Source organism: Anser anser (genome assembly GCF_964211835.1).
Source record: "Anser anser genome assembly, chromosome: 2".
In the NCBI taxonomy this organism is placed as follows: domain Eukaryota; kingdom Metazoa; phylum Chordata; class Aves; order Anseriformes; family Anatidae; genus Anser; species Anser anser.
In genome coordinates, this window is record NC_139721.1 from 126,165,315 (window position 1) to 126,309,493 (window position 144,179).

The window sequence follows — 144,179 nt, forward strand, 5'->3', positions numbered from 1 at the left end:
TGATATGAAAGTAAGAGATTTGGTTCAAAAATCAACCAACCAACCAACCAAAACCCACTGTCTCATGTATGATTGTGTCATGAGATTATAGTAACTGACATTAACTTGTCTAAATCAGCTTACCTCTTGTTAGCATTCATCCACATCACTTGCATGCGACTATACTACTCCAGGAGAGAGGTAAAAATGTGAACTAAAGGTTCTGCAGCATAGCTGTGGGCTCCTGCTGTCTTGCTAATCATACTTCACCAGAGTAGCATGTCTCTGGACCTCAGTCAAGAGGAACCCAGCAGAGCAAGTTGTTTTTGCTGTCAAATTGTTTTAAAATCAATTAATTAGCCAATGGACATTAATTTTCAAAACCAGGCTTCCACAGAAGTGATGGGTTGGCAAAACCTGTCTGAGCACTGTAAGAAGCTTGGTCAGGAAGCAGGTGTCTTTTTAAGCATTCAGGTGTGACTAAAGTCCCAAGAGGCTGATTTGCAGCCTCACTTTTTTGCTGCTATGCTGAGGAAGTCCTACCACAAGGATTTACTGCTAAGAATCTCATCTCCATGGTCTGTGCATGGCAACTAACATTAAGTGAATGGTAAGGAACATGGCTGATTTGCATTAAATGTCTTTGCAAAACAGTCTGTGCAATGGCCATGTCAGGAAATCAGGATGTGCTGGAAAGTTAAATTGTAATGACTTGTTCTTGGTGAATGGACTGCTTGTTATTGATTCCTGCCATCTAAAGAAGTCATGGAGTGAACAATGCTTATTGAACAGTTAGTATCATCTTCAGCTGAATCACTTCCAATATAATTCAGATGCTAGACCAAGCTGAAGCTTTTTCTCAGATTTTAGCAGTATTGCAATTCAACTATTTTTTTTTTCTGCAATGTTTTTCTTTAGAGTTAAAAATTTAAAGACAGATTAAAAGAGCAGTTTAAGCTCATCCTGTTCTTATGGTTAGGAAATATCTCTAGGTGTAACCACCAAGTTTCTTGTTTCAGCCTTTACAATCCAAATTAATACTGCAATAGGTTATGAAACACAAAACAGCTCTGTTCCAACAGCTGCCGAGCTCAAACTAATCCAGTGATTTACCAAGGTCTTTGTCTAACCTGTCTGGGTCTCTAGTGCAATCTATAAAGAGCAATGTGAAAGCTGCTTTGCTTGCAATACAGTTTGGCCTTTGTATGAATGAGGCTTCACCTGTAATATTTTGCAAAATCATGAAGACTTTCAGTAAATTACAGTTGTAGATGAGTGAAGAAGTTCTATTTGTTTTCCTTAGGATGGCTGTTTTGTTCCATAAAATTAAGAGAGGAACTCTGAATTTTGTTTTCTCACTTAAGTAGTATTTTGGGCAGGGAGCTTTTGGTGCTGTCTGCTGTAGACATTTTTCATGGACAAGAAAATCAGAATGGATCTTTCCTGCAAGAGATACTGGTTTCAGTCTCTGACAGTGGAAGAATTAACAAAATCTGGCACTTTCTTCTTCTGGCTTGGGTTTTAACTAATGAATCATTTAAACAGCACCAGCAAATATCTGACTCCAGCTCCTTGTTCAGGTTGTTGCTCTTCTTTCAGGTCCAAGTGGGTTGAGGCTGAATGGACCCTCCTGTGCTCAAAGACACTGAGCAACCTTCTTGCTCACCAGAATAGTTCTTTCAGATTTTCATTTCAGCAATAAGAAATGCCTTTTCCCCAGGACTCACACAATGGCCAGAAGTTATTCACAAAGCCACTTTAATACTATTTTCAGGCTGTTACCACCTTTCTTCCCATCCTCTCCAGCCTCAGACAATTTTCTTGGACCTTTGAATCAACACTCCTGTGTCTGTTTATCTTAAGTCACAGAAGCTGGTCTTTGCTCCAGCACTGCTGTTGCATATGTTATGGTCTCTTATAAATGCAATTAAAGCTTTGAATTGACTAGTTAGTGTGTGGGTGCAAATTTGTGATGTTGGTTAGCTGCTTTATTTTGCAGCGTTTTAGCTAAAAGAGCTGTACCTCACCACAGACCCTGTCTTCAAATGAATGGCAGGTCTTGTTTTATACCACCAGTTTTGTGCATGCATTGTGGAGCTACAACCATTTGTGGACTACCTTTTCCTGAATCCTGAGATGCAAAGGTGTTGGATCTTCTACAGGTATCCTATTGTTGTATTATATTGCTGAAATACTTATAAATGTATAAATGAACTTACGAAAAAATCCTTATTTCTTTTCTGCTGAAAAAGGTAATGCCAGAACACTTCAAGGAAGAGGTATTATCTATGCTTTATTGAAATAACATCTGAAGTCAAACTCCACAAAATTCATGGGTTTTTTCCTTTCATTTGCTAGCAGTCCTGGAGAGTCAGAAAGCCTGTCAGCTTTAGATGAAACTGTGCTTAGACTTTTTTTCTTTAGTTTGATAATGTCAAAATTATGGAGCTTATTTCACTGTACTATGTGATTATTGATTTGAAACGAACATGCATTTGAAAAATATTTTGGTGTTAGCTGGTCCACAGGGCTTTATCTGGGAGATTTTTTCTAACTAAATATTCCTCAATATTCTTCCCACAGTCTCAAGATCCTGAGCACAGGTTGGTGGAGCACTGCAGACACAGAACAAAAAGACTTCTGACCAGAATAGCTTGAAGCCTCTGTAGTCTTTGTTGTTTTTGTTGTTTAGTTGTTTGTTTATTTGTTTTTTCTTCTCCTATATTATTATTATTTTTTTAACCTTTCTCATTTTTCTGGGGGAAAGACTAATGACAGCAGTAACTAAAAATGTTTAGAAGTGCTGCTTTTAAAATTCAGAATTATCTTGTACTAACATGGAAGAACAGCTTTATATCTGTATCTGAGAGCTGAACAATCCCAGAGTGCCAGAGATTCAGGACATAAATGCAAACTCTTTAGTTTGGGCCTCTCTGAAGTTGTAAAGTACCGTTTTTGATCTTGCCTTTTAAAAATGTGTTTATGAAAGCTTTCTACTTCTCCTTCAGTTATGGCAGGAGGGCACGTTATCAGCTTCCTGCCATAAGTCATCAGAAACTCTTTTCTGCTGCATTGCTGTGAAAGTGAGAACTTAAAGAAGGGAAAGCAATTTGTTCTGCAGGAGATATTAGATAAAGGGTACCTAGAGGATTCTTCATACCATGTTAAGATGGGTATAAAATTGAGTGACATGATAGACCATTAAGCAAAGCAAAGTAAGCACAGCTGCCAATTCCTTTCCTGTCTCAGACCTGTGATACATTTTCCTACCTCGGATGATCAAGTGATGTTGTCTAAGGCAACAGCTCTGCTGGTTGGCTGAGCTGGCATGGGACCTCAGAAGGCAGCAGAGGTCTGCATTCAAAGAGGTTGAGCACTGCAAGATATCGAGAGGAAGTCTGAGGGAGCTGCACTTACTTACACCTTTTGAAAACACAATGCAGTGAAAACAACATTATAGACTCCTTGTTTGGGCCTCACTGGGGATCTGGAGACCCCTGTCACTGCCAATTTCTGAAACTGCAGGAACTAAAAATCAAAGCAAGAGATTAAATGAGACTGCAGCAATGTATGCCTAACGTATGCTCATATGGAAACAGCAGAATCATTAACTTTGCTGGTGCTTGAAATATTACTGCACACACTGCTAAGCAGTTCATTTTCAAAGGAATTCTTAGAAACATGAGACCTCTGCCTTGAAAACTTGCTCAAAATTTGGAAAATAAAATCATGAAAGTTACAATTTGTGTTAACCAAAGAGGTTTTCATTTTCATGCTCTCGTAACAAGTTAAAAACTGATTAAATTTTCCAAATTGTTACTAAATATCTGGTAAAAACACAGGATCCTATAAAATTGGATCAAGCAATGTGCCTTGTGCCAGAAGAAATAAGACAGTTAGTAAGTTAAATTGCTTTCCCTCTCCACCCCCCATTTCACAAGTTCTGTTTTATGGGAGAAGCACTTCTGTTCCCATTCAGGACCCTGGCTCAGGTGTGTGTTGCTGTATTTGTGCTCAGAGCTGGGCAATGTAAGGAGGACATCTGCAGTGGTCTGGAGATTGTGTCTGATGGAGAGGATAGGGAGATTTCAGCTGGATCCCAAAGGCTCACAATTCTACAACTCATACAACTTCAGCACTTCGCACTGGACCAGGTCTCCCAGAGACTGGTGCATGAAACAAAGTCTTTTTAGCACTTAAACTCATTCAGATGACGGTGGTGTGAATTTTCCCTTATTCTCTATCTCTTTATGGTCTGTCAAGGAAAGATCAAATCCTTTAAGTATGGGTGTTTAATGGTAATATTTTCTGGGGGAATAAGATACACGATGTTGGACTAGAATCATAGACTGGTTTGGCTTGGAAAAGACCCTTAAAGATCATCTGGTTCAACCCCACTGCCATGGGCAGGGACACCTCCCACCAGACCAGGTTGCCCAAGGCCCCATCCAGCCTGGCCTTGAACACTTCCAGGGATGGGGCATCCACAGCTTCTCTGGGCAACCTCACCACTCTCACCATGTAAGATTCTTCCTTATATCTGATCTCTGCCCATCAATTTATGCCTCATACTGACAGAATCACAAACCTGAATGCCCTGTGTCTGCCCACTGGCACCTTGTATAGATGAACAACTTAACCAGCCCTTACTGTCCATTGAAACCAGGGCTTTTCTCACCCAGCCGCTTCTTTTGTGGCACAAGGAAGTCTGAATCACGTCCATTAGCAGAATAAATCAGAAGATGTACTGAGGTGAACAATGGTGTTTACAAAGAAGTCCTTTGAATTGTAACTATATTGAATTTTCAGCGTATGAGTAAAAATAGATAATGCTTTGAAAACTTTATCAAAATAGTGGTGTGTTGGGTGTGGATTAACCAGAACTGACTTTCTCACAAGTGTTTCGAGCATACATTCTACTCCTTTTAAACACTTGTTTTAATTTCCTCTCTCTTTTGGGGAAGGAAATTAAGTTTTGTTGGTCCCCTCCAAGGAATAAATACAAAAAGTTATTCTGGTTTCCTTACATCAAGCAAGACCTGAAACAGCAATCCCTTCTCATTCCTCTTGGCCAAGGCAGAATTATCATGTGAGAGGCCGGCAGAGATAAACCCTACAGAACAAAGCAAACCACTCCCCAGCCTCTGTACGGCAGTTCTTTCACGGTTCACAACAGAAAGATGACATTTCAGAAGAAAAGCACTATACCTTAGACACTGGGTATCAAGGAAGCACACAAAATAGCTCGGAGTTAACATCTGTGTAGCAGAGGCCAGATAACAGCAGCAATCCCCCTGGAGAAGCTCTCTTGCACCTTGCATCCTTCCCCTCCCACCCACAAGGGCCTTGGTGGCTGCCTGTTGGCTTCAAATTGCTGCAGGTTGATTTAAGAGGTCCAGAATGATCCCAGATCAGTCTGTGTGCATACATCAAACTTAGATGACGTGTCTCTGAGGGATTTCTTTTTCTTTTTACTTCTGGAAAGTGTATGACAGTATGAACAAAAAGGTTATTACAACCTTAGATTCCTTTGTACTAATTTCCCATTGCTAATTATCTATTGTCAGTGATATTCTCTCCCCTGCAACTCATCTCACATACATCCTTTAGAAAGTTCTGTCTTCTGCTCCTTCTTTATCTGCCCTTTTGCTGGGAATTACCCCACCATATTGGCATCATGCCTTCTAGGTCTCATGTATCTTCTCTAAAAATTGACGGGTGATTGATCCTGTTTTTTAAAGAAAGAGTCATTTTAACTTTCTAAAGCAGGTTTTCATAGCACACTGTATCCTGTTACATTCTGCTGGTGTAGTGGGGTGATTCATTTAATGATGTGTGATTACAGATTTTCCCTCCTCTTGAGTACTGAAGTAGAATATTTCATCTCAGAAAACCAGTCTTTTCCAAATTGCTAGCAAAATAAATCCCTTATGAGAAACATATAAAGTGTGCAGTCTCCAAGGTTAGAAGGGAAAATAATGAAAAATAACCAGCTAGTGCAGTTTTATCACACTGTCCCCAAGGATCCTGACACACTGCACCAAGTTGGAGAACAGAGCCCAGCAAAGGCTGAATCTCAGGCCAGTAGTACAGAGCCTTGGAGGGCATTTAGCAGGGAGAAGTTGCCAAGATGAGAATCCCTCACCTTCTCCAAGGTGACTGACCCTGTGTTTGCTGCGCCATGACAGATTTGACTAATTTCGTAAGTTTGCTCATCTGTACGACTCACAATCAGAGGGAGGTGACAGGGGGTTTGACAGCAAGCTGTTATCTCCAGGGGAAGCTGCATGTCCTCAATGCAATGAAGCAGGCTCCTCCAAGCCTCACGTACCATGGGCACATCCAATTTTATCCCCCTATTTGGTGTTGCCCATCTCTGTGCTGCCTTGCTGTCAGCCTTCGTTCCTTCGTTATTCTGCACAATTAGGTCAGCGCAAAGGAATCTGGAGTTGCTTTGAGTTCTGGTTGTGCGTGTTGGAACAGGCAGGACTACATATCAGTAACTTCGTGAGACAAGATTAAATGGAAGCAGCTTTGTTTCTTAATAAAATCGGTATTTTGATACTACCTACAGCCCCCCCCCCCCCCGACTTTTTTTTTTTTTTTTTCTACAAGAATTTAGCTTTTCTAGCTAGCTTGGCCTGCAGGGGGCATCAAAAGAATTCAGTGGACGCTGAGCACAGTTTTGTGACTGTAACTCTGTCAATAGCGACCGTTAAAAGTATTTCACCCTTACATCAAAATGCAGAAGAATGAACTTTATTAGAAGAGAGGAATGAAAGTGACATTTCACTGCATCTTTTCTGATTCTTCCGGCTGCTTGATGAAGAAAAGGGATTTTGAGGCACACATATTCTCCAAAGTCTTGTTATCAGAAGAGAGTTAGAGAGAAGGCCATGGGAAAGGGAACTTCTAAATACTTCAGACACCACTGAAAATAAGATTTAGAAGGTTTTAAAGGTTTCTGGGAAATAAGGTAACCTGTTTCAGAAATTCCTATATTTTCTTTATATTGAAATATACTGCATTTAAGTATTAAAGAACATTATCTTGGTAAAACCGTATTTGAAGAGTCTGGTTGCAAAGATAAAGGAGAAAACAGCACTGTCAGTAGCACCCACATTTCTTTGCTGTATTATGAGAGCAAATACAGTGAATCTGACAAGGCACATTTGAACAAAATTCAGCCTATGCTCTCGTCTCTTTTCTTCAGTGTTATTATTGCCCCACACCTCCTATTACTTCTCACCTTGCTGTTTTATATTGGGATTTCCTGAGCTGGACTTTTTCTTCTGATTAAATAGTGACTCTGCATCCTAATGATCATAATGGATGGGATATTGATGCAAATCTTAAATATTCACAGTGCCTTTAAATAATTTCTCTGTACTTTTCTGCAGCCTTTTAAACTTTGCTAGATATGTGTTGGTTTTTTTTGTTTGTTTGTTTGTTTTCATACCTCTAACATAAATCACAATTATGTTTTGCCCTCAAATAGATGTCCCTGCAATCTGTTTCTGCCTGTTTTTCCGTGTGCTGCTTGCTTATTTGTTTGAAAAAGGTTGTGTTTCCTAGTACATAGTTTTCAGGAAAGGATGATGTTATGGATGAGTTACACACATCTAGAGCATACTGTCCCAGATATTTATAAACAATCTGTTTGTGACAAATGCAAACCTACTTATGGCATCCGGGATGAAAACTCACAATTCTGTTTAACTGTAGAAGCAATATAAAAGCTTCTTTTGTTTCTTTCTTAAACAGTTGCAGTCAGACAATGCGTCTGTTCCCCTCTGGGTCTGAAGTGGATTGGAAATGCCATCTTTATTTGTGCTGTTTATCGAACATGGCCCATTTGCTGCTAACAAGGATCTCAGCTGCAGCATTTTCTTTGCAATGAATTCTGTAATGCTTGTTTCTCTGTTACTTTCATACTTCGAAAACAAATGTTTTCACCAGCCTTCTCTCCTCTTTGTGTTTTCTTTGTTGTACATGTGTAATCTGTCATAATGTTTCATCTTCCTTGTTGATGTCTCTTGAAAATTAACATTTATCTTCTGATACAGCTGGCACTGGGTGTGTTTTGTAACATGTACCATTTTATGGGAGACTAAGCTATTAGAAATCCAGATATGCTATTTTGTCTGGTTTTACTTCTAGCAGAATAACAGATTAAGGCTTGTTCAGCCTCTTTTTGATTTTCTTGTCACGGTCAAACAAAACCGAAGAGGTGTCTTGAGCAAATGGGTGCTACTCTAAGTTGGAATTTCTGATGAAAATGCCCCAAAGAAGATTGAGGTGGGGTTTCACAGGCAACCTTGACATGAAAACTTTGTAATGTTTGAGTCCTTCACTTGACAATCACATTCTTTTAAAAGGTGTATATTTTTCCTCCTTGTGCTTGTGACATAGGTTCTTCTAACACTGCTTTCCAGGCCCAAGTCGGACCTTCTCCTCTATCTTTTCCCTCCCATCTCTTTCTATGCCAGTCCTGTCTCTGCCCTGACTTTTTATTTTCCTCCCCATTTTTCCAGCTGCCAACATAATTTCTCTCTCTCAGCCAATCCTTCCAGTCCTGTTGTCTGAAAATTGTCCCTTTTTTTTTCTAATATCAGCGTGCTCTGGGTTTCTCAGACTATCTCAGACACTTTGCTTTTGCCACCTCCACCTTCCCCTGCAGCACAGTTCCTTGTCCAATCTTTTCCTCTTTCCACTTGCTACCTTCTTCCCAAGCTCTCCCTCTTGCAATTTATTCTCTTGTTTTAGCATTCTCCATCCCAAGGCACTTCCATATCCTGTCTTTGTGGGTAAGAGGACCACTTCCACCACCTTCATCCCAAACACACCGTCTTCTCCCGTCCACCCCTTTTTCCTCATAGTCTTCATGTCCTCTGGCACACTGTAACTTACTAACCATCCTGCCAAAGTACTTGCTTCAAAGTCCAGAAACACAGGACGTGTTTAAAGGGAATATCCTCAGGATGCTTTGAGATGACTCTTGGAAATGATAACAAGTAAAGCTGAATTTTTTCTCCCCTAAATTGTCTTGGATCAGAACACTGGCATGGAAAATTTCAACTTAACATGAGTGAAATCGGGCAACTGGAAACAGGTCTTGCAATGGAAAGGGTCCAACACTTATAATACAGAACATACTGGGAAAATACAGTAGCTGCCATGTCTTTTGTGTACATTTTCCACAGCCATATTCATATTACAACATTGGTATTATAGCTATTTCTAACATGTGCCACTGAAATTGGTGGCACATGTAGGCGAATTTAGGGAAACATCTAGCTTTGTGGATGTCAGTAAACATCTACAATATTGTGTGTAATAATATTTTTATAGCAAACTTCATTTATTGAAAAAGAAACAGGGCTGACAAAAAGTCTGTTAGCAATGGATAAGCAAGTGGCCTTGTGTATCCGGGTTTTTCATACTTTCAAGGATAATCCTGCAAGTGCAAACACTGAATACATATTTCCTCCTTCATACCTGAGAGCAAATGGCCTGTGCTTGCCAACTACCTTTTAGCAACAGGCTCTTAAAACACAAAGAAACCATAGAAGACAGGGAGCTTTCTGAACCGTGTGCAATCACAGGGAAATGGCAGTTGCATTTGCCTTTGCATCTTTGAAAGTACACATCTATTTACAACCACCTAGCATTTTTTAATTTTTTTTGAGCACCTCTTTGGTAAATGAGTAACTTCACTTTAGCATACATGTCCTTCCTGACTAGAGAAAAAAAAATAATTTCCATCCTGTGCTATGCAAGCCTGCTCCTCTGGATGGCTCCCTTAGTTCCTGGAGTGTGGTGAGCACAGTGGCTGAGGGGCAGACAGAAACTCACAAGTGATGAATAATGGGAACTGAAAAGCTGTTTAGGTTATCCTTTCTGATTATTATTTTTTTTTTTTTAATGGCTGATAAAATGGAATATGGTGTCTGTTTTTCTTGGGCTTGTTTGGAATACCAAATGGGAAAGCATGTCTTGATTCCACAAAATCTAATGGCCCTAAGCATAACTTACTTATTTTAATTTCAAGAAAAAACATGCTGGGAAAGTAGGCAAAACCCCACAGGTACTTCCAGTGATGAAGAGCTAGGATTAACCTTCTCTTTTTCATGCATCCTAAATTTTTTTTTTTTTTTTAAGCTCTAGTTATAGTAATGCAACAGGATATATAATAACTGAATATGATGTAAGGAGGGTTTTATACAGGTAAATTCTGTTTCCTTGATAATACTATATTTCTTTTTTTGAGCACTTGCACTTTAGATTTCCAAAAGTTGGTACCATTAACATCTCCAGGGTAACTTCTAAAATCTTTTTAGTTCAACATACTTTTCTCGCTTGCACTTTAAAGAAATTTAAGTAAAAAGGAGCTATGAAGAAGTTACTGCTTTTAGTGATAATCATTGGTCTTCAGAAATCTTTCTGGGGCATCAAATTGACTGTAATACATGAAGAAAGGAAAATCAGAAACAGAAAACTTCAGGGAAAATTGGTGGTGGATAGTTAAACGATGATTCAAAATGATAAAAAAATCTCTTGGCTCATAATTCATACTTATAATTCCTGGTTCCCACAAACAAGAATTAAACCATGTTATCTCTAGCAAATATTATTTGAAACTTTTCATAAGATTTGTATGGTGTCTGTCTTTAGGCTCTTCTCCAATCATCTTGGTACAAATGATTCTTTTTTCCTTTAAAAAGCTTTTTCTCCAGTATCTTATCATCGCCCTTCATCTCTTTTTAAAATAAACATACGTATATGAAAAGCCCACCAGTGGACTTCAAGCCTGGATCTCTGCAGGCCTATTTGAATGGCTTTCAGAATAGGACAATGATTTAAAAAATGTTAATGATTTCTTCAAAACGGTCAGCAATTTTTATTATGTTATAGTTATATTATTAGTTATTTATATTATTAACTAGTAAGGTTTTTTAAGTTCCTAGTTGAGATAGATAGTCAGCTGGTGTTTTGAAGTTTTAATGGTGTTTTAAGGAACAAAATCTTCTGGTGGATGGATTGAATTTCCTGTATTAGACATACTTACTTTCCTCCAGATTGATTGTCTCCTTGTATCACTGAGCAGTCAGAAGTGATCATATGGGAGGCTGAACACCGAAGGAAACAGGTCAGAGGTGCTGGGCTGCATGGGGCCAGATGCTGGAGACACACCCCATCCATAGTTTCGGGTAGGTTGACACTATGGCTGTTTTCCTCCATTAGCAAATGTAGTTTTTGCTTAATTACTAGATGACTTGATCATAATGAGTCTTTGCTTGAGAGTCCCTGAAGATGCCTTTAGCTTTTAGTTTCCTCCATTGGATTTAGCTGCAGCTTCTGGCTGACCTTCTGTGTGGCCACTTGCTGAGGGCACGTGACTGCCCTCCTCTTGCATGACATATGAAGAGAAGCTAATTCAAAGCGTTCATTGTTTATGGCTGGTTTTTTAGTTCTTTTAGCTTCAGGGTTTTAGAGCTGGAGAACAGCTAATCAAAGGCTAGTGCAGAAAACTGATTTCAGCTGTCTCTTGATAGGTTTCACATTTTTCAGTCATCTTCCCCCCTCCCAATACAGTCCCCTTCCCTAAAACTGGGAGGAAAGCAAAGGCAAGTTTAAAATCTCCAGAAATGCATGTCTATCTACAGGAAATTAAGGGTAAGTGGGCCATTTTTACCTTTATGCCCTCCATTCTTTCACTTAAATAAGTGGTCTTTGCTGTTGCTGCTGATGGTTGACACCAGGCCTGACAAACTTCTCTCACTCATCGCCCTGGGTCTGGTCCCTCCAACCTTAAACATATTTGCTGCCTGCTTGTAACCATGGAGGTATATACAGCATTTCAGAGAGAAAATGGCCCCCCTTTTGGCCAGGGCTTCAGCCAAAGCCAGCTACACTTTCCTGCCTTTGTCTTTTCAAAAGGACAGCTCTGTTTCCTTCGACGATACTGTTTATAGCTTCACCAGATGAAAACTGTCATATCCCATTTCTACTGAGACTGAATGATATCTATTGGCTAGATGCAGGATCAAAAACAAACAAGCAAAAACAAAACAAAACAACAAAAAAAAAAAACCAGAACTTAGTTCAGCTTTAATGCTTGCATAGACACCATGCAAATTTCCTTCAAATGAGCCAGGAAATGCTAAATATCATCTCATTGCAAAAAAAAATTGCTCTCTCCAAAGGTCAATTTAGAAATGTTGTGACCTGTGATGTCCTTTACTATTGGCTGCATTTCCCAGAAAATATGTGAATTCTGGATGAGATAACTGCTCAGTCTGGAGTTATATATTCAACACCAAGTACAGAGAATACAACTGTGTGTCTTTTAAAGTGCCATAAACTTAGCAAAATGAGTTTTCTAATGGTAAGACTACCAATGCAAACAATCACATCCTGAAAAGGCTGTATAGAATCCTGCTGTGTATTTGAAGTAATCGTACTTTAAAATGTGTTGCTTGAATAGGGTGAACATTTCCTATATAAGCCTGATTTATATTTTTATTTATAGTCCAGTACACTTACCAGTTTTCCTAGCAATTTCCATGCTACCAGAAAAATGATTGCTATGTTAGTGGAGAAATGACTTTGGATAGTACTGCCCCCAGTCTCTGGAAACTATCTTACTTTATAATTACTTGGGAGCTTGAGAAATAAATCTTCATTGCCTTGCTTTCAGTGACAGAGACCAGCGAGCAGAATGATGAAAGGGAAGATTTAGGATCTTCCTATGGCAAAGTGGAGTAGGAAGAATTTTCTGGTGTAAACCCTGCACTCCTCCTCCTAGCTGAATAGGAAGCTTTTGAAATACAACATAATTTTCTGCATTGGAGCCTACTTCTTAAGGTTTCTATTGGCACATTTCAGTTTAGTTACCAGATTAGCAAAAGATCACCTGACAAAAAGAGGGGGGAGGGGGGATGTAAATTCTCTATATACCTCACAGGGAGAGTAGTCACATACATCTTTCTTATATACATTCTTTCCCAGTTCCTTCAGAAAATTACTTCAGAAAAACAGTCTCTCAGTGGATGCTACCATTACTGTTCAAGGGTATAAGATAAATTACTAACTAACTTTCCAAATCTTCTTATAGGTAAATTTCAGACAAAGCTTTTGCTTTACTGTTTTCTTACTCACTGGACTTATACTTGAAGGTCAGAGACCTGACTGGAATTTATTTATTTATTTATTTATTCTTTTTCATTTTATCACCTTCATAGGACTCACTATTACAATAATCCCATGAAACTGTCCCTGGAACTTTTACATTATCAGATTTTCAGCAGTTTCCCATTTGGATAGCACAGCTCCTACTGTTTAGATCAGGTTGGATCCTCAAACTTGGGTTTCTAAATTTACACTTCCAACCATATTTGGAAATTAGAAAAATTGCCCTGTCACCAAGCCCTGGAGTTCATCTGAAAGTTTGCTAGAGGTTGCTTACTTGCAAACTCTGAAAAGAATCTGAGACCTTTCTGAGACTTCAATTCTTTATTCGTGACTTTGGAATTAAGGAGAATCAAGAATCTGTCTCCATAGGATGCTGTGGCAGACTGCTATGTTCCTCTGAATTCAACTGTGCCTGTGAAGTTTTCTTAGTTTCATCTCTAAGTTGTGTACCAAAATTTCTTATAAGCAAAACATTTTGTTTGTACTATGGGATATCTTATCGGTATCTCTGATAAGAACAAATCAAAAAGGTGATTAGTTTTTCCAGGATGGTATTATATGAGCAAGCTGCTTTTCCAGAAGCACTTCTCCGTGGCAGTTTTGTATGGGTAAATAGGACAGTTAGACTCCTATGACTTTCCTTCAATTTACCTGTCTAGTACAGGCAAACATGAGATGCCTACTAAAAATATAACAAACAATCCAACACAGCTCTTCATGAAAGATACCTGTAATATATGTGGCTATTTATAGAGAAACATAGGTACTGAAAAACAATATACATTGGAGAAATTTAGTTCATAGAAGCCCTGATTTTAATTCTTATTTTAATTCTTGGTACCTGAGGAAACATCCACTTAAATTGAAGCATATAATACTTCAGTCTATCCCAAGGGTGTACATTAAAAATAATGATTAAAATTGCTTTGCTGACATGTTACTACGTATTCTCACTAAACATGTTGAAGTTGCATTCTACTTTACATCGATTTAATTACAGAAAGTAGGGCTATGACATTTCAATTAGATCTACATGAAAAAGAAGGCAAAGAAGAGAGAGTAACATGTATAAGAAACAACTGAATAAAAGATACTGGCAAATACTTTTCCTTGGTTAAGAAAAAAAAAAAAAAAGAAGTGATACAGAGACAAGACTAAATGTCCTGATGTCCCAAGTAAAACTACAGCTGGATGGATGAGCAGCTCTCTGCTTGCTTCTTCAAGACTGCACTGGATATTTACAGGGAATGCGATCCATACTCTGTGTGTCTGAGAGCATGTGCTCAGTCCTGCATGTTTTCCACTGAAAGGACAATGCTTTAAAATATATATATATATGAAGATAACAACAACAACAACAATAATAATAATAATAATGAAAGCTTTAGAAAATTCCATAGCAGAAAACACTATATTTCCCTGAATGAATTACAGTCACATCTTAAGTGCACATATAAGAGCACAGAAATATTGCTTCAGGTTCTTCATTTAAAGGACAGATATTTTTTTCAGGGCAATTCTAATTGAGTGTGTGGAGATGAGAAGAAAAAGTCAATGTTTTGTTTGGGATCTCTAGGTACTACTGTCAGACATTATCTCAAGATAATATGCAGGGGCCTGAGTTGTACTTTTTGCTTCTCCACACCACACTGTTATCTCTATAGTAACTTTTTTTTTTTTTTTTTTTTTGTGGGAACAAACCTGTTTGCATATGTAAAGATATTATAGCAAGCTGCACAAAACTCAGCCAGCAGCAATAACATAGCTCTGGGAAATGTTCATGAATTAACCAGCTGAGGGAGCACACGCCATCGGCTTTTCAGTAATGGCACAATGGATTTTAGGGTGCTTCAAGGAGAAATAGTATGGTAGTTAGAGTGCAACATCTGAAGGACTTTTTTCATGTGTAATAGTTTGGGTCAGAATTCTGTTTGACAGCATGGATTTTTAAAGGATAGAGCTGATCTGCTCCTTTTTTACCATTCTTTTCTATAATATGTATTTTTTTAGTTGAAATTCATTAACCATCTGCACTGTTAGATTTTAAGGGTCTAAGGTAAAACCCTGGACCACCTGAAGTTAATGGCCAAGTCCCATTTATGGGATTAGACCCAAGTCTTCATCTCTGCTCCAAATGAAGTGTTGTATCAACAAATGAGTACACGGACAGTTGTCCGTGTCAGACTCACAGCCTGCTCAGCCCACGGTCCTGCCTGTGGCAACAGAGCAACAGCACTACCTACCTGCAGAAGAAAACAACAGTGGGACAAGCTGTGTGGGCTCAGGGAACTCTTGAACTGATAGTATATTTTGGTGGTTTGGGAAAACAATTAAATGGTTAGGCTTGGTTCTTCTTTCTGCACAAACCAAGCCAGGTTTTGCTTTTCCCAAGTATTCTCTTCAGCTTTGCATGGCTGGGAGTCCAAGAGAGGACCATGCTATGCTGTACCTGGTGCAGTGCAAGTTCATGTGTACAAAAACACTTCAAACTCACTTTGCAGGTCATGGTTATGTAGATGGGTAATACTGAGAGAGGCAGCAGTAGTAACCGCTAACACGTAAAATCCTGGTTGAAGGATATTGTTTTCATTATAGTTGTGTTCTCCGCAGCTACTCCAAAGTGTTGTATTCGTTTGACTTCTTCATTAGGAAAGCTGCTGCTTTATTAGTAATGAACCACAGCAAAAACACACACACACACATGCAAACCCAACCACCTGACAAGGGCTGGTTTTGTTTAAAAATGATGTTACTGTTGGTTAGCCAGTGTATAAGGGCTCCTTTCAGTATGCTTTTCATTTCTGGAAAATAGGTCAGTCTGTTTTCACAGAAATTGGTTAATTCATACAGCACGGGCCAGGAAAGACATATAAACAAGCAATCCTTCTTTTTATAAAGAAGTGAAATGCAAACTTTGCTATTTGCAAAGAAGCTAGGAAATGCAGTCATTCTACTTATCCACCTCAGCTGATCATTTTACACCGACTTAGTATGAAACTGGTCTCATGTTTCCTGAAACAGAAACCTGGCCTCATTTTCCCATAAGCGCTGTCCACCTTCAGAGCAAATATGATGTCCTCAAATTTTTTGTTCATAGGAAATATTACAGGGTACCTGGATTTTTATGATATTGAACATATATGTCTTTCTTCAGATTTATGAGAGTAAATAAGAATTGGTTCACTGTTCTTTGCCTTTCCCTTAATAGAATCATGCTTGAACTTATTTTTTTGTTTGTGCTTCAGGAAATTTCTTCTCCCCTGCCTTGGGCAAAAGCAGAGGTATGGTAATGAAAATATGCACATAATACGAAAGGGGAAAATCTTTTTCCAAAAGGAAATGATAAGGAATGCTTTAAGGGTAGATTAATTCAATTTTAACTACTAGAACTTTATTCCACAGACTCTGTTTTTGAAAACTAAACCCCTTTGATAAGAAAAAATACTTTCTTTAGGTCTTGTATAATTAATCTGAGAAATCAGATATGTGGATTTTGAGGTGATGGTGGAATGTGAAGATTAAATTTTGAAATTTGACCAGCAGTGTTTGGAAGACAAAGAGAGGGCTGAACATCAGGGATGTCTGCAGCTGCCAGAACAAGTAGACTACTTTTCTGCCAGAATGAAACTCTTCACATTGCTTCCACTTTTCTAGCATTGAGAACGATGAAACAGTTTGAGATCAGATCTTTGTTTACAAGAAGTCAAAGAATTTTTTTTGCTGATGCTCTAATGATTCGTTAAACTTGATGATGGGATTAGCTTAACTTAGAGCCTGCATACTGACATGAGCAGAGATAGAAGCAAGGGAAGATAACAGTTATGTACAACAGACTTTTTGAAGTATTTCCCTTTTCACTCTTGACCAGAATTACTGCATTCCTGTTGGGTTCGGCTTGTGCAAGCTGCTTTACATTTGGCATTTGATTTCCTGAAGATGCTGTGGTGGAGAAACTAGATGAAATAGGAAATGTTATAACAGACAAGCAAGTCTCACTATTATTTAGGGGGTCATTGATTCTAACTATAATTGAACTCAACAGCAAAACTTTTCTATCAGAAAGCCCAAAGGCTAAATCAGGGGTAAAGAGTGGACCACCCCATTGTCTGTCTATGCAAGACTCTGAACTGAGATACGCAGAAGATTTACACAGTCTTTGCTGACAGAGCTCTGGTCCAAGGGCTCTGCTGACCCTTTGGCCTTGGCTCTGAAGCAAATGGAGGCAGTCAGTCTCTTAAATGACAGCAATGTAGGACACATATTGGAAGCTGACTGTCAATAGATTGGCCAGTCCAGTCTAGAAAGAGTTGCTGCCATAGTTATACTATGAACACACACCAGCACACATCAAAAATTTCTCCTGGGGTTCTGCCAATGTAAGGGTGCCAAAAGGACCAATCCAACCCAGTCCAGCCCTGCTCTATCTTTTCCTCCAGATCGTGTATCTTTCCTCTCTTGAGTGTCATGGCTGCATGAGTATTTACACACGGAGGGGTGAATATGGGAATGTGTACAGATATTTCCCAAGGAGATGGGTGGGACCCCTTGGTTGGGGTGGAGGAGGAGGTCACAGATGTAAGCCTCTTGGGGAACTGCAGCATACAATGTGTCACCCCCCTAATGACCTTCAGCACAACATCTGAGCTAGCCCAGAAGAATGCAAGGTCCCAAGTGAGGACCTCACTGGGCTAATGCATATCTGAGACCTGGTCCAATGCTGTGTAGGTAAGTTAGCACCTTCAGAGCTGGCTCAGGGATCTTTAACAAGGTAACAAATATTTATTACTAGAAGGTTTTTAGTCGTACACTGAGCCTTACCTAAAGAGAGGTAAGAATCTTACATCTCAAAGCTGTTTCTCCTCATCTTCTTAGTGCACAGAAGAGTCTTTTCTTTCACCCTTCCCTCTTTCTGGGGGCAGACTGGTGCTGCAGGGCAAGTTTTCTTCTGTGCCATTTCCCCAACCTGTCTTACTCTGTGCTCAAGCAGTTGCCAGAGCTGGCCCAAAGGAAGCAGTGGGAGGAGGAGAGCCAGGCCACTTTGCAAGCAGTTTGCATCCACAGGGGCTCAGCTGTATCATAAAACTACACCTTGGGCTCTCTGGGATGAATGAGGTGGTTCACTGGTCCTGGTGCTACTGTTCCAGGTGCTCTGCACCTGTTCTTCTGCTCAGACATTGGGCTTTTTCTTTGCAGTCATAAACAGTATAGACACTGTTTAAATAAACCTAATATTGTACGCAGTGAGCTGGGAGCTTGAAAACAACTGTGTGCCATGCCTCTGTATTCCTGGATAACGACATAAAATCATTCAGCAAAATATACTCTAAAGGATCAGATTTCTATGCGGTTGGATTGCTCAATTTCCAGTGTAAGTAATGAGGTTTTGTTATTCAGCCCCTCCAGATGATTCAACAGCTTTTGCCCACAGAATCTTGAATGCCTTTGGTTATGATATTCCTAATTTTTCCTCATTAGGAATTGATTATGTGAATGCTGCAAAGAAATGGAAAATGAAAAGACCAGAAATCTATAGTCATCATATGAAAGCTGAATTAAAATATATTGCTAGGCAGTCTAACAGAGAAATCTTTTTGCCCTAAGACACAACAGAGCACTGTAATGTTATATTAAATCTCATTGAATCAGTCATTCTAGTACTCCCTCCAGTCTTGGGATGGGAAATCTGTGTCAGCTCTTGGGTACTATATTCACACCTATAATCCTAGCATCAAGGTTATGAGCAACTTCAGAGCAGTTTCTTATCATGGTAGGTTTTGTGACCCTGTTGTGGCATGATCTTTACCTTTTCTTTGTTTCTTTATTCTCTTATTTGTAATTAAGTGGTCTCATTTGCCTGCTTTGATGGGGATTTTGCAAGCAGGATCGAAAGCAGACAAGCAGCTGGGGGTTGGGAAGGGGCCCTGTGGGGGTCAGAACTACCTGGCAGAGGAGTCCCTTGCAGTGCCACAGGGTCTGAGGGGAAGGAAGAGCAGTCTGCAGCATTTGCCATGGCCATAATTTCAAACAGAGTGCCTTCGGACTGCGTTTATACAATCCCATCTTTCATGAGATGTTTTAATTCCTTTGACTAAATGTCAGCGAGCCCTGAAGGTTTAACTTATCCTGTGGAAATCGGAAGAACTGAAGTCTAGAGAGCTGGTGCATACTCAACCACATGCTTTATAAGTTTCATATTCAAGAGTTGCAGCTCTGTTTTAAGGCACAGCTGGCCAGGGACTACAAGGAAATATTGCTCTTTCTGATGGTGCCATCTTGTAGCTGCCAAGAGGGTTATGGTATTGATATTTTCTAATCACAAATAAACTCCCAATAAGTTCTACCTTATTAATATTATCATTTGTATGTCAAAAGTGTTACTTTGCTTTTTGATAAATATTTTTACATCCCATGTATTTGTAAGTACTGTCTATTCTTTGTAGCTGGGCTACAACTTCTCGAGTAAGCAGATAATCAAAGAGTCATTTACATTGGAAAAGACCTCTAAGATCATCTAGTCCAACCTTTGAAATATTTTTAATAATATTTCTCTCATTAACATTTGCAAAAAAAAAAAAAAAACAACCAACAACAACCAGCTAAGACAAGCTCGCCCTGCAGCAGCCCATCCTCAGTGCCAGGACATCCAGTCCAGGAAAAGGAGATGTTGATATCATTCAGCTAGGAGATGAAGAAAACAGCCCAGCAAAATGGGAGTAGAGGCACCTACCAGCTCTTACGGTTGTACCTGGTTTGGGAGGGACCATTTGCATAAGGCACATATCTTCCTGATGGGGATGAATCCATGCAAATACTCCACTAGTGTAGTGTCCTCTTGTTTCAAAACCTGTAAAATCTCTTGGTTCAGTGAGGCATGGATTCACCTGACCTAAATTCTGTCTTAGTCCCAGTGCTGGCTGATTCCAATTACCTCAATGCCCTTAAAGGCTTAAAATGAGCCCATAAGGCCCCTCGTGCAGGTGTCCCCACTGTAAAGTAGGAAAAGCTGCATCTTTTATCTCATGAGGATGCTACAAAAACAGATTCATTAAACACAATTCAGAAACTGTAGGAACAAGTTCAGATAAAAACCTGTAAACGTATGTCCACATTTAGCCACTTGCTCTCCTCCAGTGATGAGATGTTTATATGTCAGAAGTTCCTCCTGTTTGGGGGCTAAATACAGACATAACTTTACGATAACAAGAGTTTGATGGTGGACATTCTCAAAGGCTGTTTTTTGGTGGTTTGTATCTTTATTTACAGGAAGCCAATTTCAAATTTTCTACATAAAGAATTTTACCTTTCCTGACATATCTTGCCTTTCTTTGCTTCAGACTAGCCTTTTTGAAAAGTCACCACATTGTCACTCAGAATATTACAGGGTTTGGATTGAATGTAGATCAGTAAATTTAAGGTCAATGAAAGCAAAGCAGTGTGGTAAAACTTACACAAATGCCTGTTCATGCAGGGCCTGCTTTTGTCCTCAATATGCCTAAAACAAAATGCTGTAATCTGCTTCTGTGCTCCATAATGGGATAATGTTTGGATCCAAACACATGAAAAATTTATCTCAAACTGGAACTTAAGATGCCTTAGGAACAAAAAAGACTGTGTTTATTCTCCAGCCCAACAAATTCTTTACCAAACCAGGGTGGACAAGAATCTAAATATCTAAATTCCTAAAAGAAAAGAATAGTATTTAATGGCATGACTAGAAAGACCGGGTTCTGCTGGGTTCTGAATGTCGTAGTGGGACTGAGATGTTGATGTTCCTTAACTTGTCACAACACACGTGAAAAATAAATGTTTTGAACAACAGAATGTCAAGTAGAAAGAAAACAAATGTTTGAAGGTGACTTGCATAACCTTACAATAACAAAATTATTGGACCACAAAGCTGATTTACACTAACTAGCTCTTCCATTAATCTTTGTCTCAGTAAAATGAAGTAATGTATGAACTCTTAAATGTAAGTAAGAATTTTGTGTCTCTGATTTAGTATATTTGAGAGATTCTTTCACATATTACATCGTTGTGAGTAATAAAAGCTATCACAGTACATTAGACAAGGGGTATTTGTTCAGGCCAGAAGTTCAGTGACTAAGAAGATATCATTAATTTATTTTTCTGAGCCTACTGGCTGCCATCTTAAGGGAACTGATTTGTGACAGAAATGTCATAGAGTCATACAAGATGTTGCAGACCAAAGCTAAACCTGACTCAGTGCTTTCTTCAATAACCTCAAGCTCTGGTGTTTAGAAATGAAAGGTGTGCTGTGGTACACAAAAGTGAAAAACTGAACAATTTTGTAAGAGATTTAATGTGTCTGATAAGACCTCCAATAAAACAGTGGGATAAATGGCACCTTCACTCACCTTAAATTTCAGGTAATCACAAGGACTAAATTTAAACAAGGTGAGAGACTTCACAGAAATACATGCCAGGCCATTTTATAAGACATGTTCAAACATAAGGATCATTTATCTTTTATAGTAGAACCTCAGGGCAAATGATAATTAGTATTTACTGGTTACTGTTAAAGAAAAGAGTGCATTACATTTACTTTGAATGATACAGTTTGTGATAATTAGCCAACATCCAAAGCAGTTGAACTTTTCTTATAGTATAATGCATGGATAACATAGTGGCTTATGAAATAAAAGTTGAAGTCCTATAAAGTAGTTGAAGGGGCTGCATTTTTGTTGTCTGTTTGCACTGTGCCTGGCAGAATGGGAGCTGTCTCATAATGCGTTTTTTTAACTGCCATGGTAACACAGGTAAGGATAGTCCACTTTCAGCCCTACAGGGATTTGTTATTTATATGCATGTATGATGTATGAACCTTCTCTCAGTGTCTTTTTAGGGCTGGAAAAAAAACAGGGATCCCTTCAAAAAACATTAGTTCTTTTGAGCTAAAATCCAGATTGAAAAGCTTCTATGAGAACACCTTGAACTGGGCAAAAGTATCACAGATATTTGAATGGAAGCTAAAATTTGTAATGAAGTCCTGAAAACCTTAATATTTCAAATTGGATTGTATGCCAAAACCAAACAGAATCTAGTGGTAAGTGGGAAAAAGATGAAAATGAAAACCCGTTATTCATGGAAGAGCAGAATATTTCTGTTCAGACTGAGTTTTCTGTGTGGTCAAGCACAGACTTCAGTCCCTGTAGCCAATGAAATACAAAATGAATATTTAACAAATATAAGTAAAAGCAAGTAGTTAAAAAAAAAAAAGTAAGAGATCCATTCTACACTGTACAAATGACTCTAAATTAGCTTGCACAGAGAACTGATAACTTTGAACTTGTCTTTATGTTAGAGCTATGTTATCATTTGGAAGTTGCTTAAATTAAAATTAAATTAAAATTCCTTTCAATACAATTCCTTTCAGGTGTGAAGGAGCACTTTGTATAATACTATGAAAGCATTCCCTTCTCTCACTGTGGGGTTGATATAAGAAATGTAAACAGTCATTTAATATTAATACTGGAATGAGATTCAAATTCAAACTTCATCAGAAAGTGACTGAAAACACATTTAAGCAGAAGACAATTTTGATTATAGCATTTGTATTTTAAACAGGGATATTTGTCTTGGCTTACAGTGATTGTTTCTCCAGATATTATCAGGTTTGCTATATAATAATGAAAACCATCTTCTTTCCCTCTCTAAGACTGTTGCAGAACATACTAACTTCTTTAATTTCTTTTATTGCCAAGCAAGCTCCAAGTATAACTCAAACAAATGCCACTCAGTGTACAAGCAAAAAACATACAGTTTAATGTAAATAAATGTCTTTTTCTTAAAGCAACATTGGGAAATATCTGAAATGCAGCTAGTGTAAATTTAGTTTATTCTTTCTTTCTACTCATGCATTTCACTATATGTTGATCCAAGTGTATGAGCAGCTCCGCTGATTTCAAAGAAACTACTCATACACTTAAAATTTGGCTTATGTGTTCATTTAGGTTAAAGCTTAGACTGTAAGACACTTTCAGTAAAGATATTTTGAAGATTTAATGACTTTCTTGATATCTCTTTAGTTCAAGCTCAATCATGTTTTATACAAGAGCTTTGTGTCTACCTGGAGAGGCATTCCTTTCCACATAGATCAGAGACAGAGCAACATAATTGCATGGTCTTGGGCTCACCTTTCCACCACCTCACTTTTTTGTCAAGGCACTTCCCCTTACAGTAGGGGTCATTTGAGGATTGCAGTAGACTTGCTAACAAATGTTGTGAACAAGCTTCAGTGATATGGGCAATTGGATGTTCTTGGTACCTGAAGTCCAATTGTTGATTTTCTTGAATTTCAGTGATGAAATTAGAAGCTGAAATGACATGTCCAATTACACTCCCTATTCCTTTTTTTACACCCGGTATGGAATTGGAAACTAAAGAAAGGGAAAACAAAATCTTAAATGAGTCTTAGTTATACATGCTGCTTCTGGGAAGAGATCAGATGTTTGGTATAACTTATAGAAGACTTACAACTGACTGTCTAAAGATAAAAAAGCAGCTCAAACTCTATGTTTTGCTACAAAGAGATATGTAAAAGACTAAACTTTAAATTTAAACCTCCTTCATCTCTTTTTTACAAACTACATTTTTGTGTCCCATCACAGTGTCCAGAAGCAAAACTGCAGATCTGACCTCATGAGCGTGGAGTTCAACTGACCACGAGTATGCTAAAATATTACCGGAAGTGGGTTTAATATAATCAGCTTCAATTCATTGCATGGCATGTATGAAACAAAATTAAGTACCTACTTTCTCACAGAGGGGGAAAGAAGAAGAATTGTGTATAACACCTTTGCTTCCCTCTGTTGTTTTGTCTTGGAAGAAAGTGGGATTGTGGCTGTGGTATCTGAAGCATGACTATTTTGAAAACAAAAAATGAAATAAAGCCTTTTTCCACCTTCTCTGCTGTTGGAAAATGCACCATCTTCTTGAACTTGGAAAGGTATTTGATGCCTTTTATTTCCTCAGTTCCAACACAAATGTGATGAAAAAAATGATTTAAGACTTTGAAGTGAAGAGAGATTTCAAAAATCATGAGAGGGTTTTTTTATTCATGTTGTGATTTTTGTAATATGCCACTGCATCTCTGCATGGTAATGTGGGAACTAGGTACAGACTGTGTTGTTTGGGGTACTTTTAATTCCATTTACAGCAACTTTCCCAGAAATTTTCCCTTACAACAGAGGCCTGAAGACTGTCATGATTTTGCACAATTTGCATTGCTCCCAGAACTGAATAAAACCACCCATGTGAGAAACTGCACTTTCTACAACTGGACTTGAGTTGCATAACTTTAACTGAAAATACAACGAAGACAATAAAGCCTTGTTAGCTGTATTAATGAATACAAGAGGTTTCAACCACCTAGTATTTAGTCTTGCTGCTGTGCAGAAATAAGCCTCCCTCTTGCTTCTGTGCTGCCTGCATCCCACCTCCTGCCCATCCACTCAGCAGTGATCCAGAGATTGCGGATTTCTACCAGAGATTACTGATGTATTGTGAGGAATGGATCAAAGGCAAGGTGTTGGTTTTGCTTGATCTGGTAATGTGCTCACTTCACAATCAGGAAATACAATGAACTACTTGGCAGCGTATTAATCCTCCTGGAAAATTCCCTTAAAGTAATCAGCCCTCCAGCTCAGGAGATGGAAGTTCCAGCTCTGAGGTTTTTTGGGTGAAATATCTGGAAAATGAGTTTATACTTGTTAGTAGGAAGAACTTGTTAGGGGGAAATAAAAAAAATCTTTACCCAACATCTGATTACTGAGCAGCCTCAGCTGTAGTCAGGCGACCACTAATGCACCTAAAAATACAGCTGGATTTATAATGCAGCTAGCTGCAGCTCACTGTGTGGGATATGTGAAGGAATGTCCTGTAATAACTGCTGTGATGGGTCCTGGGGCCCACTGCTCTTTTATCAGGGCATGAGCAGACACAGACAAACTCTATACCCAGTGCTTTTTCATTTGGTACTTGGAAATACATTGGAAAATGCTTACAATATTCTCTATAAGTGGTACTGTTGGCAACACCACTCTCCTTGCAAGTTGTGAGGTTTTTCTTTTGACAGTCTAATATAAATACAGTAGCTTTGGTTTGGGGTGAAAGCTTAAGCTCCCTTTAAATAAATAAATAAATAAATAAATAAGAAGCCACAGATATGTCCTTGGCACAGTGAAAAGAAAAGGTGCCAGGCCATTTGGGAGGGAAGCACTGCCACAGGGTGTGAAGGAGAGCTTCTCTAGCTCACCCCCCTGAGCCATCAATGCCAGCATGAAGCCTGTGGGGATCCCCTTCGCATGAAGGGGGCACCAACGCACAACCAGGCTGTGCTCTGGGGACACAGGACCGCATCCATACCCTCGGTTCAGGTGTCTGAGGGGTCAGAAAAGGCCCCTCATCATTAGTGAGGAGGACAAGACACACCCCAGAGGGTAGCTGGGGTCTAGGACAAATTTTTCCTGATGTACAGCTCGCCTGCTTTCACCCATGTTTATGCATCTGGGCCAGAGAGGTTATTCATCATCCTGAAAGGTCGGTACTGGCCATGTATGGTCGGTACTGGCCATGGGTCTTGTTTCTAAAAGTTGTAGAGTTACAACTGTATATAAAGACAGTTGTATTTTACATAAAAAGCAGGCTAAGCAGTCATTCCCCAAGACAAACTAGCTAACATGGCTTTAGAGGAGCTTTTGTTTCCCAAAGATCCTACTTCCACCGGCTGTTCCAGCAGGCCGTCTTGCTGCAAAACTATTACAGTTTGCCATTGGCAGTCTGGGTACCCCGAAGAGTTTCTGGCTTGCCTTAATTGAACAGAAGAAACTAATTTAAATTTTTAAAGATATAATTAGTTTGACTTCCTCTACCAGGAATTCTGTAATTGATACTATGAATAAATTATGGAATGCAATTGCGAAGGTTCTTAATTACAAAGCTTTTTAGCTGCACAGCGTCTGTGCTGTTGAGTGATGGATGTTTTGTCCTCCAAAGCAGAGCATGATCCTTGTCAGAGAACATATCTGCATGCCACAAGCTGGAAGTGAGGGACTGAACTGAGCACACAGATCCTGACTGAGCGCTTGCTGGGACAAGTATTACTCAGCTTATCTGTGTAGAATGCAAATACAAAGGGGAGCAACTGGTCCAGGCGAGTCCAAAAGCCAGAAGGGGTTTTAACTTAGTGATTGCAATTAGTTTAAGCCCTCTGCAATATGCTTTATTTTCCATGTGTCTGAATTAATTTTCAGCTTTTGTCATGCTTCCCAGCTGCAGTGTGAGTTTTTTTCCTCTCTGAACAAATTATTCACTAAGAAATAATTCAGCCACTTCTGTCCCCTTTTTCTCATTTATAAACCAAATTTTGCTTTCAAGCATTTCATTAAGCACAAATGACATAGCATACTTGCCCTGAACTTACAGAGAAAACTTCAGAATATGGTGGGATTTAATAGTTACTTGGGGTAAAAATTAAGTAAGAATTCTTTAATGAAATGTAATCTTTTTAAATAAAAACCTCTTTGATCTGAATAACAATATAGACCTTTAAACATCTCATTTAGTTAAAAATCAGTGAAATCTCATGCATTAGCTGCCTCCAGGGAATGTATAATAGCTGTGTTTTCCCATTTCTCACTGAGACGAAGCTACCTTTTCACAGACTTCACTTCCCATTCAGCAGACTTTATTTCTTAATCCCTTATAAAATTACCTCTTTATGTACTTCCTAGACTCAATAGCTACATCAACACTACTGAAATAAAGACGCCTGAGGCTATTTAATGTCCTTACGGCAAAGCATCCTGGCTCATCTTGTATCCGCATACCTCAGCTCCCTTCCTCCCCAAAACTGAGTGGCTGCCCCCAAACTGCCCTCCCAGGAAGGCAGCACCTCCTGCAGGGCCAGCCTCCTGCCAGGATGGAGGTGGGTGCAGGAAGGCTGGGCCAGTGCTGGAAAACATGCCCCAACTTCAGCTCATTTACTAATAATGGGGATGCAGCCACTGAGTGTGAAAAAAGGGGGGGAAGGATGGGAGGATAGAAGGACAGAAGGGAGGAAGAAAGGATGGAAGGAAAATATCTGTTTCCCAGACTCTCAGTGAATGTTGTAATTAATGTTAGTCACTCTTCTGAATGCCCTGGAGTTGGTGGTTTTGGCCCTTTCTACATAAGTTTTTGTTTTTTTACAAGTCAGAAATTTCCTAACAGTCTGCCTGCCCAAATGCACCACTGAGCTTCCTGCAGCTGCTGGTATTTGTTGGCTTCACCATTTCCAAGGCCTGTGAGCCACAGTGCTGGCCCTTCCCCCTACCTGGCCAGACACCGCAAGAAATCACTGTAGGTGTCGGGTACTCACTGATTCATGCTTCAAAGCACCAAAGAGCAGCCAGACCTAGAAAACCCATCCAAACAATGTACAGGAGCAACTGGTTTCTCATGGTACGTAACCACAAAATTTTTCTTTGACTTTTTTATTTAGGTTATATGTATATACACTTTTTTCATTGTAAAAATACAAGGAAGTTCTTTTATTAGAAACTAGCATTAAGCTGCAGGTGAGATTGTGTATAAACCAGTCATTAAACAACAAAAATGATACATTTCCATATAATTATCACAAGGATAAATATTACATCCTCAGGAAATCCAGACTAAGATTAAACTTCAAGGAAATCTGAACAGAAGTAGACAGTTGAACAACTTTTGCTTTGCCTTGGAGCGCTTGGGTGAAAAATGCCTTCAATGCTTTCGGTACACTAGTTGGGATTCAAACTCACTCTTGTCCTAATCACAGTAGAGCATACACTGCATGGCAGCAAAATCAAGTGGCATTAAAATGAAAGCTGAAAACAAGTTATTTTTGAATATTAGATGCAAGTGGTCTCAAGGGTGGAGCATTATCAATATATATAATTCCTTTACTGTGTAAGAAACAAGTAGCATTAGTGAACTAAGAAGTGTTGGGGACCTCTTTTTGAAATAAATTTTATTTTAGGAGGACTACTGGAATTACTGGGAAAAACTGGAGAGAAGAGAGGGAAGGTGATTGCTTCCAAATGGTAACTTACTCTTCATTGTGCACTACTCACACTGGGGATGGATATTTTCCATCAGTTTATCTATTTTGACAAATTACAGTTATATGTGAGGGAGCTGCTGCATTAGGAGGACTTTTGGCTGGAAAGTCTTACAAAACAGATGACCGAATCAGACTCAGTCCTCTGGAGAGATCAAAACCATGGTGAATTCCTTGCTGCTTCATCTTCTCAAATCACATTAGATTCCACTGTGTTTCAGGAGTTTTTAATTATTTCATATTATTTCACTAGTGATAAAGTGTGCAAAATATTATGAAAAAATTTGCAATACTTGAATATATATTTTTTTTTCCCCTTCAATTTTCTGGGCTATGCTTTGGAAGTTAGGTTGTATTTTGTCTGTTGCTTGGACATATGATTATATCAAGCTGCCTTTAAAGTAGAAAGAATTTGGTACCTTTCCCTCTTGCAGCTGTTTAAGAATTTCATTGCATTATTTACAGATTCGTTTCAAAATTTTTCAGAAGATGTTTTATACTTCCACTTTCAAGGAAATATTATGCTAACAGGTTTAGGCAGTGATTAAAATATGGCACATGAGCAAGCTGGCCATCTTTCAAGGCTGTCACACAACTTTAGCTCTACTGTTCATACTGAAATCAGAAAAAGACTTTGGGAATTAATTCTCATACGTTTCATCTTCTGGCATTAAATGTTTGGCTGCTGTTATTAACAAAAAAAGAAGGGGGGGGGGGTGAATGATGCACTGTATTCTTCAAACTCCTGTGACTGGCTGAGAAAGGTTTCATAACACAACATTAACATAGCAAACTGGTTATCCAGGCACCCACGATTATGCTGCACCACTGGTATATGAGCATGGTACAAAATGTATGTACCACGAGGAAGAAGTAATGATTTTGTCAGTGTGGACTGTGGGACTCTTCTGCTTATTTCATGAAGGCTTGTGGTATATCACTATTCACTCCTGTGCTACTTGGCAAGGGGTAGCTGTGCATGTTGCAGCAGTTATTTGGGAAAGGTTGGATGTAATCGTTACTGGCACTTTGTTCTGTGGTCTTTCTGTTCCAGATTGAGTTATTCAGCTGGGACATTAGAAGGTTGTTGAAAGCTTTTGTCATAGTTGGATGTTATCCACCCATCCCTGAAAGCTGTTGTGCAGAGTCTGGTAAGTGCACAAGTTAGTGGCCTGTAAAGATAAGGGAGGAAATAAAGAAAAACAAGGCCTATCAGCAGCCCATTAACTCTGATTTTTGTGGATATGCAGCTTCCCTATGAATATGTATTAGAAGCAGGAGATAGACATGCCAGGGTCAAAGGCAGTAGCAGTAACCTGATGTCTCAGAGCCTTGGATGCTTCCTTATCTCACTCTTCCCCTCCCTCAAAATACGGTACTGCTGAAAAGGGGTTTCGTCTTCACATCCTGCCCTTTCTCAAGCCTGTCCTTTCTCAAGAAAAAAAAATGGGTTGCCTTTTTCCCAAAGGCAGACAAATCATAGCTCTGCCTTTCCCCCAGCAATACTACCTGGACAGCATATCAATGTGCAGTGAGTTCCCCAAGTCTGCAACTAAATCCATGCCCTCCATGCCTGATCTTTGCCTTTGCCTTTTTCCAGAGACGTAGGTAGAGAGGGATGCTCTCAAGAATAAGCTTGGCAGAAGGGAGCTGTGTCCTGGAGCCCTGCCTGCAGCCCATCTTGTTGGTCTGACAAACCAGAAGTAAATAGATTTTAGGAGAATTCCCCAGCAAAGTACTTACAGCCTTGAAATGCTAAGATCAGCCTTACACATATTCCTCCTTGCCTAATTAATTAAATAATGGAGACTTCACTGTGGGGTGATCTTGAGGAGTTGCAGTATTGGCAATACTGCAAATGAAGCATTGGTAGTTCTTGTCCAGGCCTAGGCCTGCTTTTCAGCACAATAGCAATTTAGTAATTAATTCCAAAGGATGTTAACTGAGTTGTAATTGTATTTGACTCCTTTCACAGATAGATAAGGCCTAGATTCTCACACAGCATCATTACACATTAATCTTCTCATAGAAAAATCAGCTTAATGTGCTCCTGCTTCTTTGTCACATCAGCTGTGCCTTCTCCGCTGTGTAAACATTATTTGCCAGCCAGGCTGGGCACTGTATCAGGGAAGAGAATACGAAAAACAGCAAAGTAAAAATGTCTATTTTTTTAGTCAGCCCCAGGAAAAGAAAAAAGAAATCATTCTACGTGTCAAGCCACTGAGAAAGCAGAGTGGTGGGCAGCGGAGAAAGGCAAAGGTAACATGGCTGAGGGTTGCCATGTCACCACACATTTCACAGCCTCCAAATTTCCAAACTACATAACTGAACAACTATTATCTGCATGGAAATTTTGGTAAGTGTACCACCAGTATCACATTGCTAGTTTTACAGACCCACCATAACACACTGTTATATAAGAGCGGAGATAACAGATGCGGCATTTGGGGAATGACATGTTTAATCTGTTTTCTTCATCGCTTCCTCCCTTGCCACCCACTTTCAAAAGTTTTCGGTTTTTCAGTCCCAAGCAGTGCCATATACTGTGTGTGTATATATATATTATATATTACTATATATAAAAATCTATACTTTATATACATGTGTGTATATATATATATATGTATATATAATCTGTGTATATTTTCCATAAATGTGACCCATGCTGCTGGGCTTTCTGCCAGATCCAAAATGTCTGATGCCTCCATGACTTATGCAGAAATCCTGGACCATGGTGGAGCATGAGTGGGAGCCCACTTGCTCAGCCCAGCCTCTTGCTGCATGTATGAGCACACAGTGCTGGTAGTTAGCAAGGTCTTGGGTGCCTCCAAGGACATTTCTTGCAGAAGAATGGGATTTTTATCATCTTTATTAAATCAGATACTTAAATTCTTCCAAAATCTCAATATGGACAGAATCTAGGCATGTTGGATCTTTCCAGGGATAGAGCACAGGATGCCCTCTGAGTTAGCTGACAACAGATCAGGAGTAAAATTCAGGCTCTGCTCCACAGAGTGCTTATCTCAGCTACAACAAATGTGTGCTATGCACTAAGGGAGGCAAACTGGGAGTGGAGGAGAAAAAATTGAAAGTGGTCACACAGGTATGGCATGTGTTACAATTTATCTATCCTAGAAGGATTAAAATTCTATGTAAATTATTCCTATGTAAATTATTCCAACGAAGACTTCGTTGACTCTAAATAACTTTTTAAGCTGTAACATCCCCATGTTAAGACTAGCAGAGAGAGTCTGACTTGTCAAAAGTCATGGATAATCAGAAGCAATTAATAGTTTCAGATCATTTGATTCTCAGACCCATGCTTATCTAGCAGGCTTTCTCCTTGATGTTTGTGAAAGTTACAAATTGATTTTTTCTACTGTTGGTTTATACTTTCTTTCTGGGATTGCATTTCTGGTCCCCTTTTATGAGGTGTTTTATTATAGGCTTTCTTTGTGCATCCTCTCCATCACCCAAACTGTATTTGATGTGGCTGTGGATATTGGATGCCCTTGATATCCTATCTGACTGTGGCTACTTCAGACGATCCTCTTGTCATCAGACAAACTTTTCTATCCACATAAACTAGATCATAAGGAGCAGGAAAAAAAATGTTTAGACTAGAAAGGAAAATTATTCTTGCTCTGATCAGAGTGAGAAATTGCCCTGAAACTATAGGAATTTCCTGTTGCTAAAATATTGTGTAGGTCCTAAAAACTTTGCAGGCAGTAGTTTCTCCTCTGGGCAGCTAGAAAGGTCAACGTGCCTTGGGGTAGGATGTAAGATTGCAGTGTTTAAGAGTTCATCTAGTCAGGAAATTATGGCTGTAAAGTTACATAGCCCTGTCACTTATCATTACACAGCTCATTAAATCTCAGCTAATTGCAGCTTCACCCTAGTATCCAGGTCTTAATGTTTCTCTGCCTAATTAGCACACTAAAATCTGAAAATCCAAATGATTTTCCTTATTTCAGTCATTTCTTGTACAGAAAGAAATGGTGTGCAGAGGTTGAACTTATTGTAAGGGGAAAAATTGCACCTTAGTTATTCAATCTGTTTGTTCCATTGTTGAAGATGTAAATGTTTCTTCACAGAATTGACAGGAAATGTAGAGCAAATTCTGTTTGTTTTGTTTTGTTTTATTTTTTTACTGCAAGACACTCCAGTCTGTGTATGAAAGTTGCTTCTTTTTCATTTATCTTTTATTGTATTTCTCTCATTTCTTCTGTCCCTTCCCATAAACAACTCTCTGAAGAATTATCTATACATTATTTATCACAATTTAGTTATCATGTGATTTGTTGGGAAAAGTCATGTCTCTTTTAAAACCAAAGAAATATTTCCTAAGCAAAATCACAAGAAAAAAAAGAAAAAAAAAAAGACCATTTAGCAGTTATTTGCTATAAACAATATATCCTTACATTTCATTAGAACTCTCAAAATAAATGTTCTTGTCCAAAAAGTTATGCTTCCAATGTCTAACTTAGAAGGCATGCTGGAATACATCACTTGTTTTATTGAAATGTAAATAACATCTAATTCTCAGACGCTTTTAATGAAGTCGTGTATTTTTCTATTATGAAAAAGTAAAGCAAAATTCATAACTTAGAATCATTCATATTTTCACATGATTTTACTTCAGGAGCGATCCATAAGTCAGAGTTGTAACAGAGTGCTTTCTTCTCCAGAAAGGGTCATTGAAAATGGAGATAACATACAGTGGGCTTAGTTTTATCCTGATTAGAACTATTGACTTTGACTTTGCAGTTAAAAAAAAAAAATGGATCTCTTTCAGGTGTGTATAAGAAAGGATGAAAATACAGCTTTTTTTTTTTCTTATTTTTCCAGAACTGTATATTTCAATTGAGTGTTTATTTATTTATTTATTTATTAAATATAAAATCTTGAAAGTAATACACATATTTGGTATGCAAGTTTTCTTAAGAATTTATGCAGCAGTGGGAACAATCAATCATAATTTGCATTTAGATCACCAAAATAAATTAAAAAGTCTTGTTTTTTTTTCACCAACATTTTTTTCGTCAACATTATTTCATCTTGATCTGCAAGATTTGGTGTATTTTTAAACGAACATCCTTATTTAAACCTCATGTTCGAGCTACATTCTTGCTATAGGATTTTCTAAACAGAGATGAAATTTTTAGTAAGTCAGTTAACACATTAGCTGTTTCTTCTGTTTTCACTAGGTTTTCCTATATTGCTAACATTGATTAATTCTGTTAATTATATTGCACTTACCTACATACTGTCTTTTCAGATCCTTTATATTTTTGAAAGTAATAAACATCAAACCTCAAGGGGGAAAACTCATAAATAAATATAAATAAATAAATAAATAAATGATATTGCAGTTAATCTGAAAATCTACCAAGCATCAGGAGACATCTCTAGGCCAAAATATATTGGTGCTCAAAAAACACTACCCTTTTATGTGTAGAAAGTGGCAATTCAGTTCTGCAAGATTGCTCATGAATCTTCTGATGCCAAATAACAATACCTGGGTAATAGTTTTGACTTGTTCCAAGAGGATCTCAGCACAGTTGTTCCTATGAAGAAACTCTGGAACTCTGATAGTGTCTCCTGAGATCTGTCATTGTACATTTTCCACACCAGAACAAGTTTATAAGTACTAACAAATTAGGTCTTGCAGAACTTGAGTGATGTATGGAATATCTTCATTTTATAGATGAAAAAATGCAAGAGCCAGAGAAGTTAGCATTGGCTGAATAACACAGTAAAATGTTAAGGAGCTGGTGCTTTTTTTCTGAGGTACAGTACATGTGACAACCAAGCTGAGTCATCCTGTGCCACTCTTGGTGGCATGTTCTCTGCCTTTATGGACCCAGAACAAAAGATGGTCTTGTAAAGCATGATCCCACATCTCCTGCTTGCCAATGTGAGCGGTGCTTGTGGGACTGCTATTTTTAACTGCTAGTCACTTACCATTTGAGGCACATATATGAAATATAGCTATCTAGCCATCATCAGAACAAATGAGTCTTGTAGGTTACATCTGGAATAAATGAGGCAGTGTTCCAGCTTCCCTGGGAAAGCCTACAAGGGCTTTGCTTGGCTGTTTGGGCGATAGCCGTCTTGGAGTCTTTTCCCTTTCCTCTGTTGATTGATGCTGAGGCACTCTACCCCTACATACCTCTGTGCAGCAATACAAATGTGCAGTCCTGATTCTACAGCTCGTCACAGATCAGTTATTAATTTGTATTAATTTATCAAGTGCTGGAGGCCACAAAATCTTCCTTCAGACTTATATTTTTTCTTGCTGTCTGGTTTGAAGGCAAGAGGACAATTGAGCACTAAGTGGGATATTCTTCATGCAGCCTGTTTTATAAACTAAAACATGTCCACGCTATTATTCTTCTCAAAGCTGATACTGCTTGAGTCTTGACAAAATTCCTGTTTGTTACTAATGCTGCAGCTGCTCACCTGTTAGGTAGTGTGGAGAATTTCAAGGCAGTTGCCCTCCCATGGACAGATTTGTTTAACCCTGAAGTTCTCCTAGGCAGGGTGGCAGAGGGAGGGCAAGGTGGGATTCCTTTACTTTTTTGGGCTTGAGGCAACCAGGAGTATTTTCCATCATTAATTCTGAATGGACTTGAAAATGCTAAGACTGTTTCATGGGAATCTTGCTCATTAATTTCCAAAGGGCAAAATCCATGATGTGCAACTGCCCATCACCTTATACTTTCTCTTGAACTCATCATGCTTCTCAGGAGTGGAATTGCATTGTCCTTGACTCATTGGAAAACAAATAGGGGAAGAGGCTTTCTTCCTAGGTCAGTCTCTATGGTGTCTCATTTCAAATTTCAGCTCTAATTTTGCATTTACTTTAGCAACTGGGAACACATTGGTAAAAAAAAATCACATTGAAAGGACAAAATAAATACAGACGTTGTGGCCTTGTGGGTTTATTTTTGTTTCAGAAAACTGCAGACATGTAGGATTCAAAATCATATAAATGTATTGGTATTTATTTTCTGTGTAGGATCTCCTTCCCGGAAAGACTGAAACAGATAAGCTCTTCCTGCCTCTTTGACAGCAGACAGTCACTCAAAAGAAAAGGTTTAGAATAGAAAATTTCAGACATCTGATGTGGTTTTTAAAAACCCACAAAACTGTTTTTTCATTCATGAAGGAAATAGCAGAATTAACAACCCTGGACTCCTATGGTATTGTCTCCTATGACTGTTCAGTATAATAGCCTCAGCTCCTCTCCTCTTCTGCTTTGATGCAATATCATTAAATAACCTCTGCAGCTCCTACATCATCCCACAACAACATGGCCTCTCTCCTCTGTCTCCTGACTGACCCCAGACTGTATCCCTGCTTTTGTATGAGTATTCATTCTGGTTTCTCTCTCCTTAGACACTGCCTTTCATGAACGTTTGGTTGAAATTGGCCAACAGGTTCAAAAATGAGTGGGTGAAGTGAGGAGAGACAGATGGATACCACCAGTGCTGAGCCTCCCATCCTTGGGATGTAGGCCTAAAAATTACACTGCTGCACTCATCTCTGACTTGCACAACCTGGATATTATTTGGTATTACTTGTCAAACTGAAACATGATCTAGAGATCAATGCCTTCCTCCAAACATAAGCAGAAAATCAGCTCCTTTGATTTTGCCGCTTTTTTTCCTGAAAGGAGGGAGAAAAAAAAAAAAAAGCTCTGTGCTTATTTTACCTCTTCCTGTTTTTGCAAGCTGGCCTATCGCTGATTGTTTAGATAAGGCACAGCATGGGCATATGTCAAGGGCTGGAATTGAAAAAATATATATATCTCAGAATTCCTCTGGCTTACTGTGTGATCCTGCTGCTGTCATCTAGTTGCTGCACCTCTGTTTTCCCTTCTTGTACAGGGGGGCTGCAATACCTGGGGGGGCAGCAGGCGAGAAGCCGAGGCAGCAGGGAGAGAAGGAGGAGGAGGAGGGTGCAAGGAGGGACAGTGGGGCAAGGCATTGCCTTCTGGCAGCAGCAGACTCTCAGACTGGCTCAGCTGCTCACCAGACCATATTGTTTGGAGTTTTTAGAGTTTCTAACTGTTGATTTTAACTTTAGGGTAAACTTAGACTTGCTCACAAACCAGGCAGTGCTGAAGAAAAGCTATTCTTCATGGTTCCTGCTAAAAACTCCACTTAGCTGGCATGTAAATTTTTTTGGATACTGAATTTTCTGGGAGGAATATGGGAATTAAGTTTAATTGGGAGAACTGACTTCATGTCACCTAAATTACTATGACAGGTTTCAGGTTTTCGATGTAAAATGATCTCCAGATTTCTCCAATGAACTTCACCAGAGAAAACTTTTCCAGATGAAGCACATCTTAACAGTAAGATTGTACCATTGCTTTCAAATTGATATGGAGCTTTAGCACAGAAAAGATGGACATTTTTTAGCGGTGACTGTTAGGAAAAACAAAGTAGCAAGATTAAAAAAAAGAAAAATACAACGAAGCTTCCAGAGCTGGGAGAGCTTTTCTCAGGATCCAATTTCTAGCCATGCTCTCTGAGAGGGTCAGAGAGAGCAAAGGGAAATGAGAGCTATGGCAACTATGGATATTTGGAATTTCCAAAAGTCTAAGTTTATGATTTATCTCTTTGTTACTAAGATACATGACTATCAAGGTTTAACAGAACTTCTGGAGGACTTGAAGTTGGAGTTATGTTTTATTTTCTCTTGCTACTAAAACTTTAGCCTCCTGTCAGAATATCAGAAATAACTTTCCATTTGAGATGGATAAATATTTTTATTTTTTATTTTAATATTTGCATGGCTCAGTGGCTTTGATGAGCTCCCAGTCTGCAGTTTGTCTGAGGGTTCAATTGAAAGGAACCATGTTTTGCTTTTTTTAAGCAATTAACTCTCCTTGATAGATCAAATTTTTGCAATGTCTCTAGTACAACAAAATAACATGATTCAATCTTTCCATCTTGCTGCTGTCCAACTTTATTATGAACTTAAATGATGACTTCAAGTTCAAACGCTCAAACACTTGACTTATGTGACCTGGCCCTTCGCCTTTAGGAGTCTTAGACTGAGAAAGTGCACTGATGCCAGTGATGTACCTGAATACTTTTATCTAAGTATTTAAGTATGTTTAGTCTTAGATAGAAGAATATACATTTGGGCTTGTAATAATTCCTGAGATTGTCTCTTTTTGGGGAATGAGTGTAATGCGACATCCTTTATCTGACAGATAGGGTACGATACACACATAGGGGTACACGTGTGTGTACACAAGCCTATGTATACCCATATTGTGGCTTAGTGCAACATTCAGAGTCTTCTGTCTAATACGGCTATTCAAAATTTCGAAATTTTACCTCCAGTAAACCCTCTGAAATATTGTCAGCACCACTTTAGAAAACAATATGCTGCTGCAATATCATGGTTAACTGAAAATCTAAAAAAAAAAAAGACAACTTGGGACCTGGTCTAACTTCTAAAGCAAGGTACCTCAGCAAACCCACCTATACAATGTGCAGGCTGGGAATAGAGACAAGAGGACCCCTATACACCTCTTGAGAGGACCTATGCAAGTCTACTCATGCCTCTGGAAACATTTGAGAGAACCTGGATAAGCACTATAGATTAGATATCAAAATTCTTGATTGCTTTTAAGCCTCTGGGAACATGAGTTTATGAATTCAAATAAATAGAGTTATAGATTCACATAAATGTGTGTAGGTGGTCTCCTGCAGTACTCTTGGAGCTGTTTCTGGGAAAGTGCTTTCTTTGAAGCATCAGCTAATGTCATTTCTGCTTCCAGATTGGAAAGAAAAAGACCAAAAGTTCATAATCCCATCGCCTTGTACCTCTGAAAATGCTGGGCATGTTACCTGGGTCATTTTTACCTGGAATCCTTGCTCTGGAAAGCTTTTGAAATTCTGAGTATTTCATAATATCCACACATTTCTTCTTCACTGACTTCACTGCACTGATTCTTGCAAATGTAATTGTTCCAGATGCTAAATAAACCTGTTCTTGCAGTGCTGCAGTCTACTGGGTGGTTGCAACACCAAAAAATGCTAATTCTATAGGAACTTTCTGTGGGAATTACAACTTTTGTTGTTGTTGTTGTTGTTGTTGTTTTTCCAATTTTCTTTTTTCTTAGTCTTTTCACCTAATTTAGCAGAAGGAAAAATATTACACTTTAAATAAAGAAACAAAAGAAGAATTGCAGGTGAATTACTGTATTTGGTAATATCTTCTTTGTTACATGTTCAGAGTTTGGCTGCTGCAGGTTTAGTAAATGTACTTTTGATATATATTTATGATCAAGAGTGTAAGTGAGAGAAAGGCAGGGTAAAAGGAACTGCCTTTGCCTTGATATCTGTCTATCCACAGTCCACCAAAACTCTGGCTGTAAATCCCTAAGAACAGTTTGCTGTTAGTGCTACTTTAAATTAGCCTTAATGAGGTAAAGCAAGCCATTGGTGTCTAATTGCGCTCTAATGAACTGAATTCCTCAAGAAGAGATTTATGGAGAGTTTATCTGGCACAAGTAATCACATCAGGGAAACTCCCTCTCCTCCCCCCCCTCCTCCCTGCAGCAAGGAGAAAACACAGGCTGCATGCAGCAGCACAAAGCTGAAACTATCGTGTTGCTGTAGCTGAAAACTTTCTCAAATTAGCCAGGCATCTCCAGCAGCAGCAGGACGAAATATGCACTCTTCATTGCAGATGTTTCACTGCTATCCCGACTATTTTGTTCGGGGAATACAGAGCATTCAAAATGCAGATGCATTGCAGTCAACTGGGAGCAATCTGCTGCAACAGCTTAGGCTGCTGCTCTGTCGCTTCCCCAAACAGGAAACCACAAAGCATTGGAGATTGAGGTCGCTGGGTCATTAGGAGAGGCACATAGGTTTGTCTGCAAAGTATTATCCTGTGCTAGAAGTAGGCCAGGATAGAACAACAAAAAAACTGTTAAAAACACAAAAGGCATTGAGATGGAAGAGTAAAACTTTCTCTGCATTAAGCAGAGAGCCTGAAACAACCTCCAGCTGTTGCTGCTAGGGTATAACTGAAAACTCACAAGAAGATGTGACTTGTGTGCATTCTTTAGCCAGTTACCTGCTTCTCCCAGGCCATAAATCAGCGTGGAAGGATGCACTGTAATTTCCTCCTGCACTTATTTTCAACAGCAGACTTACCCTGTAGACACATTTCAAAACCCTTTATGCCAATGGCTCTGAATTTGAAATTCTTTGTTTATGCTCCAGGTAGGGCTTTATCTCCTTAAATATACAGATTACTTTATTGACAATTCTTATCCTGTAAATGTCTGTGGTGGCGTTATAGGTAAAACTATCCATGCAACTGCAAATCCAAATGAATATAACACATACTTGCATGTGTGCTGTTCGCTAGTGATATGAAATGCTGAGCCAATAAATTCTTTAATCAGAGTCTCAAATATAAGCATTGTATTTCCCATCACTGAAAAGTAAATGAAGAATGTGTACTGGCAAGGCTGTCCCTCTATCTGTCTTCTAGATGGAGTGCTGTGTATTAACCTAACACAGGTTTTATGCGATAGCCATAGCCTGCTGTGGATCCCCAAGGATATCTGATATGCCATCGAGTGTTCAAATATCATGAATAAGGCTTCAAATATAATTGGATTGGCTTAGGATCAGGAGGCTTTCTAAATAACACACACACACACACACACACACACACACAAACAAACAAAAAAAAAGAAGCCAATATGTATCTTGTAGCTCTTTTAATTTGCTTCTCTGTTTTTGATCCTCTTTTTTGCAGCAAACTTAACTTTGCAAACACAAGGGGTAGGAAGTATGTATTTGTGCATGAGGCAGAGGGAGGACAAAAGCTTATCGTCACTGGAGTCCCGAGCTCCGTGCTTTCAGAAAAATAAAAATAAAAATCATCCTATTGGACCCTGCAGCAGTTCAAGGCAAAATGGGGATTTCCTGGTTCTGCAGCAAAAGCTAACTCCTCCTACAGTGGAACAATTTTGAAAAGCATGTGAAGAACCATGAGATTTTCTGCTGAAAGGAAGATGATCGGACCTCCAGTAGTCTTTTTCTTTTTTCCTCTGTTTCAGTGGCTCTAGGCCATAAAGCAAGTTTCTACTGTGAAAGTCTGGAATAAATCTAAATCCCTTTTGCTTCAGATAGCAAAACTCCCCAAACTGCTTAATATTAAATACCTGGCATCAGACAGAGTGCAATTTGAACATGTCTTCAATCAAACTTTATTACTATTAAGTGTGGAAGGCAGAATATCTTTAATACAAGCGTTACTACTTAGGAGCTGACTTGCTGCCAAGCTGCCTCAGACCTGCCTTTCATATGGTTGGCTTTCCAGGGGTCTCAGCTTTCTTATACAGCCTCAGGCTGACATCCCCACCAGCAACTGCATGCCCTCAATGGCTGGTAATAGGGGAGGGATCGTAAGGCTGGCACAGAGCCCAGCCACAATACTGAATCTGCCATAACTCAACCACCATGAATGTCCCCCTGAATTCCTCATTTGAAAATCGATGATGTTTCTATGGCTCAGTACCTGCATATCTAATATGAATTTACGTATAAGGGGCCAAAATACTGGTATCATGTTAATAATTACCACTGAGCGATCCTAGAGTCTTAAGAAGAGAAAAGAGAGAGAGAAAAAAATCTACAGCAACTGAAAATAAAAGAAATTCTGGTAAACTGATAATGTATTTAATAAATCTCTGACTGGTTCTGAATAAAACAGCATTAATGAGAAAATGTTTTGTATGCACTAGAATAGTCTAGTTCATCTTCCTACATTGTGTTCTTTTAATAGTCTGCTTAACTCATACAGCCCTGCTGAGTTTTCTTGCATGTTAGAGGTCTCGTTCTTTTCAGTAAAAAATCGTTAAAGTAGCAATTTATTCTTCTGTCTCAAATAAGCTTCTATTGCAACAGTTACTGATGGAGAAAATGTTGGAGAAAGGCTATGATTCCTATCTGAATTGTATTGTAGTCCCATATTTGCATTACATTGGAATACACCTTATTGAATTTTTTGTGTAGATAAAGCTACCTACACTCTAATAAAAACATTTCACAGTAACAAACAATAGAAGAAATTAACGTTAATAATGAATGTAATCAGACTGTTTCTTAACATTTCAGAAATAATATTTTAGAGAAAAATGTCACAGTCTAAATGCATAATCTTGGGTGTATAATAATTTTCTGTGTTCTCATCCGTAATGTGGTGTATAACATAGATACACGGTGTCTATGCTGGTAAATATAACTGCAGAAAATTCTCTTAAAGTTAAGAGCAGTCCAGATCTCTCAACATCACTTACATATATAAACATTGGAAGCATTCATTCATCTTGTTGGGATGAGCCTTCTAAAAAAAGCCTTCCGGATTTTTAGTAGCTCATATAGGAAATGCATTAATATTCTACACACAAAAAGATCTTTATCTTGGTTTAAATCCTACCAAATTGCTGCTAGCTTCTGATTGATGCAAAATGTAAATACCAATGAAGCCTGGAATTTAGAAAGGAATACTGCCCACTGTATTTTTTTTTTGACTATTAATAAAATATGGGTACAGTTCTTTACTCCTCACCCCTGCTCAAAGGAGAGCAAAAAGCACCAACCTTCTTCCCCCAGTTTGGAGTCCACATGTAATGGAGCCCAAGAGCATCTAATTCCCACATTTACCTCAGTGTCTTCCTTGAATTTATGGTTCCTTGTGCTACGACCATGAACCCTTACCAGGAAATGCTCATACACACAGTCCAAGGGTTAAGTGCTTTTTTTACTATATCAAACATCTTTGTAAATGTTGTTTTTTGGGGAAACATTAAATCTTACACTGTGTGTAAATATTTTAACAAAGTTTTCACCCTGTTTTATTTATATCCTGCTACAGTTATATACCGTGTTTTGAATGACAGTTCTTCAAACTATTTCTTTTTGTACCGTAAGTGCACTTATGAAAAGACTGGGTGGGTTTTTTGCTCACTTAAATGTGCTAAGGGCATCGAGGAGTAATTTTTCAGACACTGTTAGTATTTTATTGCCTCTACAGATGCAATTAATTACAAAAATCCTTCCAAACATTGAAATTCTAGTTCATTTACAGTTCTGAAAATGTATGGTGGGACTGGTTTAATGTTTTGTTTTTGTTTTTTAAATTAATGGCTGCATTAAACTATCTGATTTCCTAACTGCCATCATATGCAATCCTTTGCATTGACATTTAGAGGAGTGTTGATGGAGGCTAATCTCTTTGCACTTCCTCTACAGGCAATGGAAAGAAAGAGGCTCCTTCAGAGGTACAATGCAGTGTGTCTCAAGTTAAGCTCCTGCTCTAAATCACCTCCCAAAACTCCCTATCATTGACATGCCTCCCTGTTGAAGTGAGTCTTTGTGAATTCTTCCTTTGTCATTGAAATACAAAACGCATGCATGCTATATAGGAAAATGAACAATCAGATAAAATATTGCCACTGAAACTCCTCAAAAAGCAATGCTTTCAGTTTTATTCAGTCTTTGGAGGATGTTAGGGATATATCGAGAATGTTAGAGTCAAACATACCTTGAAATACCTGGATTTTTAGCTCTTTCTGATAACAAGTCGGGCCTAGAACAGTCTCTATAAATGACAGCATCATCTAGTGATTTACTTCTCAGAAGAAAAGAGCAGGTCTGGGGATTGATTGCCTATAGAAGTCCTGTTGAAGAAGGGGAAAGGCAAAGCATACATGCAAAGATTGCTTGAAGTCATTTTCACCTTTGAAATTGTAGGCAGCTTCAAAAGTTTAAACCCAAGAGAGTAAAGATGCAGGAACTGGTGATGTGCCCCAGGGGTCCTTACTGGGTCCAGTACTGTCCAACACCTTCCTTAATGACCTGGATGATAGGACAGAGTGCACCCTCAGCAAGTTTGCAGATGATACAAAACTGGAAGGTGCAGTCGATACACCAGAGGGGTGTGCTGCCATTCAGAAAGACCTCAACAGGGTGGAGAAATGGACTGACAGAAATATGAAGTTCATCAAAAGGAAGTGCCACGTCCTGCAGCTGGGGAAGGATAACCCCATTCACCAGGACAGGCTGGGGGTTGAAGGACTGCAAAGCAACTCTGCAGAGAAGGCCCTAGGGGTCCTGTGGACAACAAGTTGAACATGAGACAGCCTTGTGTCCTCATGGCAAAGAAGGCCAACAGCATGCTGAGCTGTGTAAGGCAGAGCATTGCCAGAAGGTCAAGATTGGTGATCTTTCCTCTGTATTCAGCACTGGTGAGGCACAACTGCAGTGTCAGGTCTAGATCTGGCCTTCCCAGTGCAAGAGAGACATGGACATACTGGATTGAGTCTAGTAAAGGGACTGGTGCATATGACATCCAAGGAGAGGCTGAGACAGCTTGGATTATTTAGCCTGGAGAAAAAGTCTCTTCCCACCTCAACTATTCTGAAATTCTGTGTTAACACACAGGTTCTCGTTAACACAAAGCGCATTAAATCAGGAATGCTGTAGTCCTGCATTTGGGGTGCAAGAGTTTTTTTTTGGTTTTTTTTTTTTTTGGCTGTTCCTGGGACAAAGATACACAATGGACATTCTGATTTTGTAATAGCAGCCAAAAGGACAGGGCACTTTCTGCTTTTTGTGTTGTGGGGAAGAGAAGATCAGTACAAAAGTGTTAACAGGCTCAGCTAGGAGATGCACATCCAGGACAAGGCTGTGGCTATGTGTATGAGCCAAGCTCAGTGGTTCCATCAGGTGAGAAACAGCTGTAAAGACATGAGCTAGGGAGAAGTGCAAATGCCCATGATATTATTCTACATGTTTAGCTTTCCAGCTCTGAAACAGGAGATTATTTTTTTTTCTTTTGTAGAGTATCTGCACAGATGCATAAATAGTTCATTAGACTATTAGAAAATCCTGGTGAATACTGAATAACCAGAGAACTAGACAACTAGTTCTTGTTCCCAAATCAGAAGCATGAACCTGGGAAGCTGTTAAGAGAGATGAGCCCAGTAGTAGCTTTTCAGCAACATAAATGACGAAGCCAACACAACTACTAAACCAAGACTGCAAGACAAAGATCCTAAAGTTAATAATGAATTTTGAGATATGTACTATTATTAAATGCAATTTCAGTCATAGACACCTCCGTAAAATGGAACTTATGTGTCTATTGAACTTAGAAAGTCAGGGGCAAGAGCCAGCATGGAAAATCAGTACACAAGCCCCTTGACAGGTACGGCCAAGAAATCCCTTAGGATTGAAGTAACTGCAAGTAACACTGAATGTGAGCTGGGAGAGGTGGCTGACATCAGATATAATCCAAATTTGCATCTTGCTTTTGCGCTTTTTTGTTAGGAATGGATCTGTGTTTGCCAAGAGAAGCATCTTCTAGGTTTGGGAAAAGGTAGTGTCTAGTCCCAGAATACAAGCAGAGAAATAACTACTAAGAGTCATCAACCAATGCAGACCAGGGAAAAGGGCAGAAGACAGCCCACAACTTCAGGAAACACCACTGTGTCTCACCCTTGCATTCAACAAAAGACTTGGATTTCTCATGAGGGCTGTTCTCTTGCTCAAAATTAAAACAAGATATTGGTCCCCAATTGAAAAAGTATTTTATGAAGTCCATACCAGATTGGCTAAATTCTTCACCATGTCTCCAGCCAAATTATTCCAGGATTAACAGTGGAAATACAAGTATCAAAATGATCAGGGATCTTTACTGTATTTGAAGCATATTAATGAAGATTTTATGACATTTTTCTTCTTAAATATGACCTTTTTTGTGACCCTTGTAAAATATTATGTTTACCAAATTACAGTTCTAGCTATACATAATTTCTTTACTGCTGTACAGGTAATTTTTTGGGTAACTGGAGAACAACTGTAGAGGTCCTTAAACATTGGATACTGGGGACAAATGTTAATAGCTTGAAATGCTGGATTTTGCCATACTTTGTCTCAGAAACTGGAAACTTGCCAGTTCATGAAAACACTCTAGTTTTGGAATATAGTTATGAAAGCTGAGAATCTGAGACTTCTTATGGTCATAGTAACAAGCTGGCAAAATGCTCAAATAAATGGCTTTATATTTAAAAGACATTTTATAAGCAAAGACAAGCTCTCAGGGAGGGCTAGCAACAAATGGAGATTCTTACCACAGTTGATATCTTCTTTGATCTCTTCAGTGACTTCTTCTAAAAACACCAAGATATATACAACGGTGTGATAAGGATGAGTTCACATTTGCCAGAGTAGAAGAATAGCACCTCAGAGTGTTTTTTTTTCTTCTAAATATTCTCCCAGAACCTCATCTTGCTACAATATGTGTTAAATTTTCTGTAGTTGCTTCTTGGTTATAATGAGAAAAATAAAATATATTGAAAAAGAAACACAAAATGGTTAAAAAGAAAAGAGCCAGAACACACACTGATATTGTAGCTAAAGCCAAGAAAAATTTTGACTATGACCTTCAGGATCCAATTCAGAGATATGATATAAAAATGGTGCCCCTGGAGAGCACAGGCATCCTATGGATTTATAAACACTTTGGTTTGAATTTTGTCTGTACCTACATTTTTTTTTATTCTTCAAATTGAAGTAATCTCTGGAGAATCAGTCCATAATGTTCTGTGCTGCTCGGCTCTTGCCGCCGTACTGTGTCTCTCCCTTTTGCACCTCTGCCCTCCACCCACGCATTCTTCTCCTATTCAACGTACGTACCATCGTGAAAGCACAGCTCTAGGCTGAAGGCACTTCAGCTCCTCACCCCTGGGAAGTCACAGAAATGTCTCGTGAATATCATAATGACAGACCCTGTCCAGCAGGGAATATTCATGAAGCAGGTCCTTCCACAGAGTCTGTTGAGCAGCTGCCCTGCCTCACCACACGGTCAGTCCTTGGCTGGGGGTGCTTCTGCCCCTGCTCCTGCCCCAGGAGAAAGCGTCCCACCACAGGTGGGGGACAGGAGCATGCTCGGTACAAGTATCTCAGTCCTTGCTGTGCTGAATCACCCCAAGGCAGCCTGAATGGTTGCTCTATCTCTATTGCAGCTGTCCCAAAGGGACAGTCACATCCGTGATTTTTTGAAGGGCCATGGATTTACTCTGGGTCTGCAGCTGGAGGATTAGTTGAACCATTTAGCCTGCCTGAATGTCCCCTATTACGTACTTTAGAGAGAAACACAGATAAACTTTCCTGGAGTATAATCCACTGCAGAGTGTAAACCATACATTTTAAAGATTTCCTTTCCCTCTCTCTCTCTCTCTCTCTTTTTTTTTTTTTTTCCCTTTTGAGTCTGGAGATAAACAGTAGATAGAAAAAAAATACTAGGAAAAATAAGCTCCCCTTTCAAAGACAATGTCTGATGAATCTTTCAAGATTTCTCCTGAATTTTCTGAGTACATCCCTTCCCACGTTCGTCTGTTTTCTTTTTGACAACTGGTGTTCTTGGAGTACTTAGCAGCCTGAGAGGTTGATCCAGTTCAAACCAGTTTGCCAACTGCAGGTATGTGAAAAGGAAGGAAAAATTAGTTTGTTGAAAGCCTTATCAAAAACTACCAGAAAATCACAGCTTACGATTAATTCTTCCCATAAAATAAAGCACATAATCCTAAATAATTATAGAATCATAGAATCATCTAGGTTGGAAAAGACCTTCAAGATCATCAAGTCCAACCAATTATAATATAATTATAATGGATTATAATACCATCTAGCTGATTCTATTACCCCTATATTTTTTCTAGTTAAAAGCTTGGCCAGACGGAAGTGATAGGATTTTATCTGGTGTCTGTCACAAAGTCAAAGATAGACCATCTGGGTGTTAGATAACTAAGCACAGTGACTCTCAAAGCCCAATAGACCACACTGCCCCTATGCATATGTTGAGAAGATATTCTAACATTTCAGAATATGCACAGAGGAATAATAATAAAAAAAGGCTTACATGTGTTTGCGATAAGTAAGAAGTGTTTAATTCTGCATCCAGGCCTTTGCATTTTTATATAGGTGATTTAAAAATTTTGGCAGAGATCCTGTCTTCTCACTGTTCAAAAATGAGATACAATTGTTGAGCAGTAACAAAAAAGCATTCTCCATGAAACTTGGATCTGCAGAGACCTTACAAAAGGTAAGAGTGTGGTAATGGAAAAATGGGCTGTAATTGCTGTGGACTTTCATTTTAGCATTAGTTACATAAAACAGAAGCATATGCTTGTGTTGACCAAAATGAAAAATTTTTCTGCCAAACCCTCTGGCTCCTTGCATTAAAACAAACTACAGTATGGTAGATGCTTACTGTCTATGTTCAGTGTATCAAAAAGAAGGGATAAAATGTTATCATAAAAAAAAAAAAAAGAAAAAAAGAAAAAAAAAAGAGACATAAAATTAAGAACAAAGACACAAAGACACAAGTCCAGTACCTGTCTACAGTCAAAGTTTTGATCTTCAATGCATTGCAAGCTCATTATCCAAATGAACTGAAGGTAATATATTACCAACTTAAGCTGGACTAAGAAAAGTTAAGCTCAACATGGTTAAGTGTAGGTATGTTTTTGGAGTTTGCACAATTGTCTCCCTCTCTTTATATTTTACCCGGTAGACTTTTCTGGTATAGATGAGGACATAGAAAAGAGAATATATGGAGATGTAAGGATATGCTGTAAATGCATGTCTTAATTAGTTAATACTGACAATGATAAGAGTCTTATCACATCTGATGAGTGTGTACATTAACTGGAATTATAGGAACAGACCTACTGTGTAAAACTAAAGGTCAGTCTGTCCCAGTGTCCTGCCTCTGGCCAAAAGCAGATTCCTAGGGAAGACTGTGAGAGCTGATCAAGGGCTTTAACAGCCTGCAACCATTCATCACTCTTGGACTCTCTGCATCACATGTAATTTTTATGCAATTCCTGTGTAGTCTCTCTTTGACTCCCCATCAGATTTTGTATTCACAACACTGTCAGAAAAAGAGATTCATAGTTTGCCTGTGAGTTAAATAAAGAACACCTCTTTTTTTTTTTTTTTTTTTCCTTCTTTAACTTTGCATAATATTTGCTTTACTAGATACTCTACGGTGCTCAAGATAGTGAACAATAGATTTCTATCATCTACTCTCTTCCTGCGTCTCATGATTTAATTGATGTGCATCTTCAACTGTCCTTTTTCCAGCCCGAGGAGACATGGTTTGCTCAGTCGTTCCCTATATGGATGCTGCTCCATTTCTCTTATTGTTCTCCCCACCCTTCTCTGCACATTTCCCAATTCTACTTCAAGCCTTATGAGTGGAAAAGAGGGTAGGGGGGAGAAGGATAACCTCACCAACCTCCAGCCTTTGTGAGAATACAACATAGAAGTGGAAAATAGTTGCAGCATTGTCACATGTGATACCCTGATAAAATAAGAAAAAAAAAAAACAACAAAAAAAAACACAGAAAGCTTACACATAGCAAATATGTACACATTGGAACTTGAAAGCTTTTGAGGTAAAGTCACTATTGTAGTAACAGGCTGCTAAACTTGTACATTGAAAATGGAATTTTGGTCAATCTCCCAAGTGCTGGTTTATTAAACCAAACTAGAACAGATCTAGATATATTGGCCTGGCAGCAAAACAAAAACCAATATCCTCCAAACAAACCCAAATCCCTTTGCCTAGGGAGGCATTTCTCTGCTAGCTTAACGTCAGTGAAGCAAATGTGATATTGTTCAAAACTTAGTGTTTGCACCATAATTTTTAAAGCCTAAATGTTATTGCATGTAATGAGCTCAGAGGAGGTAGTGCAGAATTTTAACCAAAGCAATGGAATAAATGAAGGCAAATGTTCTGTATCTTTCTAAGCAAGATCTTTTAAAGATATAATATACAGGTAGTAAACTGTTAAATGCTAGTCAACTACTTCTGCTTTTCCCTTGTCCTAGGAGAAAAAGTTATTTAATCATCAGAATTAAAAATTAGCAACACAAATTCCACTACAAATGGAAAGCAGATTAATATTTAATGTTGAACTAGAGCAAAATATTCCATTACAAGGCTATGCCCTAGAACCTGTTGAGGGCAGAATTCTGCAGAATTCAGGCTCCTCTGGATGACTGCATCTGTATTGCGCTACATCATATTAGTCAACCCGCTAGCTGCTAAATAGATTTGGGATAATTATTTCTGGAGCTGTTCTTTCTCAGAAAGAAAACATTGATTTTATTGTGGTCATTGTTAAATGCAGATGCCTGCACTGCAAAGCACAAAACTGAATTCACATGTATTGTTTAGGCACAGCTCTTTGAAAAGAAAACTTTGTAGACAGCTTGGGTATAACACATAGGCAATACAGACCCTCTGAGCATTTGATACTAGTTCTTCCTAGATACATGTGTGTGCAAACCCAGTATGATGGATGGGTACATATTTTGTCATCATTAGATTCTCCTTTCTTCCCTCATATGTAATCCTCAGCATATGTTCATTTTGCAATTCCATGACCAAAAAACTCAATCATGTGTACCAAAGACTGAATTCAGAGAAGCCGAACTGCACTAGGGTTTTGTTTGTGTAGTCAAACACAATAGAAATTAACCTGTCTTCTGCATTCTCAAGATACAACCGATTTTAAATAGGAAGGAATTCCTGGAATTGGGAAGTGGCAGAACAATAGCTTATAATTGCCCACCATATTACCTTTTTAATTTGAATTTTAAAATAACTCTGGTGATTGTCCACTCTGTTTTATGTTTTATTGCTGCCCTGCTTATTTTCACAGCCTTTCTAATTCTAATGTGTTAAATAAACACTTCTTGCCCAGTGACTGAGAAAACATAACATGCCAATTGATTTGCAGGTTTCCACCTGAACTGTTGTTCATAAAATTGGGATTATATGACTGCAGGCCCACACATGGTAACTGAGTCCTGTCTTGAATTGCCTAGTGTGTGCTTCCAGCAATTCTGCAGCAACAGCTGAAGCTCCCCACAGTAGCCTGAGTAACACAAATGCCTGCATTGTTAACAGTTTGAAGTACAACATGGCCTTAGTAGTTTAACTTCTACCTTTATAAAACAAATATATGAAAATTTACTTTTTTTTTTTTTCCCCTGTCAATTTCTTGCTCTTCCCTTCAGCCTATCAACTGAATGTGAGCATCTTACTTCAACTACTTACATAGATGTAACTGAACCAACTGGGTTACTCACAAGCACCAAAAAAAACAGAACTGTTATTTTGCAGTTTCTGGTTGAGGTCAAAGCGCAAGTAAGTGTATAGCAAATGCTGAAAATCTCCTTAAAAGAAATAGGACTCGTTATCTTCCCACTATAATTTTATATTGTATGGAAGTGACCTGCTGTAAGTCATTTAGATTGGACTACAAATAAAGCCCAAGGACCTGCCCTGAACTCCAAATAAATACCTACACCAGCAGGTATGTAAAACAAGAAGACTGTAAATTTAATCAGGTATTTCATACGCATTACCATAAAATTATATTTTGTGATTAAAAGATCCAGTTCTGACTGATATTCACATAAAACAAAACAAAACAAAACAAAAAACACCAGGATTGAACCCAGTCCAGTTCACTGAAGGGACTTTCTTCATAGAACAAGTAGGCAACTCTTCTCACCTCTTCCTCTTTCCTCCTTCTCTCCCCAAGATTTTTATTGCATTTATTTAAAGTTGATGGTTTTAACTAACTTCAAACAAGTTCTTGGTGACCTCAGTTTTATTTTGAAGTTCCACATTCACACAGTTAGTTGCTGAATCGCCAGGGGTTCTTGTGCCTTGGAAAGGGAATGAGAGTGCCACAGCTGACAGCCACTACACAAAACACAAGTGTGGCCACAATGAGTGGCTTATGTAGCATGTTCAAAATATAGCGTGCATTGCCATTAGCATTTGCAGAATGAAGAACTGCTACATTCATTTCAACTGGTGAGGGTCAAAATGGACAGGCACAAGCCACTGTTTTATGGAAAATAGCTGAGAAGACACTCATTTGTGCTGGCAGAGAAAAAAGGGGCTTTTAATAGCACCATTTTCTTTTTCAAAGTAATTAGTAGCAGCAAATAAAAAGAGTCTTTATATCAGCTAGTGTTCACAGCTGACATAAAATAGATATTGCCTCTGCAAGCATTGATTATGAGTCAGCAGTGACTTCTCTGGGGTATGGTGTGGAGAGAAGAGCCAGTCTCTCCTGCACACTCTTCCTTAGAGAAAGCAGGATCCTCTTCCAGTGCATCAACTCTCACAAAACGTAAAGGAGCAAAGGACAATAAATGATCCTTTGCCAGTGCTGATGTGAGGAGCCAACAAAGGAAACACACTTGCTTGGTTCATAAAAACTTGGATTTGTTATTCTAAACTGTACAATTGGTTTAGATTTTACGGTGATGTTTGACTGCTTAGTATGCTGTTTCATCTTTTCCTGTTGGGTATGTGAGTCAGCTCACATTAAATTCTCACTATCTTTATTACTAGAAAACATTGTAGAAGGTCCAGAGTAAATTCTTAAGAGAAAAGGAACTAATTGCTGTGGTTATATTTAACTTAAAATTTACACTGAAGAAAACTTGAACATGTCTCTGGAATGTCTCATACAGCTTTACATAAAAATACAAAATTTTCATAGTTTCAGTATGCAAATATTGTTTAAGATCTGCACAAAATCTGGTTGCAAAAACCCTGACATATGAATTACATGATGTCAATATTTGCTAATTCAGTACTCCAGCTTGATTTTCTGTAGCTACTAGGAACGGCAGATGAGACCGTATCTTTAAGACACCCATTCCACTCATTCACAGCTATTCCCAAATTGATCTGAGGATCCTGGATCTCCACCCACCCCACACTTCTTGGGCCTCGTTCACTTCACGTTGATTCTCTGTTTCCTGCAGTTGCCAGCCATCTGCTTGAGGAGCGAAGCTGTCTCTTTTCAGAGCTTGTTCCCCCGTTCTTCCTATGCAAGGCAGGTTGCCCCCAGAGGTTCGGAGTGGGGCTCACTGCTTCCACAGCACGTCCCAGCCAGGGAACAATAATTCCACATCAGGAATCCATCTGGTCTCCCAAATGATATTGCACAGTATTACCGCAAAGCCACAGGGCTGTTTAAAACACCCACTATCGGCCAACTGCATTCCCCTGCCAGAGATCAGAAAACAAGAACATGATTGGGCCTTCCCTGCTCGGTGCTTCCAGCAGTTTACCCCCCCCAATTACGCCTGGGTCTGTCCACATCTGTTTTGCAGTACTCCTCTCACTGGCTTAATTGTACATGCTTACTGATATCCTAGACAAACCACAAGGAACCACTTGTATAAAGCAAAGTAATGAAGAAAGGAGAAAAGAAAGGCAAAAAAATAGCAACATCTTAACAAAAATCAATTTATGATCATTTTCATTTTTGCATCACAGAGACAAACAATGTAAATTCTCTCTCTGCAAATGTTGCTAATTAGAAGCACTTTTATTATTTTATTTTATTTTATTTTTGTTTTGTTTTTACTTAAAAAGTCGGCAGTCTTCAGTTTAAATCTCTGACTTGCTCTTGGTGAAGACTTTTTTTGGAGAAAAGGAAGTATATCAGCAAGAGGTTGCTTTTGGTAAGACCCAGGACAAAAATACTGCCCTTTAGTATCACACTGATTCTCTAATATTATCCTTCTGGGAGAGTGGTGACTTCCACTGATTGTTTTAGTACTTGTTCTAAACAAAAAGCTTGCCCATTAAAAAAAATAATAGATTAAGCTTTAGAAGTCACTTGCAGGACTTTGATTTTGTTGCTCTTCTAAGATGTAGGACAGAAGTTGTAGGACAGGAAGATGTAGGACATTGCAGAAGTACAGTGCAGAGAAACACCTTCCCTCCAGATCCTTCCCATGAAGCACGTGAAAGTGCTCCAAGGACTTCTCAAAGCCTTGCTGGCAGTGAGCCTCCGGAGACAGTTGTTAGGATTCAGTCCATAGTTGAGCAGCATAAATAACAACAGCATTTATGTCCATAACAATCTCAGCTTCTCTGCAGGAGGTACACTGTGGAGATCTGACCGCTCTTTGCTAGAACAGTGTTGACCACAGACATTAGAAAGATTCAGCCAGGAGGTAATAGTTATCAAAAGCACTGGGAGGGAAGGAAGGCATAGAAATACGGGTGCAAAAAAGCTAGCTGAAGACACTTATTTTAGCTACTGGAAAGGGAAGGTGATAGCGAAAAAAAAAAAAAAAAAAGCTTCAGTTTCCTTCTAAATTGTGCCATTTATAAAAGAACAGAAGGTGGCTTAACAGAAGGTAAATAAATACAAGCCAGAAAGAAATGCTATCCTGCCCAGCATGTTGCTGGCCAGTGGAATTCCCTGTGGCACCGGGTCAGGCAGCTGCTGCAGCTGTTTCGTGGAGAGGCTGACAATATTGAACCCGTTGTCTGTCCTTGCCCATGGTAATGGGACACATGTGGTGAAGGCAATGATTTCTATCTGTAGTTCGCTCTGCCTGAGGTACACATGGATTGCTGCAGGAGCATGCGATCTCTCAAGGAAGTCATAATAAAACTAAAAACAGAGACCAAAGAGTATTCTGGTCAGATTTTAACTAGGACTGAATATAAACAGGACCACAAACAGCTTAAGACACACGGCGATGATGCCATTAAACCAACTCAGTGTTTGTTGGCCTTATTTAAGTTCCCAACTGTCCCCAGTCAGACAGGGTAGCTCCATCCCACAGCCAGTGTCCTTACCAATAACACAGAGTTCAAAGAGGAAGTTTGGGTCACAGTAAATATGAGCAGAGACATTGAATCCCAGTGCTGGTGTCGTTTCTTAGGAGAACACCAACTGCGCTTGCAGCTGCAGCATGTGAGCTCTGCTGTCACATGTCCTCCCAGCAACGTCCATTTCTTTGCAGCAGGGTCTAGAGCAGGGGCTGCAGCTGCTTACTTGTTTCCCCGAGCCAGCTATTGTCTTGTGCCTTTAGATCCTGCTGTTCAACAGTTAAGGCAAAAATCTGGAAATCCACAGCACAGTTAGCAGCTTCTGGTCATGGTAATGATTGGATTAGGGGAGAGAGGGCTGTCTGCAAGGATACAGCACTGGCTGCTCTGGGGATTTAAACTGATCCCCAAGCCAAAGCAAAATGAGTGTGGTGGCTGTGGTTTTCTTTCTGTTAACTTTATCTTATATTTTATGTTTTTTAAAAATTGGCATAGCTGGCAAGTCCTGGGAGCATGGCCCAAAACTGATTTAGCATGAAGCATGAACTTTCCCTCACCCTTTCAAGTCTGGGTTTTCCTAGTTAGTGTCAAGATGAAGGGACGGAGTAACACAGTAATATTTCTCCTGAATTTTCTTCTTATTTGATGTGAATGTCAGGAATCCCAGATTCTGGAGATTTTAAAATAAATCTAACCTTCCCATGGAATTAAATATGCATTTTAAGCATCTCTCCAGAAAAGAGAATCTCATACCTTAGAAAGTTAGATACAGAAATTTTCTTCTAGGAATTTAATCAAACAGGTAAAAATGAGTTGGATAAAAGTAATATTTCTTTCTTTTTTCTTTTTTTTTTTTAAAGGGTACATTATGAGTTGAAAGTTATAGTCTGGATTACAGTCGTTTGTGTCTAAATGCAACAAAACAAATGACATGGGGTTTAACATATATGCATTGGACAAGAACATAGCAGAGAAGTTAAAGAAAAGCTGTCATTCTACAATGTAAATCAGATTTTCTCTTATTTTTCCTTAGTGGATTTTACATTCCTTTAAATAATAAAGATTAGCTAACAGAAAGACCCCCTTGCTCATGTTTAGTTGGAGGAATCATTCAGATGTCATTTGATACTTGATGCATCTAACTTTGCTGAAGCTTTATGCAATCTAACATGCACCCAGTTAACTGTACTTATTTTTGACATGATTACTGCACTCAAAAATTTTAGCAAAAGAAATGGTATAGGAATAATTAATTCATGAATGCATATTCACTAAAGTGTATTTTTAAGAGTCTTTTAACAATATGAAGAGAAATTTTCAAAAGCTACTAACGTCCTATTCTCAAAAGCAAGTGGGACTCATAAATCACTCATAAAAAAAAAAAAAAAACTAGAGAGAGAATTTCATATTATTTAAAGGCATTTGATATCAGTCTCCATAATTGTCACTTCAAAGCCCTCTATTAGCTAATCAAAGGAATTCAGAAACTTCAACCCATGCCCTTTTTGTGCTGTGGTGATTTTGTGGTGATTTCGAGGTAAGCAGAATTTGCTCTGGACTTCAGTAGGTTGCAAAGACATTTTCAGTACTAGTCATTAAAAAGTAGTTCAGCAGGAAGATCTACCTACTGAGTCAGAAGGATTCTGCCCCTGATTAACACTGAAACGAGTGTCTCTGTATGATGTGAGGAAGCATTGGATTACTAACACCTCCCAGACACAGAGAAAGATTTGTGATATTCTCCTGAGCTAAGGGGCTGTAGGAGGACTGGATTTCAGGCCAGGATGGATGGAAGAGTTTGGGTAACTAAAGATGGGGCCATCAACATGTGTTTAGAGTTGTTATGGACAGTTGACTGAACTTAATTTTGGTATCCATAAAAGGTTTTAGCCTGAAAAATAAATTTCAGAGAGGGACTGAGACTACAGTTTAGACTGAGCCATAATCACTGCAGGTCTGGGAAAGACAACTGAGTTCAGAGTGGGTGGGTAGTTGTTGCAAATTCCCTTACCACAGCCCTGGGTAGGTAGGGGACACCAGTTGGCAAACCTGACATGCTGGAGGCTGCTTAGAGTAATGTTACCAACAACACTAACCCACCATCCTCCAAATGGGGCAGAATTTTAAGGAGTGTTTAGGGATAGTGAAAGGATCAGGGTTGCCTAAGAAACTTGCCTTCTTGCTTAGTCTACAAAAAGCTGCTGGGGACTAGGGCCATGTAGATGTAAATACTTCTGGACTAGACAGGAGCCGTTCATTTTATCTTAGTATTGGTGTCAGCACTGCTTTCAAAAGTAAATTGAAACCCTAACAGATTCTCCCAGCCTGGGAACTTCCCTGAGCTAACCTCTTGAGTTGTAGAAGTCGCCTAACCAGGCTTCAGCTATGAGGGTGTGAGAAGCGGCAGTTCTTCCTTGAGTTTCAGACTGAAAGATTAATACAAAGGTTAGCTGTTACGAGGAGCAACAAAACCAACATACACTATTCGTAAACACGAGCCCTTCTCTCTGTTTACATCTTCGCATGACAAGGCTCTTCCATGGAGTCCTGTGATGGGCTTGCCCTCAGATGAAATGGACCAGAAAGCACGAGGTTACGGTCAGATGAACAGGGCTCCTGTGTTTGTTATAGGTCTAAGTCTAAGAAACAGGCCTTTGTTACATTTGGGGCCAATGTTTGCATCCTAACATCAAAACATGAACCCTACCTCTGATCTGGTAATACCAAGAAGCTATAGTCTTCCCAGCCCACGTCAGCCTAACATTAGCACTAATCCTGAAATGAAAGCTACACCTAGATTAGCAACACCTGTCAAACTCTGAATCAAGCACACCTCAGTGTCTTCTGCTGGTGACAAAATTAAACTCAGGTTGGTAACACCTAGATCTGGGCAGTAACACTGACTCACTGATTCATATCACCCAACCCTTCACCTTGCCACTCACATGGCCTTTCTGAAAGTCAGCACCCTACCCTCCACCAGCAAGTCCTGCCACACCAAAAGCTAAGCAGGGTGTACAAGCTCCATTTTGAAACAGTTTAATACATGTTCAGAATACCCCAATATTCCCTTCTAAATCCTGCAGTAATGTGGACTCAACCACATGTAAACTTGAATTATAACCCTTAAAAATATTTTACCGTTCAAACTGTCTACCCGGATGAAATGGAAATGATACCTATAGCACAACTATAATAAAACTGGGTGTGTTTACAAATTACTATGAGTCACTACTTAGAACCAAATCATCAAACTGTCCAAAATGTATATCCTCAGAACCAGTAATTGAACTTGAAAAGGTACCTTTTGATGCTAAATAATTATTGTTAATCCATGTCCCACCATCTTGAAGGTACTTGTTTAAAATGGACGTACATTACCCTGACCTACCTGATAGAGCACTGTATGTGATGGACAGCTCTGGCCTGGAAGAAGATAATATTAGCAGTACTAACACGCTGCCCTTCCAAGGAAATTATGGTTGAACTTCAGAGAGAACACTCGCATGTGGAAATACCTTTTACATCGAGAATGACAGTAATTAAGTGGATGGAAGTGCCCTTTCTTTATTCTTTGATGAAAATTATATTTTGATAAAATGCTGGGGAGAAAAAAGTCTGTATTTCACTTTCTGAAGCTGCCTATACTTATAATGAATGTGCTTAAATTTGAAAAAAAAAAAAAAAAAAAGTGTACCTCTGAAGAGATATAAAATAGATTATTAAAACTACTTAACATTACATACATGCACAGGAGCCCTAATTCCTGGATCTGCATGTTATCAAGTAGGGATAATTTTGAATGCAATGTAGTTAGTTCTAGAGTGAGAATTTCAGTTATTAGTCTGAGTATATAAGCTAAAGCATGCAATAAAATGACTTGCTATGATTCATGAACTTAATATAAATGCTTTTAATTTTTTTTCTCTTACTCTGTCCAGATAATAGAAAATTTTCATGCTACTGTTAATGTATCTTGAGTTAGAGATTGGCAAACTCCCCGAGTGAACTCACAAACTCCCCAAGATAGGCTGAAATAATTTGTGTGATAAGGAGAGAGGCAGCATATCTCACCAGAAACTATTTTATTAATCTCTCATTGTGGAATGAGGTCCATTCTTTCCAGATTCTTTGCATTTCTCAAGTGCAAAGTAGCCTAGTATACTCAGCTAAAATGTTTGCTAGGGTAACTGGAGCTCTCAGCTGACAGAGAACCAGTGGGGTTGGTCCCTCTTCAGCTATTCCTTAAGGAGATTTGACAATTTTGATAAACTGATTTAGAATTGTGTTGTTACAAAATTAAATTTTCATAGACTAGTGATATATGCATGAAGAGCTAAAGCTCTCCAATTTTAATCTGTTATTTTTTTCCCGAAAGTATCCAAACTGCTGACAAGTCAGTTTGGTATACTATAGTTATGAAGAAAAATAAAATCTTTTATTATTTGAACATGATGTTAATATTGAAAAAGTGGAGGAGAGAAGAGGAATTACACATAAAAATGAAAAGTTATTGGAAATCTTACTGCGTTCTTTTATGTTCTTCATAATATAGAAACATGGCACCATGGTCTACTGAACAGCAGCTGAGTGCCAAGAAAGAACATATGTTTTTTTCACTATCAATTTAACACAATTAGTTCAATAAAAGTAGAAGATCAAAGAACATCACGAGACCAAAAAAAAAAAGAAACACTGTAAGCCAAGTCACAAAGATCCATTACACAGAATGTATTAGCAACTGTAAAAGAGAGAAAAAATATTTGCATTGACTCAACAGTGGTTAGTTCAGAAAATCAATTAAGAAAGCTCACTTGGTTATTTTATGATGGTTTATTATATAAGTAATAATTCTCATTAAAACTCTTTGATTTGTAAAAATAGGTTCAAAACAACTCTGTAAATGTTAAGTAGCTTTAAGAACGAATTAAAATGTAGTAAAATAAATAAAATTATTATCTTAATATTAGCATAATTTACCAAATAATCCAAATTACTGTAAGGGGACACTATAGATACAAATGTTTGCAGTTGCTAGACAGTGAAACACTGGTCATAAGCACATTACTTACCATGTTGGATACTATGACATAAAAAATAAAATATCGTAGATCACTCTGGGATTAATCTTTTTTTCTCTTTGGCAAAAAAAGCCTGAAAAAAAGATAATCTAAATCAAGGGTTGAATCCTTTTGACAGAATATTCATAAAACATATTGGAACATTACCTCCTTGGACATCATCTATGAATTCCAGTGAGTCCATGCAAAATATCTGTGCAGAACATGAAATTGTCCAAACAGAATTCAGACAGCAGTTTTGGAAAAAGCAAACAAACAAACAAACAAACAAAACACAGGGAAATATAGGCAAGTATCAAACAAGAGACTTGACTGAGCTTCTAAATCCATATTTACGTTTTTTAAAGTTAGTTCAATATTAAATTTCTATGTACCCAACTCTTTTTTTTCCCACTTAGTAGTTGAAGGTGTTATTGTAGAATAGCATGAAACAGACTCTGCACCCTCTTTGTTTACAGAGAACCAAAGTTGATTCTGAATGAACCTGATGAATCAACATGTGTGGCCAAGACTGGAGCTGAGACCAAGCATTGAGGCTTCTTTGGATATAATACGCATTAACAGAACATCATTTGCAGATGTTCTTTATCCAGTTGGATTCCCTCGTTTTTCGCTATCTCTGCTCACAGGAACCATGGCCAAAACAAACAAGCTGTCCTTCCCTTAGCAAAGTGCATTTGATGGAGCCGCACAGATGGGAGGCCTTCAGAGCAATGGTTCTCAGCATTCCAGCTGATTAGCTCTTCTAATTGGCCCTGCCTCCTCCCATTCCAGGATCTTCTCACAATAAATCTAGTTAGGAGAAGCTGCATAAAATACAGTATCAAGGAAGTACCAATGAAGTGAAAGTAGTGTTGCTTTTCAAGCTACATTCCTATCATAGAAGACCAAGAGTTTATTTCCCCTTAACAGATGTAGTATGTAAACAGTCTTTCTTGGTCATTGTGCAGCTTGGTCATCTGTTTTTATATGTGTTTTTATATCCTCTACATCTCATCATCAAGTATTAGGATGGAAATTACATGAAGAAATAAACAAGTTGGGTTCTACTGGTGCTCCTCAAAGTATTTAAACTCAGGCTCACCCTGTTTCACCTTGCTTACCTGCTCACTTAAACAAGTCACCTGAATTAGGATGAGAAAAACAAGGTCCATTTGTGATTTTTTGCCTTCCACTGTAGTGTGTGATCTCTACTTCTAAAGATCATGCAGAAGTTATTAAGCAAAGGCTGTGTTACCCCAGGCTCCCCAGACATTTTAAATGCTTTATCTTTCTTCTTACAGTAGTTTATAACTTGGCCTACAGACTTTTGTAGGGTGCTTGGTGGTATGAGATGGTCTGTAGGTCGTTAAATTAAATGTCCATTCCACAGTTCTCTACAATCACTAAGGTCTAGAGTTGGTGACCAATGCAACCACCTCTATTCCTCTGTTCTTGTAAAGAGCCAAAGCAAGTTGTAGACTGTTCTTTTTGAGGGAATAAAATGTCAATGCTTTAGGTAAACAACATAGTCTCCAGGATTTGGACGGAAACTATCTGAGATTATTGTAAGGTGGCCCAAGTGTAGGATAATGTGTAATATAGCTCTAGAACACTGATCCACAACAGCTGCCTGCTAGATTAAAGCTTCTTTAGGTATTTGAGGTTTCTTGCCTTTTTCAATGAGATATAAAAAACCTTCCACTTCAGACTGGGCTCAGTTAAAACAAACATACTTGTCTGATACAGTAGAAGAAAAGGAAATTACTATTAACCACCTGTGAAAAGGCCGAGCCAGTTTATGTTGTTCTCTGAAGTCCTTCATGCAAAGTAAATGCATGTTCTCACAAACGTTTGCAGCCAGGAAAGCTCAATTTCAAATAAGAACTGTAATGAGTTACAGTAAGTATTTATACATTAAATATCTTCAATGACAAATCACAAATTTTTGAACTTGAGAAATGCAAGACACACGAGATGTAATACTGCACAAGCCATACAGGTGGTTCCTGTGAACCCTAAAACAAATTTACCTACAGGACTCTCCAAAGAGCAATATTGTCTGAGGTGAACTTTCCATGTTTCTTCCTCTGGAAACCAATTCCTTTTAAACATGTTATGTTTTCCAGCATGAAATTCACCTGTGAATGTAGCTGTCAATTACAGCAAAGCTATTAAAACTACTGTTTTTTCTAGACAGCAGTTATTTCACAGAACTATATCTTTGTTACATGCATTAATAATAAGGTGTAAGGATTACATATGACCTTGGTATAAGGAGTTAAGAGTTTGCATTTTTAATTTCCTGTACTTCTCTTATATTTTTCACTTGGTTATTTGGAAAGCTGATGCATATAAATCTTGAATGACTCAGCATGAAAAGTGAATCAAATTCTGTAATACTTAAGTTTCAGAAAGATTGAGCAGTCTCATGGATTTTTCAAAAATTACTTATACGTATTTGAAATATGATAATATGCATTTGAATACGCATTTGAAATATGTCTGCAGTTCTCTTTAAATAAGAAAAAATGCAATGACTAGTCTATAAAATGCTTTCCCCACTTGACTGATCTCTTTCTCATTTTCCTGTTTTTTAGCATGTGGACAAGCAGCAAAGATTAAGGAAGGTAGAAAAAACATCCTCCTGAAGCAGAAACGGATATTTAGAAGTTTAAGTGTCAGACCAAAGTCACAGAGCTGTTTGCCAGTACTTATGCATTCAGTTCATGCAGTCTGGTAACTGTGAAGTGAGTACTTGACCAAAAAAAAAAAAAAAAAAGTGAAACCTCTTTCTACTTCAGTTTCCAGGCTTGGGAGTTGGCATGACAACTGCAAGCAAGTAGTCAAGTCAGGCACCAGCTGAGAGCAAGAAGCAGAAAGAAACCAACAGAAACACATAAGAAACAGAAATACAGAGCAGTGCTAGTGAAAGAAATGAAATGGTAAAGTGTGAACATCACAGAGCTTTAGAGGTGTGGGCACTAACACAAACAGTGAGCAACTATGTCCCTGCATAGCAGTAGGCACAGTATCATATCGCTGAGGTGGTAACTAGCTGTTTCTCCAGCGAATAAAAAGATTGTGCTACTCTAGGCAAAACTCCAGCTCTGTTGTGTGCCAACAGAAATAGCTGATTAGGCTGCACTAGAGCAGTTTTATAGTGAACTGAAAGTAGCTGTAAATAAAGAGCGTATTAATCTTTCTTTACCATAGAACCAAGTTTAATTTCCAGAAACTAGGAATTTATATCTAAGTCAAACTAAAGAATTAGGATGGGTGTCAAAAGTAAGAATATATGACATTTTTATGGATAACTCTAAATCATATTCTGAGAAAGAAAGAAGAAAAAGTATAAGAAAAGGAAGAAGGGAGAAAGAAGAAATAGGAGAAAAAAGAAGAAAAAGAGGAAAAAGGAAATAGAAAAAGGAAAAATGAAAAATGAAAAAGGAAAAAGGAAAAAGGAAAAAGAAAAAAGGAAAAAAGCTTGTAGACACCAGCAAGTAAGAGGAGATATTAATGGATATAGTGGGATAGATTATTCTACATCTTCCTCTGCAATTTTTTTTTTTTGTACTTTTTACCTCAATATCTTGACACAAAAGATTCTCTTCTGTCTCCAACTGTCAGTCAAGTTTGAGAGCACAACAGCCCTCTTCTAAAACACTTTAAATATAGCCTTGGCTTCTTTTCAGAAACTATTCTATCCTTATAGAATCATAAAATCATAGAATAGTTTGGGTTGGAAGGGACCTTAAAGACCATCTAATTCCAACCCCCCTACCATGGGCAGGGACACCTCCCACCAGACCAGGCTGCCCAAAGCCCCATCCAGCCTGGCCTTGAACACTTCCAGGGATGGGACATCCACAGTTTCTCTGGGCAACATGTTCCAGTGCCTCACTGCCCTCATAGTAAATAATTTCTTCAGAACACCTAATCTAAACCTAACCTCCTTTAGTTTAAAGACATTATCACTACACCCTCTGGCAAAGAGTCCCTCCCCAGCTTTCCTGTAGGCTCCCTTTAGGTAAGGGAAGGCTGCTATAAGGTCTCCCCGGAGCCTTTTTTTCTACAGGCTGAACAACCCCAACTCCCTCAGCCTGTTTTTGTAGGAGAGATGCTTCTGCCCCTTGATTGTCTTTGCAGCCCTCCTCTGGACTCGTTCTAATATATCCATGTTTATACATTGGCTTCACTGTTACACAAGGGCTTTTAAGGCCAACCTAAATTTGTTTGTACACAATTACAATCTTAGTTAGAATCATAGAAGCATTTAGATTGGAAAAGACCTCTAAGATCATCAAGCCCAACCATTACCCTAGCACTTGCAAGTAAGTCTAGCACTAAACGATGTCCCTAAACAACCCGTCTACACATCTTTTGAATACCTCCAGTGATGGTGACTCTATCAGTTCCCTGGGCAGCCTGTTCCAATGCTTTACGACCCTTTCAGTGATTAAATTTTTCCTATTATCCAACCTAAATCTCCCCTGCCACAGCTTGAGGCTAATTCTTCTTGTCCTATCACATTTGCTTGGGAAAAGAGACAGACTCTGCTACAACCTCCTTTGAGGTAGCTGTAGAGTGAATAGGTATCCCCTAAGCCTCCTTTTCTCTACGCTAAATAACCCCAGTGCTCTCAGACACTCCTCATAAGACTTGTTTTCTAGACCCTTCATAAGCTTTGTTGCCCTTTTTTAGACATGCTCCGGAACCTCAGTGTCCTTCCTGTAGTGAGTGGCCCAAAAATGAACACAATATTTGAGGTGCGGACTCACCAGAGCTAAGTACAGGGGGAAATCTTATTCCTTGATTTTTTTTTTTCTTTCAGAAACTCGGTCATTACCTCTATGTTTATGAATTGACAGAAGTCCTTGTTAAATTAAGTCTACTGGCCTTAATATATATATTATTTTCTAATCTACCTACCATGTTTTTTTTTGGTTTTGTTTTTGTTTTTCTGCCAGATGCATGCCTTTAAAATAGGAGCAAGACAGAGAATCTCTCTTAGTTTTATTAAGCGAGAGTGTGATCTGACCCCACTGTCAGTGGCATTTCCTCCTTGACATTCCTAAAACAGAAGGAAGAAAGTTCCAGCTATACTCCAAGCTTCTTTCCAAGCATCCCATTTTGTGTTTATTATGCTGTTTATTATTATTATTATTATTATTATTATGTGTTTATTATTATTTCACTTGAAATTTTTTTCCTGAAATGGGAAAAAAAAAAAAAAAGAATTTTCCTTGAGACAGGGAAGTTTGAAAGCTGCTCACATGAAAAGACAAAAAAAAAAGTTACAGCCCTTATGCTGTGGCAGATAATGGGAATTCTTCCACTACTCCTGTTTCAGATATTTAGTTCCTGCTCTATTAAGATATTTTTTATTTTTGGAACTGATATTTGAGTTTGCTACTTTTAACTTGCAAATTTCTAAATCTATTGTATTCATAATTAAGGCATAATATAAAATTGCACTGTTTGTTACTAGTAGGAAAAGAGAAGGATCACCTTTCAAATATGTAACAGTTCTTTAACACACAAATTATATTTCATGTGATAGGTCAAATATGAAAATAACAATCCCATGGTTTTCATAATTTCATAATTTCAAGTAAAGTTTTTGGTTATTTCAAGGAAAGCTGTCTCCAAGAGGAAAGCTGGAGAGAACAACTAAGAATAAATCTGTTCTTAGTGCAGATATCAGTGAAAGAGAGGGGAGGAACTTCTCTCCTTTCAGTTTTGAAGTTAAGGGAGTAATCAGAAGAGATTTTTTATCTCACAAAGTTTAGATGCTGCTTATCTTCCATTAGAAACTTTAAAAATGTGCTTAAATCTATTACTATATATGTTGTATATATGATATATGATATCACTAATTCATGCTGTATGTTAAAGACTTTGTATCATGGTTACTATACATGGTGAAGTCCCTAGTAAATCTTAATGAATGACCTGCTTCATATCATCATTTGTCTTTCAGTATGAACAAAATAAATGTTATAACTGAAGTTGTAACTATCTTTTCTCCATCTTTCCTATCATGTTTCAACTTTTGAACAAGTTACTGTAATCACTGAAAAAAGAAAAAGCCTTATTTACTTGGACATATTTTACTTTTTTTATGGCAATTTGGCCACATACATAACTCTTTGTGGTATAGAAGATTTTAAAATGTTTACAGGAGTAAAAATGTATCTTGTTGATGGGCCAGTACTTTAACGGGTGTAAAGAAAACTAGTAATGCTATAATAAATTATGCCAACTGAAGATCTGGCCCAAACTATAATTTATATTCAGCTCAACAGAGGAGTCACTGAGGTAGAGAAATCAATATAAGTCAAACATTCTGTACTATTGCAAATAAATTAAAAACTTTCCATTACAAAAAATGTGTATGTTTATGTGTATCCGTCTCCATATTTTGAGGCTGGATAGCACTGGACTGTATTAAGCAAGTGTCTTATTGGCATTATTCACACGTTTCATTTCATATTTAGTAATAAAATCAAGAAAACAGAGTTTAGATTCTGTGGATATAGTAATGAAAACTGAGCAGTTACCTCCAACTCACCCTCTCCTCAATGTACTCTACAATCAACAGTATGTCCTGTAATATAAAATTAATTGATAAAACAATAAGGACCATCAAATAAGCCAATAAAAGTAATAAACTATGGTCTAAAAATGTAAGATCAGAATGAATGTAAGTAAACTGAAAATATCAGAAAATATATAAATCAAAAAGATTCTTTTCCTATGTCTGTAGTTCTCCCTTTTGTCCCTACTCCCTTCCTCTGCCTCTGAAACCTATGTTGATTAAGAACAAAGATATCTGTAACATGATATATTTGCACTGATCCTACAGATTGCTGTTAAGAAGCAGTCCATCACAGATGTGGCTTCCATTAAGTTTTATTACTTTCAGAATGTTAATTTTGGTACATGCTCATTTTCCTGATTTTGTGCACAAATACTATCCATCATGATAAAAAGCAGAGCTGGGAAGGGAACAAAAAAATAAAAATGAGTTAAAACAACCCCAACAGAACAGTGCTGATGCAGATATCTACATATCCAGCATTGATCTGAATTAGTTTTTTCTTGACACATAGTTTTACAATGACTAATTGAACAGACTTGGTGCGTAAGACTTCTCAAGACTCTATGTTTTTTTAATTGCATTACAGAAGTCTACAGAAATAAAAACTATATATACGGCTACAGAAATTTATATTCTAAAAACCATGTGCTACGTGAGAATTATATAAAACTTCTTAAAGAGAGAAAACATCTGGTTTAGAATACAAATCAGTACCTACTGTCCAAGTAACTTCAGAACTCAGAGAAGAGTGTAACTTTCAAACAGGAGCATCAGGTGATACCTGGGAAAGCATGAGGATATGGAAAAGAAAAACATTTAATATTTAGATATTTTCTTTATATAATATATAAGAAAAAAGCAGTGCCATTGCAGTTCACAGTAGTATTAGAATATTTAAATGTTAAGAACTTAATGTTAAAATTATGTAAGAATGACTTTAAAATATACCACGATTCAAAAAGATAAAGATAAGGAAATTCCAGAATTTAGGTTGCCGTGAAAGTTTACCAGCATTTATGTACATATATTTAACGTACACTCTGATATTAAGTATTGTAGAACTCTTTGCAAATTGGCAGGGATCTTGGAGTAGTGGCAAGGAAATGCAAAGGCTTGAGGAGGTTGTTAGCAGAAGTACATGAGGGTCAAACTGTACAGGAGACAGGAACTGGAAGGGTTAAGGAGAAAAAGATTTTTTTTAGTTCAAATACTTAAATGCTACCATAGAGAACCAGACTCTATCTTTGTCTTTATCGCAGATCAACCCACAAGCTCCCACAATTTTGGAGTCCTTTATTTCATGGCTGTCTAATCTGAAACATCTGTGAAGTCTGCTTTTCAAAAGAAGTGACCTCTAAATTAAAAGTGCAACTTCAGTTAGCACAAGCTGTGTGTTAAATATTTAAATACTACATACATTTTAATGACTACAAAACAGGTGGTGAGCCTCTCAAATTCAAAAATGATTGAGCTCAGTTCCTCGGTTAACCACGCCAAAAATAAAAGTAATACCACCCTGTCCCACCAGTATGTTTTTAAGATAAGACTTCTTATTTACAGTGGTGAATAAAACAGGCATGCACATCACAAAATTAGTACTATCACATTTACTACTGAAAACCTAAAACCGAAGTTTTATACATCCTAATAGCTTGCTACCAAGAATGATCATTAGCATGTTTTAAGCAAACCAACAAGCTAACCCAAAAGTCATAGCTAGTAGCAGCAGGGGATTTATTTCCCCCTCAAATGCCCTCTCAGCTTTTGGCAGTCAGCGCTCCATGACTCTACTGTGACTAGGAATTGTTTACTATTCTTCCTCTCTGTACCATTCATGATCTCCTCAGCTGTTTCATCTCTAAGTTACAGAGCCCCAGGCTACATATCCTCCTGTACTATCAAAACTGCTATAACCCTAATCATCCTTGCTGCCCTCCCTGTCTGCATTTTCCCCTTCACTATTCCTTTTGGCATTACAAAATACTTTTTTCCATAGACCAGTTCATTGTCAAGTAAATTTTGAACTCTGACCCTATCCTCCAATATCTGTAGCTCCTCCTCTACGTAGCATTACCAGCAATTCAAATGAGGATATTCTATTCCACCATCCAGATTTTTAATGAGAGATAATATTACATAGCAGACACAGCATAAATCCTTGCAGAACCAAAGCTGATAAGCCTGGCAAGTTTGAGAGTAATTTTCAGTGCACGTCAGGTGACGTTTTCCAGCCACTTTTAGCTCCACCTTACACTGTTATCATCTAGCTTACATGTTCCTAGACTTTGAGAATATCAGAGCACCTTATTATTTATGTTAGGTATTCTTATAAATCTTTCCTCACCAGCTCTACACATTAAGTTATGTGTCATAGCAAACATCTTTTCTGTTTTCAATGCTGTGTGGTATCACTTACTCCTTTTTTTTCAGCTAACTGAAACATATTCAGTAGTAATTTGTAACTCAGTACTGTGACGTATAATCAAATACTACCAATAAATTATCCATTTTAAATGACTCTCAGCTACAGCACGAGCAACAGTTTTGATCCAATACGACATTTCATCATGTGGCATTAAGTACACTGTAATCAGAACAAATATTTATAAAAACAGAAAAATGCAAGGGCTGCAGTGCTTTTGCTTCTATTGTGTTTTTCTAGGTCCTCTAATTTTAATTTGTAAATGTTTTGAAAAAGTCTACAAACAAATGAAGTGTATGCATAGAACTATTTGCAATACAAGATTAAAAATACGTTTTTCTTTGCTCAAAAGGTTTATTGCCTTCAGTGTTATGAGAAAGACAGAATGTTTATGTCTGCTACCCTAAATACATGCATATTCCACAGGTCAGTTTATATAGAAATGTTCAGTGTTTAAGACTGAATGATTATGTAATGCTGCCTTACTGCCTTAATTTTCACTTAAAAATATTATATATAATGCCACATGCTGCCATATATAGCAAAAATGTGGTATTAAGAAGCACTAACAAAAAAGTTGCCAGTTTTCAATTAAATCTAGAGGTGTCACTGTTGACATATGACCACGAATGGACAAGTTAGTGAAGAGGGCAGAATGAAATGGCCTTAAGTGATATCAAACCAAACACAATTTTAAGCACATGAAATACTTTTCAGGCACTACAAAGACTTTATCTGGAGTTGCGTGTAGATTTCTATCATTTATATCCAAGACAGAGTAATTCAAATGGGGACGAGACACACCGGCACCTGCAGGGGAATCAAGAATCTATCTGCCCAAGGCAGCTTAAACTAGATCAGGTTGTTTATCACAGCGAAACAGCCAGGAGGGATTGGACTGGGCTCTCTTTAAATATCAGAATACTAAAATGCCAGGAGAAAAGTACAGCTTTTTATATTAAATGATAATTTAGATCCCTAAGAAGAAATGCATACTAAACAGGAAGTATTTATGTCAGAAATTGGAAGGTTGCCTACTATTGTCAGAATGTTCTCAGTAGCAGCAAAAGGAGCAAAAAGAAAGCAACAAAAAACAAACAAACAATTTCTTGAAAAGATGTGAAAGGACTCATATGACACTTTACTGTCTTAGCAGATGACTTAATCTGATGATCCAGACAGTATTTCTCATCATAACCTAGTCATGTGCTTAAATGCTTAAATGATTTCTTAGTTGTTTTCAAGATATTTTTTTTTTCTCTAAAAAAATCTAGGACTTGAGGACAGATCTTTGGGTGAAAACACATGAGTTACGGCTCCATTAACATCAAAGCTATGTTAAGTCATTCCAGTTCAGGGTCCAGCATGTAGATTGCAATTACCTAAGACTAATGTACACTAGTTATGAAACAGGCATTGAGAGCACATGTTGATGAAGTGTTGATGACAATTTTTTGATACGTATTACTGACAAACTGAGTACTCTATTAGATCTGCTTCCATGAACAAACAAGAATGAGTTGAGGATATCAGCGCTGAAGGGAACCTTAGCTGCAGCAACCAGAATACATGGAGTTTTAAAGCCTGAGTCAAATGAGCAAGACAAGTTACAACAATTACAATCCTGGTCTTCAAGGAAGCAGACCTTGCCTTGTTCAGAGATCTGTTTGGCATAAAGGACAAAGAAACCCAGAAAAACTGGCAGATTTTCAAGTGCAGCCTCTTCAAAGCACAGGAATGGTCATTTCTAACATTCAGGAAGCCAAGCAAGTATGGCAGGAATGAGAGAAGATGGATGCAGGATCAGACTACCTAGAGAAAGGGAGACATTGCCTGAGTATACAAGGATACAGACATGAAAAGTCAAAGAACAGCTGGAGCCAAAACTAGCTACAGATAAGAAAAGCAAAAATGAGAAAGGCTTCAATACCAGCACAAAAACAAACAAACCAAAACAAAACAAGCAAAAAACCCCACCTAAATAAAAAGTGAGACCACTGCTTAACAGTGGGGCAGGGGACCCAATAATAAAGGAAATGGAAAAGTTTGAGGTATTCAGTGCCTTTGTGCCTCCTTTTTTATTTTACCATTTTATTGGTAAGGGTTTTCTTTAGGTCTTCCAGCTCCTTCACCTTAGTAGCAGAGTCTGTGGAAGTGAAATATTACCCATAACAAAGGATGATAAAATCGGGGGCCACTAAAGCTAATGGCACATATGCAAGACCATGGACCCAGACAAGCTACATCTGAGTTGGTTGATTTAATCACAAGACTGCTCTCTACTGCCTTCAAAAGACTGTGGGAATTGAGAGAGGTTCCCAATGACTAGAGAAAGGCCATCTTCAAGGAGGGCGTTAAGAATCCAGACCACTACATGGCACTCAGCCTCACCTCTGGTCCCAGGAGGATTATGGAATAAGTCCTCCTGCATGTCATTTCTGAACACATAAAGGATCAAAAGGTTACTGAAAACATCTAGTATGTATTCATCAAGGAAAAACTGTGTCTAAGCAACCTAAATGCCTTTGATTTATAACATGACTGGCTCAGTGGACAAATGAGAGCAAAATACTTTGACTTTAGTAAAACCTTTAACACGGTCACCTGTAATATCACTATAGAAAAGTTGGTGAGACACAGGTTAGATAACTGATGATACAACAGATGAAAAATTAGACTCTCAGACAGTCTGGGCTGTATTCAGTGCTATGAAGTCCAACTAGCAGACAGTGACTATGGACATCCCTCAAGTACCAATACTGGATATTTACCCACTCTTTAAAACCTTTTAATACTCTTTATTACCCTTATTAATAACCTGCACAATGGAAAAGAGTGCACACTGCAACTTCATGGATGATAACATATGGGGAAGCATGTGATATGCTGGAGGACAAGGCTGCTTTTCAGAGGGACTTCATCTGGCTGGAGAAAAAAGATGATTGAAACCTTGTGAAATTGAACAGAGACAAGTGTAAACTCCCACACATGGGACAGTATAACCACCATACGTTAGTACAATCTAGGCTGGCTAAAAAGCGGCTTTGCTGAAAATGACACGAGAGCCCTCAACAAACAACAGAATGAACACCATGAATGAGTGGGCAGTGTGTCCTTCCAGCAAAGAAGGCCAACTATATACCAGGCTGGATTAGCAAGAGTGCAGGCAGCAAGTCAAGGAAAGTGCGTACTCCCCTTTATTAAGCATTAATGAGCATATGGAAGTACTGGACCCAATTTTTGAATGCTCGAGATTGAAAGGGACCTCTGGAGGTCTTCTGGTCCAACCCCCTGCAAGGTCATGTAGAACAGGCTGCCTACGACCATGTCCAGATGGTTTTTGAGTATCTCTAAGGAGGGAGACTCCACAACCTCTGGGACGCTTGTGTCAGTGCTCCATCACCCTCACAGTAAAAGAAATGTTTCCTGATATTCAGACAGAACCTCCTATATTTCATTTTGTGCCTGTTGTCTCTTGACCTGTCACTGGGCACCGCAGAAAAGAGTCTGGCTCCTTCTTCTTTACACCCACCCTTCAGATATTTATGCACATTGATGAGATCCCCCTGAGCATTCTCTTCTCCAGGCTAAACGGTCCCAGCTCTCTTGACATCTCCTCAGAAGAGAGGTGCTCCTGTCGCTTCATCACCTCACTGGCCCCTGGGTTTTGTCTACCCCAATACAGGAAAGACATTGACATATTAAAGCAAGTCCAGTGTAGGGCCACGAAGATGATTAGGGCGCTGAAACATGTCAGTGTATGAGGAGGGGCTGAAAAAAAAGGATTTGCTTAGCTGTAGCCCATCTTTGCTGTCTTCAGCTACCTAATAGAAGGGTATAAAGAAGACTAAGTTAGACTGTTCTTAGAGGTTACAGGGGCAATCAACAAAAGTTGTAACATGGAAAACACTGACCACATGGTGATGAAAATTTTTATAGTAAGCTGGCACAGAGACACTTTGATACCTCCTTTCTTGAAGACTTGTCAGAGCTCGGAGCAACCTGATCTAGCTGGGAAGCTGGACTGAATGACACTGAGAGAACCTTTCTAACCTGATCCATACAGGTCAATTACGTCAACCAGTGAATGTTTTCTGTTTCTCTGCATACATATCAGAACACGTTTTACCAATTAGCAAAAGGAGCTCTGATCCAAGTGTTATTTTTTTATTATTTTTTTTTCCTACAGACTCTCCAAATTATGGGATGATAGGAATAGAAAAGAGTATCTATCACACTAAAACATGGCAAGAGCGCATTACCCAATATAAAAGAGATTGCCATTAAGTACACATATCCTTTTATGGAGAAAGAGAAGAAGAAAATGTTTGCAAGAACATTTGCCTGATTTGTTACCCAGTTATGGAAAAACTAGCCTAACAATACTGCAAAGATTCAGTGCATAAACAGATAATCATGCGAAAGAATTGCAGACACTGCAACAGCTAATTGGCCCTACAAAAGCTACATAAGCATTTGTTTTACATAAATTACACCATACTTATCCTGACAGAAGTAGGGTTCTCTCCTTTTCCTGTCACAGATGTGGAACAACATGAAAAGTATGTACTTCTGTTAAAGAGTTTCTCCTTCAGGAAGAAAGTGTTGGCTAATGCAAAATATATTAGCTAAAACAATCAGTTAGACCTTTGTAAGTATGAGTCAGCCAATATAACTCATGAAAGCTAATTTATAAATGATCCATGCTGGCAGAGATCGCTTCACATCAGAATTCAGATACCTACCTGTCTATTTATTGTTATGAAGTACTAATATTAGCAACAAACATTCACTCCTCAATTTGCATTTAACTGTATAGATTGAGATAGTTTATTTTCACTTGCAGACAGAACATGTGAATACATTGCTACCAGGGCACTCAGCTGCAATTTGTTTTACGCTGCCTACACAAGGAAATCCAAGGAAAAAAAAAAAGAAAAAAAAATTGAAACTGTTTGGTCAGTAAACTAATATACATAAAGTAATCAATTGCTGTAACTAACACAAAATACTGGAACTACCTGCCCAGAGGAAGTCTAAGAAACACAGCCTATTCTTTGTGAAATTCAACGGGTTTGGGTTGTTTGACAAAACATGCACACAATTCTGAAAGCGCATCTAGACTAGCATTTTGTCAAAAAACACAAATACTTAGATGTTTAGCTGAAAAGATTTAAAGATATCTGCAGTCATCAGAGCCTTGTAGCCCACAGGCCTCTGTGGATAATAGGACCAGATATCTATTAAACATCTGGTAGCTTTCTTTCCATGCAGCAGAACAAGTACATAATATTAACTATTGGCCTGGGAGTCATGTTTTATTTCTGAAGAACTGGATGTCACAAGTGACATTTCATTATAAATGAACACAAACCACCATATCAGGAAAAAAGTTTTATATAAAATGTGATTTACCACTGTAAGTGCAACCAGCATAAATTGTACAACACAGATGAACTGTCTGTGCAATTTTAAAGGAAAAAAGAATAGAATAGCACATTTGGCACTAGAATTCTTGTATTTTCCTACACTATGGTATTTGCATTACTGGCACTAACATACAGAATAGCACAAAAGATGATGACCACTTAAAAGATGCTTTAATTCATGAGCTGCAGGAGCAGCTAACAAAGTCGCACTGATGGTGTAAACTGTTTTGTTAATATTTTGCAGTGCTCCATGATGTTTTTCTCTCTAGAAAAGCAAAGATACTTAAAAAACTATAAATTCCTATGGTAAGACTTTATCAGTTAGAAAACAGCAAAGGTGTAGTGTTCAGTCTGTTTTTTCTTTATACATCCTTGGAGGAACTTAGCATGACTCATGGAGTTATGAAGTATACCACAACCTCCAGAGACACTGGAAGTCAACTGCAAATTAAGCTTTTTTATTGTAACCAAGAAAACACATGCATCCCATATATCAATTTACAAAAGCTTTTTGTCTTGTTTTAAATGAGAATTCTGACACTAAAGTCAAATCATTTAGAGTTGCTATGAAGTCAGTTGGCTCAGTCAGAAATAAAGGTTAAAGCTAACACTTCAAAAAGCATTTTGTAGAAATACAGATGAGAACACCTTGTAATGTTTAGTGGGTAGAGGAATTATATAGACCAATGGAAAATTCCTCTTTTGAGAGATAAAGCTCCAGTTCTGCATAACTAGTTACCATTCCAGGTAACTACATAAAGCTAATTTAAGGTACTAGTCCTTAAACTTACCAGTTTGGCACTGAGTATTCTGCTATTCTGGAATCAAGAAATAGTAATTCTTCCTTGTTTAATGGAAGCTTCTCACAGGGATATTGCCATAGTCCCAGGATATCTTGGGATACACCACACTAAGGACACTGCTCCTTTTACTCCATTTTGCATTCTTCCCACAAATATGTATTCACTGCTTTTAACCACCAGCCCTCTAATCAGTGCACATATAACATCTCCCCAAAAAAATCAAAAACTGACATAGAAGTCCAAATGAGGTCTTAGGTATAACAACCATACGGATACTGTTTAGTTATGAAACAAAACCTGATTTAAGATCAGTTCCTTCATAATCATCAAAGGAATAGATATGTAACAGTGGAAAGACAGCACAGCACTTCTGTTTTTGCTATTTGTTTTAGGCCTTTAAAAGGCCTCTTACTTAAAATCTTAATCATGAAGGTACACTTTAAGATAACCTTACCAAATACATACTGCTTTCTAATTACCTTCCCAACCATTTTTACAGAGTCAGATTTTTTTTTTCAGTTTGCAGTAAAAAAGATAATTTTTTTTTCAATCATGAATTAAAAATGTTATTGTGTGCTTGCATAAGGAAATAAGAACTACTGCAGTTGGAAGTTCTATTCCAAAGTAGGAAATCAAATGTGGCATTTTTTTTCTGAACAGATGTGTTCCTAATGTATTTTGAATAACTTCCTACTTGAATTGAAAAAAAAAATCAGCAAAAAACACTGTATTTGTTTATTCTGCTTCTAGCAGAGAAAGATCAAGAGCATGTTGAATTCTCTAGTGTTTATTTTTTTATAAACTAGTGTTTATTTTATTTTATTTTATTTTATTTATTTTATTTTTAATTAAATTTATGTCACTTATAATTCCCCAAACCCAGTGAAAACAATAGTGTTGGTCAAGTGTCAGAATGCCTAAATTGTAAGCAATATCACTGCAGGAGACATAATTTGACTTAAACCTTTAGTATTTGCAATGACGCATGACTGGAAAAAGATCTACAGTGCTTCTACAGGAAGGACAGTTCATAAATTGCCCTTAAAAGTTTGAGCATGTTTCAAAAGAGAAACCCAAAGGAACCAAAAATAAGCATACCATTATACAGAATGGTGTTCTCAAATTTCATTATTTACAGTACATCACAGTGAACCAAATTTGTTGGAGGAAAAAATCATTACTTGATTAGGCTTTACTTACAATTAAACAAAACTTTGAGGGACAGGATGTACACTCTTGTACTGTAATGGCTTTGAGAACGAGGAAAGAAACAGTCTTTGTAGTAGAGAAAACACTCTACTTTGTCTTGAATATTAGACATGATGTGATAGATACTGAAAAGAAAAACCTGGCAAGTGAACACACATTCAGTAAGGAAGAGAATGAGCTAAAAGATCTGGATTCATAGTCCATGGGCATTAGAATCATGCACAGATGCTGGATGGGATTCTTTTGTAATGTAGAAAAAGAAGGAAAAAGGACAGCAAAAAGTTCATGTGAAACTTGCTTAGATTTATTTCAGGAAAAAAATGCCTTACTAATTAAGCAAGTACTGCTCAAAATAAAGCTTTTACAAATAGTCAAACCACAAACTTTCCACTTTACTCAACAAGCAAACTTTTGTTCATCCTCAGAAAACTATGTGGCTACAATTTACTACACTATTCTAAATAAAGTTAACCTGAGAACATGCTTGTTTGATGACAAGATGGCAGCACAAATTTTCAGAAATCAGCAGGTTTTGGAAACTGACAGCTATAACCTCCACCATTTTTGCTTGGAAATTTTTATTTTTTGATGCAGTATACTATGACTCCTTTCCTTATAAGCAGATTTTTGGGTATAATTAGCTAATATTTCAGTTAGTCTTCTAGCATATCAAGACTTCCTACTGTAACTGTCATTTCTCACAAAAAAAAAATAAAAAATAAAAAAAATCTAGCTTTAAATTCAAAATCCCCTTTAGCCAACTCACCTTGCAACAACTGTATTCCAGTACACTGGGTTTTCCCAAGGAGCAAGTTACAGTTCAGAACTACTCACTTGATTTCAGAAGACAGCTGTAAAATTCACCCAGATTATCTCAAATGCCACTCTCCTGCCCCAAATATGACTTCCCACAGCAGTACAATGCAGTTACCACTACGAAATGATTCCCCTTCAATATGGCTCAGCCTCAACTAACCCTAAGAGCTAAGAATCAATATGCTGATAGTGATGTTCCTTTGACTTGCTCCATCTCTTCAAGGTTTCTTCTGCCTGACAGTGTGTTTTTGAAGCAAATCTGCTGATCACCTCCATGTAGAATGCTTTGCTTCATGCTCCAAGCAGAGCTGGAGCATGCTTCATATTCTCCAACAAGAAGACAGGACTAAATCAAAGCTATCTCAAAGAAATGCCTCTCTACAAGTGGGCAACAGGGCCTCAGCACAAACTACTGTACCATGCTATTTGCTCATGTTGACCCTGCCACTACAAACGCAGCTTCCATGAAAGCTATCTGACGTCTTCTTTCTGGGGAGAGGAAGGAGCATGGCTTGTACAGTGCGTTAGTCTAGATGTGTACTCAAAGCGCATGCAGTTGGATACAAGCTGACATGATGACAGAGTTTCCAAAGTATTTATTAGATTTGCAACATGATATTTTTGGGCATTATCTTCTTTCTCTCAACATCTTTGAGAACCCTATACAGTTTTCATATCTACTCATTTCCTCCTGCCCTTACGCACTCATTTACACCCTTGGCAGCATCTCAGGAAACAAAAAAATGTCAATAGGAAAAAAAGGCAAGGCAGTGAATGGATGGGTACACAACCTATTTTGTTTTCTGTATGCTTTCTGACACCTTCCTTTCCCTCCGAATTTGTATGCTGTTGAGAGAGAAGATTCTTTAAAATGGGAATTATTTCTAAAGAGCATCTTAATCACTGAAGAGCCTCTCATGGAGCTGGAGCTCAACTGCATCTTCACTGGCAGCTTTGTCAGGAATCTACCAGGCAGGCTAGTGCAGAAGAAGAATGAAAATTCATACTCTGATGTACTATAGGTGGTTTAGTCCTCTGATCGCCATCTGTTTAAAACAAAACGTAGTCCTTAATCTGGGGTAAACCGGAGCTATTGCTTTTGTCAGGTTTCTAAATACAACCAAAAAAAAGGGGGGGGGGGGGGGGAGGGGGTTGGTTGCCTTCTCTTCCCTTCCCCCTCCCCGATGAGCAGCTCTATCTGCAGCCCATGTGGCTGGGAGGCAGCCACAGCCGGTTCCAATTCCTGCTTTCCCACTTTGCGCCCCTGCTCGCTGCCGGGGCTGAGCAGAGCCGGGACCGGCCGCGGGCTTCCCCCCCCCCCCGCCCCGCCCCGTCCCACTCCCCGCCGCGCCGTCCTCCCTCTCCCCCGCTCCATCCGATCCCCCGCTCCCCCAGGGCACGCAGTGTGGGAAGTACGAATTTCCGCTGAGTTTTCTCGGCGACTTTCGGAGCTCGTCTTTCTCCAGCTCCCCGCTCCGCCCGCCTCTCCCCCCCGCAGCCACCGCGCTCCGCCCGCCCTCTCCGCCCCCGGGAGAGCCGGCGGAGCAGCGGGCAGCCTCCCCTCGGCTCCTCTCCGCTCCTCCAGGCAGCCTGCAGCCCTCCCCGACGCCCCTTGCCCACGGCCGGCTCGGGCGACGGGAGCCCATGGTGCCGGGCACGGCGAGCCGCGGCTGCCCCGGCGCCTGCCTGCCCGGCGGGGAGCTCGGCCCGACGCGGAGCCGAGGAGGGGCCGATTAGCAGCCGCCCAGGAGCGGTGGGATGCCGGAGAGACCCCGAGCCGCTGGGGGAAGCTGCCCACGGCTCGTCCCGGGATGGGGGCGCCGCGCCGGGTCCGCCTGATGGTGCTGCGGCGGGTGCTGTGGGGCTCCGTCCCCCTCTTCCTCCTGCTGCTGCCCGCGGCCGAGCCCATCTGCCCCGAGCCATGCGACTGCCAGCAGCACCAGCACCTCCTCTGCACCAACCGGGGCCTGCGCTCCGTGCCCAAGGCTGCCGAGCCCCAGGATATCCTCACCTACAGCCTAGGGGGCAACTTCATCGCCAACATCTCCGCCTTCGACTTCCACCGCCTGGCAGGGCTCCAGCGCCTGGACCTGCAGTACAACAGGATCCGCTCGCTGCACCCCAAGGCCTTTGAGCGCCTGGGCCGACTGGAGGAGCTCTACCTGGGCAACAACCTGCTGCCGGCGCTGGCCCCTGGCACCCTCAGCGCCCTGGCCAAGCTGCGCATCCTCTACGTGAACGCCAACGAGATCGGCCGCCTCAGCGCCGCCTCCTTCTCCGGCCTCGGCAGCCTTGTCAAGCTGCGCCTGGACGGCAACGAGCTGGGCTCGCTGGGTGACTCCACTTTCTCGGGGCTGCCAAACTTACTCTACCTGCACCTGGAGTCCAACCGCATCCGCTGGCTGAGCCGCGGTGCGTTCACCGGCCTGGCCAAGCTGCGCTTCCTTGACCTGTCTGGGAACAAGCAGAGCTCCCTTCGCCACCCGGACATCTTCGGACCACTGCGCTCCCTCCACACCCTGCTGCTGGCCAGCAACAGCCTGCAGCAACTGACAGGGGGGCTCTTCCAGCACCTGCCCAGCTTGGCAAAGCTCTCGCTCAGTGGCAACCGACTGTCTCACCTGGCACCAGATGCCTTCACGGGGCTGGGCTCGCTGAAGGAGCTGCGTCTGGAGGGAAACCTGCTGAGCCACCTGCCCGCTGCCCTCCTAGAGCCACTGAGCAGCCTGGAGGCGCTGGATCTGAGCCGCAACGCGCTGACTGCCCTGCACCCAGCCACTTTCGGCCCCCTTGGTCATCTGAGGGAGCTCAGCCTCCGAGACAACGCGCTGGCCACCCTTCCTGGTGACATCTTTGCCTCCAGCCCAGCCCTCTACCGCCTGGAGCTGGAGGGGAACGCCTGGAGCTGCGACTGCCGCCTCCATGGCCTGAAGCACTGGCTGGGGGCCTGGCACTCCCAGGGCCGCCTGCTCACCGTCTTCGTGCAGTGCAGCCTGCCGCCCACCCTGGCCGGCAAGTACCTTGACTACCTGCAGGATGCCCAGCTGCTGCCGCCGCCTGATGGCAGCCCCTGCCTCGATGGTGCCTCTCCCTCCTCTGCATCCCCCCCTGCAGCTGCTGAGGGACTTGGCAGCAACAGCAGCGGCGGTGGCATGGTGCTGCCCCACGGTCCCCCAGGGGCACCGCCATCTGCCTCCACTGCCCACCTGCTGGGTGCCCCTGAGGGCAAGGTGGCAGTGCCAATAGGTGTGACGGCTGTGCCAAGCCCCACTCCGCCACTGCCTGCCCGCCCAGCAGCCTCCAGGCCGGCGCTGCCCAGCGTACCCTGGCCCCGTCGTGCCGGCAAGCCCCGCTCTGCACCGTCTGCGGGGGGCCCACCGCTGGTGTCCGACCCATGCGACTTCAACAAGCTGTTCCTCTGCAACCTGTCGGTGGAGGCAGTGGGCTCCAGCTCAGTGACGGTGCGCTGGGCTGTGCGGCCGCACCGCAGCCCCCGCCTGCTGGGCCCAGCACGGTTCCGCCTGCTCTTTGACCGTTTTGGTGCCGCTGTCAAGTTCCAGCGCTTCGTCTACCTGCCGGAGCGTGGGGAGCCGGCCGCCACCCTGCGGGAGCTCCGCCCAGACACCCCCTACCTCGTCTGCGTCGAGGGCATTCTTGGTGGCCGTGTATGCCCAGTGGCACCACGGGACCACTGTGCAGGGCTGGTCACCCTGCCCGAGGGCAGCGCGGCGTCGGGCGGGCCCCGCGGCCCTGACCAGCAGCTGCTCACGCTGGTGCTGCTGGCAGTGAACGCGCTGCTGCTCTTCGCGGCGCTGGCGGCCTGGGCCTCCCGCCTGCTGCGGAAGAAGGTGTTGGGGCGGCGGCGGCGGAAGGCGGCCCCTGTCCACGTCCGGCAGCTCTACTCCACTCGCCGGCCACTCCGCTCCATGGGCACTGGTGTCTCTGCCGACTTCTCGGGCTTCCAGTCCCACCGGCCGCCCCGTGGTGCCGCCTGTGCCCTCAGCGAGGCAGACCTCATCGAGTTCCCCTGCGAGCGCTTCATGGACAGCAGCGGTGGAGCCCGGCATGGCGATGACCACCTGCTGCAGCGCTTCGCTGACTGAGCCTGCCCAACTACAGCTCCTGGCAGGCCCCGTGAGGGAGGAGGGTGGCAGTTGGGCGCTGCCATGTGGCAAGACTTGCTGGGAGCTGTAGTCAGCATGGTGAGGCGATTGTTGGTTCATGAGGGGATGGTGCGGGTCCCGCGGGTCGCGGCCTGCAAGAGGGAGAGCTCTGACACTGCTGCTGCCTTCAGCCACCACCTGGCCCTTACCGCAGGCAGGGACAGGGGCCAGCTGTGAGACGTGCTTACTCGGTCGCCTCTGAGGTCTCCGTTTCCTCAAAAATCATCACTAACCCAGACAAAAGCCCTGACCATGAGTGTAACTGTTCTTTGGTGAGGAGGGCAAACCGTCGGGAGCTGCAGCAAACAGCAGCTGGTGCCTCCCTTGTGCCAACTCAGAGCCATACGTCTAAGCGTCATCTTTTACAGGTGGTTTTTTCAGACTGCAGTTGGGATGGCAGTTAACAATGAGCAGCCCAGCCCCACGCAAGGGCGGTCTGAACTGACGTTTTCAAGGCACCTAATAAAAAATGTGGACTAAGTGTCTTTTAACATTGCTACTCGTGAACTGTGCAAGCTGGAAGTCAGTCAGAGGGATGATGGAAATGTATGTTTTGTGCTGGACGGTTTGAATGCTGTGCCATTTTAACTCAAATTGAATGTGAGGCAATTTAATGTGTGCGAGTGTGTTTTCGTACTTTTTTGTAAACGGGAAACAATAATGCAGCTGATTAGTTTTACAGGAATATATTGCTGACACCACTAGGAAAAACTAACAGAGTTTTGTAATATGTTTACAAATGAGCTATTTTTTCGATTGTTTTTGAATAAATACTGCTTGGTACTTGTACACATGAATGTGTGCTTTAGTTCTCTGGGTCCATGATGGTCAGTAGATCACTGACGCTCAAATAATCCATCTTCATTTCTAAATGAGTGGTTAAAGTAAACTGTTGATGGTTAAATAATATTGGTGCCTTTCTTCACATACAATAATAGGTGAGGATATTTCAGAAATGTGAAACTGTTTTTATCCTAACAGGCAATTTTCTCTTAGCCTTATCCTACTAAAGTTAGAAGCTTTATGTACCTCACTGTGAAATAAAACAGTTTTGTATCTTAATCTAGATTCTGTGGTTTGTGTAGCTGAGTGAGTAGTGCTGAAGTTAAACCCTCATGCAGTAGTATATGATGTTTGAGTTGTGTGGGTTTTTTTGTTTTGTTTTGTTTTAATTGGACTTTTGCCTTTTTGAGCAATGCTAATCATTTTATGATCAATTGCTCTCTACTTTCTTGGACTTTTACTTTCCTAAATATTTACAGAATGTGGTTCTGTTACTATTAAATATGGTGGTTTAGTTTACATAAATAATTCTCTCTGTGTGGTCTAGAAATGAGCTAATTAAGAAAGGTCCAAACTGTGGTTACACTTTAAATGCAAATGTTTTAGGTGGAGTTTGGTAAATTGTTGAGACAATTGTTGAGACCATTGATACTACTTGTGCTCCTTTGAATTTAATGTGCAACCTCAGATGAACTCTTGTGCAACTGAATGGCTTGAAGGGAGTGATTAGTGGACTATGGAGACATTCATCTCAATATCATGCATTCATTGCTGACATGAGATGTTCGTGACTACAAGTTGTTTATTACCGTAATTGCAAGTAGATGATTCTGAGTTTTATTTTTCTTTTCTTTCCTTTTTTTTTCTTTCCTTTGAGATTTACAACTATTTACAAAAGACACCATAGTAACTGTTCCCTTCAATTGGAGTTCAGTGGCTGAATGGAGAGGACAAAACTTTAAAGTTCTGAGGGATTTTTATTCAATCAGGAGGAGTGGAGAGGGAGTAGGAATAGTTTGCCTTAATCTTTGCCTTTTAAATGGAGAGATTTCTGAGTTAAGTCTTAATTCTTGAGTCAGTAGCAAAAAGCCCTTCGGGTTTTCATTTTTGAAAGGCAGCAGTTTTCATGAATATCAAGGGCCAAACTCAATTGCCAGCGTGTAGATTAAAATTCATAGATACAGTATTTAAATTTCATTCAGCTGAAGGAATCCAGAATCAGGTGTTATTCTTCTGTAAGAATCTTACATTTCTGTTATTCTTTTGGACACCTGGGTGCTTTTGGCCATTTATGACAATCTATGGAATTACACCACTGTTTGTTGTTAAAAATGTAATGGGAATTATTGAGTAAAGCTGTGTGTCACACTAACATTATCACTGGATATTCTTCCAATGGGAGATGCATAGATGCTGTATATGGTTATAATCAGTTATGTCAATAAATCCATTTGCTGAAAGAAAACTGGTGTCTTACATTGACTGAAGAGTGATGCATTATGAGATGTATAGACTAGCTGTAACTTCTTGATATTACTAGGACTGATATTTCTTAGGACTGCAGCTCTTCAGAATTTCTCTTAGTTCACTTTTTCTTGCCTTTTTGCCATACACCATGTTTTCTGTTTTTCTTGTATTATGCTAGGATAGTGCAAACGTTAAAAGAATTAAAATTTTCAGTTCTGAGACAGACAGACCACTGGCTTAAGATGGACTAATAAGATACTGTTACATCAGTGAACTAACAATCCTTTCTAAACTAAATAGGAAATGAAGATTCTTTGAGATAATATCATTTTTTTATACTCATTGGAAGTTACATTCCTAAGTGTTTTTCAGTATTATCAGACTAATGATATAAATGTCATATTGAGCATACACCTGTTGTTTAATTAAGAATTCACTATGTCTTTTTGAATTTATGCAGACCTCTCAAGAAGTGCTAGAATGAAGTGACTCTTTTTTCCAGAACAAGAGAAGTAAATACGTAGATCTACGTAACAACAAAAAGTTGGTTAACAGAATGAAGCTGGTGACTTCTTAAAAGTCACAGGTACTGTAACTCTAGGAATACTTAGGCTGTGTGTACAGATGTTACAACTTTTTTTCAGGGAGGCCTGCACTAGCAGGTGGTTGAGGAAGGAGAAATGTCAGTGACATTCAATAACTGGATGTTAGTAATGTTGCATGGCTCTATTTTTACCAGTAGTATTTATATATATATTTGTATCCTTTTTAAAGGATGGTCCTTTTTAAAGAACGACTGTAAAAACAGCCCTTTCTGAATGGTTGAGACTGCCATCAGTTTGTGCTCAGAATGTTTCTTTTTTGATCAGAAACAGAGTTTTACTGCCCTGTTCCCTCCAGGAGTCCATGCAGTCTGGGGCAGTGTGAACTGAGTGTTTTTCTCCCACCCAGTAATTACCAGGCATGTTATGTATCAAAGACTGAAAATCACACACATCTTATCCTGTCAAATTCAGTGAGCTACTGCTGGGAAGTCCCCAAAGGTACCAGGGCTTCTCTGCTGGCAGCCTTGATTGGTTTGGCAGCCTCTGCCCACCTCCTGGTCCCAACCGCAATCCCTGACCCTTCTCTGCCAGCAGCTGGCACAGCTGTTTGTGCAGCTGGAAGGTGAACTCTAAAGTTAATCCTCCTGGAAAATAACCTTTCCTAGTACCTTCCCTCTCCCTGATTTATTTATTATTATTTTTTTAATTTTAATTTTTACTTTTAAGCCAGCTTGGTTTCTTTGATCCTGTTCAACTTGCACAAGTATTGGTAGTGACAAAAAGTGGGGGTGTAGTGCAGAAGCAGGAAAAAGCAAAGACATGAAGCTGCTTAAACAGTCTCAGGAAGTCTTGGCACCCTATTCTCAGTAGACTAACATCCTGTGTAGAGGAGTCCATACCTTTACTGGAAAATCATTAACGATCTGTAAACTGAAAACACTTAAAACATCTGTACAAAATCCTAAAAACATTGACATCGTGAAGTGATTAGAGAGAAACAAGGTCCCTTCAAACCCAAGCTGTTCTATGATTCTAACCTGAAGAGAGCAAGGCTATAATTGTGTCAGTGAAGGTCTAGATGTGCATGAAAACCCCTTGGTACCGAAAATAAATCTGCTTGACTATCAGAATCTGTGGTAACACAGTTGGTTTCATAAAAATATTGATTTCTTTATGCAGTGCTATCTTCAGTTTTCACAGTACACTGTGAATGCCACTTTTTGAAATACCATCATTTAAACCATGTTATTACTCTTACAAGAAGGAACCTGCTAAATTCTATACGTCTCTTCTGCCTTTTCCTTCTTGTTGTTTCCTGGGAGAGATTTAGAAAGTGAGGAACTGGGAGGGGAAAAAAAAATAGTCTACTGCAATTTCATCAAGATATTTATGTAACTAGTAAACCTGCATTTAAATTGCAGTGAATGTGTCCACAAAAAAAAGTCAGTTGTTTTCATAGTATTATGTACTTGCAGTAAACTACTTCAGTGAGTAAGAGAAATACGATCTCAATTCCAAAAGTCTGGCTACTCACACTAATTCATATTTCTTTGGCCACCAATGATGTACATATGTTGTGTGAGGTCCACAAGCAAAGCTTTGCTTTAAAAACAAGTTTTAAAATCAAATTATCCAAATTATGTATATGCATTGATGTACTTCATTTTTCATCTGGGCTACTCTTTCTAGAGGAGTTGCTATAGATGTTATCTATAATCTGATATTTGTTACATAGAAATTGGGACTAAATGTAAGGAAACCGTGTGTGTGTTGGGTGCTGGATTTGTTCGTTTTGCTCCATTCTAAATATAGCATAGATTTGGCAGCCTGTCCAAATACTGCTGTTGTGTCTTTCTCCATAAAAAGTTGACTTTTCTCAAGAGCATGCTTTAATTCCCATAGAAATTAACTTCCCATAGAAAAATAGTCAATTGTCTTTGAACACAAATATTTATCTTAGTATCATTGTAGATGAATTTATTTATATAAAAGCTCCCTGATATGTTTTTATAAATAATTCTATATCTCATTTGTTTTTCAAACAAGGCCATAAGAATTAAAATGAATAATACAGCAGGAATATATAGCTGAATAAAACTTGCCTAAAAAACATAATAAGGATATTTATTAACAATGAAGAATCTGACAATTTAAATAGAATTTATGATTGTTTATAATCTGATGTGTATCTTCTTGCTGTTGGATTTTCAAAGTACATTTATTTTTAATTTGATAATCTATTTGTAATAACTTCATATCACATAAATAAGTTATTAGGCAAGAGATGGGAGGTCCCCAAGTACATAGATTTTTAGAATCTATTGAGTGCTACCAAAAAAAGTGTAGTACAGTTAAAAGCACTAATGCTTACTAACATGTTACCTGTTTTTTTCATTTCAAAGCTCATTTGAAGTTGCTGCTTAGCTAATACAATAAATGGTGTCTTTTGACTTAAGGTAAATAGGTGTCATCCTATTCCTTACTTTACCAAAATGTTTTTAATGTTCAGACAAACGTATTCTCAAATCATTAATGTTTTTTCAATATAGCTCATTTTTTTGTATATTCAATATTCCAAAATATTTCATATCTTTTCAGAGATCCATCCATGTAGGTCCTATACAAAGAGAGACTCTGAACAAACCTTAGAGCAATCTGTCAGTCATGTATACCACTTTGTAATGTAGCAAGTGTTCAGAGGTTGTAAAGTTAGGGTTTTATTTTTGTAATTTTGTGAGAATAATTGACCAATGAAATGTACACACAGTGCCCTGGGTGTGCTTTCTAGCTATGGAAAATGTATTACTGTAACATAGTTTCTTATGCATCAGTCTAGTCTGGTATAGATCATTTTATTTTGTCACACCAGTCTGGAAAAAAAAGACCTGATTATGAGACCTGAATCAATAATTTTAAGGAAATGCAGTAGATTAGTTTTTTGTCAAGACTTTGGCCAGACTTTAGCCAGACTTTTTCCTGGTTCATTTAATTAACTTGTATGAAGTTTGTTTCATTGTCATTAGTCTGGTATATGTTTGTTTAGTTGTAGTGAATGTTTAGAAGTCATTTGAATATTTGGAGAAGATGTGGATATGTATAATAGATAAAAATCACACACAGAAAGATAATGAAACAAATGTTCTCACCAAGAAACTGATTTTTCTCTTAAGGGACAAATATTTCAGGGTTGTCGTCTTTAAAATAAACCTGAATGCTAGATTTATATCAAGAAAGGTATTCTCTTTCATTGCAACATGAAGAAGGTAGGAAGGTTGTAAATAATTATACGAATATTTTATTCAATATATTGCCAATTAGAGAAAAGACTGGAATTTTATTAACAAATTGTGTTACATGGGGATATTAACATATCCTATCTGCATACAGAAAAGTTCACTGAGATGGTGTCAGTGCTGTCACTTTTAAACTAAGAGAGACACTGTTAAACTTCTCTAGTTCATCTTGGTAGTGAGAAAGATTTCTTTTCAAACATCCAAATTCATGTTTTAGTACAACCATTAGCTTAATATGTTGTTTTACCATTGACATATCTACCATCCTACCACTGATATTAATTTTCCTTCTATCTCTCTTTGTATTTAAATATTGAAATTAAAATTCAGTTTAAACACTGAAGTTACTTAGCGCAGTAGCACTCCTTATCTGACTACTATAAAATGATTTGAAATAAGGGAGAACACTCAGTGGTAATATCTATCACATCAAAGGTCAGAAATAATTTTATTCTAGAGGAATATACTCAGGAAAAGTATACTTTCAGAAAAAAAGTATTTTGCTGTAAGTGAAGGATAACATGGTTTATTTGCCATTACTATATCCCACTCTAAATCTTGAATGAGAATAATAAATTACATGTCTCATGTTAGACTTATGAGATAATTTGGAGTGTCATTCAGCACATATGGCAGGTGTATTAGTATTATTTTTTTTTTCAGGAACAGCTTGATCGTGCTTCTGCTTTCACTCTGAGAGTGACAAGATTTTAAGACTCTTAACATGGGTAACCATCAGCAGGTCTGTGGCCATAGAATTGATTGTATTGCAGAGATGTGCTCTAAAACAGTGTTTGTCTTAAAAAAGAAAAAAAAAATACAGCTTGGTGAGAAGAACTTAAGTGTTAACTGGCACAGAGACATCTTTCTTGGGTGATAATTATCTAAGAGGGGGCAACTTTCATGATCACTGTGGTAGGTTGCTAATTCTGAACCCCAAATATGCCAAACCAAACTGTTTCATTGCTTATGACATTATCATAAGCACACAGCAACTCATTTTGCCCCAAACCAAACTCCTGCATCTCCTCCTGTTGCCTAACAAGACCTACTTATTATTTAAAATATTTGGCAGTTCTTCAGTGCTGCTTGTGGCTTGTGCCCAAGTGCTCTTACTGCTGCAGCAGAAACTTCTAACACCTCACTAATTGGCATAAGGTTTTCTCCTTCAGTAGACCAGATTAGGGACATTCTGTTCAGCCTCATATCCATTCAGTTTTTTTTTTCTTAGCTTATTTGTTTTAATTCTGCATAATGGGATTTTTTTTTTAATTTATTTTTTCCCCCTCTGATTAGCCCACATAATTCTATCATAAATTCTGATTGCAGGCATGGGGAGGGGTTTTGTAGCATGTGGAAGGGGTGGAGACCAGGCCCTGAGTAAGGAACAAGTAAGCGAAATAATTCTTTTGAGATATTTTTATTTGTTTTATCTGATTTGAAGTAGAGATAACGTCTGTCTAAAGTGGAGTCTGCTCTGAGAAAGAGGAAGAGGGAATACATGAATTTTAAATAATTCCTGTTTAAACGGAAGTTACTTTATTCAGGAATGATTTGTGATTGGAACGATTCACTGTGATCTCACTGATAGGATTCTGCTGGCAGAGGCTTCTGTTTTTCCTGCCCGGATGTATCGCCAAGAACCTGAGACTGTAGAGGTCCAGTGGGAACTGAAGACATCTCTTCCTTCCAGTTCTGTGGCTCAAATGGAAAAGACATTCGGGATCAACATCTTCTTCTTTGGGATGGCTAGGAGCTGTATTTATTCTATAACACTAGGTATATTGACCTAAGCTGAGTTTAGAGCTGTTGATACTAGGCTTTGCACTAAAGGCATCATCAAAAAGATGACATTTTTGAGAGACAACCTCTTCTTACTTTTCCTTTAAAAGCCAGTACAGACTTCAGTAACAGGCAGTTTGCTGAAGGTGTTAACAGCTCTTTGAGGTGTCTGTAATATGCAACTGGGTATGCTTTATTCAGTTAAAATTGTTTCTCATATATTTTATTTAGAGGTGTTTAGAATATGTCCCAGCCAGAAAATAGTAATGAATTCCAAGCTGTTAGCTTGTAATGATACAGACCTCCTTAGATTTTGGAGGCATTTGTTGTTTAAATGTACGTTTGCAAATGGGGCTTTCCTGGACTTCAGTCCAATTGAGTTTTTATGCAACCTGCTAAAACTGCAAAGCATTCCAATTAGCACAATGGTACCTGGAAAACTGCTGATATTCTCACTTACAGCTTTTTACTGCTAGCCTTTTTGCTTATATCATGATAGAAAATCATCTTAATCCACAAGCTGCTAGGATGTGTTATGCAGTAGCTTATGAAACAGGAGAATTAACAGTTTTCCCAGTGTCCTGAACAGAGCCAAACTCTAACACTCAAAATGCTTTTTTTTTTTTTTATCCTACTATTTTTTTTTCTCTGTAGTAAATAACTGCTGGATTAGAGTTTTACAAGCATAGTACAACCGTGGCAGGATAAAACCATCGTCCTGGGGTCATGACTATTTAGAACAGCCATCATTTGGCTGTTCAGTTTAGGAACTCAACCAAATTTGAACATGTGCAAGACATCACTAGCACTGATTTTATACCTGTAGGACCATTTTGTTCATTTGTTTGGTTTGTTTTTCCAAAATATTCTTTGTCTTCTCTCCTGTTCTATTACCTTCTCTATCTGGCTAGAGGTTTTTGGATTAATACAGCAAAACCATCTGAAATATGTCTTTATGTTCAGCATCTACTGTGTCTGAGAAGATGCAGGTGCTTAGAAAATACAATGGCTTAGAAAATATGCAAAGTATAGGCTTATGGAGGGATTCAAATTCGACATTTGGAGCATTACATGGATAGCTGTCCAAATTCAGGTGTGACCTTCCCCATTTATCCCCTTATCATGGTTAGCTGCATTTTGTTTCTCTGTGACCTGTAATGAGGTGACAAGGTCTGTACCTATTGCGCCGTGTTTTGACCAGGTCCTGAATACTGTAGTCACTCAGTTTGCTCTTCTGTCCAGAGCAGCCAGTACACGTACTGTATGTTGTTTTTATGTCATACAAACAAAGTACAAGAGGAAAAGGATTATGAATTCAGAAAATGTGTTTCTTGCCTAAAGCTTTACCAGTCGGCTGACAATAATCCAGGCAGACAGACCGAGTGATCTCTAATTTGGTCTGATTCTTCTGAAAGGCTGCTGCCTCTCTCTTGAGAGGGGAATAGCTGTCAGAGCTCTCCTGTTCTGTGTTTCTGATCTTTCCGTTTTGGATGAAACTCGTTTCCTAAGTTTCTTTACAGAAGGAGGTAAAATTCTGACATCCGGGACAGCATTAGGGCTTTTATCACCTGCTTGGGTTTTCACATCAAAGAGATTGGGTAGCTGCGTGTTTTTCAGACAGTGCCTTTTTGACCTGAAATGTTCAGAATCAGACAGAAACAATCAGAAACTGAATTTTTATTCATAAATCTGAATAATCAAAACAAAAGTAATTCATACATCCTACAGAGGATCTCCAAATCCAACATACTTCTACTCAAAGACACTGCTCTTATTTTGCACAGCTGGCATTAGCCTGCATTTCTCAGAACCCTTTGGGGGTTGGTTTTTGCGTTTGTTTTTGTTTTCTTTGTTTTTGATTGTTTCTTGTTTTGTTTGTTTCCTGCTGTGTAATAGGCCCTATCCATGCCCCCTCTTCCATTGACTTATCAAGTTTTTAAACGTCATGACTGCAGCAACAGGGTCATTATAGCCGAACTCCAAAGACAGAGGTAATGACCTCTGTCTGTTTTGAAGTCAGCAGTTAGAATCAATGCCTTATGTGCTTAACTGTAAAGCTGAAGCATTTTAAATAATTTTTGTTTAATAATTCCTCTGCCCTTGTTGTGTTCTCAAATTCTCAATTTACTCTTCCAGAAAAGTAAGTGGAGTTTTCCTGGGTAGGGCTGACTCATCTTTTCCATGGAAGTCATTAAGCCTAATCCATAAATATAAACTTCTTAAGATCAAGCACTTCGCATCTGGAAAGGTCAGAATGGTATATATTTTCCTGAGGGGATAGAAACCTCCTCAATATATCCAGGAAGACTTTTATCAACCATCCATTTAAAATTACATAAAGTTAAATATCACTTTGGAAAGGGGATTATTGTGGAGAAAAGTGGGGATGGAGTTAAAACTGTGTTTATTATATGTTACTAACAAATTTAGACTACAGGTTTACAGCATAAAAACACAGTTGTTTACTAGTTCTCCAGATTAAGTTGTTTTTTCCTATAATGTTTAGTTTATCAGTGTAAATATAGTATACCAAAATGGTGTAGCACAATGGATCCCAAAGCAGTCCAATTTTTTCTAATTCTAGTGCATCTACATCAAACCTGAATATGAGCCAGTCTTTCTCTTTTCCTGCTTTCATTGCAAAAATTAGTTCTGGATATCAAGAAGAATTGGTGGTCTATTTAAACGGGAGTCAGATTAAACAGATCAATTATTGATTTTCTTCCAACTGGATAGTTATATTCTCATTATTTGTGACACAGTGTGTGAAACTAATTAATCTCTGGAAAATGTTCATCTGTGATTCAGCTACGCCCATTATATTTCTTGGAATATCACACGGAAAATGAAGCTACCAAAAGGAAACATCTGTTTGTATCTAAAACCCCAAACATTTCTGAAGTTTAGCAACATGCATTCTTCTTGGGACTGCCACCTATTATACTCAGCTCTAGAGCAAATACCAAAAGGACACTTGAGGTGACCTTTTGTATTAGATTAAACAAAATGAGAAAACACTTGGTAATCAGACTTCCTCTGCTAGGCCATGGGAAACAGAAGAGCAGAAGAACAGATACAGTAAAAACATATTAACTCATTCCCATTTACTTTAGAAGAATTCAGCAGTGAAAAGAGCAACTAACTGTGAAAAACCTGAACTCTGTAATTTGGCGCCTCTTGAAGTGTGTCTAGATTCTCCCAACTAGGGCTATCTCAAGTAGCAGAAAAACAGAAGAAGATGAAGAAAAACAAATGACTAGAAGGTATTATGGGGGAAAGGTTTTTCTTTCAAAACTATTTCTTAGAAAAAAATATTGTTGGTGGACTTCAATATTGTATCTGCGTTCCTGCTGCATGTTAGCACACACTGGCTTTGACTGTTTTTGTGACATTTCTTTAAAACGCTGTGGATTTCAGGGGTCCCTGTGCTTGTGTAAATCTGCAACTCCCTTACTTGTTGGTGTGCTGAGCAAAGACAGAGGAGGAAAACAAACTGGCTTTCACACTCAATTTAGGCTAGCACAAGCCAGGACCCTGTTAATGTAATAGTCCTGCTGCTGATGGATGCTCATTCTTTCTGTCTTAGCATCCAGCGTGCACTGGGTAATAGCAGTACTGGTGGTATGCACTGCTGCTCCTTGCCTCTCCTTGGCAAGATCACTGGATAGCTTATTTGCATATATGAATGACAATAAACAGATAATAGAAACAGTCAGCTCTACTGAGCAAATTATAGGTCTATGATCAGATGGCATCCCCCTCTAAAAGGTTAAGAGATAAAGCAGCCATCAGGGAAGGAAAGATATATGTTTAGTTGTCACAATGACTGCGAGTGTTGTGCTATAGGTGTACACACCAAAGCCATAGCTAAGAAGGTTCAGCTTTAGACCTTCAGTGCACAAGAGGTATGTTGGCTTGGTTTGCCAATGGCTGTTTAGTACCACAAGTGATTGTCACAGCCTGCCTCCAATGTGCCTTGCTCCTCGCTGCTGCTGCTTCCCATCCACCGCAGTTGCTCATGCTCAGATCTTGGAGTCCTTCCCTGTGTGGAAGTGTTCAGTCCCTGCAGGCTTCTCCTAACTGGACGGGACACAAAGGACAGCCTCCCTCTGTCTTCCTGGGAGGAGCAGCTGCAATGAGAGTGGGAAAGCATGGGGACCCCAAGGTTTCCACCACAGCCGTGTGGGCAAGAAGCCCAGAGGACAAACTGTATCGTCAAGACCTGTTGTGTAGCCAGTAGGCAGGAATGGGAAAAAAACAGAGAGGGAGATTTTGCCTGGAGACAAAACTGCAGTGAGGACAGGGAGGACAGCCAAGAAGGGCTTGGTGAAGGAACAGGGTTGCAGCATGCAGAACCTTTGACCGGGTTATGAAAATTCAAGGCCAGAAGTGCTTGTAAGATTGTTTTTGTCCAGCTGAATGATACCACCTCTATATCCCTGTCTGACAGGCAGGAGATAGAGCTCTTTCTTTCTTTTCTTTTTTTCTTTCTTTCTCTCTCTCTCTTTCTTTCTTTCTTTCTCTTTCCTTCCTTCCTTCCTTCCTTCCTTCCTTCCTTCCTTCCTTCCTTCCTTCCTTCCTTCCTTCCTTCCTTCCTTCCTTCCTTCCTTCCTTCCTTCCTTCCTTCCTTCCCTCTTTCTTTCCCTCCCTCCCTCTCTCCCTCCCTTCTTCCCCCCATCCCCCTCCTCTATTGGTAAAGTAGTCAGAGATCTCTGATGGTAAAAATTTCTTGGAAAAAATTGGCCCATCTGCACAGTAGATTGCTGCCTCCAGCCGCGGTGTCATTGTTTAGCAGTAAACAGGGCTAAAAGCAGTTTAAGGAGGATCCCAGGCTCTTCCTGGCTCTGGGGCAGCTGGAAGGAGAGGCACCACAGCCAAGTTTCTGCCTGTGCCAAACAGCATCACTGCTTGTCCCTTTCTCCCTGCACATGTTTCAGGACATCACACTCGATTTGCCAGGCACCTGGCACGAGGCTTATGGCTGAGAGTTGGTGCTGTTAAATCACAAGTAATGGCAAAAATCTCATTTCTTGGAGGTGGAAGTAATTTCTTTATAAGCTGCTGAAAGTCATGGGAAACTTGCACTACTGAATGAGGTGTATGTGTAAGTTCCCACAGGGTAATGGTGGTGTTGGCTGGACTTGGTGGGATAATTTTTGACCTTGGAGAAGAAATTTCCTGAAATGAGCATTCAACCAGTGGTGATGTACCCCTTGTGAACCTGGCAGGCTCAGCTTTGAGAAGGATTCAAGGCACACAGGTGTTTTACACAGCCTGGCTACTCACTAGAAGTCCATTCTGCCTTGAATACCCTGTTTTATCCCTAACAGTCAGAGACCAGTAAAAGCTAAAACCCCTATAGACTCTAAAGCTGGGGAAGCTGACTGAGAGAGAAAGCACTACTGGATGTCCAAAATAATAGCTGAAGTTTTGGCAGTTTGGAAACTAGGGATAGGGAGAAGGGAGCCCTACTCATTTTCAGGACCAAACCAAAAACACATGCGCAAGCATATATATATATATATTTCTTAAAGTGTAACCCTTATGTGATTTTTGTCTTTGTATCATTATTGTCTTCTTCTACTGTGCTCAGTCTGAAATTTCCTTCTCTCTCTTCATTTTTTTATTTTCACCTATCTTTCCGTATTTTCCTTCTACCTTTTCTCTAACTACCTGCTACTGTCATTGTTCCTGCACATATATTAGAACCCTCGCAACATTCTTTCTGTCCGGATGTTCATTAACTTTTGTATTGTATTAAAAATATATAAATATAAATATATATATGTTTTTGAAGACTGAGGCAGCTGTACTGACTGATTTTCTCATGGTAACTTCGAAATGTTTCCTGAGCACAGCTTTTTTCTTCTTTCTTCGTAAAAATGAGAGGCTTACTAATCAACTCATTTAAACCCCTTGAAAAATCTTAGTTCAAAAATGTTGCCTCACAAGGTCATCCTTGGGGATGCACAACTTACCTCTTCTGAATTTTGATGTTGTGGCACATAATCACAAAGCTGATATATTAAGATTATAAACAAGCTAGCCTTTGATTCAACAATGTATATACAAAGCTAGATGACACAGAAAGCCTCTGCATATGTATTCTCTGCCTGAGTTTCCCTAGCAGTCTGCAACGTCCATGACTCTAGGCCTTTTCCCATCGTACATGGTTCCTCCAGAAAACTGTGGAACATTTCTAGGGAGGATAGTTTTCATTGACCTTTTTCTCCCTGTTTTACTTGGATTCCCTTTCCCAAGGAAAAAGCATGCTTATCTTTTTCTTTCCCTTGTCCAAACATCCTTGTTTGACTTGGTGAATGAGTTTATATGTCTCCTTCATAAAATTTGGAAGTATATTTATTCTGAAATTAGTAATTTGCAGTCTCCAGCAACTTTTATAGACATAAAAAATAGTTGCTTTATTAGATTTTAACCTCCATGTTGCTCAAGGCATATCCAGTTCAGTACATGACGTTAGGTTTAAAGAATGACTGTGGACTCCTGTTTGGCAGTCATGAAATAATCCTGCTCAGATACTGAATTCTATTCCATAATTATGTCATAACTTCAACTGGAATAGATTTCCACAAGTTATTTCAACAAGAAAACATCTTAACATGTTAACATACCTTAGATCCTTAGGGCCTACCTACACTCATGAGTTGCGTTGAGAAGAAGCTGCTGTAGGAAGCTGCAGTAGACAGGCTTCCCTGAAACCTGGAAATTGCTTCAGCACAGCTTTCAATGAATCATAACACACCTGAGATGAAAACTAGGAGTTTAAGGTTGTTGGTTCCTCCATTGTTTTTTATTGTTAACATTAATCAGACAGGTGAAGTTGGGGGAAAAATAGAAGGCAAGTAATTAATATTGATCTTAAAACTGGCCTCAATAGCTGAATGGGTGTTTGGAAATGCACTTTCTACATGTTGAGGCATGTAATTGCAAACAGTATTGGCTGCATGCCTGTATAAGTAGCCACAACCTAGTCACCACATCTGCTCCCAGAATGCTTATTCACCCCTTGGCTTAGGCCGAGCTGCCCTGTGGCCCTTCTGGTGAGAAGGGGCACTGCCTCCAGGACTTACCTCCCCACTGAATGTTTTCTTTGCAATCATGCTCTTTCTGTGGCAGTTATTTTCATGTCACTTCCTGATCTAGTTTTCCTCAAGAATCCAAATATGACTGTCACTTCTTTCAGACTTAGGAGTTGAATTAAGCCAACCATAGCCATGGTTCAAACGTAGACATTTGTATTATTTAAGTAGTAATTGAAGCTATTTTACCTTGAACTATAATCTGATATCTAAGGGATGATTTAGGAAAAGTCATACAAACAGAACCGCTAGTTGAAGATGTTGCTTTTTCTCTCCTACTCACATAAAATGGAGTATATGTGCTGCTGAAAATCAAGTATGTCTAGCAATGGTGGTGTTGGTTGGCAAGAGTTTTTTTGTTTTTGTTTTTGTTTTTGTTTTTTTCCCCAGAATGAAAATGTCATCTTGGTATTGGATTTCAGCTTCTGACTCTTAAGTCTGTTCAGATCACTTCCATCAAAGGTGACAAATTAGGTCATTCTTCCTATCTGTCTAGTGTCCATAAACCATTAGAGTGTTTCTCATGTAGTACCTTGGAACAATTTAGTAGATTTTTGTTATGATCAAGCTTTCCTCTCATTTATCAGTGTCTTTGAGAATTAATCTGTGTTTTAGTATTCAAATTTTGTAGCTAAAGCCAGTCAGTGTTATCAATAGGTATCTAAATAACAATGAAATGTCTGATCAGGTGGCCCCACCTTTGTAATTGCTGCTTCCTCTTTGGAGTAATTTTATTTTATCATCACAGCTATTACAATCACCTTCTGTGAAAACACAGGCATAGACAACAACTGACACCAGGTCATGTCCAATTTAGAAGTCACTAGAGTAATTGCCAGCAATTTGCCCAGATGCAGTCATCTATGCTTTTTTTTTTTTCTTTTTCTTCAATTCTCCTTGTAGTTTCACTTTGATCAGTGTCTGGGAAGAAGTAAACAATGACAGTATTGGTCTGCACTTGCAGTTACTCTGTTTGGTTTGGAGGAGGGTTATGCAGAAATGGTTTTCATTTACACTTCCCCTGTGCCCTTTTAGAGCCCCCTCGCAGTGAGTAAAATATTCACTTTTTTTCTCCTCCCCAGAGCACAGAGAAGCTGCAGCAACACTGTATGTTTCCCAATCATACAGAAATTATGAGCATTAGCAAAACAGTATAGTTGGTCTTCATTTTAATTTGTTTTCAGTTGTTCAGACTGTCATGTTTTCTATCATAAAAAATATATCTCTGTGACTGAGAGGGCTGGAAACACACTTCAAAAAATAAAGAAAAGAAAAAAAAGAGAACTCTCTCTTACAAAAATGACTTGTGAGGAGTTTGATAGTTAAGGAAAAAAGCAAAATTTGTGTAAAGCTTTAAGATTGAAATTTCATCATGCAAATCAGATTGTAGGATTCATCCCCAGAAAATATTGTTAGATAAAAAAAAGGGGTTATTTTAGATGAGGGAAGTCTTAGATATGAATTTTAATGTTTAGTTTCCTATTCAAAATGCAGAATGTAATCTTGCTACATGTGACTTTCTGGCTTGACTTAATGGATTCTGGACAGCCGTGACAATCCCTCCATATGTTGTACAGTTCAGAATTAAGGCCCTGAGTTCTAGATAGAGCTTTTCTTCCTCTTAACATCCGCGGAGGCATATTTGGGTATAAAAAAACCTTTGTGAACAGCAATTTCTGAAAACAGAAACCATAAAAAATGACCAAGCCACACACAATTAAAAAAAAAAAAAAGTGTTTTCAAGGGAGTTAATCTCCTAAAGTAATTTTACATATACATTTGTGCTACAGTTAAAAAATTTAGCTGTCTTGAAAAATCATGTTCAAACATAAAACATTTGAGGTAATTTAATAGTTGGCACTTAAAGTAACTGCAATTTGATGTTCAATTCAAACCAGATGTTTATTTTTTGCAAGAAGTATATTCTGTTGTCAGGGAAGAGAAAAAGCATTCAAGGTTATGGAGCAGACATTTCTTACAACAGTTGATTAGAACAAATTACCAAGAGCTGCCCTTCACGTTTGAAACACTGAGGCGTTTATGATCTCAGGCCCCAACAATTAAAGAAAACAAAAATAAAGGGATTGAAAATATACATACTGTGAGCAGTTAAACTGCAAGAATGCTGTGGATCCTAAACAGCTGGATTCCATTTGAGCTCAAAAAGTTTAATAGCATAAGCCTGCACATCTTCTTTTCCACTTCTGAGGATCATCTGCCAGATGGAGAAGTCCCCCCTCTCATTTCCTTGCATTGTACAACTGTGTTACAGAATAAAATTGCTTGATGTGCTGGAGCAGAACCAGTACTTTTAACCAGGGAATGATATATGGATCTTAGAGAAGATCAGTTTGATGTAAAGTAAACAAAGGTAATAAAACATCCAGCTCCAGTAGTTAAACGTTTGCAGGAAAGTTATTTTATTCAGGTACCAAGCAAGCTGATAACATTGATAACATTTCAAGTACTGAAATCTCCATTCCTGGAAAGGGGAATGTGTTTGTGAGATCATGTTTTAAGATCACAGAATCTTAAAACGTGCCCAGAAGTTATTTCCTCCTCATTGTTTTGAATGATAGGTCTCCTGTTGCCATGCTAATTGGACACTTGACAATGGCTCCTCTGTACATTGTCCAAACTAATATTATGATTTGGAAATAAATTCAGTAAAGAAAAAAAAAAAAAAGAGCAAAAAGTAATCCTTGTTCAATACAGTAGTAATCCAGCAACAGGGCTGAAAGAAATCAACAACATACTAGACCTTGCTCTGAGAGGAACAGCAATTTAATGCTGTTCAGACTCTTGCTTCTGTCTACAGTCACACACAGTCTCTGCAGAGACTGTCTGTGGTGTGTTGAGGAATGTACAATTCCTGTCTCATGTCATAAAAGTTTGCTTCCCAGGAAGATGCTGGTTCTGCTGTCTGTAGGACCCTTTGTGCACATGAAAGGAGAGGAGGGATTGCTTTTTGCCATCTATTTTAACAACACTAATTAAATAAAGATATCCACAGAGCACAGAGTGCCATTAATTACAGCCCTTTTTGCAAAGAGTGCGTGTCGGGGGGGGGGGGGAAATGGCACAGAAGCCAAATCACACAGGCGCGTTTTAAGTATATGTGCTGGAACTCGACCAGCTCTGCTACAAGCTCAAGAGGGAAAGTCCTGCTGCTGACCCCAGGCGCTGCAGGCAGAGGAACTTGAAAAAAAAACTCCTTGGAGCAATCTTGAATTGCAAGCAGGGGCTGTAGGAGACAACTTGGCTTTCAGACAGTCAGCTTCCCTGGAGTGCAACACACAATGTCCAGACATGAAGGGGAAGCCAAAACCAGTGAGATGGTCACAGAGTTTCTCTGATCCTTTCGTCCATAGAACAAAAACATGGAGCCTTCCAAAGTCTGAACTGGTTGTTTTCAACTGCAACACTCAATTTTAGCCCCAAAGCGCAACTAGATGGTACTTTAAGCACCAGGTTAACTGATCTATGCTGGAGAGCATGCTGAAAGTTTGGTGTAGTTGATGGATCAAGACAGAGAGGCCAGGGAGCTACTGCAGCAGATCATTACAACAGCTCACTGACTACTAATACAGCATTTCCCTATTGCTAAACAAATCACTCCTTATGCATTTTTTTCCCCACAGTGTGTTGTTCCTGGAAGAACAAATATATGCCTCACTTGAGCCACAGTGTAGTCAGGCTTCAAGAACTTTCTCAGCACTCCAGCAGTGTGAAAGAACTGCATGTGATCGTGAGACAGATCTCCTCAGACTTTTAAGATTTTAATGTCACCCACTTTTGTTAGAACTAACAACACTCAGACCTTCTTTATTAGCTGCAGCAAGACCATTGGCTTATTCTAGAGAGCTTAAAAGGGTGATCATTACTCTCATGATTGGCTTTCTCCAATCACTCGGTAACATATTTCTCCAGAAGTGATAAAGATGCTTTTGCCGACTCCTGGTCCCATGCTTCAGCTGAGTTTGAGATGGAAGCTGTGTTTTTCCAGCTCATCTATCGTTAGTAATAACATTTCTACAAGCTGAAAGATGCCTGTGGAACCCTATTGACTCTACTGGGGACAAGTGCAACTTAATCAGTATTTCTACTTGTGAAGATAACATTGACACTATCTGCTTACAAGTGCTGGTGAGTGGTCTGTCCAGACTCAGCAGTGGATAAAGTAACTGAAAGCATTGCTATTTGGCCTGGTAAGAGATGTACTTCCTTAAAAAGAGTTTCTCTAAGATTAAAGAGCAGTGCCAATTATTTAAGTGAAGATACTGGGGTTGCAAAAACATGAATAAAAGCATATGTGCCTATTCGCTGCATCTTTTAGTGGGACTACCATGTAAGAACATCTTTGTTCATAGGCTTCCAAGTGGTATTTGTGTCTGGAAAAAAAAAAAAAAAAAAACCACTCTATTTTTTCCTTGGAAGAGGATTTTCTCAGCGGTGCTGGAACCACCAAGTGTGCATGAAAGCAGCAATATCTGCACGTTGCCATGCTCTGCCCTCTCGAGAGAAACCAGAGCGCCGGCAGATGGCAAGAGAGCATCCCCAGCCCTCTGAACGAGCTGTGACTGCAGTAAATTGTGGCTCCTATAAAACCTGTGCGGTCTGTGCGCGATGAGAAGCGCTGCTCGGCGCCCGGTCCTCATGCCGAGGCTGGCCTCTGGCGGAGTCCCTCGCTGCCGCTGCTCTCCAGCCTCCCCTACTTCTTGTCCCGACCGCTCAGCCTCGCTTTCCACCTGAAGAAAGCTAGTACCACCCTGTGGTGCTGTGGATTATTGCATCGGTGGGAACCGGCCCGTGCAGACAACTTTATTTCGTGTAGTTTGGCTCGTGTTTCGTAACGTGCAATGTTTTCCTTGGTAGTGGAAGAAGTAGTGAGAAACGAGGCCAATAATAGCTACAAAGAAGTGATCTAAGTTCTCTGCTGCTAAATGTTCTTGCCAGTGCTGGAGGCAAGAAAACAGCAGAGAGAGACAAAACTATGTGGCATTACGTCCTTCAGATGCAAATGAGTTGCTTGGATTTGAGGTGGTCCAAGCTGTTTTAGTTTGTTTCCACCCCTATTTCCACAAAACGTCATGTGTGTACTAACCTGCACGCCTCAGGTGTCTGAGCACCAACATTTTGCTCTCAACTTAAAACAAACAACAAAAAAACAACCAACCAAAAGGTTTTATCCTGCCAGTGACCATAGCTTCTCTGTAAACGGCAAATGAGAACACTATTTTATGTATGGAACTATTTAATGTTTCAAAGACTGTTCGAGTTCTGTAAAAAGCCCTTAATCATTTTTTCCCCATGGATTTAAAAAAAAAAAATATGAATGATTATTAAATATTGCAAAAGTAATACATGTAGAAGTTCATATGTTGTATTTGCCACATCATCTTTAACTATATTATTCTGTTATTGAATTCTCAGGTCTGTATCTATTTCACTTTTTTTTTTTTTTTCAATGCACCAGGCCAAAGAAAATGTATTAAAAGTATAATTTTTCAATTCGTAAACAGATTGTGAAAATAAAGTCTTCTTGAACATAGCAGGGGGTTTTCATGAAACTCCTAAAAAAAAGGCAGCAAAAATTACTAAAAAAATGCCCATCCTTCAACCTAATGTACTCATTGAATGATTAGCTTTTGTGTGTGAACTATGAAAATGAAACCAGGAACAAAGTTAAATTAAAAGTTAAATGGACCATAGATAGTGAAAAATACTTAACATAGTGGCTTTTTCTCCCCATTTGTATCTTATTTTTGAAGGGTATAAAATACTCCTAGTCACACAGAAAAAGAGTCAATATTGATTTCAACAAGGTATTTTCTGCAGTCTGAAACATCTGAGACTGTTGAAGATGCAATGTGTGGAGAGTGCTAAAGAAGGCACTTAAGATCTTTGTGCAGCAGCAGGGTGGTGGATTATATGATCCAATATGTTTTTTCCTCCTATAAGTCTCAACAGCTTTATGATTTATTTCATTCTTTTTAATTTCAGAACTCATTGATGCCCCCAACCTGTCAGTAGCAATATATGTTGACACACAGGGCTCTGGAAGACACTGTGCTTTTCAGTAGCTTTTTAGTCCAGATTTCAATACCAAGCCTCATCCTGCAATATTTTAACATGATCCATGGTGCTGCAATATTTTAACATGATCCATTGTGTTGTAATATTTTAGCTTTCTAGTCTGGCAAATTAAAAAACAAACAGACAAGCTGGGGAGATGGAGAGATTCACCCACTGAGCCAGAACAGAAGATACTTATAACACTTTTTCTTTTTTTTTTCTTTTTTTTCTTTTTCCCAACAATTCTGTTGAAAATATTGCATGCTGTAAATTATATTTTATCTTCACTTAAGAATGTAATTTACAGTAGCCTCTTCCTTTCAACCTCACAAAATCTATCGATTCTTCTAAGAAAGTCAATAATCTTTGATTTTGCTCATGTATTCACAATTTTGTGCTGTAGATAAAGATGCTCATTTCAGCCAGACAGGTTGTGAAATTTCATAGTTTTGGAGTTTGTGTATGGTTTTTCCCCTTTAAGATTGCTAGCTCACAATAATCCACAGCTGGATTTTTATTATTATTATTGTTATTTTTTCTGAGCAGGAAAAATCTCTGTCTTGCAATTCCTAGTAAATCATTTCACCTGTTACCATAAATCAGTCCTTCCCACTGTCTGTCCCTTCATTGTTTACTTGTGGCTTAACTATTTCCTTGCCTGCACCACCATGGGCCACAAATACCCATTCAGGAAGCCAGATCTGGGAACTGATCTGGTTGTTGAGCAATCCAAGAAGATACCTGGGGAAGTTGCTTCCACCTGGGTCAGTTCCACAGAGGCACCTTGGCACGAAAGAGCTGGTGAGAACAAGCAGCACAAAGAGGTTAGAGAAGGTGGAAACATCTTTTTCCACAGCAGGACAGACTAAGGAGAATACTGAATCACAACCGTGCCTTCAAACATATGCATGACAGGTTTTCATTTCTCTGTTCTGTGTAGCAATGGCTTACATCTAATGATGAAGAAGCAAAGAACTCTTTTGAGTCTCACTTTCATGTTAATTTCCATGCCAAAAAAAAAAAAAAATCCTTAAAAGTACATCCTTACAACTCCTTAACTCTTTCATGTCTATCCCCACCCCTTTGTCTATCCACTTTAACTGCGTACTGGGGTCATAAAGTCCAGTACCCTCTTAAGTCCTCTTTGTGTTGCTTTTAAATAAGTCCTTTGTATATTCATTTATAAATGCTTATTTTGGTAGCTATGTGCACAGAAGGTTACCCAGTTCCTTACTTCAGTGATGGAAATAAGATTGATTGCACTAAATGTCAACAACAACGGCTAGCCTAGGGAGGCTGCTGTGGGAGGCCCCTGTAAAATTTCTTTTAACTTCCATGAGAACAGAGCTTGGGATGATGGCTGATAAATGGCTGATAAAAATGGCAAAGGCTGCTGTCACTGGGAAGGGTATTAGCCCTTGGGGCTAAGCAAGTGAGGGCAGCTTTGTGCAACAGCTATCATAAAATGCATAAAATAAGCATTTTCCCTTCTTCTCGCAATAAATGCCCTGGGGTTCAATCTGTGTTTTTCCTTAAGAATTTTTTTCCTGCTCACCCAGATATTATTATTCCCCCTGGCCTTAGCTGAACCATTCTGGGCAAGCCAGAGCTGCAGGATTAGAGTCCTTTTGGCATGTACAACACACATTTAATAATATGACATAATTTTAAGGCACTTCACAGATGTTAGTGAAGCCTCCTGCCACCTTTATGAAGTTAATGGGTGTGATAACTTGGGAAAGGGCGGAGAATGAGGACCAGGACTGAAGTTTATGACTCCAGCACCATCACTGAAGTCACCTCCTTGCTTTTGCTGTGTTCTGTCTGGGTTAGCCATGTCCTTCACCTTCCACTTCCGTCATCCACTTGCTCCCAGCCCTGCTCATGAGCTCTGCCCTTGGGAGTGGTTGGTGGCTGCATGAGTGATGCAGGTGTCTTCTGCCACAGATTCAAGCTTTCCCCGGTTTGTGGATAATGAAATCTGATAGCTTTGGGTCAGCGGGTCATGCAGCTGACTAAATTAGCAGTCATAAATGGTACACTTGCATGGAAAAAAAAAAAAAGTGAATTATTCCTGTTGTATCAGTAATAGTGATTTTTGAACACTTCAAAATATGAAAACAGTTTAATCACTTAGGTTTATTGTATTTTGTTTTTCCATTTTTTTTTACACATACAAATACATTAATTGAATTTATTTGAAACCCTTTTGCAGTTAATCTCACAGAATGATTCAGAATTGCTGGGACACAAAATACTTTTCACACACTACTTTCTGGAGAGATCAGTTTTGTTTCAGGTTTTAACTTGGAAACATTTCTGTGGGGTATGGGTTTAGCTTGGCTTCACTTTTATGAAAATAAAGGCTTTGTGGGTAAATTTAACCTGTTTGCCTTGCTTTAAAATAATTTTCACCATTCCCAGCCTGAAGAAAGTTTGGGAGTGGGGTGGAGGGAAGGGAGATTACTGATTGTCCAGGAATCACAATCCAGTCTTGTGTTTTTAAGTGAAAAACTCGGTAGGCTAATTATGTTGCCTTTTTCTTTTTCTTTCTTTCTTTCTTTCTTTCTTTCTTTCTTTCTTTCTTTCTTTCTTTCTTTCTTTCTTTCTTTCTTTCTTTCTTTCTTTTCTTTCTCTCTCTCTCTCTCTCTCTTTCTCTCTCTTTCTCTCTCTCTCTTTCCTCTCTTTCTTTCTCTCTCTTTCTCTTCCTTCCTTCCTTCCTTCCTTCCTTCCTTCCTTCCTTCCTTCCTTCCTTCCTTCCTTCCTTCCTTCCTTCCTTCCTTCCTTCCTTCCTTCCTTCTGTCTTTGTCTTTCTTTCCTTCTTTCCTTCTTTCTTCCTTTCTTCCTTTCGCAGTAGTTTCTATTTTTTGGTGATTTTTGTTAATTGGATGGATTCATTTGGAGCTGGTGGTTGCTACCACTACAGTCCCTGCTATAAGCACCATAACTGTATTTGCTTTACAGACTCTGGGTAATAACTCTATGCTTTATCACTTTGACCCTTTCTGTTTTCCTTTTTGATATGGCTGGGCATTTCTTTCCCTTTCTCACAGGTTCGTTGTAATGATTATTACCGAGGATGTGGTGACATGGCCAATAAATCAAGTTACAGGCCAAAGCAAATGGTCACAGACAGTACATTTGGAGCCTCCATGCCTTTTCGCACTCCTAGTTCCCCAAAGAACAGAAAGAACGTAAAGACATTGTACAATATCCTTACTAATTGTTATTAAAAAGAGTAAGAAGCACATAATAATTCAGTTTTGAAATTACAGATGGTGCAAAAAAGGAAAAGACACGAAACTCTTCCCATTGTAGAGCCTGTTATTTGATCTGATGGGCTAAATATGCCTATGTCCTGCCTGACAAGAAGGGGATGTGTGAGAATTCTGCCTACACAGGCGTTTGATGACTTACTTCCCTCCCTCATTAGATTTTTAGCTTAACCTCAGAAGCGTGAATTTTAATATCTCATCCAAAGTTATCATCATTAACGATGACTTATCCACATGAATGTTTAGTTTGTTTTTGACTCTTGCTGAGTTCATGGCCTTGACAGCTTCCCATTGCAGTGAATTCTGAAGCCTGCTTGCACATCGTGTGGAAAGGTGTTTTCTTCAGTCAGCTCATAGTTTTGTCAACACTTAACTTTGACAGAATTCCTCCCTGAGTTCATGTTATGAAAGAGATTAGGGACTTTTCTTTTAGACTCTGCTTTGTGAATAATGCTTTATTTTATATACTTCTCCAGTTTCCTTCTTTAATTGTCTACTAAGATGCTCACTCACAGCATTAACTCCTGACTTTTCTGCAACTCTAGTACATGAGATTGTTTTGTTGTTCTTGTTGTTTGTTTGTTTGTTTGTTTTACTTCACATATAGGTTTCAATTCTATTAGTCTCTGACATTGGTCAACAGTAGATGTCTGGGCGAATTTTAGTTGAGGAAAACATATAGTGATATTTCCCTGACAGACTCTCCCAATTTGCCGCTGTTCATGCTCAAGGACTGCCTGAACCTAAGGTGGTGTCTGTAGGTTTTTCTCCACAAATCTGAACTCAACAGTGCCCCATGGCACAGTTCTGTGGCTTAAGAATACACTGAATGAAGAAGTATTTCCTCTTAACCTGCTGTTTGTAGCTGTAGATGGCTTTTAGTACTTCTATTGGAAATTAGTGAACAATCGTTCCTTTCCTATTTCCCTTATGATTTTGTTAGCCTGTAGGATACCATACTGTGCTCAGGTCCAGAGAATCTATTTCCCTGATCATCCCTCATATGACAGTATACCTTATTATTGATCACCAGTGTTGCATTCTCCATACCTTTTCTAGGTCTTTTGTATCTTCTCAGGTGGGACAGAATCAGAACTGCACAACAATATCCAATTTGTAAGTGCAACTCTGAAATGTTCTCTATTTTATTCTTTCCTCCTTTGGTACCATTTTATATAAAAGGATCTGCCTTTCTTAACTGGAACATTTTCATGGAGCTATTTTAACTTCAAAAACTCTTCCCTGAGTGGTCATGAATTGTTCAGAAGCCTCTACTGTGTACATAATATACAAGCAAAGTCTGTTTTCCTTACTACATTCCCTGTGAATTACATGTTGACAATTTCTTCAACTAGTTAGTATCCTTTGATATTTCTGCATCTCTACCCCATTGCTCCCTATCCTTACTATCCTCAACAACTTTGTTGCTTCACTGTCTATATTTTCTACATTTCTACATTTTAAGAATTTGTTGGACATCATGGCTCTCAGCAACAGACTCTACCAGAGTGTCTGATGGTCTCTTTCTATGGAGAAACCCGAGTATTCATTGATACTGTCTGAAAAAATCCTTCTCTCTTTCTCTGCGACAGCTTAGCTTCTCCAGTCTTGATGAGACACCTTGTCTAATGCCTTTCAGAAATCAAATAGTCAAATGTACCTTCCTTGACTGTGGGCTGACTGGTTTGTTTAATGAACTCTATTATATTCATGAGGGACTTTTCTTCCCTACTCCCCGGGGAATTATTAGTCTGACTATAATGCTCCTTACGCATGACTTTATTGTATCTACCTCTGAAGCCTTTTGTGGCTTCACAGGTGACAAACCTTGACAATACATGGAATATGTCAGGGACCCACTTTGTTCTTCTGTTAGTTGGAAGAGTCAGGTTTCTCTCTCTCCTTTAGAAGAAGTGATGAGTTCCCTTCCTTGCTTGGCCTTCTGTACTTCAGAGCCTTGCTCAAGTCTTCTTCAGTGCTTCTTCAGGAAAACTGCCTTTGGATTCAACTTGGAAGTGTCCTATTAATATAATTCCCTATGACTGTAGCACTTGGGAAGTAGCTATATGAAATAGATATATATGCCCAAAGGGGCATATTAGTTTCAAACATAAGGCAGTACCAATCAGATCGGTATTTAGTTGAATTTAAACCAAAGAGAGCTTTTTCTGTTAATTAGATTTTTCTAATGAAAAGAGAAAGGCCTATTGGTGAAATAATGGGTGGCTGTCCTGGACTAATGAGGCAAGATGAAACAGAAATGAAATTTGACCATGGTCAACAAGGTCAGGAGAGCAGCTATTTTTATTCTGCATGAGGCCTGTACAACAAATGAGACAGTGACATCCTCTAAGCTGTTTGTATTGAAAAACAGTCCTGGTTTGGCATCATGACATATCTGCTCCTTTTCCCTATGAAATTCTTTTTTGCTTTCTGTGCAGTCCCAACACTTGAGCTCTGTAAAATGGCCAGGTCTCACATGCCTGTGGGAGGGGTATGAGAGCTAAGGGACATCTAAAAGGATTACAGCAGGTTAGTGTAAAACTGAGGAATTCCTCAGACAACGTTTTGGCACTAGGGAGGCTTATGTAATTTACCCAGGGGTCAGATTTAGCTTTAGCACTTCTCATTGTTTCCATTTGCTGCAACCTTCAGAAGAGAGACAACGGCTATACCACCAGGCTAATTCTTACACTTTTCAGAGAAAATGGATCTAAACGGGCAGAATCAACTTCACGTTTTTCTCTCTTCAGCCCGCAGCTAGCTCTGAGTGTATGTTTGTGCATATAATGTTCAACAAGAATATGTGAGCAGTTTCCAGACTTTCTGGGCCATTAAGGATGAATAACTGTAGCTATTCTTGGAAAAACCTTGTGGCACAGCCAGTACAGGGTAGGCCTCTACATGTCCATCAGTGGAGGAGATTGTTTGACTGCCGTCAATGGGATTTTGTGCCAGCTAGGGGGGCTGCCACACAGAGCCCATTGTGGGACCCAGGCCTTCTCTCTCTTTCAGGATCTCTTTCTATTTGAAGACCAGGCACTCAATGCAGCCCGGTTTGCAGGAGGTAATGAATAACCTCTCATCCTGCTTTTTAAGGCCCCCTTTAGAATACGCTTTTTCTGAAGTTTCAGTGTCTGCAGGGAAAAAAATAAATATCTATAATCAGTTGCCCATGTTTTATTTTTATCAAGTGTTGGGAGGAGCAGAGAAAGGAATGCTATGAACCCAGATCTGGTTCCTTCATCAATCTGATCCATGCAAGCATGAGGGGGAAGGTACAAAAACATGCTGTCTCCTCGTTGTTTGGATGAACCCCATGGGCTGAATATGCCTTGGAGGGAAAAGAAAAAGGCTTCCTATTTTAACCTCCATACTGTCAGACTGACTAGTGGCTGTATTTCAGGCTTTCATGCAAGAACAGCTAGAATTGTCTGAAGATATGCAGATAAACTGCGTTCACAAGTAACAACCATAATTTATTTTAAAAATCAAATCTCTCTCTTTGTGACTGATGGAGAGACATTGAATCTTTAATTTCCTCCCTGAAAGGCTATAAATCCCTTGAATGAGGGTTTCTTTACACAAAGAAAAGCAGCACAAAGAAATTACAAGGAAAAAGAAGGGAGTAAAATGCAGGCCAATTATGCTCTAGCTCTGGAGTGTTGCTGCCAAGGCTATTTATTTTCACAGACAGTGTTAATTTTGTATGCACACACACAGCTTTGCTTGCTGATACCACAGTGAATTTTAATTTTGGAGGAGGCTCTGGTTCTTGTCACCTTTAAATTCACCTTCCCATTCACTGGATATTAGGATATTTTTGACCAGAGATCTCAAAGTTATTTTCCTACATCTGTTTCTTGGGTTTATCTGTCACCATCTGAAGTGTTTTTAGGTGATCTGAACAAAAACCCTTCATGAATGGCCAAACAGGCCAAATGGACATGAAGCCTTTCCTTGGGGTGAGACATAGGCAGAACACCCTCTCTGATTTAAGGTGCCAGGTGAAAATGAAGATGCAAAGCCAGCTTACTGTGGTGATGGGGACACAGTGTGATGTTCTGGTCTGTTCCCACCAGCTGATTATTTCATTCAGATAACTACAGAAACAACAGAGCTAAATAATGCTTTTATACAAGTTCTAAGTGAATCATTCTGTAGAGCATGTCCTGAACCTCTCTTTCCCTCACTGGAAAATTGGTTCTTGCACTTATGGTGCAACACTTTAAAAGGACCTTAGTGGTTCACGTCTGGCATCGGGTGCTTTAGCTACAGCAGATGTTAATTATGAATTGGCAAGGCATAATGCCGACAATCCAAGAGTGAAGGTACAATACATGAAGCTTTCCTGTGTGGACTGCAAGGATTTGTTCAGTATTCAGTCCCTCTTGGAAGGCACTATTACCAAGCATGATTGTTCATAATTCTTTTCTCCTTTGTTTTAAGACACACTTTTTTGTTATGATGATGTCCAGTCTTCTCTGATTTAATGATACTTGTGAAGTGAGAGTGGCAAAAGCAGAGTAATGTATTTATTTAACTTAGTTTCTGTTTAGTTTAATTGCCTAAGTGAAAAACTTAAACATTGTTAGGTTTGGAGGGAGGGCAACAAAACACCTGTTAAAGCTCAACTCTGTAAATAAGGTTAATCTGCATAAATCACTGCATTGGATTTTATGTTAATTAAAGCTTTTGTGCTCTCAGTACACTAATTGAGGTGTGGAATGTCTCATTCTCCAGTCTCCTTTGCAAGGGGAACTGCAGGTGCTGAGCATTTTTGAAAAGTAGGCCAGCATGGTGCACCCAGAATCAGAAGCTTCTTTGAATTTCTATTTACTAAACAAAGCTCTTATTTTAACCATGGTCTTTTGATAAATTTATCCTTGGGCTTGCTTTAAAACTCTGTGAGTCCAATAGAAGATTCTTATGAGTCGGACCCCTACTGAGGAACAGTGTGGTTAGGAATAGTATAGGTATTTAGCAAAGCATCATAAAAATGTAATTTTGAATAAATAAACTGACATTCTTTAGCAGATTCTCTAAAATGCCAGCTAAACATGCCACATGATTTTTTTTTAGGAGCTATTGCTTCTCATCACAGGAACCACACCAAAGCTTGGGCCACTAAATAATATTTCTGTTTTTTAGCTGTCTTCAAGTGTGATCATGTTTCAGTTTGGAAATCTGATTTCACAACATATGAATCCTGGAAATCACCAGGATTTAGGTTATTCTAAAACTGAGGTGTTACTTGAGACTTCTCTTTGAAAAGTAGAAAACTTTATGTATTCTATGGTAGGAGTTCTAGGCAGGAACTCTGAAATCTTTTGGATGGACACTGAATGGTTGTGTTATCATTTGCTGTTATTTTTGGTTGTAAATCATTGTTGCACTTCAAAGAAATAATAAATAATTACCCCAGTTAGAATGTGGCTGGATATTAGAATTAACATAGTTTATATGCTTTGCAAAAACTCAATGGAATACTTCATATCCACAAATCCTCTGTGCATTTGATAAATTTGAAACACTCTCTTCAGTTATACAATGTCCTTATGAAACAAAATGATTATAATGGGTCTGGGTTGTTTTAAAAATGTACCGCTGAGACAGTGTGTCTTGTCTTGAGATTTCTTGAGTATTTCTTTTATTAAAGTTGCAGCCAGTCTCTTAATACTGTACCGCAGGTGAAATCTGGTGAGCATCTAGTCAATTGTTGTGATACAAATTATTAGAGCATATTTAATGGTTTCTTTAAATGTGATAGATTTTTCTTAATTTCTTTTCCCTCTGTTGCCTTTGAAGCTTCATGATTAAACTCATCTTCAGACATCAAGCCTCAGTGTTGAAGAACATTGATATATGAGTGTATTGCTGACAAGGCAAAGTAAATAAAAAATCAGGGTGCGTTCCAGTAACATTTAACTGGCTTTTGCTTGATGGAAAGCAATTAAATCATGTATGTTATTTATTCAAATTAGGTTACATACAGTATGGTCCAGTAAAACTGAATGTGTTTATAGTGGAATCTTGGTGATTCCATACGGTGATTCCATATCTTATCTAGATACCTTATCTAACTTCCCTAAACATTGTAGGTTTCTTTACTTTTTTTTCTTTTTACTTTTGTTTTTTTTTAATTTCAATGAAGAATTTCTTTTGCAAATCTCACCTTCTTTGCTTGCCAAATTAATGAAAATCAAGTTCTTTTTCAAGACTTAGAAACATACACAGAAAATTGTCTGTAGGGAGCAGAGGTTTCAGGCAATGTACTTAGCTCACTTAAAAGGTATGAGGTGACCTCACAGCCTCTCTGAAGTCAATGGCAGTACCACAGTGGACACCCTGAGAGGCAAGCTGTCTCTCTTCCATGGTTTTAGATACAGATTTCCACATGGGTAGTTGAAGTATATCCCAGCTGGCAGCAGCAGCCAACTGCTGCCTCATGAACTACACATGGAAAGGAAAAAGACTGCCTTTTGACTCTGCCTCGTCTACCTGCAAGGTGCCGGCTGCTGTAAGCCATCCGTATCAAGGTAATAGCTCCAGAAAGTCTGGGCACCCAACTGAGCTGCAGCCACATGCTGTTTTGGGGAATACATTGGTGATGTGGTTCTGGGAGCAGAGGGGAGCTGTGGTGGCACGTGTGAAAGGAAGGGAGACATTAGTGATATGACAGTAAATATGCACCAAAATAAACAAGTGGGTTTGTGTAAAAAACAACAACAAAAAGTTCACTACTCAAGTGAGAAATAAACATTTTATTGCCCAGATTTGAAATGGGGGAACTCTGTATTTATGCCGCTCAATATGACATGGAAAGAATGTGAATAGAAGGAGAGTTTTTGTGGTTGATATCCTATGGTTTACTGGCATTGTACACTTAATTTTCATAGCTATTGGGCCAGTGAAAGGTGACAAGAACAGCAAAACATGCTTAAACTATATGTGCCAGTTGGAAAATCTAGAAGCTGGAAGTCAGACACAGAATGTTTGAGGAAGGTTTATGTTTTTTTCCCACAGATAGGATTTAAGACTAAATCTCAGTCAACCAGGGACTGAAAATTGTCACCTCTTTCAAGTGGTGCAAAAAAACTCAGTGAAATTTTTTGTTTTATGAGTGTTTTGAGTATATGAGTGTTTGAGTTTTATGTTTACATCCCAGCAGACCACCGCCACAACAGATATCCATGGATGGGTAGAGACACCTCATGTGGTGGGCAGGAAGACTGAACAAGTCTTTTTGTATCCTGGACTTAGTAGAAAATTTACATTTATCCCGAATTGTACCTAGCCATCTACTTCCATGTGAAATGAATACAGACGAGACGCATTCCACTCCTCTTTTTGCTTGCTGCAGGTTATAATGTGAACTGTCACCTGGTGCTGGTTGCAATGGCTCACAGCAGAAGTGGACAGAGCCACCAGCATCCGTCAAGGCACTTTGGTGGGACACCTTCTTCCTATTATCTGCCTATTATTTTCTAGACAGGAGCTCCCATAGGGATAACAATCCTCAGATTTTAGGACAGTCATTCAAATTTCTTAAATTTCTGTTGTTTTGTTTGTTTGGTTGGTTGGTTTTGTTTTGCCTTTAAAAAAAAATGCACTTGGTAAGCAGCATTTGCACCATTTTTCATACAGTGATACCACTGATGTATGCAATCTTCCTGCATTTGGAAAAGGAGCTTCTGACTCAAGGACTCCAATCCTGAGAAATCTACTGAATTTGCATTTACTCCTGTGAGCAATCCCTGTGGCATTCAGAAGTGTTTGGGTATTGGGAACAAAAATGTGGGTTTTGAAGTAACCACTGTTTATTTGTTTCCACTTGCCAGGGAGTGTTTACTGTATGTTTCTGCTGCAGCAGAAGTTTTTATCAAGTGTTTCTATGCTTTTAACTTATTTTGCATATCTGTTTTGCTACACTTTAATTCTCCATCAATCTTATAGTAGTTTTTGACCTTTCAAGAAGTTAATACTTGCTTTCTAAAAGCTTACAATAGAATCCAGCTTTTAAAGATTTTTTTTTTTTTTTAAAAAACAACTAAGTCCAGTGTTATTGCATAAAGAAAAGAAACCACTCTGATATTCCTGATAAAGTTATGGAAAGTGGGTTTATTTCCTCTCTACCTAGGATGGAAGGCTGGAGCTTTTTTCTCTTTCTTGTTTCTGAATTGCTTCTCAGTCTTCATCAGTATCAGATTTTTTCCAGGGTAGAGAGTGGCTGGGTGTTCACAAAAAAAAAAAAAAAAAAAAAGTAGCAGAGACTCTCATCATGAAATAGGGCAAATTAATTTCTTGAGCACTCCCCAACATCCAAATTGCAGCACTGCCCTGAAAGGTTTCTGAAGCACTCGTTGCTCTAAAGGCTGTGATTGTTCCTAGTAAGTGGATGGTGGGAGTGCTGGAGCCTGAAAAGCAAAGTGGATGCAGTTTGGATCCTGTTTGCTTGAGACGTTCCTCTTCCCTCCCTGCCCTAAGGTCTAGGCTGTTAGGGTCTGGACTGTGGGTCCTTCTGCCCTTGGTATTCATGGCAGCACTCCCATGCTTAAGCAGTCTCTGACCCCCTTTGGCTTTTGTGTAGCTGGCACAACAGATGGCTCAGGAATATATGTGCTTTGGGGCCTCTCACATTCCAGCTCCCCCTTTCAAAATTCAAGCCCCCATCTAATATCCATAATCCTTCATGTCAACTGTTTCACATTAAAAAGAGATATATTTTTGGTTTGCTAAACAAAATTTCCTTAGGGCAGACCTGCTAATGATTAGCCGATGCAACAATGCCCAATAAAAGCAACTTGTAGTGGTGAAGTAAATATTACCGCGCCCAATAACCAGTGGAGTAATTTCATTGTTTGCTGATTTGTACAATTCAATTGTGAAAAGTTTTTAGAGGACTAATGATGTAACTCTCGCACTCACCTCATGAATACTTCAGTAAGTTGCTTGAATTTTTCACTAATGATAACCCAGCCTCCACGATCTTGCATTTAAACAAATGAAAGTACTTCACAAACAAATTATCAGAATACCATGACTGCACAAGCTTTACTATGCTGTCTTCTTAGTATACTGTTTATTACCTTTCAGATCATTAAGTGAAGAGGCAAAGTTAATGGCTTAAAACATAAGAGAAGTTGAGCAGAGTATTGTTTCCTTGCTCCTAACATTTCTTTGAATGCAATGAGCTAGTCTACAGTGTGATACTGAAACAGCCATATGAGTCAGAAAGTACAGCTGACCCCAAACAGGAAAACTCAACAGGGCTTGAGGTGCGACATCAGCATCACACATGGTGGCTTCAGTCTGGAAAGCGTGGCACTAGGAGCGAGGCATTACCTATGCAGTCTGCTGGGTGGGTTATGAACACAATGGGAAGAAAGCACTTTGGTTTCAGTTTTGAATCTGAGGATTTTTCTTGTTCACTTTTAATGATGTTTGCAGAGGAAAACATATTTTTACAAAGGTCTACCTGAAAAACATGAGATTTCATTTGCTGTTGCTCTGATAGGCTTTCTGTTAGCATTTGAGCTACAAATCAGTAGTTTTAAAATAGTGGGTTCAGCCAAATCTCTGTTGGCCTTTAGATTTCAGTGACAGTTTATAGCCAATTCTACCTGAAAGGAGAATTGCTCAACTTTTCCAACTTTATCCTAAAAAGTCTCTTGGTGCAGCTGCCTTTTTTTTCTCTTTTCCAGTGATTGCAAGGAGTCCTGTTATAATAAAAATAACTGTCACAAATTCATTTCTCTCTGAAGTTTGGGCAGGGTGTGACTTACCTTATCTTTAAAGAATAACATTGGCCCTCTTGCTCCCATTATCACTGTCTCTTTGGAGACCAACATTCAAATGCAAAGAGTCAGCTCTTACTGCCATACAACTTTTTAATGAAAGATCTAAGTTCCAAGGGTGAAAAGTATACCAAATTTTACTGAACCTAGAAAGAAAGGCTTTCTCATTGAGAATGCCCAGAATCAGTTTGACTTGGGCAAAATAATTACCTGCAGTTGTCACAGGTGAAAAGTGTTAGGCAAGGAAGCCCATATGACAGTCTATTAATTTGCTGAGAGACTAGGTAGAATACTTTGAACTGGATTTAGCTGCCTATTGGAGAAAATACTGAGTATGTCCCTTGACTGATTCTCAAAACCGTATAATTAATGACTCCAGAGAGAGTGAGAAAGTTAGAAAATTCTTTGAAAGGGTATTCAGAGTTCTGAAATTACATAGTTTAACATCAAGTAATCAGCAGATGAGATTCCCCAACCCATTTAAATATTCAACATTTTATGCATGACAGTATCAATCATTCTCACAAAGCGCAAGCTCCTGAAAAATCTCCTATGTTTCTCCTTACTATCCATTTTTACTGTAACTATGCAGTGTAATTTACTACCTATGTCTGTATATTGAATTTCTATCAACACCGGTGAGAACTGTGTGCTCTCATTCACAGGTACAATTTGGCCTTTGGGCAGTTCTTTCCCAAATAAGACTATGGGGAATGGTACCACACCAGTCTGCCAAAGGAGGTTTAATTTCCGTGATTTTGTAAAACTGAGTCTTCTTTGCGACCCTCCAAGAGAAGTAAAGCTCCAATTGAAATGTAATTCCTGGGCCAAAAAAATAAATATAATGAGGTAAATCTTTGAATCACTACCACAATGGATTTTGTTTTAAGTTCTTTTTTATTTTCTTTGCAGGGCCATAGGTTTGATTAATCTTGGGTTTGTCTGGAACAGCTATTCTAGAACCATTATTTTGCTATGAGTCCAATCTTATTCTGTACAATTCTGATTTCAGCCCAGTTCATTTTGGGTAACTATCACTAAGGAAACAATTTGGAGTAGCTAAGTCTCTAAATTCTCAACTGTAAAAAAAAAAGGACAGAGATTTCTTTTTTCCCCAGATCACAGTGAAGGTGAACAACTCTTGTCAATTGGAATATTCTGGTTACATAAAGTAACCTAGATGACGCCAATGCTCCTGAATTTATCTTTATGCCTTTGAGCACCTTTTCCTTCCCTGGCTTTGCTCTGAATTTCCCACCTGCAGTTAACTCCTAATGGATCTTTATCTTGTCAAAGAGATAAAAGGAGAAGTCCAACAAGCACTATGCATATTTTCCATGCTTCTCATGCTCACATACATCTCCTTAAGAGTCACTACCATGTAAAAATACCCTGCCCAGTCTACTTGCTATCTACTTCTTCATAGACATGACACCTCCTCTATTAGTTTACATCAACTTGTATTCTCTCCAACCACCATCACTCCAACTTGTGGCTGGCCAGCTGTACATGTTGCCTATTTCTTTCCATTCCTCAATATTCTTTCATAAATTCTTTAGTACATTCATCTTCTCAGAGTGTATATTCATGTCACCAAATGCATCCCAGTTCAAATTTAACCTTTGCATTGATCAATCTGCTGTTCATCCCTGCTTTCAAAGGGTTATGCTTTTGCAGCCTTTAAATAAACACTTGTTGATCACATAGTCATCAGTATTGCGTACCATGCAGTACTGGGGAAGAAACATCAGAGTAGATAAGTAGTATCTAATACTGTATAAGATTACCTGCCTGTATTAAAAGATGCAGTCTTTGACTTTGTGATGAATTACTGAGTTTAAGATTTCTACAATATGTAGTTATTGTATTATACTACAGAAGAGACACTAGTCTACACCAGAACTTACTTTATAGTAAGAGACAGACTAGGATAAAATAAGTAAAACAGGCATGCATATTCCCGTGTGTTTACCGTTGACTCCAGAACCAGAAGAATTTCAGTCCTGTGCAGAATGTATTAATATAGTGTGCAGCAATTCCAGTGCCTAGGCAATGGTAAGCAGTGCTGATATGTTGTAGGGTCTTATGTCACTCATCAGCCTCAAGCAGGTTTCTTAGAACTGTAGGGCATCAGAGACTACTTTGTGTCTGCTGTATTAAGTGCCTGTGCTTAGGCACTTGAGTCGTGTCTTACATGTCCCAAGTCCCAGTTAAATGCCTTGGCTATGAACACATATTTTCTTATGAAGGTGAAAATGTTCCTATCATTAGAACTAGCATGGAATCTAATTCTTCAGTTCAGACGGTATTGCAATGGAAGCAAATTCTTATAAGTGCTTCTCAACAACATATCTAAAGACATAACGTGAACAAGAAAATCACGTCTGCAAGACAAATTGAAAACTTTACTCCCATCCATTTGAAAGAAAATTTGGAAGAAACATGAAAATTCTCAACAATCCCTGTTTTGTAAGACTGTAAACATCTTTAGTGATTTATTATCATGCTAGGTATTTTCTTTACCACACTTGGCTTTGAAATGCTCTTTTAAATACAAACATACCCTCTACTACTTGCATGGCGTAATACCATAAGCACCAGGGTGCAGCAATGGTGGGTGGGCTCTTTTCTTTTTCTTGCTTAACATGCACATTCGCTAATGTTGCAAATACCAGCATACGTGAACAACCCATGTGGGATGGTCCCATTCTCCCACTCCTCTGCTGCTTCTCCTTTCCTTGAGTTAATTCAGTAAAGCCTCATGTGTGTTGGAAGGTAGAAGATCAAGATGCAGACATGCAAATCAACACACCTTAAATCACTAGGCAACAAAGGAACCCTGTTGATCTACCCAGACTTTTCCATCCAGGAATGAAATCCCATGTGAGTTGTACCAAATGCTTCTGTTTATAACAGAAGTGCTGATTCCTCTTTTGGGGCCAAATGCTACTCTTGGATGCATACATGAGGCCCATTTGAGGGAAATGGAAGCCAAATGGAAGCATCCGCTAGCTGAATTTGACCCAGCGATACCAGCAAAATTCCTAGTCCTGTTACTTGAATGCAATGGTGACACTGAGGTTGTTACTTACATCAGAAAGTGATCTCCCTCACCTTGGCTACTTTGCTGTGAAGATCTCCCACCTGGCACAGGGCAGAGGCCTGTCCTTTATTTCTCCCTATTCCCATCTCAAGCAACCTAAGTTGACACGTCCAATGTACAACATTCTCTGCTCCCCAAAATCTGATTAAATGTCTCTGACTGGGATTATGTACTCTCAAGAAAATGGGACAAGCAACACATTTTCTTGCTGAAACCTATTAGAAGCTGGGAGAGATGGGAAGAGCCAGATTTCTCTGTTGCACTGAGACATTTTGTACTGAGCAAACAATAGGACCAGAGAGAGATGGATCTTCCCACTATGCAATTTATTCCATTGTTGGGAAATCTTTAGCCCCAGTGGCTGCTGCAGCTGGTGTTAGACAGAATGCTGAAGACAGGAGATGACAGGATTAGTACTGCTGTCCCTTGCCCTTGTAAGCTCTTGATAAACAGCTGGTTTAGCTTAGAGACGCCTCAAGGCTTTTTTTGAACTGCTCATGATCTGCTTCAGATAAAATTGGGAAGCAGCAGTCAGCTCCATTGCATTCCTCCTACCTTGTCGCTGCAACTGGCAGATGTAGGGTACTGTCCAAAATACCCAAGGAGTGGTTATTTATCCCTGTCAGAGATGCAAGAGGTTGTGCACACTGCTGTCTCTGCAGGCACTCCCTCCTTCTCTGATGTAAAAATGAACTCTTGCCCTTAAAAGATACCATTTGCCTATGTTTGTTCAGAGTCTCAGGGGCAAAGAAACACCCTGGGTGCTTGTCTACAGTGGTCTGTGTGTGGGGAAGCAAGGCATCAGTGTCCCCAAAACCACCAAACTTCATGCTAAGTCCATGCTGCCCTCGGAGTGATAGAACTGGGGGCTTGAGCCCCAGGTTTGAATGGAGCAGACTGTGCTCACATCTTTATCTTCTCCCTGACCAACGGGCAGGCATTCTCTTTCATTTATCCAGCCTGTCATGAAGCTTGTGGGAGCTTTGTGATGGCTGCCTAGCCATCATTTTGAAATTGTCCAATGAATTCAAAGTTATTATGTGGAAAATAAAGATGAATATTCACTCCCTTGCATACAATACATAACCATAGTTTCCTTGGGAAGCTAGAGCTAAAAATAAAAAGAAGAAATGTATCTATTTTTGGTCATGTTTTTAATGCTGGATTTATATCAGCGTGACACTAGTAATATCACTTGTTCATGGAGATATGACAACCCCCAAGGCTTATCATTGATGCCACCCCTGTAACCAATTACACCAGGGGAAAGTGAGTTTAAACTGCTATCAGTTGAAAATAGTAGTATTTTAAAATCACTTTGTGGGGTATATATCACTTCAGATGGTTCTGCGTAACCATGAATCAAGCCTTGAACCTCTTACCACATGTTAGGAAACCATCTAAATCTTCCCCTCCTTTCAGTGAAGAACAATAGCTTTCACTTCAAGAGACGCTGTTAATGGCAAAATGGATTTTTTTCAAAAAGGGGGATAAGGAATAACAATAAAAAACCCTTCAGTCACTTGACTTACAGATGTAACTAATTGATTTGAGGGTTGGCGGGGGAGTGCCATGGCAGCTAGTCTGATGTAGTAATTAATGCAATCATCCTTCTTTGTTATTCCTTTAATAAGGTAAACACCCTGTTAAAATAAACTGAAACAGTTGTCTCTGGCCAAGAGCTTGCAGTTGTGGTGAGCAGCGTAACAGCCTCACAATGTAAAACTTGGACAGGAAAGAATGAATTACATTAATCCCCGAAGGTTCTTACTGGAGACTTTTGAAGTTTTAACTTTAAAGTTAGAGTGGAAAGGGAGATCTGAACTTTGGAGTCTATTCACCCTGTGGTTCCTGAGAGAGAGCAATTCATGTCTGCTTGAGTACCCCGAATCCTGCTAATACAGGCTTGAGATAAGCTCAGTTTCTGCAAACACTTATGCTTGTGCTTATCTTCACTACCATAAATAGTCCCACAGGAGTAAAAGTTAAGCATAGGCATAAAAATCAGCACTGTGCACAGGTAGTTTTTATATCATATTGGAGTACCAGTGCAAAGAAGGGGAGTTTCAGCCTTGCTTTTGGTCTAATCACTATTTTTTCAGAAGTAGTTTTCAGCAGAACCCACTTCCAGTAGCGTGATTCAAGGGGCTGCTTTATTTGCTTGGGTTGTCTGCCTCAGACATTTACTCTAAACAAGGGTATTAATAAGGATATCTGTGTTGTTTTGTTAAGAAGGATCCCTTCAGTAAAAGGGAATTGCTGGAACCCACCAAAATGGAGAAAGCCAATTAACTGCTGAATAGTAACAATATTTGTCTTTCCTATTTACTTTGATGACTTAACTGTAAGACGTGTGCAACACAGATTTTTTTTTTTCTTTCACGTATCTGAGACTTCTGTTGCATTTTAAAGCCTCATTTTAGTGGTTTTCCTGAAACGAACACTTTGGACTGAAAAATTTGCACATGGCCTGAAAACTTGCAAATATTTTTATTCAAAACTCCTCTGGTTTCTTTGAGAAGTCCCACGTGACAAGAAGATTTGGATTTCTTCTCACTGATGCCTCAAGCATCTATAACCTAAATGATAATTTGCCAGATCACCGTAAGATGTTGGTCCAAAGGTGAATTATATCATTGCAAATGCATGAGTAACTTTTGCAATGAATAATGTAGTTTTCAAGATGGTGAGTGCAGAGCATGTTGTACTGGGGTAGATTTATGGTGTGAATGGGTGATAAGGGGTTGTGGCCTCCTTATTCATGTCAGCCAACATAATGTGTTCAGGGTGTCATGGGTGAAATAGTCTCAATTTGTGGAATTTTTACTTTATTATTTACTGCCAATTAACACAAATTTCTCACTACTGATTAAAGTACTGAGCAAAACAAAGTACAAACAATTAAACACTGAATTAAGCAGCTTTCCTCTCCCAGCACTCCCTTCTTCTCCACAGTTTTCCTCTCCCCAGTACTCAGTTTAGGTCAAACACTTCTCCTAGCTCTGTCTCATCAAAACTTTCCCTATTTCCCACGTAGGTTACGCTTGGTTCATCCCAGTCCCTTTGGTGAGCCATGCTGGGTGTATTGGTTTCTTTCATTGCCATCCTTTTTTCTGTTTTCCCTTTGCTGCTCTTACTTGGGTCACCCTCAGCCGCAGTCCTCAGGGCTGGGCCACCAGTGGGCCTTGGTCCCTCAGAGATGTCTCCCCTGTGGCAGTGAGCACCTCCTGCCCAAAGCCCCCATCACTCTAGCCATGTCCCCAGCTGTCTCCTCCACAGCATCTCCAGCCCCGTGTCTACAAGAGTATCGCTTTGTCCCTGGAGGCTGCTGCTTGCTTTCTCGAATATGTCCAAGCCAGGGCAACACGTGCTCTTCCAACGGACAGACGTTTTGGCAGGTTTCACATGTTTCAGTGGGAGCCACCCATGTCCTCTTTCTGCACCGGCCATCCCCCCAGCCCCTGCTACCAAAACCCTGCCATTTATGCCCAATCCACAAAGTCCCTCTGCAGAGAGAGCTGCTTGTTTAATTTATTTCAGGATTACCATTTTAACAGGAAAAGTTTCAGAAAGCTGAAGACTGTCCTTGCTGTAGAGAAAGGAAAAATTCATTACTCACAGCACATGGCTGTGTACGCTCTTTATAAGCTCTGGAGCTTTACCCCAGGTGAGCCTTTTCGCGTCAAATTTTCAGTTTGTTGTTTCTCCACTGGTTGAAGTTGATATCAGAAACAGCAGAGAAATGACAGAGAAAGAGGCTGAGATACATGCTATATATATATATGGATGCTACTAATGATGACAACCCATCTCTTTGTGTATCCCATCTCTTTGGGTAGCACTGCAGGAGGAGTGAGATGCCAGCCCATGGAACACATGAGGGTTTTCAGTACCCTCCCACAGATTAAAGAGAAGTCCCGAGAAAAAAAAAAAAAAAAAGATAGATAATTAATTAAATAAATAACGTCTTTGTGTAAATCTGGGCATCCTTCCCACATTGCTGCTGATCTGTTGCCCCGTGGGGTTGCCACCAAACCGGTAATACCTTTCCCTGCCCCTGCAGAAAAGCCTTGCACTGTCCCTGCCCAAAGTCCCCAAGGCAGACCTTTCAGCGGCCTTTTTTCCTTCTCCGGGTTTCGATGCCTCACTTTTGCATCAGCTCAGCTCAAGGGGCCACTTTGCCCGGCAGCCTGCCGAACTGGAGGAGCGAGAGGGAGGAACGGCATCGCTGCTCCTGCTGGTGACACCGGGCTCTGAAGCCCCGCACCACCTCTGCCCCCCACCCTCTCTCCGCGCCGCTCTCCCGTCGCAGGCAGCAGCTCCCCGGCCACGGAACCGCCCCCGAGCCGGGCCGAGCCGGGCTGCCCGGGGCCGAGCGGCGACCGACGGCTGAGCTTCCCGGGCACGCCGCAGGGGGGCACGGCTGGCCAGGGAACACGCCGTGCCGAGCCGAGTCGAGCCGAGCCGTGCCGTGCCGTGCCGAGCCGTGCCGAGCCGTGCCGTGCCGAGCCGTGCCGAGCCGAGCCGAGCCGAGCCGAGCCAAGCGGGTCTAGGCCAAGCCGTGCCGTGCCACCAGCGCTGTGTGCACCGAGGCCCGAGGTCGGTGCCCGAGGTTCGCACGGCTTTGGCCCCGCCGCCGCCGTCGGTACCGGTGCGGGCTCGGCCCCGGGTGGCGTCGCCGGGTTTGTCCCCTGCCAGCCGCCTGTTTGGCCCGGCCGGGAGCGGGGCTTGTGCCCGCCGGGACTGGGAGCGTGGGGCCTCGTCGAGCGCACACTCAGTGACAAACTGCTGTAAGGGTGAAGGCTTGGGAATGGGTGGCACAGCCCCTTGCAGTGTCGGCGGGTGAAGATGGAAGATGTGGAAATCATGGAAGGCAGAGCTTCCCTTCCCTTCCCTTCCCTTCCCTTCCCTTCCCTTCCCTTCCCTTCCCTTCCCTTCCCTTCCCTTCCCTTCCCTTCCCTTCCCTTCCCTTCCCTTCCCTTCCCTTCCCTTCCCTTCCCTTCCCTTCCCTTCCCTTCCCTTCCCTTCCCTTCCCTTCCCTTCCCTTCCCTTCCCTTCCCTTCTTCCCTGTTTCACATTGCTGGGTTTGATCTGGGGTGTTGAAAAGCTGTGGTAACCATTTAATGTAAACCTGATTTTGTGTATGGACCCTGATCTTCTTCACACAAACAAAGCGCATGTGGCCAGTCACGGGAAGAACGTTTGCCTTTTCAAACACCAGAAAGCAGCAGCGGAAACGACACTGCAGAAATCCCATCCCCAGGGTGCAGGCGCTGGCGTGCCCATGCACCTCCACGTGCCTCGGCCAGCCTTGGCTCTGCTCTTCCCTGCTCTGCTGTCCCAAGATGTGTAAATGCAGACTAAATGCTTTCTCTGCCAGGCAGACACTTCTCAGGTGACCAAAGCAAGCAGAGAAGCATTTGATCCCCAGAAATCTCTTGCACTTATTCTGATAAGAGGCCACAGTCCTGCACGTGCATAGGGAGTAAACCACAGGGCTTCATCCCGATGGTCCCTCAGCATGTCTTTGCATGGATTTGCAGGACAAGGGTCTTGCACACTTCCCTCCCGTTATTACAGGTGAGGCTGCAGTAAAAAGGGGCCCTTTCAAAACCAGGCTTGGGTCTTGAGGGATTTTGTAGTCAAGTGAATGGGGATCGGAGAGCAAACAGAAACTTTTCAATACTTCTGAGGAACGAACGTGGAGAGGCCCCTGTGCCAACTATAATAGTCGGGGTGACTAACGCGGAACGCCAAGAACTGTTCCATTATATCATGAGACATTACATCGTGCTTGAAAAACAGCCTTTGGTGATACGTGAAGGATTGGCAAGCGTGTTTCGGGGAATCCTCTTTTATTTCTTAAAGGATTTCAAATCTTGTTCATCGTGTTACGCATAATTTAACTTTCTCGGTGGTTAGGTTGAAATTGCTGGTAGGGGTTTTGCATATTCATCATTTAAATTGGGGGGAACAGAGGAAGGTGTAGGAACTCATATTGAAAGTTACTCATTTATAGTTCCTTGGAGGAATTAAAAACTGGGACTTTACAATAATTTGACTGTGTATTTCTAGACCTCGCCCAATGTGCTATGGCTTTGCAAAACAGCAGATATTGTCAAAACTCCATTTCCATTCAGTATTGTGGAACATGTATAGTAATATTTCTATGGAAAATATTGTGATATTGACTCTCACATTTTTTGTAATTTTAATATTGCAAGTGTCAATAAGGAATGAAATCCTTTCCTTTATTACAACTAGCATAGTAGAACAAAACAAAGAACTTTTTAGAAAATGAATATACTCTGGGGAAATTCAATAAATCTTTGTTAGAAGAAAAAAGGTCTTATATATAAATATATAAAAACTTGCTGTGTATTGTGCAAAAGTTGCTTACTGCTAAAGGAGTAATGCATTGTAAATCAATGGTGGGTCCCATAGCACATTATGGTATGTTTTATTGGGTTTTTACCTTAAGGTAAGGCCTTTTATTAAGAGTATATAAGAGCACACTCTGCTGAATACCTTGTTTTTCACAGTGCTGTATACATAATGGTGTTTTTTTTTTTATTTGCTTCATTAAACACTCCTATAATTAATGCATTTAATGGGAATCTAGCGGTAACAAATATAAAATTTATTGAGGTTTAAAAAAAAAAACAACACAACAAAAACCAACACTTCGGTTACTAGATTTTCCATCAACAAATGCCCATGACCAAATTCCTCAAAATATTTCTGTGCTCACCCCAGAAATCTGCTGCTGAAACAGGTGATGTTTTCAGCTGTGTAATGGGAAAGAAATTCCACATAAATAATCCTTGTGAAGTAGTCAGTATGAACGTAGAGGGAGAGAGCACCAAAGAGTGTCTTTAAAATAATCCCCCAAAAGCTGTTTCAGGCTTGATAAGAAGACGTGTGTATTAGCGCTGGAGCTTGCAGGGTGAGTTATTAGGTGTTGAAAGACACCGTCTAGGAAGCCTGACCCATCAGAATTTGAATGTAAAAGGCAAGTGACAACTGAATACATGAAAAGCCTTAGAGCCCGCTCCCAAAGCACTCTTTCCCTGCCTGAAAAGCCCGTTTATCTTCGGATGAATAAGAGTTACAGAATTGGAACCTAAGGAGAAAATCGGTGGTATCCGTGGCCAAGGGAATGTTTCCCTCCCACCCGTTTGATTATAACCATGTGCAAGTTTGGGTAATGAGGCTGCAGGGCTTTCCCCTCGCCTCCGTGCACAGTTGGGACATTTTATTTGAAGGCTGATGCGGCTTCGTGTTGCTGTGATGCATCTCACAAGCTCTTGGTCTGGACAAGTAACAAAGATGTGTCAGAACCGGAGAATCTTTTTACAGTGCGTAAAAAATATCCCCGTCTATTCCAAGAGGAAATCGTAACGTGAAGAACATTGGTGTTATAACAGCCTCGTAATGAGGACGAGCTTGGCCAGAGCTTTGAAGAAGACAAATGGAAAGCAAAGCAGCTCATTTCTCCTCAGGGCAGGGACTGCGGTGTGTAGCTAGGACTGAATGGCTGGGCCTACAGCAGGTGAGGCGCCGCGGGCCTGGAGTCTGGTGGCCGGGCACTGATGGACGGCCTGTGAGCAACAGCAGGAAATGGGGGCAGGGAAGCGGAGCCCTGCTTATGTCTTCTGGTTTCTGTCCCTCGTTCTGCCAGTCTGTTCCTCTCTGTGTGCTGCCGGGGACAAATGTAGACAGTTATATTTACCTACATCCCTGGTAATTGTGGCACTGAATTAAGGCCCACGAAGCACACGGTGAAAGAGGCTGTGCATGGGCAGTGCAGGCATTGCCTCATGCATCTCCCTGAGGTGCCGGGGATACGCAGCAAGCTCTGCGCAGCCGCAGACGGGTGATGACATCTAATTGAAAAGCCCTCGTTACTGACAGGCTTGGACGTTTGCCTGCCTCGTTCCAAGGCCGGCCTCGAGCCATTTAAAATTAATATTGTTCATTCCTCTCTGTACCGTTTAGCATTTAGAAGCCGTCCTCTGCCAGCTGCTGTCTTTGATTAGGCCGGAGAAGCTGCATGCGGTGCTGCTGCTGGGCTCCCACTGCTCCCCCGGGACTTCGGGAGCAGAGAGGTCCTGCAGGAGGGGCCACCTCCTTCCTGAGGTCTTCTGAGGTTTTGGGAGGCTGAGGAGGCTTCATTAGGAAAGGGACTCAAAGGGAATTTCTTTCCCCATCTCAGAAGTGAGCTGCGAGTGCCAGGGCACCATCCCTCAGAGAGGGAAGCAGTGGCATTGTGATGGGTGGCACCAAAATGGTGCAGCAGGGCGGCGTGTTACTGCAGCACTAGTCAGCATGCGGCTGCTACAAGGACTTCATACACTCCTCCTTGAGTGACACCTGGCTTAACACGGCAGAGGAAATGGCCATTGTGAAGACATATGTCTGAAGCTCCTCTTAAGCACTTACAAATGTGGGCTCTGCTCTGGCAGGCAACTGTAAAAAGAAGAAGACAGCCCTCAAAGACAGTGGGGCGTCACCACCACCACCGATGGGACAAGCTGTGGATACTCTCTCTCTCCAGTTCCCCTCTGGTACCCTGGACCACACAGCAGCTCGTGAACATCCCTGCCACCTCCACCAGCTTCCCCATGCTCTGCTTGCCCCATGCCCGCCTGCCAGCTGGTGTGACTGGTTAGCCACTGCAGCTTACTGGCCCAGCAGCCAAATAAATACTAGCAAAAAGAGGTGGCAGGAACTCCTTTGCAGAGGGTTAGGAGCCCAAAGGAGGTGTCAGTCACTTCAGTCTGCACGCACTCCAGCTGAATGATAAAAACGTTGCTGCTAAAGGCAAGCCAACCCTGGGGCAAAACAAAAGCAAAGCTCTCCCTGCCTCAGCCTCCGAGTTTGGCTTGTGAAAACTGCCTGCCTTTAACTTAAATCCTGACAGCTTCCCTTCTAGACTGAAGTGCATGGAGCAGCTACAGCAAAGCAACAACAAGAAAAAGACCCAGCTGGAACAACAGCCCGTGTTATGGTATGAGGCACAGCCCAGCATAATCCACGTCATGGCCATGTCTTGCTGTGGGTAGTTCCTTCTCCTCGTGCACAGCTCCATGTTGTCTTCTCCACATGGCTTCTTGAAGCTAACAACAACCTTTATTGAGCCAGAACTGGCTCTGCTGCTTTGCAGCTCAGAACAAAAATGATTAGTGAAACCAAAGAGAGGCGAGGGGAGGATGTAGTGCCCTTCCGTACAAAGCCGCCTGCCTTTTTATGCGATCCATCATAATCCAGGGGGCCCCAGATTTAAACTAATCTGTTTCTGCCTTTATTTATTTTTTCTTGACTCAATTTCCTACATGAACTGGCCAGTTATGTCAAGTATTTGTGTTTCTTTTAACTTGACGTGCTGTCAGCTGAATGCAATGCCCTATGAAAACACCTGCTGACCTGCTGCACACACACACATGCACACACATCCCTACCATCTGTGTATCTATACCATGTAGCTGTACCATCTATAGCTGTCTATAACACCTGATGTATACCTACATCTTTATTGTTTACATCAGGGCACACGGATTGCAAATTCCTCAGCCCTCTGCAGAGCAGCCCCTCGCGCCCCCCTCTTTGGGAAGGGAGCTGCCCGCCTGCTTATGGCTGTGCTCGGGGTTGTGCTGCGGCATGTCCCCAGGGAATGGGCTGATCGGGTTCGCTAATGGCAGGGCTCGCAGGGTATTTGCTTACCTAACACGATCAGCACACGTCTTCAATATTTTATCAGCTCTGAGGGTCAGCCTCATAACGTGGCTTTGTGTCTGTCGCACTGGAGGATAGAGCGGGCTGGAGGAAAAAACGTGCAAAGAGTGCTGCAGGAAGGGGGGTTTAGCAAATGACAAGCAATAATGCCCTGCTTATCACTGCTAAAACTGATGTCCCTGTTGCAGTCAGGCACAAGAAGTTAGGCCCCTTGCAATAACAAAGCAGACCAAAGAACGCAGCATGCAGCCCCAACCCTTCCCTTGCTAGCTCTGATCTGAAGGGTGCTAGCTGTCCTGTTTTAACTTTGATCCCTCCTTTCCCACTCTCCCTTGCTTAATTTTATTATTTTCTTTAATCCCTTGAAAGTACTTCTCAGGAAGTTTTTGTTTTAACCTTGTGATCATTTCCCATGTGCCCAGCTTTCCAATGAGCGGGAATAATGCCGTCCCACAACAAAAACGAGTGCAGCAGGGTAATTCTGGGGGTAGTCCCCGAGCTGTAGTGGGGCCTCAGCGGCCAGTAGCTGTGGTGGGGAGGAATGCTTTTTTCTGCTCTAAACAGGCCCATTAACTGCCTTCAGCTGGGCAGCGCTGGCTCCAGCATGGACAGAAGAGTAAAGGTGGGTCTGTAGTGCAGTGCTGGAGCTCTGGGAAGCGAGGGTTGCTGATGGGGGAGCACACCCGGCCACGCCATTTCTTAGCGTGTTCCCCAGTGCTGTGTGCAGGGGGATCCCCAGAGGGATGACCTGACTGGCCTTGGCCCTTTTCACTGCTGTCTGAGAGTCAGAGTGTAATCGGAGAGCTTTGTAGCTGAGAGCATGTTCAGTGTTCCCTCTATCCCAGCATTTATAAAATTCACCCCAACACCAACCAAAAAAGCACTAATGTCTGCCAGCTCCTCTCACCCCATGCTGAAAGATGACATCTGGATGATGCAAGTTAGAGCATCCCTCTCGCCAACCCCATGCGTCCTCCACTCAGGTGAGATCTGGCTGCTTCCCCACACAGGACAGGGCAGGAGCGTGCTCTCACACTGATCCACTTTCTTCTAATAATAACTTTGTTATGACATCTGCTGTCCAGAGCAGCCCAGGGAGAGCAGTGGTAACAGCAGACTGCTTGGAGGAGCAACAAATGCTGCGTTCAGGTTTGGGAAACCATGAATCAGCTGTAAAGGGCAGAGTTACCTCAGCTTGAATCCATCTTGCTTAGCTCATACGGTCAGGTGTAAATATAACTGTGTGGACAATAACATAGTCCTGTGATATGCCTTCATGGGAGGCATCTATTTTTATAGAGATGATGATCCTCTTCCAGTATTTGCTCACAGAGCAAGAGCCCTGCTGTAAAATTACAGGTTAAGCCGTGGTGTGACAGCCTTGCTTTTGAGGCAATTCAGATGCATACAGCCTCAGAAATGACTCTAGATAATGCTGTGCCTTAATGTCTGGGGAAACAGCTGCTGTACCCCCTTGGAGAGGGAGCCATGTACGTCTACAGCCCCATCTCCCAGATCTTACAAAGGGAGAATGGGAACAGTGAAATGACTCTGCCTTTTTCCTACCCATTTTAGGAGGGCGAACGCTCTTGGCCAGATTCAGCCTTTTGAAAACCAGGGGGAGAGCAGCAGGAGCTGCGCCCATGCCAGGGCCTCCGAGGGAGCAGCCCTGCCATGCCGCCTGGGGCCACCTCCCGGTGGGTGACACCGCAACCCAGCACTCATGGTGGGATTGTCCCGACGGCCAGGCTGAGCCTCGCAGGCCGTGAGCATGGCCAGGTCAGGCCATCACCCTGGGACCTCCAGCACCATCACATGAACCTCAGGATGGGTTCATCCTGACGAGCTCAAGACTGCGGTTTACGCATTGTTGTGCCAAGGTCTGTATTGGACTAATTTATAGTGAGAAATGAGGTTGGCAAGATAACAGGGGCATCACAATTAGAGCTAATTAGCCCAGCAGGAAATCCATTTCCAGGCAGCTTTTGGCAAGAAGCGAGGTTGGCGGGATAACAAGCATAGAGTGTATTTTGATATAAGCACACTCCAGCTGCAAGGAAAAGTAAAATAACAGCTTGTCTCATCCTTACGCGGAGGCCCTGGGTTAGGATCCACCACGTAAGCCTTTTTTGTTTGAGGCTTCGTGGCCTCCATGTTTGGAAGACCTTTGGAGACCTCGCTCCTGCGGAGCACCGGGTCTCCTTGGTGGGCACATGGTGGCCCCGTGCAGGGGTGGTCTGCAAGGTCGGCTCAGTCCTGCAGTCACACAGGCCTCTGCCCAGCACCATGAGCTCATCTCCACCAATTTTGGGGGAGATGAGGGATTTCAGGTCTGGATGTGGCCAGCCAAGCACAAAGTAAATACGAGCCACCAGATACCATCTAAGAAAAGAAATCATGGATGAGCAGCTTGCAGGAGTTATCTGTGCGGTAAAATGTCTGGGGTATAGACACAGCCAAACTACTGGAATTATTTGTATTTGAGTGCTTTATTATATTGGAATTGCGGTGATATTATTAACATTTGTACAAATGCACAAAAATCCTGTCTCTTCTAGCTAGAAAGAGATGTAAAAATCTGACCTAGTTGAACAGTCTCAATGAACTCATTGTCCATTTGCAACAATAATGGGTTCACAATGCAACAAAAAGCTTAACATAAAATTAAACATATTAAATGCTGCAGCAAGTATTTACACTTATGTACCAAAAAAAAAAAAAAAAAATTATCTCCCTCCAGTAAGGAAGGTGGTTGCTTTACAGAATAAAACAGACAAACAAACACAAAACCTTTGCATACAATACAAACAACCTCAAGCCCAAAACTTACTGTGACAGCACCTTTTTTAATATAATATATATATATTTATATATAAACTTCGATAGTTTAGGCTTACTCCAAGCAGTGCTAAAAGTTCCTTAAAACCAGGACAATGACAATATTCCAAAGAAGCAACTTTTGTGGATGATTGCTACCCAGTGTTTAAAATGAGCTGTTATAGAGAAAAGTACAGAGCTCACGAACATGGGCTGGGAAACACTTGGGTCCAGATTATGAAGTCCTTGGCAAAACTCTCAGTGGCAATTATTCTTACTCTGAAGAGTGAGCACACCTCTCATGCAAAATGTTTTGACTTTTGGAAGCATGGCAAAGGTTGTCTCCAACAGGGATCTCTTTGCAACCTTAGCTCCTAGGGGTGGGGGGAAAAATGTACCTGGAATTTCCTAGATTCCAGCAAGGAAAACATTTCCCTCCAGATGCCCTATCAGCCCCCCCTCCCTTGTTTCCTGACACTGCTGCAGTTGCTGTACAGGCAGAATGAGTTTCCAGTCTTCATTCAGAAGGCTGTTGCGCAGATTTTAGTCAAAAAGAGATTTGGGTCTAATAGTCTTACAACATGAGCTGGCATGCCGTTATGGGGGGGTCGGGAAGACTTCCACCCAGGGAAACTTAGCATAAGTAGCATTTATTTTGCATAAATATAGAACTGGATATCCTGAATACCAGGTATTACACATCAGTCTAAATATAGCGGGCTGCAATTATTGATTCCACTCCAAGGAGAGCCTGGGAAAGGATCACATTTCCATTTAGAGAATCAATCTTTTTTGTGAGTGTGTGTGAACACTAACATTTTTGGCCTCGCAGAGTTTTAATATTTGCTATAAAGTAGTTCTGAAAGCTATGGAAAGCCAGTAACAGTAAGCAATTTAGCTCTAGTCTAAAGCCACTGATTAAACTGAGATAACTGGAAGCTCTGAGAAAGAAAGAGGTTACTGATGTAAACAGTCTCTTTTGTCTTTGCAATAACATGATTATTTCAGATGATGAAAAAGTGATATATATATATATATTTTTGGTGTTCAGATCGCTTGAAATTTTATTGCTCTTGTTTGTCCTTAGAAGTTTTTAGTCTCTTTTCTTTCTTTTTTCTTTCTTTCTTTTTTTATTTTTTAAAGGTGCTGTCCCTAGTCAAGTTATAAGGCAACATATTTTATTGATTTAAACTTCTAATACATAGTATGGCCACTGTTATCACTGCAGCTTCGCAGCTACTGTGGGTTGGACAACAGTCAAAGTGCATTATCATGCACGACAGAGCCAGTCTCCTGACCTTACGCTATACAGGACACTTTGGTTCTCAGGATGAGAGATTATAAATGTAGCTTAGATGCTGCCTCACACACTTTGCATAATAAAACATTTATATGCTATCATGAAGAGGGTGTAAAGTCTAAGTCACACTGCAGACTGGCTGTTCTCAGCTTCTCTGTTTGGGCAGGTGTGAGAGACAAGTTGTAGATATGCCACCAGTGAAAGCATATAAATGTATCTGGTGCAAATGTTTTACAAGAGAATTATAAATGATTCAACAAGGGAGAGCAAGAAAGAGAGTGAGAGCTAAAGTGCAATTTTAAAATAATATAAATAATTGAAACGTAGAAGTAAGATACTAATTAGTTGTAACTGGTTTTGTTTTATAGGCACAGTTTAGTTTTTATGTCTATAGATCAATCTTTTTTTCTTCTTCCCCCTCCAGTAATTTGATCTGATGTATAATGGAGTTTCAATGGTCTACGTCTAAGGAACACTGCTTAGTAAGAGGACAGAAGAGGCAATGATAAGGCAGTATAGTGCAACTCACTATGTGATATTAGAAAAGAAACAACGATGGGGTTAGATCTTCTGTGGTGATGTATGTAATCAGCCTAAAAAAAAAAAAAAAAAAAAGAGAAAAAAAAGACAGGCTTTCCAGTTATATGTTGACCCATGCTTTCTAAAATGAGAGAGCACATTTTCCAATACAAAGGAAACAATTAAAGGTTCATTATTTGTTTTGTTGTTACTAAAAAAAAAAAAAAAAAAAAAGCAGATGCTGCTTTAAGGAAAACATTTAATTCTAGGAATTTCTGTACAACTGACCTCAGCAAACTTTTCCATCTTAGATGGATGATTTCTGCTTGAGACCCTGAAGGATAAAGATGCAAAGATGCACACACACCTAGAGTAGTTTATTGCAAAACTAATATTGTAACTTAAAAAAAAAAAAACACAAAACAAAACAAAAAAGAAACAGATTCTGTACAAGAATACTGTTCAAATGGAATGTGTTAAAATAACATTTATTAATAAATACTTTATAAAATTCTATGTGATTACTAAATTAATAGATTCCTGTTTTAAAATTGCTTTGGTCCTCATGAATTTTCATAAATTCACTCTATACGCTTTTTTTTTAAAAAAGGTATTAGCTGCTAAAAAGCACATTTTGCCTAAACTAAAAGGCTAGTTTTAAACACTAAATATTGTTGCTTAAAAAAATATGAATCCTCAAAAGTTGGGCATTTAACAACAGTTATAGCTGGCTTGTTAGTTAACAGGACGGAGTCAGTTAACACACGAAATCCACACGCACTGAGGCACTGAACCATTGACTTTCCACTATTCAGAACATGGGCAGCATACATTTAGCTTCGTAGCAGGAATTAACTTCAAACAGCACGAAATTCTCCACAAATCATCCTCATCGTCCTTATAAAACACACCATGATAGCACACAAACTACTTGTCTCCCACAGGCAGTGTTATGAATATGGCTTGCATAAGTTGACCTGGGGAAGGGGCTGGGGAAGAAGGAGCCGGATCACAGCATAGTTTCTGTCTGATACAAGTATTGCAATTGTCCGTGGCTGAGATTTCCAACATAATTCGGCTGTCACGCAACGAGAGATGCCCTCCAGAGGAGTATCTGTGACATGGGGAGGCTTCCTCCTGGCAAAGCCCTGGCAGTGCCGAGCAAAGCCGGCCAGGGAAGCTCTGCAAGAAGTCCAGCGGCGGTGGGACGGGGCACAGAGCCCACCAACGGGCTGGACTTGAGAGAAAAGCGTGTCAGCCTCCAGTAGCAGCTGGTGGAAAAGCAGGATTTCTCCTCGAACGAAAGAGCGCGGTAAGTGCATGGCGAGTGACGTGCTCGGAAGCAGGCCGCTTCCACCAGCGCCCGCAGAGGGCCCGTCCCGGGGGGCCGAGGGGCAGGAGCTTCTCCTGCGGTCTTTGCTCGGTGCACGGCCGGACCGGTGGCTTGAGGAAAGGCTGCAAGACCCCTCCCCTGGAAAACAAGAGTATTTTCACATGGAAGTGAATCTGGTGAGCGATATAAGGTGCCTGGCAGGGTTGGTCCTTTTACCGATAGAGCTAATATAAATATGCTGCATGTTGTCTTGGCCTGTGAACCTGCGACAGAGTTACAAGAAGCAATAGCAAATAGCTTTTCATCCTTTACTTATTTCCACATCACTAGCAATGATTATACCTAAAGGCCAATAGTATAGAGAGGAGACATTTCATTGTAATTACACATTTAGGCCAACATGTGTGGTTGGCTTGCCTAGTTAGCATTAAAAAAAGAAATAATTGAGCTATATATAATACACATCAGTCAAACTGTCAAGTTGCTGAATTTAACAAAACTTAGGCAAGGTTTTTGTATTTTTCTTTTTTTTTTTCTTTTTTTTTTTCCTTTTTTTTTTCCCTTTTTAACGTAGAGGCTTTCAGTTTAACAGCTAAATATTTTAATTGAGGAGACTGAATAAAATGAAGCTAAACTGTAATTCTAGTGCAGTGTAGCTCAACTGGGTATTCTAATATTATCAACAACTTTGATTTTTACTTTTTAATGTATTTAAGTGCTACCCATATAGAGGGAAAGTTTTTAAATTAACCCTGTGATGGCATTTTATTTTTCACAGTGAATGATGAAATTCAGACACAGGGGAAAGGCTTATTTTGTTGTTTTTACATCGTGGATACTCAGCTGGAACATTTTGCTCAACTGCATATTTGAAAAAAGTTCCTTTGGGAGCCATGATGAAGCAAGACCATTTAGCTATTACAACTGGAGGTTAAAAAAAATTATAGATTCAGTATTTAAAACACTTTAAAAGTATACGTTTGTCTAAAATATAATAGAAAATCCTTTACATTTGTATTTTTTCGTAACTTTTTTTTTTGGTTCTTAGACTATATAATCAAGTCAAGATTTATACTGTACATTAAAAATCTTCTTTTGAATGTATTTGCATAAATGGAAAGAGAGCTGTTCAAGAATACTGATAAAAAGTTAGATACCAAGAGAAGAACTAATTCAGAAACATATGATCCTCAGAATTTTGCCTTTCCTTCCACGAGGGCCCTGCTCCTGACAGTGCCTCCCACTTCACTAGTTGAGCTCTCCTTCCCACACGGAGAAGAGTCAGCCTGCTACATAAAACCCACAACTCCTCTCAAACCCAAGAAGCAGCGGCTGAGGACAAGAATCTCGCTTCAGAACAAAGCGTGTTCAGGACTGGAACATTTGCCAGGAACAGCATGAATTAGCTTTTGCTTTTAAAGATGCAGTTTGAAATGTTTGAACGCTCATCGCCAACTCAGAGCCCGCTCCCGCTCCCCGGGGCAGACGAAGGAGGTGTTGCCGCTGCCAGCCCTGAGAGCAAAACCAGGTCCCAGGATATTGAAAGGCAGCATAATTAACTGGCATCATCTCCCTCTGATTTTCCCATCAATCACTGCTAGTACTCTGGGATGCAAATCCGTTGTGCTGAGGGGCAGGCGCATAGTCCAAACAAAACCCTTAACTGTGGCATAAAGCCCCTTTACAGACCCTCTTTGCAGGACTGAATTTTATCCAGCGAGTGCAGTGGAATTTGTCATTCTTGCAGCACTTCTTAGCGGCTGCGTGCTTTATAAAAAAAAATTTTAGCGTCATTATGAGACAATTCCTTACCCGCTATAAACTGGCATAAGTGCCATTAAAGTCAGTGAAGCTCCACTGATGTCTGCCAGCTCAGGACAAGTCCATGTACATCTAAAGGGATGCCTGCAGAGAGCAGGACTTTCCCTGGTAATTAAAAATGGCGTTTTTCCAACTGGTCAGAATGGTTACTCTGATTTATTTTTCATTTATAGCCCATGAAATCTGAGGCTGTTAGCTTTTGGTGCTAGAACAATGTAAGCAGGTTAGGGAACAGAACTTTCCTGAATTATTATATACTACACAGATTTGCTATGTTAATGACTGGCAGTGCAAAAAAAAAACCCTGCTGTAATTCTCAGGTGTTACTTGCTATGCCTGCACTGTGCCACAGCCATTTACCTCAGCAGCTTACACGGCTCCTAGCGTCAACACAGCTGGCTCTCAATCCTGCTTCACCTGCGACTGCACTGCTTTCGCCTTTCCCTGTTTATTAAAAGCACTAAATCAGGAGCATTTCTATTTTTTAAAACAGAAATGCTTGGCGCAGCCCAGCTGCGGGTGAAGAGCTAGTGAAAGCAGCAGCCTTGCTGGCGGCTTTTTAGGGGCTTGAAGTTTTTGCTTGTTTATCACTGTTCTCCGGGGGGGGGGAGAGGGGGAAGAGAGGGAAGTGAGGATGTCTTGGAGTGAAAAAAAAAAGCAGGAAAAAGTTTGGTGAAGAGAAGGACAGAGGGCTTGGGAAGGGAGGAGGAAGATGTGAGAATAACGGAAGGACAAACAGGGCAGGGTGGGAGAGAGAGCTGGGGAGGAAAGCTGGACAAAAGGGCACAGTATTTGGGCTTGGTTTTGTTCTGATAGCCACATAACTACGTAACCGTGTTGAAAGAGGCTCTGAATACAAGACAGGGTTCTGGTGATAGCACAACGCTAACTCATTTTTTATGATGCTGTCAGCAGATGCCCTCTCTCTATATTTATAGCCTAATTACTCCTAGTTACCTACATATGACTCTGTTTAATACTTTTCATGCCTCACATTGGCTAACAAGCTGCAGTTTAACACAACTCCGTATTTCTGAGGCTTCAGGCTAGATTGGTGAGAAGGAAACGTGACTATGTACATAGACAGTTAGGTTTACAAACAAATAACTGGTACCAAAAAAACTGGAGAAAGCACCAAAGCATTTCTCAAGCTGATAGCATATTAATTGCATAACTCCCTTTTATGTAACTAAGTATAAAAGACATTTTAATAACTATAAAAATGAAAGCCAGAGTCTTTCAAGAACTGAGGAATCTTCCAGGCTTGAGTTACGGTCAAAAATGTCCTTAGCACAGAGGACGCTTTGATACGCTTCCACACTCCCCTAGCAGTTTCTGATCAACCAGTCTTAAAGGATTGGGTTGATGTCTGTTCTGTGGCTGGCAAGCTGGGTGAGGGTGGAGCTTCCCACAACGTCGCTGACAGAGGAGGAGGTCGTGATGGTGTTGTGCTGGATGACTTGCTGCTGAGAGCACGCTGGGACTGGGCTCGCAGGAGGACTGCTCTCGGGACCTGGGCAGGGCGTGAGGGACAGAGACAACACACGTTCAACCAGCTGATATTCACCTGGCTTCAGGAGCCGGGACCTTGGAAAAACTCGAGTACCTTAATGACTCTGAAGCCAACGCCAGGATAAAATTCTGATATCTTAAGATTTATAAAACCGGTGTTGGGATGCTTAAATGCTTTATTCACTCCATCAGAAATCAAAATTGCAGTGCAGTGCACTGCATCACAGAAAATCTAATTCAAGCAACAGTTGATAGGCATGTAATGCAATTATGTATTTTTTCTTCGAGTACTGTTAAAGAGCCAGATGCATAGTGATGCAGAGGAGATAGAAAAGGGCTCTATTTTAAGAAAATGTTGCAATCTAGAAAATGTTAACCCCAAGGCTCTTCTGAGCCGCTCTAGAGCCAAGCAAAGAATTTGTCCATAAGTTACCATACTTGTAAAGTGCATCAGCTAGACATAATCAATTCAATGTTTCCATTAGATGTGATTAAAAAAAAAATACACAAGTTAAGAGTCAAAAAAGAACAAACCTTGAAAACCTGCGCCGAGCCTGGTCTGCGCCACTGTCAGAGCACAGTACCGTTTTCGCTGGAGGGGCCTGTAATGCTTTCCTTTACAACCTTCCTTTGGAGAGTTATTTTAATGTGCTGGCAGCGCTGTGCCCAGGAGGACTCTTGCAGGTCTGGAGCTCTGAGTTCAACGGGGATCCTCCGCATGGGAGCCAGCGTCCATCCATGCGCATCGCCGTGCAGGGTGGAGGGACGGGGGGGGACCAGCGGTGCTGTGCTGGATGCAAACCATGGCTTTTTGGTTTTTAAGCAGGGCTGGTTAAATAGGGGCAGGAGATGGGACGGCTCAGATGACGTTTGAGAAGAGAGGCTCAAGTGATAATATATGGCCAAGAAGGGGTTCTGGAGGGAAGAACTAGAAACTGTGTTTTCCTGCGGGTGGTGTGGAGACAGTGCAAACATACCAGCTACTTACTTAGATATCCTTGTGATTCTTTCTGCATGGCTGTTATCGGACAGTCTTTATGCGTTAACAACAACTGTTTCAGCTGTGCTACCTCATTTTTCAGCATGGAGACCTCATTCTAGAAAAGAAATAGAGAGTTGGGTTTGCCACAGAGCTTAAAATGTGCTGTTATGCAAAGTTTAAATCCCAGAACACAGAAACTACTCTACAACTTTGTAAGAACGGGGCAAAACTGGCACTGACGTACTCGGTGCCTGTAGCTGGGTTTATGGTAATGTTTGTCCTTGACAATATTTTATAACATCTTCTGAGGGCAGCTTGGCTTCCAGACTTGATGCCATAAGCTGACATGTGGACTAACTTCTGTGCCCACCATAAAAAGGGCACCATTCCCAATCCTTGTGCACAGGACTATGTCATAGTTACATCCATCCTCTTCCCATCTATTTACTCTCCCATCTCACTGGCTTGGAGTTAGGGCTTAGCTACATGCCCTGCTCTGAAGCAGTCTTTTACAGCTGAGTTAATGGCACTTAAAAAAAAAAAAAAGTGACAAGAAAATAAATACAACTCTGTCTAGTGAAGGCTTCTAAGTCCCAGGACAGCTTTTTCCTGGCTTATCCTGCTAAAATGAAATTATTCCCCTAATTGAAACACAGACACCTCCGTTAACCTACTCTGATTGTGCCCGGAGCCCCGCGCTGCGCCGGCCGTGCCGGGCTAGCGCTGAGCACAAAGAGGGCCTCTGTGTCCTTGGGGGCGCAGACAGTAGCTCGCACCTGAAGCTGCATGTTTGTCTGGGTGAGTTCTTCTGCTTTCTTTTCCAGTGACATCACCCAGACCTTCCTCTTCTGTCTGCAGCGTGTGGCAGCAGCTCGGTTCCTCTCCAGAAATTTCCGCCTCCTCTCATCTGGGTCTTCATCCACCACCCTCCTCCGGCGGCCTCCGGTGGGCTGCGGCGGCTGTATCGTCTGCGTGGGCTGCATCTGCTGCGCCGCTGGCGAAACCTGGTGGGGGAGAGGTCGGACACGGTGCTGAGGTGTGGGGAGAGGTGGAGGGAGGGATGCTGAAGGGAGGAGAGGCATCTCCTGCGCGCGGCTGGTGGGATGGCAGGCTTCCTGGCAAGGGCTGGGAAAGGCATGCCTTGAAAGACACCGCCAGATGCCACCGCTGTTAGCTGCTGGCAATGAGTTGCACTGGTCAAAGGGGAGATTTTTTGAAATGATTCTCTGAATATTAGCAGGGAAAATATTTTTCCCCTTACGGTTAGTTATTAAAAACATTTCACTTAGGTACTTTCTCTGCCACCACCTATTTCAAAGCTGAAATGTCAAGTTTCTCTCAGCAACTCTTTTAATCAAAGCAGAAGACTGTAGGGGCCTTATTTCTGTCTCTCTTTTCTTTTTCTTTTTTTTCTTTTTTTTTTTCTTTTTTGGTAATTGCTTCCAAAATTTTGGGACATTTTTATTTCACATGCTCTTCCACCTCCATTCTCATACTTCAAAACCTCTAGGGATGGGAGCTACAAACGCTCTCCATGTCTGAGGGCACTCTGGAAGCTACAGGAGTGGATGGTGGAGTCAGGAGACCTTGCTGTCCATGAGATGGAATCAGAAGAAAGGATTTAGGGAGCTAAATTCAAACTTGGGTTTTGAAGGGTGGCTGGTATCCCTGCACTACATGGAGGTACTGCTATATCCCCCTTCTCAGCCATTTCCATTTGCGCTCTTTTTGATGCTATACTCCTTTTTATTATTTTATTATTTATTTGACAGCAGACATGAAAAAACACTCCTAGCCCCTCTGCTATGAAAATATGGAAAAATATGTGTTTATGCTTTTTCAAGTGGAGGAAATTATCAGTCCTGCTGCTGAGAGCAACTGGCCCATGCCCTTACAGAAGAGGCACATGATGGGGCCAGTGGCCGACAGTCTGAGCTCTGACTCCCCGCGGGTGGAATACATGTCTGCGTCCCAGTCAGGAATGAGCCTCAGACTTAACGCTCGGTGTTTCTGAAGCAAATGGTGCTGGGGAGTCACCAGCTTTTGGACTGCTTTCCTGCCTTGCCATGGTGCCCGGGCCATGGGACCCTGGGCTCTGGATTTTGCTCGGGGCTCAGGTCGGATTGCTGGTGCACACCTGGAGACGCTGGTGCTGCTCATGCCACTGCTGCTCCAGCAGAGTCTGGAACAGTCTGGAAACCCAAACTGTTGACTCAAAATTAATGCTGTTGTTCTGGCAAAGACCCAGACCTCCAAGGTGCTTCCTTTTGAGTATAGGGAGTGGACATACTCAGTGCTTTGTCAGGCTGAGTTCTGAATTTCAACTGCAGCAATTAACACGTGTTTGCCTAACACATCTGTCTGTCTCAATTGAAATGATACTATCGTCTTGCAAGGTCGCTTTTCTGTCTAGAATCTCTCCACAAACCGTGAAGTGCTCTCTTCAAAAAACTGTTTGTTCCCTCCCCCTGCTGACTTGTGTCAATTACAGTGGCAATTTTAGGTGTAATTATTCCATGCATCTGACAATGCTTTTTGCATGAAGCCAGATTTATTCTCAGCTTTCAGTTGCACAGTCAGGGAATCTCCCTTGCAGGAGCAGAAAAAAAAAATAAAATTTTTAAAAGCTTCTAAAAATAAATTAACCACCCCACGCTTTCTGCCTGATTCTTCAAATTTCAGTGTGTATTAAGTCCTTATGTTTGCAGGTAAAGTCTCCAGTCTTCTGCCCACACTGGGGTTGTCCCTGCACTGCAGCTGCCTGCTCCCTTCCCTGCCATGATGCCCCGGCTGCCCGCAGGAGATCACCGCCGAGGGATGCCAGCTGCTGCCTGTCCACTGGGGCCGAGCACGCCACCTCTTTAGCAATATGTCTGAGTGCTGAGGCCTCAGAGATCCCTTTTAATGTCAAAAGAGCATCAAAGGGCTTTCATTTTCTCACATACAACACCTTTCCAGACTTCAAAGATCTGTTATTTATGTTTCTGGACACCAAGAGCTTTTCTTATCCCATTTCTCTCCTTTTTCATCTAGCATTAAAAAGTCTTGTTTCTTAACTCTCCCTGTCTGCAACACAGACAGCAAAAGGTGACTATAGATTTTTTTTTTTTTTATTTCTCCTTATGGTCTTTTTCTCCTGTATAAGTAGTGAGTCGGTTTGTTTTCAGAAGGTACCAGTCAGTGTTTGGGCAGTCAGCATGTATTTTCAGAACAACAACAAAATCTTCTCTCCATCTCTGGCAGATATTAATTAGAAAGGCTAGCATTACATCACTAATAATGTCACGTGGGACAATTAACTGAATCTTACTAGATAGCTCTTATCCCTGAAATCTGTTAGGATATATCTTAGTAATTGTCTAAGCATCATTCTCTAGCAGGACTTCCCCACCCTGCCTGTGGACATGCATGCTCTGGTAAGAATAAAATGAACGTATATTAAAATTAAGGTTAATTTTCTTTTATAGAATGCCTATCATATATCCATAATCAAGACAAATGTAGGACAGGTAATAAAATGAAGCAACATCCAAACCTCTACTCTGCTTAAGCTATCACTCTGGTAAGTCTGATACGAACAAACATTAATGGGACCAATACAACAACGATTACAGTAGCTGAGGTACTACAACTTGGTAAAATAGATCTTTCTCAGAACAATACCTATTAGAAGGAAATTTCTACTTTTTTCCTTGATCTAATGTTCCTCTCTGTTCTTTGCAACTTACTGTAAAATTAATACCCATTCACTCATTCTAGCAAAGCATTGGGCTCCCCGTGTACCGAAATGGTATGTTAAATGCATGAAATGAATGCTGACATTACAGAAGAGTGTGGTGTAAAATAACAGAAGTTGTGACACGGGAGAACATGGCCCACAGCAACGTGGACCATACTGCCTTTTGGCAGGCAGCTTGGAACCAAAGAATCTGGCTTAGAAGAATAAGGAGATTAATAATTAGTAAAATGCACCATTAAATTAATGTCTTCTGGAGCAATCCGACCCCCAAAGTGGCCAATGCCATGAAGACTATGGATGAGCTTAAAAAAGTAATAACCATGTGTTTACTGAGTCTCCCTGTTGCAGCAAACCCTTCTACTCTCTCCACTAATGCATCTGTTTAGAAATCATGATTGTCTTTGCACCATGGGAGCGGACTTGCAGCGAGCAAGCAGATGATCCTAGGAGTCCTACTCAGCCTCATCAGCCATCACCCCCTGTTCACAGCCGTTTGGTGACACTTACACCTACAGTCAAGGTGAAGACCTCCTTGATCCCTGGTGGGGCCCATTGCCTCCAGTGACACTCTGTGCCCTGCAAAGTTCGAGTTACAGTGTGGGCCTTGCTCCAGAGACTCCGTGGCGCCAGGATGCATCTGGCATAGCTTTGTGGCTGCCAGTCAGTCCACCTGCCCTGGTGTCTGCCTGCAAGTCTTTTGGGGGTACCTAGCTAACAGGGAATGCAAAGCACAAGGAACCTAGGCTGTTCTAACCAAAATGACTCAAAACTGGCTTCAGCAACACATACATTAAGAAGGAAAGGCAGCTGTAGCACATTGGCTCATTGGCTGATGTCTTATTCTCAAAACTGGGAGGTTTGTTTTCTCCTCACCTGCTGTAAGTGAAAATATGATGTTTTAGCAGTGGTGCCCCACACTGTGGTATCTGACTCTACCACATGCATTAACATGTTTACCCTCCCAGCTCCTTGGTGAGGTGTCACTGCTATTACTCTCATTTTAAAAGCCTCAGAGAGGTTGAGTGACTTCCTCTACTGCACGCACGAAGTGCTAAGCACAGCTTCACCTTACTCTCTCATGGATCTCCTAGACAGCCGTCAGCTTACTTTTGGTTTCACTGTTATGAGATAATGTGTTTTTATTGGAGTTTTTAAACAACTCCAAGGAAAATAACTCATTAACAGATGGGAAAATAATTGAATTCACAAAGTAAAAAACTGAACTAAACTTAGGAAAGCTCTGGACATCTTCTCACAGGGGAGTCTGCCACTCTCTTATTTAGACTGTTTCTCTAAAGCTGACAATTCATTTTACATTAGCAAATGCTTTAGGGAAATCCCATGTGCTTGCAGCCTCTGCAATAATAAAGCTAGATGTTAGTAAATAGTTAATGTGGGACACTGGGATGTCAGCCAAATCCTCTCATTTTCTTTAATGTTTTCTAAGAGCTTGTCTGAAAGGTATTTGCAAGCAACACAATACTTCACAGGCTGAACTTCTTATGGCTGGCTCTTTGTCCTCATTCTGTGCACTACCTACTTGTCCTCCTTAAATTTGCTTCCCAGACCTGACACATTACAGTCACTAGCCACTGAGTTCTGTTTTTCTTGTTTGATCTCCTTGATGCAGAAACTTAAGATATTAGTAGAATTCCTCTTAAAAATTGCTCACTGAAGTCCTTGCTCACTAGTTCATTAGTTCAAGAAGCATTCAATTCAGATATTGAATTTCCCAAATTGCTGAAGCCAATATACCTGGTCTAAAAACAGAGACCTCCATCTCATTCAATGGAGACCTTCACTGAGTTCTTATCATCTGAATCCAATTCAGATTTCCCCTCCTGATTTAAATCTCTCTCCTTGGACTGGCTTGATTGTCTCTTTCTCCTGACACAATATCCACTAACTATTGCCTGCACTCTTACCTAATCCTGGCTTGCCCTCATATTCTACAGCTGGGGGCTGCCATCCCCTTCACAAGATCTGGAACCCTTTTTCTTTTCCTCTAAGCCAGTGTATCTTACCTTAAAACAATCTATCATCTCCGATCTTGACAGGAAATAAATATGCCATTGAGTTCAGTGAGGTTATTTCTTTATATACCACACACACACACTCCTTACTTTGAGTATGCATATGCAGGGCCAGTTTACTTCACTAAATATTGTGCTATGCATTTCTGTAGATGGAACACATACAGCTCTTTAAATCTTAGCCCGAGAAGTTTAGGTTCAAGCACATTAAGCAACATATATAATACATTAATCTTCATAATATACTTGATCCATAAAAGGATGCATGACAATTTTCAGAGATTAGAGCACAGAAAACCCGTGTAGCTCCTTATTAAGTAAAATATTAGAAATATCTAGAAAATTAAGCACCAGAGCAAGTTGTTGCTTCACTCTGTTTTCTGAATAGTGCTTCCCTGCCACCAGTAGCAGGCACTTATGAGCAGCCAGAGGGGCTAGTATCTAATAAGACATGCGTACAAGAAGGAAAAAAACAGAGGCAGCAGGCTTTAACTCCACATAACAGCAAAACTCAGTGATGCAGCATGGCATGAAGGTCTACCTGTGCTTGTCCGCCCGAGTGCAGGGGTGGGTGCGGCGAGGTCTGGTGATGTGCCGGGTGTGTGTGAAGGTGCGAGTGAGAGTGGTGGTGGGGATGGTTCTGCTGGTGATGAGGCTGAGGATG

The 144,179-nt window shown here is 40.2% G+C and overlaps 3 protein-coding genes and 2 long non-coding RNA genes across 16 annotated transcripts in view; 3 read left to right on the top strand and 2 right to left on the bottom strand.

Annotated features, from left to right (window-relative positions):
* Positions 1-491: 491 nt before the first annotated feature.
* LOC310895105 lies at positions 492-5,616 on the top strand. Its single transcript, XR_014580463.1, has 3 exons — positions 492-589; positions 2,036-2,141; positions 2,563-5,616. It is a non-coding gene; the product is annotated as an uncharacterized lncRNA (long non-coding RNA).
* Positions 5,617-6,631: 1,015 nt separating this feature from the next.
* LOC310895102 (uncharacterized protein) lies at positions 6,632-47,291 on the top strand. 2 transcript variants are annotated; one of them, XR_014580460.1, is made up of 6 exons: positions 6,632-6,955; positions 23,802-27,633; positions 28,190-28,253; positions 29,325-29,421; positions 30,445-30,626; positions 42,574-47,291. XR_014580460.1 is itself a non-coding variant. In XM_083825939.1 (6 exons), the coding sequence occupies exons 2-6, from the start codon at positions 27,557-27,559 to the stop codon at positions 40,185-40,187; spliced, it is 531 nt and encodes a 176-aa protein (XP_083682065.1). In that variant the 5' UTR covers positions 11,202-11,655; positions 23,802-27,556; the 3' UTR covers positions 40,188-42,185. The 2 variants fall into 2 exon arrangements, 1 of the variants encoding a protein (XP_083682065.1); XM_083825939.1 differs by lacking the exons at positions 6,632-6,955; positions 42,574-47,291 and adding exons at positions 11,202-11,655; positions 40,073-42,185 and having other exon boundaries at positions 30,449-30,626.
* A 17,238-nt stretch (positions 47,292-64,529) lies between these two features.
* LOC310895103 lies at positions 64,530-77,509 on the bottom strand. The gene is made up of 3 exons (XR_014580461.1): positions 66,700-77,509; positions 66,377-66,443; positions 64,530-65,668 (listed from the first exon to the last, which is right to left on the bottom strand). It is a non-coding gene; the product is annotated as an uncharacterized lncRNA (long non-coding RNA).
* A 181-nt stretch (positions 77,510-77,690) lies between these two features.
* Positions 77,691-82,752, top strand: TRIL (TLR4 interactor with leucine rich repeats). Its single transcript, XM_083825938.1, has one exon. The coding sequence runs from the start codon at positions 78,153-78,155 to the stop codon at positions 80,442-80,444; it is 2,292 nt and encodes a 763-aa protein (XP_083682064.1). The 5' UTR covers positions 77,691-78,152; the 3' UTR covers positions 80,445-82,752.
* Positions 82,753-129,932: 47,180 nt separating this feature from the next.
* Positions 129,933-144,179, bottom strand: part of CREB5 (cAMP responsive element binding protein 5) — a 259,614-nt gene continuing 245,367 nt past the window's right edge. For 10 of the 11 annotated variants that reach the window (XM_083825947.1, XM_083825942.1, XM_083825940.1 and 7 more), the window contains 4 exons: positions 144,057-144,179; positions 138,520-138,747; positions 137,750-137,858; positions 129,933-136,762 (listed from right to left, as the gene is read on the bottom strand). The exon at positions 144,057-144,179 is cut by the window's right edge and continues 201 nt beyond it. In XM_083825947.1, coding sequence (XP_083682073.1) covers positions 136,599-136,762; positions 137,750-137,858; positions 138,520-138,747; positions 144,057-144,179 — 624 coding nt within the window. In that variant the 3' untranslated portion in view covers positions 129,933-136,598. Of the gene's footprint in view, positions 136,763-137,295; positions 137,859-138,519; positions 138,748-144,056 lie in introns of all 11 variants that reach the window. The other variant, XR_014580464.1, reaches the window with a different exon arrangement.

Excerpts from the sequence above, each read along its gene's own strand:
- LOC310895102 (XM_083825939.1), top strand. The coding sequence starts at position 27,557 with ATGCTTCAAAGCACCAAAGAGCAGCCAGACCTAGAAAACCCATCCAAA. Across the intron at positions 27,634-28,189 it reads GGAGCAACTGGTTTCTCATG|GAGGACTACTGGAATTACTG; the intron begins GTACGTAACCAC and ends ATTTTATTTTAG. Across the intron at positions 29,422-30,448 it reads AAGCTGTTGTGCAGAGTCTG|CCCCAGGAAAAGAAAAAAGA; the intron begins GTAAGTGCACAA and ends TTTTTTAGTCAG.
- TRIL (XM_083825938.1), top strand. The coding sequence starts at position 78,153 with ATGGGGGCGCCGCGCCGGGTCCGCCTGATGGTGCTGCGGCGGGTGCTG.